The sequence below is a fragment of the Miscanthus floridulus genome, chromosome 7 (genome assembly GCF_019320115.1).
Source record: "Miscanthus floridulus cultivar M001 chromosome 7, ASM1932011v1, whole genome shotgun sequence".
Lineage (NCBI taxonomy): Eukaryota > Viridiplantae > Streptophyta > Magnoliopsida > Poales > Poaceae > Miscanthus > Miscanthus floridulus.
This window is the reverse complement of record NC_089586.1, coordinates 90,176,327-90,294,497: the sequence shown is the minus strand read 5'-3', so window position 1 is coordinate 90,294,497 and position 118,171 is coordinate 90,176,327. Positions and strand designations below refer to the sequence as shown.

Genomic DNA, 118,171 nt, shown 5'->3' with positions numbered 1-118,171 from the left:
TGTAGCTCCTGCTTGATCCACGCAAGGATCAAATGCTCTCTACGGGTTGATTCTTTGACACTCCATTATGGTGAATCACCCACAACCGCTCACAACTTGAGTTGGGTCATTCACAAGCTCCGCTGGATGATCACTAAGCTCCCAATCACCACCAAGCCATCTAGGTGATGGTGATCACCAAGAGTAACAAGCTCGAACTCTCACTTAACCACAACAAGTCTAATGAGAAGAGTGGATGCACACTTTGCTACTCTTGCTTTCACTAATGAGGGCTCTCTTTGGGATTCTCAAATCTCAATCACCTCACTAGGACCTTGCTCTTCTTGGCACTCTCAAAGGTGTTTCTCAGCTATTGGAATGAGCAAAAGTACCCCCTCACATGAATGGAGGAAGTATTTATAACCTTGGTTGAAAAACAAACCATTATGTGCCTCTGCGGGGTGACCAGACGCTCTGGTCAGTTCTCTCCGAACTCCAGTGTTTAAGTTGTGATCGGACGCTGGACACCATCTGGTCAGCACTGACCAGATGTGTCCGGTCATAATTTTCCCTCTCTAGAACCTTACTGGAGTCGACCAGACACTAGGACCCAGCGTCCGGCCATTCACCTCTTAGCATTCGGTCGCACCAGACCAAATCACCTTGATCAAATGAACTGACCAGGACTCTGCGCCAGCAGTCCAGTCACACCGGAACCAGCGTTCCGGTCAGCATTTGACCCTCCATTCACTTCCAACTCCTGATCATACAGTAATGAAGTTTGCTCTAATGGATCTAAGGGCTTTTTAGGAGCTACCTAGTGCTTAGATTTAGCAAGTGTGCACCACACCTAACTCACTAGACTCACCTAGGTCAAGCTACCCAGTCCATACCCCCCTTAATAGTACAGCCAAAGGATAAACAAAGTCCTAAACTACTCTAAGTGTTTCTTCAACTCCAATTCGACACTTAGAACTAGTCCATCCTTAACCTTGTCGTCCATCCTTTAAAAACCAAAATGATTTCCATCGTAGGGGCATGACCACCATGATAGCCCTAATGGATCTCCATTATCAGTGACCTAACTTAATTGCCTCTATAAAACACACTGTTAGTCATAGTAATCATGTATTGTCATTAATTACCGAAACCCAACTAGGGGCCTAGATGTTTTCACACTCTATTTCGTGAAGGTGAAAAGGCCACATTATCGATAGTGAGGGAAATCTTGAAGCGCGAGTGGGCGGTTCTACCACTAGGCATTATTGAGGCCACAACACCAGATGTAGTTGCTGCCACTGCAATCTTTTTATGATTGCGTATAGTAGCGAGAAGTGCTATGTATAGATAAGTCTTTTCGGTCCTGCTAGGACCATCCACAAAGAAGAGACCCCCATCCTCGGTATCAATCGAGGACATGATCTCATCATATGCAGCCCACTACTCCTTGTTAAGGGTGTCTGACAGAGCCACATCATCCTCGTTAGCCTCAATGCTAGCCTCCTCAAAAATCTCTCTAGGAATATCACGAGAGGCATCATATGTGTCATCAATATCAGGAAGTGGGTACATCTTTATATCCTTCTGCATTGATTGTAGCAATTTTTGAATATCCAAGAGGACCATCTGCTCCACCATGAAGGTGGATTGATTATTGCGCCTGTAGTCCTCCGACATTGTCTTCTTGTATTTCTCCCATAGTCCAAACACATCACTAGGCTCACAAAATACCAATATTGTTGCAAAGAGCCTTCGCAGCGCATATGGCATTATCCACCCAGTTGCCTTAGCAAGACTCTTATTCAGCGTGTTGTCCTCTTTGATTAAGCTCCTTCTTTATGCAGCTTCACGGAAGGTTGGTAGGATTTTGCCATCCACGGTCCTTAGACACTCAAATGAGGTTGCACCTACCACGTGGTTCAGGAGAATCCTAAGATAGTAACGCTCCCCCTCGGCTGGATTGGCAGACACAATTCTTTCAATCTATCATAATGTATCACAACGTACCCTATTTTGCTAAACTTTGCCCTGTGTTTGCCATGTATAGAACTCAAGAAAGTCCCATACAATACACCTTGAGCTATTTCATCTGTCCTGTTCTTCTTGAAGTACATTATAAGCATTGACTTGTCAGCACTTGGACGATCAAGCACTCGTCGAATCCCCTGGCGCCGATGAAATGACACCATGTGCATGTCTAGAAGATGTAGCTGTAAGGACAAAATAGAAGGGTACCTATCACTCAAATCAAACCCATATATCCTTCACAAGGCTTCTAAGGGGTTACCCATCTAGCATCTCTGTGATGCTTGATCTCATCAATGTTCCCTTCACTATCCTCCTTGTTAGCCTCTCTCATAGCCACAAACACCCAGTTATGACCCTTGTAAATGTACTTAAACAGATACTTGACTGCCTTGATGCTCCCACATGCCTCAACATTGATGTGGTAGTTGAATAGACGAAGAAGATATGGGTTGTAAGGCATGACCCATCAGTTGTCAAGCTCATGTCCATGAACTTTTTCTTTTTGGCATCTTCACCATCGTTTGTAAACTGGATATGAATCCTTGCCTTGTACTGTGACATCACATAAAGGTCTAGGGTAATGGTTCTTGCAGGAATCATGACCCTTTGTGCATGGACAATCGCAATTAAGCAGTCTACAAGGGCCATGCATCATATGTTTGGTAACCATCTTGTACAAGACTGGGTACTTCTTGTTTGGGAGCTCAGCTAAGATGAGGCGATCATACTGCTTTGGACACGTGATCTTGTACTTCCTATCCATGATTAGCAAAAAATGTGCATGCGGTAGACCCCTCTTCTAGAACTTCACAACATAAACATGTGCTCGCACCTTTCCAAGGATATCCTTTTTTAGTAGTCTATCCTTCTGCTCTTGTAGTTTTGCTCTAAAGACCCAAACAATGAGATCTGGACGATCCTGTGGTTTCTGGCCAGGGTAGAGTTCATGCTTGATCTCATCCTAGTTTGGGTTACATGTCATAGTTAGGAAGATGTCTCGTTTACCAAACCTTTGTACCAGAGCCATGGCATCCATGTACCGACGCCTCATGTCATGTGGGCCTCCAATAAATGATGAAGGCATCACTGTCTATTTTCTAATGGCTTCTGCTCTACCTTCATCGGCCTGTACGCTATCAACCAATCCTTGGTAGAGGTTAGCCCTAATATCATCTTGATGGTTGTGTATATAATCTAATCAAGAACTCTCGATTTTGATGTACGTGTCGACTGCAAACTGCTGGAATAGACGCTTGTCATACAATATGGGGTTAAATATTCCTAGATGCATCTAAAACTTGTAGCAGTAGTAGTCACGCACAGACACGCATAGTCTACTAGGGGAGTCTACAAAAAATAGCCATGAATTAGAGTTGTTTGTAGAATAACCACTGAGGTACATGTATGCAAAGTATTTAAATAAGAAGAATAACAAACCTATTTCTTCTTCTGACCCATTACGAGCCTTCTGTAGGGCACGATACTCGATGACTTCTTCCATACTAACTCCTTTCTTTGGAATATCCATGTGCCACCCAAGCTCACCCTTAGGGAAGAATAGAGGGTATGAAAGAGCATCATAACATCCATGATATGAGCGGATGTCGTGTCTGCTTCTATCTTTCCCATGCAGGACAACACTATTTTGGAACTGATCAAGGAGTTCGCTTCCCTCGATCCAAACAGTAGCCACCTTTGAAGTTGATGATACATTGTATGTTCTCTGGTCCAGCCTCTGGTCAAGGTTTAGTGTGACATGATAGTCCTCGAGGTGGTGAGCCTAGCCCACACTCCTAAGATGTTGTGAGTATGGGTTGTCATGAAGGATGGCCACAAGCCTCTTAATGACTTCCTTGTCTTTTTGGCACTTCTCTTCACGACATCATCTATAGCGGTGCTCAAGGCTTGGATCATCGTCATAGAAGTAAAGCTCGAGATGTCTTGGCTCCTTACCCTCTTCTCTACCAAATGACCTTATGTTGTGATAGATGTGGCCATGTGCACGAAAGGTGTATATGCCACTATTCTTCCAGCTTGCAATAGTGCTATCGAGGCAACAATATAGAGAAGTGAAAGAAAAATGGCCATTGAAAAACCTAATGTTGTTACGAAAGTGCCTAGCATCTATGTCATTACTTGACCAAAGCCTCATAAGCTCATTAGGTACGTTTAGTTCATTGAGCTCAACCTTTCCGTCATGACAACAGAACCCACGTGGTTCATGCTCAAACCTTTTTGCATCGCAGTGCTCATAATTTGCAACAGGTTTTAACATATAGGTATCTGTAGGCATGTTACTATACACCTCATCATATTGGTTAGGTATTTTAGGGACAGAAGTCGTGCCTTCCTCAAGGTCATTGTCTTGGACATCATCATCATCTTCCTCTTCTAAAATAACATTTAAGCCGTAATAGTTTAGATAAAGTAGTGGAAGATTTGATTTATATTCGGTCTTTCATACAAATACCTTGCTCGGCAAATAGGTATCCCCCATCCTCTTCATCATCCTCTTCAAATATATCTCCCTCATCATCATCTATGGCCATCAAAGATACGTGAGTTAGTAGAACTATGGGTAAAAATAAACAAAGGAGTTTAAATAGTTTATAGAATGTTACAAAATAGTGTAAATTACCACTGTCATCAAATAGTGGTGTCATCGGTGCATCTGATGCAGGCTAAGGGCTAGGTCCTATCCTTTTGATAATCATGTAATGACCATGGTTGAGTTAGGTATAATATGGTATACAATATAGGTCACCTAAATGGGGTCATGAGGCATTAGTATTTACCGTTGTTGGCCAGGATTGATTGAGGCAAGGGTGTGTTATCATTTGGGTATTCTTTAGCCATGCATTAACAATCATCAAACAATGGTGCCGTCGGTGTGGATGATGTAGCCTAAATGTTGGGTCCTACCCTTTCTATTAATCATGAAATTACCATGGATTGGTTAGGTATAATATGGCATATAGATCCCCTAAATGGGATAATGAGGCATCAATATATACCGTTGTTGGTCATGACTGATTGAGTCAAGGGCATGTTAGCACCTACTCAGTCTTCAGCCATGTAGTCACCATCTTTATTAGATGCCCTTGTGTTCGAGCCAATGCGACGCTCAAACATCGTGTTACGATGCGTTAACAACGCATGTCTCTGCCCAGATGGAACATGTGATCTATGTGTCATATGGCATGGCAATAACTGATCACATCCTTCATCATTGACCTCCTCATTAGGCAGAGGAATATAAAGAGGTGTTGCACTAGACTCTAAGATAACCCAATCACTAGATTTTGTCATAGTTCCATGAGCTCCAGATGCGCCCGCAGTGGACCACACAAGCTTAGGAGTAAATAATGGGTTCTCCATGGCGATAGACTCTAGGTGCAGGGTGTGTTTTTGCACATCTCTATGCCTTCTCTAGGTGTTACTTAGTGACTCATTTGGTGCGGGTGTCTTAGACTTCTCCCGCTGTCATTCTAGCCTAGCCATCTTCTCCTCGAGTGTCAGATTTGCATACCATTTCCTTGAGTACGCATTTTTCAACTCTCTCTTCCTAAGTTGATCCTTGGAGTAGATAGAATCAGATGCAGGAAGAGTGTCCTGATAAATAATTAAACTTATTTATAAATTTGTTTATAAAAATAAATATCATAAAAATGTACCTGTATTGAGATTATGTGTAGTCAAGTCAATTGTGTTGCTATTGTTTGCACTTCGGCCTGAGTAATCACGTAGACATTAACACGTATCATTTATTCAAGTATACTCGGACACATCATTCTTAATTAATTTGCAAAAAAAAATATAAATGTGTACCTAGATTGGCATCATGTGGTCCCGTAGTCAAGTCAATTTCACTGTTGTTGTCTGCACTTTTAGCTGAGCATTAAATAAGTAACGTGTATCATGCATAAAGGTATAGTTCGACGTATTACTATTCTTAATTAATTTACAAACATGTTTCATGCAACAACATAATAACTAACTGCCATCGTAGAATCAAAAACAATACCTAGGGCGTGTTTAGGGACCTACATACGTCGTGTGGTTGGGAATCCCCAGCTGGGTTATAATTGGTTTGAATTGTCGTTGCTCCTCAGTTATGGAGACTCAACTCACTATTCATCATCGTAGTTAATAAATGAAACTTGAGTTGGATTTGAGAAAGGGTTTGATATGAAGTTCATGATCTCATTACGGATCATGGCAGATTCATATATGGTCTTTATGAAGAATTAAATGTTGAAAGAATCTTTTTATAGAGCTTTTATGTAAAAGAACTTTGAATCTTGCTAAAGCCTTACCTTGAATCCCTTAGCCTGCATTCCTGAGTCTTATTAGTTTTTACTTCAGTTAAGTCTTGTTGAGTACTTTTATACTCAGGGTTCGTTAAACCCTTGTTGCAAGTGAGCCTCATGAGCAGGTCTGCCTTGGACCATGATGCATGACGGTTGTTCAAATCGATGATGTTGAGTAAATGTGTGGCCCTTAGGTAGGGTACTTTCTTTGTGTGTTATATTTTATGTCACTAAATCTACTCCACTACTATGGTTTGTAATAATAATCGTACTTAGTTTGTGAAACAACTATTTTATAACTAAGTTATTGTAAGACTTCCGCTATTTCACTCTGATGTAAATTAATGAATAAACTATTGTAATACTGCAATGACTTTGTATTGGATCATGCCTGAAAAAATCATGGATGATTCGGGGTTCCCTGGGGACACCCGACAGTCTTTTGAAGTTACCGAGAACATATGCATCAACGTCAGAGGTCATTAGACATTGATAGGTGCATGTGGGCCCTATAATTTAGGAGGTTCTGCCACAACCTCTACATTCTTCCTAATTTGGTCCTTAAGATAGCACTGGATGGCTCTTTGATAAGTCGTACCCATGTTTTTTAGCCCAAAGTATATGGTCATGTAGCAATAGGCGCCAAAGCCCGAAGGGCGTGATGAATGACGTCTTGATCTGGTCTTCTTCCTTCAGCGTGATCTGGTGATAACTAGAGTAGCAATCTAAAAAGCATAGGAGCTCACAACTAGCTATAGAATCTATAACCTCGTCGATGCAAGGTAAGCCGAAGGGGTCTTTAGGGCAATGTTTATTGAGATCGGTGTAATCAATGCATATTCTCTATTCTTTATTCTTTTTTCTTACAAGAACCGGATTGGCTAGCCACTTCGGATGGTACACCTCTTTTATGAAACCAGCGGCTAAGAGCCATGTTATCTCTACCCTAATAGCCTCCTTTTTGTTTAGCATGAATCGTTGAAGCTTCTGCTTGATGGGCTTGATGGTCACCGAGACATTCAAGGAGTGCTTGATCAGCTCCCTTGGCACGCTAGGCATGTTCGTAGGTTTCCATGCGAACACATCGACATGTTCTCATAGGAAGTTGATGAGCATGTCTTCCTATTTGGGATCAAGGTTGGCCCCGATCCGAGCAGTCTTGGACTGGTCACCAAGGATGAGGACCGCTTCCTTGAACTCCTTTAACTTGGTTGAAGCTCAGGTGGCCTCTAGGGTTGGGATCTCTAGGTCCTCTTGAGGGATCAACTATGAAGTCACGATGTAGTCTTGCATTCAGATGGAGATGTCAGTTGCTTCGATGAGCGCGAAGCTTTCCTTCTCGTAGGTGTATGCGACATCGAGGTTGGCGTGTAGGGAGAGGACCCCCTACTCTATCAGCATCTTTAGCACTAGGTATGTGTAGTGTGGCATAGCCATGAACTAGGCAAGAGCTGGTCAGACAAGGAAGGCATGGTACATCATGTTAAAATTGATGATAAGGAAGTTGATGTAGTCAACACTGAAGTGCTTTGCGGTGCCAAACTAGATGCCTTCCCCAAGGGGACGGATGCCTTCCTAGGAACGATTCCCCAAAATGGAGAGTCCATGGGGGTGAGGTCTTCCTTCCTGAGGCCTAGCTCCTCTAGGGATCTAGCGAAAACAATATTGAGGGCGCTCCCTCCGTCGATGAGAACCTTCTAGAAGCGCATGTCCTTGATTATGGGATCCAAGATGAGTGGGAAACGCCCTGGGTATGGGATGTCCGACCACTGATTAGCCCTAGAAAAGGTGATTGGGTGCTCCGACCAGTCGAGATATTTAGGATCAAAGACAGGGCCATCATATGTAGTGTCTAACATGACGCGTCAGGCTACGAGCTTCTGCTCCCGCTTGTCTTCAGATGCAGCTCTCCCACCAAAGATGGTAGCGATGGTCTTGGTGGGGTCCTAGTATGTGGGACCCTTTTTCTTGCCTCGTTCTCCACCTTTACCATCTTTGGTCTCATCAACGTTATCCCATGGCTTCTTTGATGGTTCACCCCCAAGCGTTGTCTTGAGGCCCCTACACTCCCACATGATGTGCTTGGCATCCTTGTGGATAGGGCATGGGCCGTCTAGCAACTTGCCAAAATCTATGTTGTAGGTGCGCTTGGCACTGGTATCAATAGTGTTGATCAAGCTATCAGGTCAGCGATGGTGGCTTTGTCTACCTCTTGAGCTCTCTAGACGATTGTCACACCGAGGGTTGCGGTCATCTTGACGGCGATCACGGTCATCATGATGATCATGACCATCGCGGTAGCGATCATGATCATCATAGCGTCTGTCTTCATGATGGTCATCGTCATGGTGCTGGTGATGAGTGGAATGGGCAGCCCGTTCAGCTTCTTCGGTGTCAGGGTATCCATTTTCCATTTGTATTAGCTTGCCGATGGTGGTGGGCCTCTTGCGGTACAGCTTGACGCAAAGTTGCTTGTGCTAGAGCCCTTTGGTGAAGGCGACGATGGCCTCGGCATCGGTGATGTTGGGGATGGAGTTTCTTGTCTTCGAGAAGCGCCTGATAAAGTCACGTAAAGATTCCCTAGAGGACTAATGAAGCTTTTCCAAGTCATACTTGGTGCTAGGCTGCTCACACATAGCCATGTAGTCATCAGTGAAGACTTTCTTGAGTTCATCCCAAGATCGGATGGAGTTCTCCTACAAGCTGAGGAGCTAATTATTTGTAGACTGATTAAGCATGATAGGAAGGTAATTTGACATGACATCTTCATCTCTACCTATAGCTTTCATGGTGATCTTGTATAGAGTTAGCCACTGAGCGGGGTTGGCCTTTCTGTCGTAGGTGTTAACACCAATGACCTTGAAACCCACCGGCCACTGAATAGCTTGGAGCCTTTCTGTAAAGGGGCAAAGTCCCAATGCGCTGGTAGGGAGTGGTGCTTGACAAGTGATGAATCCTTTGTGTTCAGCATCAAATCACCAGTGATGCTCCATCTCTACTTCGTAGCACGTGGACCTGCTGTTTTCAATGCGGCCATGGGCATCCACGCTGGCATTGAGGTGATCACGAAGGTCATGAGGGGGGTTGATTAACCTCCTAGTTGTGGTTGCCACCCTAACCTCCTTGGGGACATGTGGGTATGCACCATGGCATGAATAAGCCTCATAGTTGCCCTAGATCCTCTATAGAGGTAGGGGCCTCTAGCCTGAGGTTAGGGGGCATCGATGCCAAGATGTTGGCCTCCTCTATCATGGTGGGAGCGATGGCTATGAGATGACATGGTAGAGTAAGATGGCGCATCATTTCAGAACTCATTGACTTGGACTTGTGTTGCTATGATGTGTGCACGGACCTTCTCGATCTCTAGAGTGTGAGAGAGTTTGCCGAGCTCGTTGAAAGCATTAGCAAGATTGGTGCTTGGAGTCTGATAGACTAGCTAGTCACCAACCATGTCAAATGCCTCTTCCACATTATGTTGAAGGCGAGGTAGGCCATGACCATCTTCGTCGACCTTTTGGGCCACTTCTGCATCTCGGCGATGTTGGTGATTGGCGTTCTTCGCTAGACGAGCTTCGGGATCTTCAACGGTTTTGCCCTTCTTGGTAACACTATCATGGCTGACATGGAAAATCATGCCCTCGAACCCTAGAGGGAAAGTAGGGTAGCTCGGTAAGGTCCTAGTTGAGCCCTCAAAAGAATCATTGGGGCTTTTGTTCAAGACGTGGTGGAGAGATTCGGTCAGAAGAAGGAATCCCCCGAGAACTAACGAATGGCCACCATGCTGACCATAGGCATGGGCTAACCAGAATTAGTTGGGTCGATCACGTAGAGGTCAATGACATGGTTGCATTCGGTGTGGTCGGTGAGAGGTGGTGGATGGCATTCTGATATGTAGATCCTGCACCCTCCAGCTCGAAGGGGTAGGGCCTCGGCGTGTTCTCCATCGAGGCTTCATAGTCATCCAAACACAGGACGGTGGCGGGAAGTGGTCGGTACCACGCCATGTGCCCTTCTAGAGTAGTCGTGATCACCAGATCAAAATCTATCCGCCTTGCACGGTGTGGCCGAGCAGGTCACTCGGTCATTGTGGCTTGGTGATATTAGAGCGTAGGAAAATCATCGCTTGCTCTAGATTGATCTAGGACTGAATCCACGAGGAGCTGGCATTCCATTAATCGGTCTGTGACCCGATAGATGGATGCGTTCAGGTTGTCATTGCTGATAGATCTCCTAACCCAGCGACAGGGCACTGGGATTAGAGATGTTGCAGCAAGTGTTAGCGTGATCAGTGTAGGGTGGTCCTACACCACCTCCATGATCTCCCCATGGGCCAATGATCTAGGTCATGGATCCAACCGTGAAGATCTGGCCTGGCTTGAGAGGGGCCATGTAGCTTGGGAAGGTGACTGTAACACCCTCGGTGTTACACTATAAATGTTTGCTAAAACACTACATGGGCATCATGTTTATATGATAGTGTATGTAAAATAGTGTGTAAATCAATTTCTCTAACTCAAAACGACTAATGGAAACGCGAAACGAAAGTTACATTTCATAGTCGAGTTATATTTCTTAGGGTTTTAAATCAATTTTTATTAAGCGAAAATGTTGTAGAACGTATATATGGAATTTTAGTAAAGTTAGAAGTACAAATCATGTAGGTGACGATGAAATACTTGAGGTCGCGAAAGGAATTCACTAGCTAGCGTACCGAATAGCTTGGAAATCGAATTCGATGCAAATCCGATAGAGACTGAGTTGAATTTCCTAAGTCAGGAAGCGGTTTGACAAGGCCAAGTTTGGCAATTTTTGTAGGCGAATTGGATTAATTAGGGGTATGGTTTCATGGTGGGTTTTGATTGCCTAACATACCTTCTTGAGTATAGAATAGGTGGTTCGGCGTTTGAAGTAACAAATTTGATTTTTGGGGTGCTTTAAAAATCATGCAAGGCATCTTTCTGGCCGGTGTCAGCATCAGGGCGTGGTCACCATGCCTCGGCTCGACGTTGTAGCGCTGGCTTGCTCGACGCGCACGCACACCGCCGCGTAGTCCCCGTAATGCCACTGCCACACCCAACCAAGTGACTCACGCATGTAAGCATGCACGCACTCACGTGCGTCACCGCACTCGATGGGACACTAGGGCCGGCGGGCCTAGCCGCTCTGCTCTGCCACTGTCATCATTGCATCATCGTCCCATCACCATGCTGTCCCACGTTGTCACCATCACGCCACTGCAAGCAGACGTCGCATTTGCCTGCGCATCTATGCCGCTGCCATTTTGATTTAGTGCATGTGGTCTTGGTGTGGCATAGCTTGTTGTTCGCCATTAATGGTGCCACAACTGCGTCACTGTGTTGCCAACACCCGCAAGCAGGTGTGCCCCCTTTCCTGGCTGCGCTAGCTCGCAATGATAGGCTAGGTGCGGTCATCACGTCTCCCGAAAACTTGGGCTAGCAGCTGGCCCCATTCCTTCTTTTTCCCCTCCCTCCTCTATTGACGGTCCAGCCAGGCTGCGCCTTCAATCTGGCACGGTGAGGTCCCATCCTTTCAATTCAGCGCACGTCCGACTTCATCTTCAAGTTCATTGTATTTGCCATGCGTGCGTGGCCAAACTCACTCGGCCTATCCCCGGTAAAGCCATCATGTCTGGTAGGTTCTGGGTGAGTTGCTGATGCCCATCCTCTAGCCCTTTAGTCTTAGTTATGCCTGAGCTCATGGGAACTTGGTTGCCGCTGCTGTAGGAGGCCCGTCGTCGTGGAGGGAGCTCGGGACCACATCTCTATTCACCGCTTCACCGCCCATTACCTCACGTTCGCATCTAGGTGAGCATCGGCTCGCTATTGGCGGTAGAGAGGGGCTAGGATGGCTGGTGTGACCACCCAGTGCCAGTGCTGCCACGCTAGTGCGCGCGCAGGTGGCCAAGGATGTGGCCGTGGTAAAGACGGTTTTCTCCAAGGGCTTATATGCATAAACAGTGACTGTGGGAATAGTACTTCAGACCTCAAGGTGAATGACCGGTAGTTCGAGGACGTTTTTGCAATTGTGACCGACGTGCGTGGGCCTCCCCGTCGTGGGCCGTTGTCGCATGGTTGGGCCACGTCCACATGGGCCGTGCGCGGTGGGTCGTGAATTTAGTCTTGAGCTGATCTTTGGAAAATTATAGTAAATGTTATAGGTGTCCAAAAATAGTGAAATAAAATTTGTTAGGTTCACAAAAATGCTATCTATCTATTGGTGTAGCTAGTTTATAGTTATCTGTGATAGTGATGGATTCATTAATTCATTTTGGAAAGCTTAGGATTAATTAGCTTAATATTTGTAGGAATTTTTGTGGCAAATTGGTAATAGATTTAGCCATGAAATTTTTACAGCAGACTCATAACATTATTAGTTAGTCACTAGAATTTTTGTAGTCCTAGAATAGGATAATAAAAAGAATAGCTAGTGCTCCTGGTTTTATTATATGTAGAGTAAATCGATATTAAGAATAGGGATGCCTTTAGTTGCTAAGATAATGCATGAAATGTTTCACACCTGTTAGTGGTAATAGTAGGTAACTTAGCACCTTAGTCAGTAGAACTAGTTTAGTAGCTTGATAGTTGTATTTTATTTTTAAGAGTTGATGTTGCTGTATTACTAAGTGTTGCATCATCATTTCATACATGTAGATAACGAGTTGATAGAGTTCGTGCCTATGGGTGAACAGGAATATGAGGAGATCATTGAGGAGTATGAGGAGGAGATTCTCGTATAGGAGCAAGCTCCGGAGCTATCTGTTGCTGACTTTGTTGACACACCGCCTTCCTAAGGCAAGCCCCGGTGCATAACCCCTATTTTTGAATGATCGTTGAATATATATATGTGATGTGCATTTATGTTACCGACATTTTATGGAAACTACATGCATAGATATACTTACCTATGTGTCAACACAGAATTTTCGTCCCGTGCTGAGGACACACGTAGCAAGCCGAAAGGGTCTGCTCGATGGAGCTGTAGATCCGCCTAGCTTCAGCGCAGGGATGGTCGATCCTACGCACTCCTCCCGAGATGTGCTAGTCAATTTGACCCTGTAATTGACAAGGAGAGAAAGCTTATCAGTAATTAAGGCAAGAACTTGCTGGTGTTACCAGACAGTCCTGAATGTGTGGCTCTGAGAGCCGATATGAATGGAGATCGACTAAATAGTCGATTCCAGCATATTGATGAGAATAAATCGGTTAAAGCTCATTGGGTTTTTAAGAAGAATCGGTTATCATTTAAGATAAATGTCGTTATTTGAGCAGATATTAATCAATAGCAACAAGATATCAATAATGATTGGTTTATGCTAAGCCAATGATTACAAGCAACCGAACCCTTTATATAAAGAAACAATTCAACATCATTTAACCGTTTAATAAAGATAAATCTAATGAACATGTTAGATCTCATCTATAGCTATGACCAGTGGGGCATGAGGCAGAATCATGTAGACCATAGAAATAATAATAAACTCAATGACCCTAACTCATTACTAATATTAGTGGGGCATGAGGTAGAATCATGTAGGCCATAATATAATAATAAGATCATGGGGCTAATACATCTTTCAACATATCTCTACTTCAACGGTCTCGTGATGCGAACTGTTTATGAAAGCACTCAATATCGGCTAAAATAGCCGATTTAGGCATAGCATACAGTTAAAGTCATGCCTTATCAGGAATAGATCTACCGAATAATGATCTCCACTCCACAGTACTAATAGTGGGGTGTGAGGCAGAATCACATAGGCCATGATAACGGGCCATGGAACAGTTTTTGCTAGCCAATAAATCTACTCAAGACATAACATACTCTAACTGCACGCTATGCATGATCAAGATTGATGTAAAACAGCTGATAAAACGTATCTCATCATTTAATGCACAGATTAGATCAGTTTTAGATTAACAAATGATGGGCTAAACAATATATAAGGCCGATCTAGATCAATCCTAATCGGGCAGAGTGATATTCCTATAATTTAGATAAATAATGAAAGCAATAAGCAATATTGGTAACTTAGTGAATCTACCAAAGACTGTCATTCTAAGGTAGCGCTGATAACTTGACCTTGATCTAGTTCATGTAGTGGGGGTCGACCGGATTGAAGCAGCCATACTTGAACTAGGCAAGAATCGATAACTAACTTATACCAGAGTTGTAGTGGAGGTCAACTGGATCGATGCAGCCGTACGAACAGAGGTATAAGCCATGACGATACTTACAACAAGCAGTGGAGGTCGACTAGATCGATGTAGCCGTACTTGCTGAAGAACTCGCCGAGATCTACTCTACTCCTACTCCTAAGCGGTGGCCAGAAGCCGAAAAAGTAAATGACTTTATATTGGATTGATTGTTTTTTTTGATACAATAGCCGGGGGTTTATATTTATACCCTGGACTGATAAGAGTCCTAAACGAACATGACTAGATAAAAAGAAATACCAAGATACATGGACTCTAATTTCCCTTATGTAGAATCATTGCTGATGAAGCTTCCTTATTTGATACGTGCCCTTGTTTCTTTCATCCTAATATGCACCTAGACATTATGTCTCTCTCAAATTAATTAAATAATATTTCTTGGCTGACTCATAAATATCCCTTAATTAGAAAACTTTCTCGCTTTTGACATCATCGATCGATCTCTTTCTTTCCAGGATAAGCTTACCAAATTTTAGTGTAAACATATGCCCCCCTAGTTCGAAGTATGAGTTTTCATGCTTTGAACTATTTTGATCTGATGGTCTTCTTTTCCCCAGCCGATGACATTTGATCGCAATCACTAAAAGCTGCATTAGCTCCATCTTCTTTTTTATCTTGATAACTTCAAAATTGATATTTCTCTGCATCCCCGTTCATCTGCTTTAGCCGATTAGGAGCTGGCCCCTCGAGTTCGATCATAGCAATACAAGTTAACTGATAGTACTGGAAAATATGCTTATTTCAAGCCTCACCTACACATGTGAACTTTGAAGTGTCTACCATACCATCTTGGGTGGTTGAGGAATGGAACATATTAGAATCATGTCATCCTCTCTTCTGCTGCTCAGAAAACTTGGGTTTTTGAAAGATTTTCAAATTAAAACATAGCTTTGCTCCTCAAATGATTCTATCAGATCGCTCAATGTGTATAGTTCCTCATCAAAGCATTGTGTTGTCTCTTCTTATCCTACTTCTAAAAGGCTTATGTGGAGTTTTAGGTAGGGATAAAATATGTAGCATACTTACCTTGCATATATTGTAAGGTCAAATCCCAGATCCAAGGAGAGAAATGTCATACTCTTAGATCAAGGATGTGCATATGCGTGGAATATTTGGTGGCTAACCTAATTCTACTATGCTCTTTGAAATACATTTCTCTCTTATGGAATATTTTTGCGAGAACATGGGCTATCTTTTCTCATCTTTTTCTTTTTCTCCCTTTTTTTATTTATTTATTTTGGACTTCTTTTGTATCCATCTTTTATATATTTTTGCATAACCCATGTCTCTCTTTATAACAAATTTTTGGAGAGAAATATTATCAAGAACTTAGAGCATTTATTCTAATAAAACCTAACATTTTTTGTCTTCTCCTAGTGTAGGAGCAGAACATTTTGAGGTGGATGAAGAACATGTTTTTGCGTACTTCCAGTATAGAAGCAACACATATATGTGGCGTGTACGTGATCTTGATCTTGGGAACATGATAAATCTCTCAACAAGGGTCAACAAAACTTGACAAAACTCAACACAGAGCAAACAACTTATGTAGAAGGTTTTTAATGAGACTAATATATGGCTCTCAGTAGGAAATTCAACATCATTGAGGAGACAAGCTATTGATTTTGAATTTTTGTAAGAAAATTTCCCAAGTACTTTGCAAAAAGAAGCAAGTTTTCTTTCATCATACCATATCTCATTCATCAACTACTTAGATAGCATGTTTTCCCTATGATAGATTGTTCACAAGTGACAGGAAAAGCATGAAATAAAGAATATGTGTACCTCCGCTTTGAACCAATGAATGCCTTTGCTCGAACTTTCTCCCAGTATGTACATATCAGCTAGACTTCATCGGCCTTATGATCTCTATGTTCTCAATCAAACATATGATATGGCATGACCGCACGTACTTCTAAGATCTGACTCATCCTTTTTGTGCCCACATACATCGTGTATATATATGCATGGAAATCTAACTTGCATGCACTACATAAAGGGCCCTATTGGCTTGATGTCTTGATCTTCCAATCCTGAGCCAATTACGAGCAATCTTTCATTTATTGCTCCTGACTTTTAATAAGGCGACTGTCAGTTTCAGAAGTCCCGCAATCAGATCAAGTTGAGAACACAGAAAGAGCACTATGAAAAATTCGCTTGCTGAAGTCACAAACTGCAACAAAGGTCAGGGCTGGCCAAGAGGCTTCCTGCGTTGGCCGCTGAGCGCGCTGTAGGTACATCATGGTAGTGCATACGCCCTTGTTGTTGTCATGAATGTCTTCATTTTTGTTTTTGCTCTATAGGCGATACGTATCGTATTAGCTTTTTCACATCTTTAGGCTTATTTTTTAAACTAGAGGCGATACCCTTCTGGTACCGGCTATTAGAGCTGATGACTAAACGAATCGGCTATCAAGTGTTGATCAAATGTTAGGGAAATATTCCTTCAAATTTGTTTTGTCGATTGCTATTGATAGGTTGCACCAGAACTCTTCAAACCAAAGGTTAAATGATCAATCGATTCAGAGCAAGCACCTCATCAAGTGCAACAAAACTTCGTTTAAGAAATCTATCAATTCTTACTCGCACTTAGGATTCCATTTAGTGTTCACATATGTCAGCCTAAGCCCATCTTCAGGACCAATGCTTATTCTTCCTTAATCCAATAGCCAACGTGGAGCCGTGACTATTTACTAAAACAAACTCTCAGAGCCAATCGCTTGCATCGGCTATTGGCTTTCATTGCTGATTTTAATGAAACCTCCTTCCCATAACTTGCCAGAAAAGCATTCAAAGTCTCATATCTCCCAACAGACTAGATTGGCTGTTGCGATACTTACAAACTCATGAGCATAAACTAGTTCGACATCATTTCCATGCCACTGCATCAAACACTGATGCATGGTCGATGGTACACAATAGTTCGCATGAATTCAATCACTGACCAAGGAGTAAAATGTATGACCCTTTTCCACTGATGATAGAGAATGTGGTGAGCAGAGTCTTACTCCCGATTGTCAGTTCGACGTTTCTTGCCCCCTGGATCTTAGATGCATTACCTCCAAAGTCCTTAAGTATCATGTCAGTCTCCATCAGACTGTCCTAGTCCTTTGCCAAGTTTACGAAAAGTGGTGTAAGACATTAGATTGACAGAAGCACCTCCGTCCACCAACATCTTGTTCATCAGCTTCCCATCAACAAAACCTTTCATATATAAAGCCTTTAAGTGCCGATGCTTGACTGATTTATCAAATATTGCTTGTTGTACAACCATCAACTTGGCAACTATCTCCTCATACTCTGATTCATCGAAATCTGAATAAACTTCTTGATCTACCAGTAGCTCTAAATTCTGATGGCAACAGAAAAGTCATTTGGACATTTGCCGATGGTTGCTTTCTATCCGCTATTTGCTTAGTACACCATACTTGAGGTTTACCGGATGTCTGAGCCTATTCCAACTCTTTGTTCCTTAAGTGTTGCACCCTTCTCTTCTAGCCCCTTGTCAAACCTCCTGTACACCATTGGCCTTCCTGCCAAACATATTTTCTCTCTATCGACTTCTTCTCCATGATCAGTCCAGTTTTGATCAACAATTCGCTTTCCAAGCTGATCATGAACACTTCCATTTTTTAAGCGCCGATCTATGTTATTATAATGATATGCATCTTGAGTATGGATAGACCAGGCGGTTGGTTTGAGATTGCCTAAACTCCTAAGACTGATTGCTGTATTCTGGATAGTCATGTCTGGTAGGCAACTTCAAACCTTCATTCCAGCAATGTCTGAAGAAAGGGACAATTCCAATAGTGATTTGGCTTGTTTCATTTCATACCTTTCCCTTTCCAGTTGACACTGGTATTCTTGATCCTTTAACCAATGCTGATAATCCTTTTCTTCTGTCGATGCCACTTATTCAATAGAATCCAAGATGTAACTCATGGCTTTGTCGTCCCTGCTTTTGACGTTCCTCCCTACTCATATTGGCTCTTTTGCTCATCACGATGTCTCTTAATTTCCCTGTATTCATCGGCCGATATTTGCATCTTAGGATCGACTGTTCCGACTTCTTTTGATTTGGTTAATGTTAGGACCTTAGTCTTTCCTTTGAGTAGCCCAGCATCAACCATATTTTGATTTCCTAGGAAAGGATTATCATCAACTTTCATTTTCCGAGGTGTATCAAATTTAAGCCTCCCTTGCTGAATATCCCTCTGTATATGCTATCGAAAGATTCTACATTCATTAGTGGAATGAGAAGTAGCGTTATGGAACATGCAGAACTTCTTATTCTTCAACTAATCAGGGGGTAACATAACATGACCATCGGGCAGTTTTATTTGCCCTTTCTCAAGTAAGAAATCAAAGAGCTTGTCTGATTTGGTGATATCAAAGTCATAGCTCTCCTTGACTCCTCTTCCCCAAGGATTTGACACCTATTACTATTTTCTTGCCCCAATTCCATTCAGCCACAACAACCTCTTCTCCTTCATCTTTGTTGTCGTCATCGACTGAGTATGGATTGTAAGACTCGGCCACTGTGGTACTTTTCTAAAATCGGGTATCTCTATGCATACTCTAGAATTAGCTATTAAGCACTGCCACTCGTTGAGCCAATTGACCCAAGTTGTCAAATTCTTGTCCCTAGTAGTTTTTCTTTTCACATTGGCAGCATTCCTTGAACAGCTAAAGCAGCTAGTTGATCATTAGCCAAGTTTAAGGAGAAGCACAAGTTCCTAGTCTCTCAGAACCTCTAAAGAAACTCAATGCCCGATTCATTAGTCTTCTGTCTTATAGTTGTTAGATCAGTAATCTTCTCTTCTCCAGTCCCAGTGTAAAAATATGTATGAAACTTCTTCTCTAGGTCAGCCCAATTAGCAATGGAATTGACTGGTAGTGATGAAAACCTAAGTGAAGGCTGGCCCTGATAGGGATAAGGAGAAGAAACAAACTCGATGGGTATCCTCAACTAATGCTTCGCCCAATTATGTAAGATACCGACTGACATGTTTTATCAGTGCTTGTACTGTCTTGGCTAGTGAACTTAGCGAATTCTAGGGAGCCTATAATTTGTGGGAAGAGTGACCAAATCATACCATTTTGGATATGGGCATTTGTACAAAAAGGTCAGCCCTTTTGGCTTCAGACCGAACTAATTTTTCATCATCTCGGTTAGCTTCAGCAGCAACTCATCAGCATTTGAAATTGGATTTCTCTGTACTTGCTGACCCATCTGTGGATTGAAATCATATGTGCCTTGATAACCTAGATTTGGAATCATGTGAAAGGTATTATAGTCTGATCCATAGTGATATCCTTATGGAATCTCCATCTATTGGGTTCTTTGCTGACTTGCTGCTTGAAGTCTCTGATTATAGACATAAGGATCTATATCTCTATGGATCCTTTGAATTGATGGTGCTATTTTTTGAGCCGACAATGGTATGTGGCTTGATATACCAAAATTGATCACCTGGTTCTGACTTTGCTGCCATCGGCTAGTTGCACATGCTTGTACTAACGGTCTAGGATTGTACTGTATTTGATTTGCAGTAGTTCCTTGAGCCTGTTCAGATGAACCCTGAACTAGTCTGGATATCACCACTACCTAGCTGGTGCTGCTTCTTGATGACTAGTACCAACTTGATTAGTCCCTTGGGTCAATAGATCTGGAACATTGTAATAAGCCGGTCTACCTTGACCAAGTGGAAATCCATGAATCGCCTCTCATGGCATTGTGGAATATGTCCACTAAAGCTTCAGTTATGGCTTGATATGGCATCACGAATAGATTTGTCTATAACTTTCTTAAAGAAACGCATGTCTTCATCTTTAGTTGTATCTGTCTGCCCATTTGAAAGGTCCTAATGGCTAGAGGGGGGGTGAATAGCCTAATAAAATTCTACAACAACACTTAACAATAAGTTAGACAATTATTAGGCGAAGCAAGTGTTGCGCTAGCCTACTCAAAATGCAAGCCACCTACCACAATTCTAGTTTAGATAGTATCTATTCACTCAATAGCTATGACACTACTCTATGTTGGTGTGCTCTCAAAGGCTAACTAAAGAGCCACACTAACCAAGTAAGCAAGTTCTCACAACTAGCTACACTAAAGAGCTTGACAACTAGTTTGCGGTAAAGTAAAGAGAGTGGTCAAGAAGGTTATACCACCATGTCGAGGAGTGAACCAATCAATCACAAGAATCAATATCAATGAAGACCAATCACCTCGGAATCAAAGGATGAACACAATGATTTTTACCAAGGTTCACTTGCTTGCCGGCAAGCTACTTCTCGTTGTGGTGATTCACTCACTTGGAGGTTCACGCGCTAATTGGCTTCACACGCCAAACCCTCAATAGGGTGCCGCATAACCAATACAAGATGAGGATCACACAAGCCACGAGCAATCCACTAGAGTACCTTTTGGTGCTCCACCGAGGAAAGGTCAAGAACCCCTCACAATCACCATGATCGGAGCCGGAGACAATCACCACCCTCCGCTCAATGATTCTCGCTGCTCCAGGCCATCTAGGTGGCAGCAACCACCAAGAGTAACAAGTGAAATCCGCAGCAAAACATGAAAACCAAGTGCCTCTAGATGCAATCACTCAAGCAATGCACTTGGATTCACTCCCAATCTCACTATGATGATGAATCAATGATGGAGATGAGTGGGAGGACTTTGGCTAGGCTCACAAGGTTGCTATGTCAATAAAAATGGCCAAAGATGTGAGCCATAGCCAGCCATGGGGCTTAAATAGAAGCCCCCACGAAATAGAGCCGTTGTACCCCTTCACTGGGCACACTGCGCTCTGACCGGATGCTCTGGTCATACTGACCAGACCCTGGACTCAGCGTCCTGGTCCACTGATTTATGCCACGTGTCACTCTGAGTTAAAACTGAATCATCAGATCACAATGGCTAAGTGATGACCGGACTGCTCCAGCAAAACTGACTGGACCCTAGAGCCTCAACGTCCGGTTGAGTACAATAAGGGTCCAAATCCATTTTTCCTCGACCGGACGCGTCTGGTCCACCTCGATCGGACATAGCCCAGCGTCCGGTGGAGTACCCTAGCTATTGTACCTGCCAAGTCAACGTGATCGGACATAGGCAGTCAGCGTCCAGAGCATTCAGATCCAGCATCCTGGTCACTTGATCGATGCTGGCATCTCCTCTGTCTCCTTCACCCTTGCTCAAATAGTGCTAACTACCAAGTGTATCACCTTGTGCACATGTGTTAGCATATTTTCATAAATATTTTTAAGGGTGTTAGCACTCCACTAGATCCTAAATGCATATGCAATGAGTTAGAGCATCTAGTGGCACTTTGATAACCGCATTCCGATATGAGTTTCACTCATCTTAATAGTATGGCTATCAATCCTAAATGTGATCATACTCGCTAAGTGTCTTGATCACCAAAACAAAATAGCTCCTACAAATTATACCTTTGCCTTGAGCTTTTTGTTTTTCTCTTTCTTCTTTTCAAAGTTTAAGCCCTTGATCATCGCCATGCCATCACCATTGTCATGTTATGATCTTCATTAGCTTCTCCACTTGAAGTGTGCTACCTATCTCATGATCACTTGATAAACTAGGTTAGCACTTAGGGTTTCATCAATTCACCAAAACCAAACTAGAGCTTTCAATCTCCCCCTTTTTGGTAATTGATGACAACCCTTATACAAAGATATGAATTGAAATTCAATTGAATCCATGTTGCTTGTCCAAGCATATTTACCATGTGTAAAAGGATATGGACAAGTTTCATGAACCCCAAATGGTAGCAATTGCTCCCCCTACATATGTGCTAAGAGTTTGGATTGAAGCTTGCACATATGCTTAGATAGGAAATATAGGAGTCAATGTCTACCACATGATGCTAAGGTATAAAAGATAGACCTTTGAAGCATGATACCAATCGGAGTGCACCATTGTATCATCCTTAGCACCATGGTTAGTTCTATATCACTTGTAAACATACTTTGAAAAGATACCACTCGTAAAGACTTACTTGGAAATGAAAGTTATCTAGTGATTTCATTTCATCATTCAATCTTACAACTAGCATATATCACACAAGCATGGATATTTTGAATTTTAGAACTGTATGCCATGCAAGCAAACATATGAAATGCACATACAAATGCACAATACAAGGTTCATGAGCTTGCTCCCCCTACTTGTGTGCTCAAAATTTTAATTGATCCCTTTCCTTTATCATATCTCTCCCCCTATGTCATATATCAAGATATCTTTATGTTTCACTCCCTTTATGATATTTCTTCCCCTTTTTCACTATCTTTGCTACTATCTTTGTTTCTCTCCTCCTTTGTCATCAATGACCACAAAGGTTCTCAATATAGATAGTATTACTTGTAGGGTCGAGATTATCAATGTTAATTAATAGGGGTGAGGATCATTTTCCCAAATTCGGTCTAGTCTAGATCATTTACCAAAGATATTTAACTCGGTTTGATCCAAGGACAAGCTTCTTCACACCTCCAAATAAGGGTTATCTTGTACCTATGTTGAGTTAAACACTTATAGTTCATTTTCTAGATTAAACACTAGGTTTACAAGCCTATAAACATGTCATATGCCATCACTAGATCAAGTCAAGCATAGAAGCAATAGTGATACCGTATGGACATCAAAATCATTTGATTTTCATGAATGAGCCAAATAAAATAGAACCACTAGAAAGGTCCTAATAAGATTGAAAATATGACTAGATGCACTAAACATGTCCTTAGCAAGGACGTATGCCATGCCAATCAACTTTTACCTTGGATTGCTTCGAAGGAGAGGCATGTCATATGAGTGGGGGTGCATCAACACATATTTGAGAAATCCAATATGTTCAACTCATTCCTTAGCTTGCAAAACCTTTTCTCATCCAATGGCTTAGTGAATATATCGGCAAGTTGATCTTCAGGTGCCTACACTCTCAATGCAAATGTCCCCTTTTTGTTGGTGATCTCTTATGAAATGGTGGCGGGCATCAATGTGCTTTGTTCTTGCATGTTGCACCAGATTGTTGGTTAGCTTGATTGCACTCTCATTGTCACATAGCAATGGCACTTTCTTGAACTTGATTCCAAAGTCACTCAAAGTGGCCTTCATCCAAAGTACTTGTGCACAACAACTATCGGTGGATATGTATTCGGCTTCAGCGGTTGATAATGCAACACTATTTTGCTTCTTTGATGACCATGAAACAAGTGATCTTCCCAACAATTGACATGTGTCCGAGGTGCTCTTTCTTTCAACCTTGCATCCTGCATAATCCTGAGTCAGAGTAACCAACTAGCTCAAACTTTGCCTCCTTTGGGATACCACAAACCAACATTTGGTGTATGCTTCAAGTACCTCAATATTCTCTTTGTAGCCTTCAAATGACTTTCTCTTGGTGAGGCTTGAAATCTTGCACACATGCATACACTAAACATGACATCCGGCCTTGATGCGGTCACATAGAGTAGGCTTCCAATCATAGGACCGATACAACTTTTGATCCACCATATTTCCACTTGCATCACTATCCAAGTTGCCATTGGTTCCCATTGGTGTGCTAATGACTTTGCTATCAATCATGCCAAACTTCTTGATCATGTCCTTGATGTACTTGCCTTGACACACAAATGTACCATTCTTTAATTGCTTGATTTGAAGATCCAAGGAAGTAACTCAATTCTCTAATCATAGGACATTTCAAACTCATTAGCCATCATCTTTCCAAACTCATCACAAAATTCTTGATTGGTTGATCCAAATATGATGTCATCAACATAGATTTGCAATACAAATAGATCTTTTCCAATCTTCTTGATGAAAAGAGTGGTGTCAACCTTGCCCATGGTGAATCCTTTAGAGAGGAGGAAGTCCCTCAATCTCTCATACCATGCTCTAGGTGCTTGCTTCAAGCCATACAATGCCTTCTTCAACTTGTATACATGGTTGGGCCTCTTATCATCTTCAAAACCAGGAGGTTGCTCTACATATACTTCTTCATTGATGTAGCCATTGAGAAATGCACTCTTAACATCCATTTGATAGAGCTTGATGTTGTGGGCACAAGCATAGGCTAGCAAGATTCTAATTGCTTCCTAATCTAGCAATCAGGGCATATGTTTCTCCAAAGTCAAGACCTTCAACTTGTGTATAGCCTTGTGCTACCAATCTTGCTTTGTTCCTTACTACTATCCCATCTTGATCTTGCTTGTTTCTAAAGACCCATTTGGTTCCAATCACATTGTGTCCCTTTGGTCTTTCTACCAACTCCCATACTTAATTTCTTGTGAAGTTATTAAGCATCTTCATGCATAGCATTGACCCAATCAACATCCTTCAAAGCTTCATCTATCTTCTTTGGTTCAATGGATGACACAAATAAGAAGTGTTCACAAAATGATGCCAATCTTGATCTTGTTTGTACACCTCTTGAAATATCTCCAATTATAGTGTCCGAAGGATGATCTCTTGCAACATTGGTTAGTTTGGAGGATTAGAACTTGATTGCTTGCACTTGCTTGATCATTGGGTTGAGATGATGTACTAGCCACTTGATCTTGTTCATTATCATGAGATTCACTTGCACTAACTTGATTTGTATCATCTTGCACACTTGAGTTAGAGAGCACTTGCACTTGATCATCTTCATCATCATTCACTTGCCTAGGCCTCAATTCACCAATATCCATGTTCTTCATGGCATTTGAAAGTTGAATGCCTCTAACATCTTCCAAGTTCTCATCTTCTACTTGTGAACCCTTGGTTTCATCAAATTCAACATCATGAACTTCCTCAAGAGTACCACTATCCAAATTCCAAACTCTATAAGCTTTGCTTGTAGTGGAATAACCAAGTAGGAATCCTTCATCATATTTCTTGTCAAACTTGCCCAATCTAGTGCCTTTCTTCAAGATATAGCATTTGCAACCAAAGACCCGAAAATATGCAATGTTGGGCTTTCTACCATTCAAGAGCTCATATGGTGTCTTCTCTTTCAATCGGTGACAATAGAGGCGGTTGCTACAATAGCAAGCCGTGTTGATAGCTTCGGCCCAAAAAGATTGACTCACATTGTACTCACTAAGCATAGACCTTGCCATATCAATGAGTGTTCTATTCTTCCTCTCAATAAGGCCATTTGATTGGGGTGTGTATTTAGGCCGAGAATTGATGTCTAATTCCAAATTCATCACATAACTCATCAATTCTAGTATTCTTGAACTCACTACCATTAGTCACTTCTAACTCTCTTGATGGTTGTTTCAAACTCATTGTGAATGCCTTTGACAAATGATTTGAATGTTGCAAATACATCACTTTTGTCCACTAGAAAGAATACCCATGTGTATCTAGTGTAGTCATCCACTATCACAAAATCATATTTGTTTCCACCGATACTAGTGTATTATGTTGGCCCAAACAAATCCATGTGCAATAACTCAAATGCTTTACTAGTGCTCATCATGCTTTTCTTAGGATGGGTGTTTCCAACTTGTTTGCCTGGCTTGACAAGAGCTACAAAGCTTATCCTTTTCAAACACAACATCTTTCAAGCCTTTAACTAAGTCATGCTTAATCAATCTATTCAATTATTTCATTCCAACATGACCAAGCCTTCTATGCCATAACCAACCCATGCTAGACTTAGTGAACAAGCATGTGGATAATCTAGCTTCACTAGCATTGAAATCAACCAAGTATAGATTCTCATATCTAAAGCCTTTGAAGATCAAGTTAGAGCCATCTACACTTATGATCTCTACATCATCTACTCCAAATATGCATTTGAATCCTAAGATCATACAATTGTGCCACAGATAGCAAATTGAAGTTTAAGCTCTCTATTAGCAACACATTTGATATGCTCATGTCATTGGATATTGCAATCTTATCAAGCCCTTTGACCTTGCCTTTGCCATTATCACCAAATGTGATACTATCATAACCATCATTGCCATTGGTGTTGATTGAGTTGAACATTCTTGCATCACCGGTCATGTGTTGAGTGCACCCACTATCAAGAACCCAATGCCTTCCTCCAGGCTTTGTAATTGACCTACAAAAGAAGATCAATTCTTTTTAGGTACCCAAACTTGCTTGGGTCCTTGCAAGGTTAGTTACTAAGCTCTTTGGAACCCAAATGGCTTTCTTCTTTGAGCCCATCCATGATTTACCAATGAACTTAGCCTTCACACCATTTGTACCCTTAGTGAGCATATAGCATGAATCAAGCTTTATGAAGGATACATTAGCATTTTTGCTCTTATTTTTGCATTCTTGCTCTTTATGACCAACTTGCTTGCAACTAGTGCAAAACCGACCATTGTTCTTCACAAAACTAGTCTTATGAGGAGCAAAGGCCGCTTTGCCTTTCTTAGGGGTATATCCCAATCCCTCTTTGTAGAGAGAAGGTCTTTGGCTACCCAAGCACATAAGCAAGCGGTCCTCACCACCATAAGCCTTTGCTAAGGTGTGAGTGAGCTTAGTGACCTCCTTCTTGAGGTTCTCATTCTCAACCACTAGTGAGGCATCACAAGTGAGACCATCACTGCTAGATGAGGTAGAAGTGGAAGTGCTACAAGAACGGGTTAGTAGGAGCAATAATGATAGGCATAGATAGTGATTCATCAATTATATCACAAGTTAAACCTATATTGCAAGTTTCAACATGCTTCTTTTTGTTTTGCTCATCAAGCAAAGAGGAATGAGCCTTTTCAAGCTTTTTGTGAGCTTTGCCAAGCTTCTCATTGGCTTCCTCTAGCCTCTCATGAGATGCATTGAGCTCATCAAAGGCTTGCTTAAGGGCTTTTAGTTCCTTACTGCAAGCTTTTGCATTCCCTTCTCTTGATATCAAAGTGTTCTCTAGCATCTTCTAGCATGTCAAATAATTCAGTCCTTAGTAGGTTCATCATCATCACTATCACTATCATTTTCATTTTCATGTTCATTATCATCAACATGTTCTTCATCACTTTCATCATCGCAAGATTGTACCTTAGTGGCCTTAGCCATGAAGCATGATGAAGATTCGAAGAGAGAAGGCTTCTCATTGATGGCAATACTTGCAAGAACCTTCTTCTTGGTGGTCTTGTGATCATCACTATCATCATCATCATCACTTGAGGAAGCATCACTATCCCAAGTGACTACATATGAACCACCCTTCTTCTTCTTGAATGCCATCTTGTCCTTCTTCTCTTTATTTTCCTTCTTATCCTTCTTCTTGTTCTTCTTGTTGTCATCATCATTGTCACTATTGTATGGGCATTGAGCAATAAGATGATCTTTGCTTCCACACTTGAAGCACCTTCTTGACTCTTCTTTGTTCTTGGATGAAGACTTCTTTTTTCTAGCACGATAGCCCTTCTTCACCATGAACTTGCCAAATCTCTTGACAAAAAGAGCCATCTTCTCATCATCATCATCATCCCAAGATTCATCTTCTTCACTTGATGTTTCTTGCTTTGCTTTGCCCTTGGATGATGTGGCTTTGAATGCCATGCTCTTCTTCTTCTCATCCTTCTTCTCATCTTTCTTCTCCTTCTTTTCCTCCTTCTCATCATCATCTCTATATGTATCATTGGTCATTATGTCTCCCAACACTTGGTTTGGTGTCATGGTATCCAAACCACTTCTCACTAGAATAGTGACCAATGTACCAAATCTTGAAGGTAAGCATCTCAAGAACTTATGGGAGAAGTCCTTGTCCTTCACTTCTTCTCCAAGTGCTTTGAGATCATTGATAAGCACTTGAAGCCTATGGAACATTTCCTGACACACTCTCATCATCCTTCATCTTGAAGCTTGCAAACTTTTCTTTGAGAATGTAAGCCTTTGCACCCTTCACTGGCTTGAGTGCCCTCAAATGACTCTTCCAACTTCTTCCATGCCTCATGTGCCATCTCAATATTTTTGACTTGCTCAAATGTTCTTTCATCAATTGCATCATGAATAGCACTTAGAGCAATGTTCATTGTTTTGGAGAAGTACTTTCTTTGGTGGCGGTGGGATTCTCCGGATCTTCAATCTCAATTTTTGTTTCTACCACCTTCCAAACCTTCCTATTGATTGACTTGATATAAGTTGTCATCTTGGCCTTCCAATAGGGATAGTTGGATCCATCAAATTGGGGTGGCTTCTTAGTGTTGTTGATTTGAGCCATTTTAACACCGAAGGTTGTTAAGCCTCAAATAACGGTGACCTCGGCTCCAATACCACTTGAAAGGTCCTAATGGCTAGAGGGGGGGGTGAATAGCCAAATAAAAATTCTACAACAACACTTAACAAAATAGTTAGACAATTATGAGGCGAAGCAAGTGTTGCACTAGCCTACTCAAAATGCAAGCCACCTACCACAATTCTAGTTTAGATAGTATCTATTCACTCAATAGCTATGACACTACTCTATGTTAGTGTGCTCTCAAAGGCTAACTAAAGAGCCACACTAACCAAGCAAGCAAGCTCCCACAACTAGCTACACTAAAGAGCTTGACAACTAGTTTACGGTAAAGTAAAGAGAGTGGTCAAGAAGGTTATACCAGCCTGTGTCGAGGAGTGAACCAATCAATCACAAGAATCAATATCAATGAAGACCAATCACCTCAGAATCAAAGGATGAACACAATGAATTTTTACCTGAGGTTCACTTGCTTGTCGGCAAGCTACTCCTCGTTGTGGCGATTCACTCACTTGGAGGTTCACACGTGCTAATTGGCTTCACACGCCAAACCCTCAATAGGGTGCCGCATAAACCAACACAAGATGAGGATCACACAAGCCTCGAGCAATCCACTAGAGTACCTTTTGGCACTCCACCGGGGAAAGGTCAAGAACCCCTCACAATCACCAAGATCAGAGCTAGAGACAATCACCACTCTCCGCTCAACGATCCTCGCTGCTCCAAGCCATCTAGGTGGTGGCAACCACCAAGAGTAACAAGCAAAATCCGTAGTGAAACACGAACACCAAGTGCCTCTAGATGCAATCACTCAAGCAATGCACTTGGATTCACTTCCAATCTCACTATGATGATGAATCAATGATGGAGATGAGTGGGAGGACTTTGGCTAGGCTCGCAAGGTTGCTATGTCAATGAAAATGGCCAAAGATGTGAGCCATAGCTGGCCATGGGGCTTAAATAGAAGCCCCCATGAAATAGAGCCGTTGTATCCCTTCACTGGGCACACTGCTCTCTGACCAGATGCTCCGATCATACTGACCGGACCCTAGACTCAGCATCTAGTCCACTGATTTATGCCACGTGTCACTCTGAGTTAGAACTAAATCGTCAGATCACAACGGCTAAGTGATGACCGGATGCTCAGGCAAAACTGATCGGACCCTAGAGCCTCAGCGTCCGATCGAGTACAGTAAGGGTCCAAATCCATTTTTCCTCGACCAGACACGTCCGGTCCACCTCGACCGAACACAGCCCAGCGTCCGGTGGAGTACCCTAGCTACTGTACCACCAAGTCAGCGTGACCGGACACAGGCAGTCAGCGTCTGGAGCATTCAGATCCAGCGTCCGATCACTTGATCGATGCTGACATCTCCTCTGTCTCCTTCACCCTTGCTCAAATGTGCTAACTACCAAGTGTATCACCTTGTGCACATGTATTAGCATATTTTCACAAACATTTTCAAGGGTGTTAGCACTCCACTAGATCCTAAATGCATATGCAATAAGTTAGAGCATCTAGTGGCACTTTGATAACCGCATTCTGATACGAGTTTCACTCGTCTTAATAGTATGGCTATCAATCCTAAATGTGATCACACTCGCTAAGTGTCTTGATCACCAAAACAAAATAGCTCCTACAAATTATACCTTTGCCTTGAGCTTTTTGTTTTTCTCTTTCTTCTTTTCAAGTTTAAGCCCTTGATCATCGCCATGCCATCACCATTGTCATGTTATGATCTTCATTAGCTTCTCCACTTGAAGTGTGCTACCTATCTCATGATCACTTAATAAACTAGGTTAGCACTTAGGGTTTTATCAATTCACCAAAACCAAACTAGAGCTTTCACCATTGTAGGGTCAAGATGGCGGACTAGAGGGGGGTGAATAGTCATTTCTAAAATTAATCACGTTGGCTAACCGAAACAAGTGTAAAATTAAAACTATCGGTCTAGCCAAGACTACACCCCTTTATTTATGTTCTCTAGCACCTTCCAAAGATACTAATTAAGCAACAAAGGTGTCGGGCTAGCTAGAGCTCACCTAACCATTCTAGAAGCAAGGTCACACAAACCTATGCCACTAGTACTTCAAGCAACAAGGGTGCTCCTACACAAGCTAGTAAGCAAAAGCACAAAGCCACCTAAGCTCACTAGCAATGCTCAATAACAAGGCAACCAATGCCAAATTAGAGAGCGCAATTATTTAGCTACACAAACTAAGTAATGTGACTAACAAGGTTATACAAACCAAATTAGCCACGCAAGGGAGCTACTTCTATGCTACACAAGCAAGAAGGTAACTAGTAAGCTACACAAGCTAACTAATTACAAGAGCAACTACACAAGTACAATGTATATGAAATATAAATACAAGCTTGTGAAAGGGGATTGCAAACCAACAGGAAGAACAAGGTTGACACGGTGATTTTTCTCCCGAGGTTCACGTGTTTGCCAACACACTAGTCCCCGTTGTGTCGACCGCTCACTTGGTGGTTCGGTGGCTAATAGGCATCACTTGCCAAGCCCGCACGTCGGGCACCACAAGAACCTACCTCGAAAGTGAGGGTAGCTCAATGACACGCTCAACTAGAGTTGCTCTTCGTGGCTCCCGTGGGGCAAGCACAATGCCCCTCACAAAGCTATTCTCCAGAAGCACCGCACAAGCTTCTTGTGGGCTTCAATGGAGACCACCACCAAGCCATCTAGGAGGTGGCAACCTCCAAGAGTAACAAGCACCACCGGCTTGCAACTCGATCACCTAGTGCCACTCGATGCAACCTTATGATGCAATCGCACTAGAATCGCTCTCTCACACAATCGGATGATCACTATCAAGCATATGTGAGATGGAGGGCTCCCAAGCACTCACAAGCATAGGACACAAAGTCCCCTAAGGTGCTTGACTCTAGTCCATGGCCAAGACACCCTTCTATTTATAGCCCCACAGGCTAAAATAGTCGTTACCCCTTCACTGGGCGTTTTTTCGGGTTGACCGGACGCGCCGGTCAGATCGACCGGACTGCTGGACCTCAGTGTCCAGGTCAACAGATGCTCACCACGTGTTGCCTTCCATTCAACCTCAGTCACTTGATCTCAATGGTCAAGTGATGACCGGACATAGCTGCTCAAACTGACCGGACACAGCAACCCTAGCGTCCGGTCATTTCTAGTAAGGTACCAGTCGCGACTAGACGCGTCCGGTCGGTCACGATCAGACGCAGCATCAGCGTCCAGTCCTTCTCCAACTTTTTTGTGTCACCTACATCATCGTACGTCAGCTTGACTGGATGCACCCTGCCAATGTCCGGTCACTTCCAGCGCCAGCGTCTGGTCGAAGACCGACGCCTGCACGCTCACTGCTACCACTGACCGGACGTAGGACCCCAGCGTCCGGTCACCATGTGACCAGCGTCCGGTCCACTCTGTGAGACCCTGTCTTTTCGGTATAGAGCACCGATGGAGTTTGAACCCTTCTCACCTCCGTTCCATTGCCGAGTTGATCCACATCAACTCCAACTTCATCTCCTTTATAAATGTGCTAACACCACCAAGTGTACACCACCATGTGTATGTGTGTTAGCTTTTCACAAGTATTTTCCAAAGGATTAGTTACTCAACTTGCCACGCCACTCGATCCTAGCGATGATGCAAAGTTAGATCACTCGAGTGGCACTAGATGACCGATATGCAAACAAGTTTGCCCCTCTTGATAGTATGGCCATCTATCCTAAACCCGGTCATCAACTTCTCTACACACTTATGACCGGTGAAATGAAATGCCCTAGGTTATACCTTTGCCTTGCGCATTCCATTCCATCTCCTTCATTGTTGATGCAACACATGCACCAACATGATCAATAATGATATGATCCACTTCATATCATCACGTGATCATATTGGTTCATCGATCTTGACTCCACTTGCTTTTCACTATTGCCTTCGTCCATCAGCGCCAAGTCTTGCTTAAGCTTCACCGCCATGCGGTCCATCGCTCCAAAGCCTCCAACTTGCCCTTCACGCTTACAACCGGTCCATCAAGCCAAGTCATGTCTTGATCTTCTCCACCTTGATCACATAACTCAATGTCATGTCTCATTTGCAATGAGCTCCTTCATCATCACATGTGTGAGCTTTGCAACATCTTTAAGCCATTTTCATCTTCATGGCATATGTTGCTCAGACACATGTTCCTGTGGACTAATCACCTGTGTATCTCACATAAACACAATTAGTCCACCTAGGTTGTCACTCAATTACCAAAACCACACAAGGACCTTTCACCCGTGTAGTAGAACTCTTGGTAGTGGAAATTTCTAAACAATTGTGTTGTCACATGTTTTGATGTAGGACAACAAACATTTGTTCTAAAACTCTTCTGTAGCTTTGCTAATGATACCCTTATCCCCATTAGGTAGATCTTCATAATGCAGCATAAGGATGTCATTGTTGTTGTGAACTGCCATGATGATTGTGGGGTCCCACTAGGTATGCTAGAAATGTGTGTCGACATAGAATTTTCGTCCCGTGCCGAGGACACACGCAGCAAGTCTTGGCAGTCCCGTGTCGACATGGAGCTGTAGATCCACCTAGCTTCAGCGTAGAGATGGTCGATCCTGCGCACTCCTCCCAAGGACGTGCCTAGTCAATTTGAGCCCTATAATTGACAAGGAGTGAAAGCTTATCAGTAATTAAGGGTAGGAACTTGCCGATGTTATCAGACAGTCCCGAATGTGTGGCTCTAAGAGCCGATATGAAAGGAGATCGACTAAATAGTTGATTCCAGCATATTCATGAGAATAAATCGGTTAAAGCTTATTGGGTTGTATAATAAGAATTGGTTATCATTCAAGATAAATGTCGTTATTTGAGCTAATATTAATCAATGGCAATAAGATGTCAACAATGATTGGTTTATGCTGAGCCAATGATTACAAGCAACCGAACCCCTTTTATATAAATAAATAATTCAACACTATTTAACTATTTAATAAAGATAAATCTAATGAACATGTTATATCTCATCTATCGCTATGACCAGTGGGGCATGAGGCAGAATCATGTAGGCCGTAGAAATAACAATAGACTCAATGACCCTAACAAACTACTAATATCAGTGGGGCATTGAGGTAGAATCATGCAGGTTATAATACAATAATAAGATCATGGGGCTAATATATCTTTCAACCTATCTCTACTTCAACGCTCTCATGATGCGAACTGTTCGTGAAAGCACTCGATATCGGCTAAAACAGCCGATTCAGGCATAGCGCACAGTTAAAGTCATGCCTTATCAGGAATAGATCTACCGAATAATAATCCCCACTCCACGGTGCTAACAGTGGGGTGTGAGGCAGAATCACATAGGCCATGATAACGGGCCATGGAATGGTTTTTGCTAGCCAATAAATCTACTTAAGACGCAACATGCTCTAACCGCACGCTATGCACGATCAAGATTGATGTAAAATAGGAGATAAAACTGTAACTCATCATTTAATGCACAGATTAGATCAGCTTTAGATTAACAAACGATGGGCTAAACAATATATAAGGTAGATCTAGATCAATCTCAATCGGGCAGAGTGATATTGCTGTAATTTAGATAAATAATGAAAGTAATAAGTAATATCGGTAACTTAATGAATCTACCAAAAACTGCCATTCTAAGGTAGAGCTGATAACTTGACCTTGATCTAGTTCATGCAGTGGGGGTCGACCGGATCAATCCAGCCGTACTTAAATTAGGCAAGAATCGATAACTAACTTATATCAGAGTCACAGTGGAGGTCAACCAGATCAATGCAGCCGTACGAATAGAGGTATAAGCCATGACGATACTTACAACAAGCAGTGGAGGTCGATCCGAATCGATGCAGCCGTACTTGCTGAAGAACTTGCCTGAGATCTACTCTACTCCTACTCCTAAGGGGTGGCCGGAGCCGAAAAAGTAAATGACTTGTATATTGGATTGATTGTTTTTTGATACAATAGCCGGGGGTTTATATTTATACCCTGGGCTGATAAGAGTCCTAAAGCGAACATGACTAGATAAAAAGAAATACCAAGATACATGGACTCTAATTTCCCTTATGTAGAATCCTTGCTAATGAAGCTTCCTTATTTGATACGTGTCCTTGTTTCTTTCATCCTAATATGCACCAGGACGTCATGTCTCTCTCAAATTAATTAAATAATATTTCTTGGCCGGCTTATAAATATCCCTTAATTATGAAACTTTCTCACTTTTGACATCATCGGCCGATCTCTTTCTTTCTAGGATAAGCTTACCAAATTTTGGTGTAAACACTATGAATCCTACTAGTATAGGTCGAGTAGCTGCTATGCTCAGGATTTTGGTAGCGTGAGTAACCTACCAGTTACTCACAATAGGTGATTATTATGATCACTCATGATAAATGGTGGAAAGGAAAAATGGAGACCGCGCAGGGATATGGTATGGGTATTGGTGGGTGTAAGAGGTTGTGTCCTACGGCCAACAGGGGCATAGCTTGGTTACACTCTTTCCCTATCTATGTCGGTTAAGGACCGGCCGTTGCATTGGGTTCTAGGCAAGTCACAGACTTATTATCCCGAGCACATACTTGGGTATGGGCGTAGGGAAGGCTTGTTGCTCTCTTGTCATGGGTTCTAGCTCTTTCTAGGACCGATTGATTAGGAGGCGGGGATGGTGGAGGTCCAAGCACCGCACTGAGTCTAGGACTCAGGAGTGGGGGGCTTGGAGTCCAAGTTTGGATGGAGACCTAGACCCCAGTGATAGGAGAGTGATGGGTTGGTCCTGCTTGTGCCCGAGGTACAAGCGGGGCGTGTGTTTTGGGGTACCCAGCTAGGCACATTGTTTTATGAATCACCGGGCAATCCGGTACGGCTTGTCTATAGTTTAGCACCATAGTAATAACTTAAAGATGAAAGGTGATGAATTGGAACTGTTTGTTAAACTCTTGCTTGAAAGTAGAATATGTGCTTACATAGAATGGCTATATAATGAATTAATCATGACTGCTAATAATAACATAAATAAGGATTCACTATTAGTATTACTTTCCGAAAAAAGGGAACACAACAAACCATAAAGCTTATCATATTCCTTGAGTCAGGAAATTATTCCCACTAGTCGGATAAGTCTTACGAGTACATTGTGTACTCAGGGTTTATTTACCCCTATTGCAGGATACTACCTGAGGAGTAGCCGTTCTATGAAGGATTCTTCTGGTGGGCACAGACAGATCCTTGTATATTATCGATAAATGTTTCTTTTCATTCCGCTGTTAAATTTCCGCACTCTGAATTTGGTACTATAATAATATATTTCTAAGAACTCTGGATGTATTAAATGGACTAATTAATGTAAACTCGTTCTCATTATTGGGTCCTACTGGGAAAAATGTGGATTATTCAGGCTCTCCCTTGGGGTGTGCTCGACGGAACCTGTCCGATATAACTTGCTCACAGGGTGCTTAGTGTCTAGTGGTAGACGAGCATCTCCATAAGTATATTATTTTGGGCGGTTCTACCATAGTTGGTATCAGAGCCAATAATGAGTCTACTGAGTTTCACCACTCTTTCCAAAACCTAAAATTTGACCAACAAAAGATTTGCGAAAAATAGGATGCTGATAATTATGTAAATAAATATAAGCCCTAACAATATGGTCTATCTAGGATAGTGGCACTAGTTTTATCTAATCAGTTTTCTGTAGGTACACTAACTTACATTGCGTAAGAATCGTAGCAAAGTGGAAAGTGAGTGTGCAATGTGCCAAAAATTTGTGAATGCCGCTATATTCTGGCTTGAGTGAACGTACAGGGCGATGCATGCATCATCATAAAAGAGAATTTTGCTTAAACTAAACTCCCCCTATATGTATAATTGGATTAGTAAATTAATAGGAGGAACTAAATGAATGCTTTAATCAATGTCTTATCATTTCTCTAATCCCTTGTTCCTATCTGTTTTCAGATGAACTTGAGATCCAATCATGGGAGCACTAGTGCTGAAGCGGGCCATGGTCTTGGCGAAGGCCAAGGTGAAAGTGGCTGGGGCAATGAGCACAACAACAGAGAGAGCCATGAGGATCCACTTCTAGCTCCTCCTCCTCCACCACCGCCACCTCTGATGACTCATGCGGAGATGATGACAGAGATGTTGGCTGCTCATCATGAGTCAACCCATGCCATGGAGCTGCTGGCACAGGCTATCGGTGGCTTCACTTGTGGAGGCCACGGGGGCAATGGTGGGAACGGGGGTGGTTCCCATGGTCCTAAGGGACCCTTCTCTTATCAGGATTTCTTAAAGATGCACCCACCCACATTCACGTTGATGGCTGAGCCCCTAGATGCGGAGCATTGGCTTCATATTCTAGAGCAAAAGTTTCTGCTGCTCACCGTAACTGATGAGCAGAAGGTGCGCTTTGTAGTGCAACAGTGTTGGGATCTATGAGTGCATGTGGGATATATTCAATGCCATGCAGCAAGTGGATCACCAGGTAACCTGGCAAGAGTTTACTATGGCCTTTAGAGAGTATTATATTCCTGCTGGTGTTTTAAATAGGAAGTTAACAGAGTTTCTGAACCTTTGGCAAGGGAGTATGTCCATGATGGACTACGTCAACAAGTTCAACCACTTGTCACAGTATGTTGGGACTCATGGCCTCTCTTGCAGCCTACAAAAGGAGTTATATACTGGGAACTATCAGACCTTTAGAGCGATGATGAATGCTGCTATTACCATGGAGGGCTTACAGCATGACTCTTAGGCAGAATGGAAGCGCAAGCGGGTGGCTATTGGGTCTTCTAGTCACCCCCATGCTCAGAAAGTATAAGTTGTTAGGCGGATGCCCTATCAGTCTTTGGGTGGGCATTCGTTTCGACAACCTCAACAGACCTTTCAGGCTCCTTCCACTCAGTACTATACACTGACTCAACAAGTGCAACCTCAGCAGCCCTAGGGATAGCAGGTCCCACCTCATCTAGGATAAGGAAACAATGCTTGTTTCAAGTGTGGCAAGGAAGGCCACTATGCCCGAGAGTGTCCGCAAAACCAGCCAGCCTAGTCTGCTCAGCCTTCAGCTAACTCTAGGCTAATCAAGCGGACAGTTATTAAGAAGAAAGTGCTAGTGAGCCGATTGGGACAGGTTAATTTCACAGAGGCTGAGGAAATATTGAAAAATGAACCGATGATGGCTGGTATGTTCACCATTAATTCCCATCTAGCTTATGTGTTGTTTGATTCTGGTGCATCATATTCATTCATAAGCATGGGATTTGTGCACCGACACAATATACCTCTTATGGCTATATCTTTTGCATATAGAATCAGTACTCCAAGTGTGCAGTTGTGCGTTAATACTCGGATGGACATAGTGGGCTTAGTATTAGCCACTCACACTTACCATCTCCAGGTCATGGTACTACCTAGGCAAGGCATTGATGCAATTCTAGGAATGAACTAGTTGCGTGTATATGGGGTAGTTTTGGATCTAAAGCAGAGAGTTGTTGAGTTATGGCTTCCTTCTTCTAAGGATAGGATGTCTCTTCTTATGCCCTCAGATCTAGTCTTACCTGTTGCTGCTCATGCTGAAGCTTCTCCTAATCTTGCCTCTATTCCTGTGGTATGTGAGTTCTGGGATGTTTTTCTAGAAGATCTACCTGGGTTGCCACCGAAGAGAGATGTGGAGTTACCATTGAGTTAGAGCCTAGTACTACTCCTATCTCTCAATGCCCGTATCGCATGGCCCCAAAGGAATTGGCTTGAAATGAAGAAACAATTAGAAGAATTGTTGGAAAAGGGATTCATTCGTCCTAGCTCTTCACCATGGGGTTGTCCAACCATTTTTGTGAAGAAGGATGGCACTCTTCAGATGTGTGTGGATTACCACCCTCTTAATATAGTAACCATTAAGAACAAGTATCCTTTACCTTGTATTGATACTTTGTTCGATCAACTAGCTGGTGTTCTCTAAGATTGATCTCCGTTCAGGCTATCATCAGATTAAGATTAGACCATAAGATATACCAAAGACAGCCTTTTCTACTAGGTATGGGCTGTATGAATACCTAGTCATGTCTTTTGGTCTCACCAACGCTCCTGCATTCTTCATGTATCTCATGAACTCAGTCTTTTTGCCAAAGTTGGATAAATTTGTGGTGGTATTCATTGATGATATCTTGATATATTCCAAGAACAAGGAAGAGCATGTCCAACACCTTTGGATAGTACTGACTCGATTAAGGGAACACAAGTTGTATGCCAAACTCAGCAAGTGTGAATTTTGGTTAGATTGAGTGTAGTTTTTGGGACATGTTCTGACATCGGAAGGTATATCTATAGACCCTAGCAAGGTGCAAGATATGCTAAATTGGAAGTCTCCTAAGTCAGTACACTAAATTCATCAGTTCCTTGGTCTTGCTGGATACTATCGGCGTTTCATTCCTGACTTCTCCAAGATAGCTCAGCTGATGACCAAGCTGCTCCAAAAAGAAGCCAAGTTTGTTTAGAGTCCAGCCTGTGAAGAAGCCTTCTAAGCTTTGAAGAACTTTCTTACCACTGCTCCTGTCTTGGCCCAACTAGATATTGACAAACCATTTGATGTATATTGTGATGCCTCAAAGATGGGGTTGGGATGTGTGCTTATGTAGGATGGGTGTGTGATAGCTTATGCTTCACGTCAGCTAAAAAAGTATGAGGTGAATTATTCCACCCATAATTTAGAGTTGGCTGCTGTGGTGCACGATCTAAAATTTTAGAGGCATTATTTGTTGGGCAACAAAATACATATTTTTATAGATTATAAGAGCCTCAAATATATTTTTACTCAGTCTGAGTTAAATATGAGGCAAAGGAGATGGTTGGAATTGATCAAGGATTATAACTTAGAGGTACATTACCACCCATGAAAGGCCAATGTGGTAGCTGATGCTTTGAGCCGGAAGTCATATCAGGTTAAAGAAACACTTTTGTCTCTCAACCATGTAGAGGTGCTGGCTCACATTGCCTTAGTCTCAGAATTACTTAAGTAGATTATTATGGAGCAAAGGCAAGACATTTTAGAAATTCCTCACATCAAGAAATTAATTACCGAAGGGTGTTGTCCTCAGTTTAGTATTGATGAGCAAGGTGTAGTGAGGTACAAGGACAGATTGGTGGTTCCATCAAATGAGGAGCTGAGAAGGAAGATTTTGAATGAAGCTCACCATTCCAAATTGTCTATTCATCCTAGCAGTAACAAGATGTACCATGATTTGCGCCACTTGTATTGGTGGTCCAATATGAAGCAGGACATCACCAAGTACGTCATGGAGTGTGACACTTGTGGGAGAGTTAAGGTAGACCACATGTGTATCCTAGGATATTTGCAGCCCTTGTCCATTTCTATTTGGAAATAGGAAGATATTTCCATGAATTTCATTGTGGGTTTACCCCGCACATCCAAGGGCTATGACTCTATTTGGGTCATTGTGGACACTAGATATCCATGAGCAGACTTTAAAAATCGTGCATGGCACGTTTCTGGCCGGTGTCAGCGTCGGGGGACGGTCACCATGCCTCGGCTTGGCGTTGCAACGCTGGCTTGCTCGACGCGCGTGCACACCGCTGCGCAAGCCCCACAACGCCGCTGTCGTGGCCAAGCAAGTGACTCATGCATGCAAGCACGCACGCACTCACGCGCGTCGCCGCGTTCGGTGGGACACTAGGGCCGGTGGGCCTGGCCGCTCTGCTCTACCGCTGTCGTTGCTATGTCGTTGTCCCGTCACCGTGCTGTCCCGCGTTGTCAATGTCGCACCACTGCACGCAGCCATCGCGTTCGCCTGTGCCTCTGCGTTGCTGCTGTTTCGATTTAGCGCACGTGGTCTTGCTGTGGCATAGCTTGTCGTTCACCATTAATGGCGCCACGACCGTACCACTACGTTGACACCGCCTACATGCGGGTGTGCCCCCTCTCCTGGCTACGCTGGCTCGTAATGATAGCCTGAGTGCAATCGTCACGTCCTGCCAAGGCTTGGGCCAGCAGCCGGCCCTATTCCTTCATTTTCCCCTCCCTCCTCTACTACTGGTCCAGCTAGGCCGCGCCTTCAATCTGGCAAGGTGAGGTCCTGTCCTTTCAATTCAGCACGCGACTGACTTCGTCTTCAAGTCTGCTGACCAACCGACCCCGCACCGCGTCATATCGTACCTTGGCAAGCTCTAATTTGGAGCTGACGCCCGCCATCGCACCATTAAATTCGTAGACACCGTTGCCGTGGGCATTACCCGCCTGGTTCTTCCAAGTCCAATTGGTTGCGCCCCCAGCCTCACCTTGTAGTCCTCCACCCTGTGCGCACCCCTAATTACACTGCTATTGCCTGCCCAGCACTGTTGATGTCTAGTAGGTTCTGGGTGAGTTGCTCATGCCCATCCCCTAGCCCTTTAGTCTTGGTTGTGCATGAGCTCACTGAAACTTGGTCGCCGCCGCTGCAGGAGGCCTGCTGCCATGGAGGGAGCTCAGGACCGCGTCTTTGTTCACCGCTTCACCGCCCATCGCCTCGCGTTCGCATCTAAGTGAGCATCGGCTCGCTATCGAGGGCGGAGAGGGGCTAGGTTGGCCAGCGTGACCGCCCTGTGCCAGCGCTGCCGCGCCGCTGCGCACGCGGGTGCCCGAGGATGTGGCCGGGGTAAAGACGATTTCTCCGAGGGCTTATTTGCGTAAATGCTGACTGTGGGAATAGTACTTCAGACCTCAGGGTGAATCACCGGTAGTTCGAGGATGTTTTCGCATTTGTGACCGACGCGTGTGGGCCTCCCCATCGCGGGCCGTCGTCGTGCGGTTGGGCCGCATCCATGTGGGCCACGCCGGTGGGTCGTGTGTGCGTGCGCTGCGCGTGCATGGGCCGCGTCACGCGTAGCGGGCCGCGCGGGTTAGATTTGGTTTTTCTTTTTCTAGAGAATTAGTAAAGGTTTATTCAATTTAGTTTTGAGCTGATCTTTAAAAAATATAGTAAATGTTGTAGGTTTCCAAAAATAGTGAAACAAAATTTGTTAGGTTCACAAAAATGCTATCTATCTGTTGGATTAGCATTATTACAAGCCCCGCATGATATGTCAATGGGTAATTTCTAAATACTTAGTACTACAATGGTGTTGCTAAAAAAAGTACAACAATGGTGTTAACTTTTTTTAGAAAATTAAGGCAACTAGTTGTATGGAGCTGTTTGAATCACTGTTACACCGTATTTAAGATAAAATGATCTCTAGACTTTAGGTGATTCAACCAACCCAGATTATGGGTTGGATTATAGATGAATGGACCATTATCTGTCACGTATAATCTAGGGATCTAAACAACTAGATCATTATAATCCACAGTCTAGACTTATAAAATCACATTCACAATCCACATTCTAATAGTGTAAAGGTTGTCTAAACATACCATGAGACCTTTTTTTTAACAAGTCAGCTGGGAAGTTCCCTACCTGATTTTTTGTCATTTTCATTAAAAAGGGTACAAAAATTTATAGATATTTACATTTTACAAGGGCTACTAGGCCCAAAAGAAAAAAAAGAAATGCATCATAAAAGACTCTCGTCACTATTTTCAAAATAAGGCTCCTACTGGGCTTGGTTTTGATACACGCCAGTCCAAGCTCCTCTTTGAAGTTGCTCTTCCAAACCGAGAGGTTGCAGGAGGCATTGTCAAAAATGATGTTGTTCCTCATTTTCCAAATGATCTAGCATGCTGTTACTACTATCTCTCTGAAAATGATGCTCCCGAAGTTTGTTCTAGCCTCAATGATCGTGTACAACGGCTGAAGATTTAAATTCCAATGAATATTGAGATAGTGCCAATAGCTCTGGCTAAAAGGGCATTCGAAAAACAGATGAAAGACACTCTCTTCTAGCCCAATGTTACATAGGACACAACTGTAATCATCTATTACCTTGTTTTTCCTTCTAAGCAAATTCCTTGTATTTAGTCTATCCCTAAGAAGCAACCAGAAGAAAAACTTATGTTTGCCAAGATTACTTGAAGACCAAAGCCATGAGAATAGTGGTGAGGCCTCCCAAACACCATGTAAATGGTTATAAACTCTCCTTGTGTTGAAACCACTGGTCCCCCAAGTATATGTCCATCTGTCATTGATGTTTTCATATAAGTCAGCAGCCTCGAGTAGTTCCTGCAAATCTGTTAATTGTTGTGCTACCTGTTTAGATAAAGGTAAGCTAAAGATTCTTTTAAGCTGCTGGTGCTCTAGCAAAAAGGTGATGGAGCATTTTGGTTTTCTGGTAAAAGATAACAATTGAGGCATAGAATTCTTCAGAATAGATCCACTCCAATTATTAGCCCATAATTGCACAGAATTGCCTTTGTTTGGAATGCAGACAGTAAATGATTTAAATTTATCAAACAGCTTAAGGACATCCTTCCACCAAAAAGAGCCAACAAGACTCCTAGCATGTGGTGGAGTATGTGTATTTTCATATAATTTAGACCATGTTAGATTCACCCATGGTAAGTCAACATTGTTATAAAACTTGTCCAGGTGCTTCAGCAACAGGGTAGAACTCTGAGTTTTTAGGTCAATGATACCTAGACCACCCTATTCCTTAGGTCTGCATGAACTTTCCCAATCTGCTAGGCATGTACCTTTTCTGTGTATGTCACCTGCACTCCAGAGGCAGTGCTTTCGATATATATCAATCTGTTTGATTACTTGTGGGGGTATCTGCAAAGTGCACATATAAAATGTGGGGAGGGCAGAGAACACTGAGTTGACAAAAATCAACCTTCCATGGTAAGATAAGAACTTGTTGATCCCTGAAAGTCTCCCTTCTATTCTTGATAGGAGAGGTGTGGAGTCTTGAATTGATTGTTTGGTGGTGCCCAGTGGTAACCCCAAATATGCGAAAGGCATTTCTCCATTTTGCATCCAAAAGTATTTGCAAGGTGTAAGGCTCTTTCAGCTGTCATGTTAATTGGTACCAGTAATGACTTACTGAAGTTAACATGCAGCCCTGTTGAGTCAGAGAAGCTCCTTAGCAGGCCTTTCAAATTAAACAAGGTTCTTGCTTCAGCAGGTAGGATGAGAAGTGTATCATCTGCGTATTGGACAATAGGATAGTCCCCTCCAAAATTTTCAGTGAGAGGATGTTTCAAGACTCCACCTTGCCATTTTTCACAATGGTTTGCAACAGGTCAGCTACCAGAACAAAGAGAAGGGGCGACAGAGGATCCCCTTGCCTTACCCCTCTAAGACAGTTAAATGGTTTCCCAGGAATACCATTAAGAATGATAGATGAGGTGCTAGAGCTTAGGATACTATCCAACCCACCCATTTGTTTGAGAAACCTTTGAACTTGAGAATTTGTAGGATTGCTTGATGTTCCACCTTTTCAAAAGCTTTCTCAAAGTCTAGTTTCAAAATGACTATCTCCTTCTTAGAGTGATGGCAGAGATGAAGAAATTGAAATGCCCAAGCAAGACAGTCCTGAATTGTTCTCCCCTTTATAAAACAATATTGATTGGTGTGAATTAGCTTGAGAATGACTGATTGAAGCCTGATGGAAAGGATTTTAGTGATGCACTTCAGTGAGTAATTCAACATAGAGATGGGTCTAAAGTCATCCACTGTTGGATTAGATTTCTTGGGGATCAGGGCAATATGAGAAGAATTGATGCTTCTCAAGTCTAAATTGGTATGGCAGAAATCCCTAAATAAACTGAGAAAGTCATCTTTGACAATATTCCAACACTTCTTAATGAACAAGCCATTAAACTCATCTGGGCAGGGGCATGGCTGTTTGGGAGACATCTGATAGCACTGTAAATTTCCTCTGGACTGAAATCAACATCCAAATGTTCTAAATTGGTTGTAGCGAGAAGAGAATTAAGGTAATAGTGAATACCACTGAACTCACATTGACCCATTCTATTTTTAGAAGATTCCAGGAGCAGATGAAGAAAGGCAAATAGGTGGTTTGATTCACTAACCGTGTGTGTGTGTGTGTGTGTGTCTCTCTCTCTCCATATGTGTGTGTGTGTGTGTGTGTGTGTGTGTGTGTGTGTGTGTGTTTTGAGAGCCAATAAAAGATTACACTTCAACAGATTGCCTTCTCTCTTCCTCCCCTAAAATTTAGCACCTATAAGAACCTTTTGGTGTACTTCCTCTATTTTAAATTGTAAAATATTTGGATTTTTTCAGATATATTGTTTTTACCACATGTCTAATATCTAAATAGATAGCAAAAACTATGTATCCAAAAAATTAAATGCCATACAATTTGGAAGAGAGAGAGTAGCTTTTATTGAATGAAGTTCGACCTCTACTCTAAATCAATGTCCACTGTCATTTTGTTCAATTGTTTACTTCGAATAATAAGATTTGTTAAGTCCAATGCTTGATAGTCACAAAGTTGTTTGGTTCTTCTTCGATTCCTAGCCTGCTTGGCCCAAGCCAATAGACCCTTGTTTGGTTGGAGTGACCCAAGCTTGGATAAGAAACTGTGTGTTTAGGTGTTTGGTTTTACTTGAATAGAATCACCCTCTTTGATCCGTTAAATTTATCCCTTTTGAAACATTTCGTCGAACAAATGAGATGCATCACCTACTAGCAGTGGCAGCTCATGGTGGCGCAGCCTACCGGTGGAGGTGAAGCTTGCGCGGGGGCGGCTCTGGTCGCACGGGGGAGGGGGGCTGGCGGTGTTCGCATGGTGCCCCAAGACGAGCGAGCAAAGGCCTGGCGGATCTAGCGCGGTGGCCGGAGACGAGCACGAGAGAGGTGGATCTCGCGCTCAAGGACCCGACGGACCTCGTGCAGGGGCCGGCTCATACGCACGAGGTTCACGCGGTTGACGGAGCTCACGGCGATGAGCGGGAGGCGGAGCACGCGGTGATGAGCGCGGCGTAGGTGAGTTTGCCCGGCGATGAGGCGACGCGAATGTGTGGCTAGCCAAGCGTGGCTCATTGAAACGACCCCCAACTCATTTCTAGCTTGCCGGCCACTTCCCCTTTTTGGCTTCCTGGGCCTGGCTTAGCATTTAAGCATGCATTCAAACATATTGCGGAAGCTTGGCTTGCCCCTAAACCACCCATCCAAACAGCCCCTACAAGTATACAAGGAATTGGCGAAGGACATAAGCAAGTTAAGCATGAAGCATAACGATTGCTCTACTTTCTATTTTCCTAATAACATATTAGTTTGTCTAAACAAGACAATGGCGTGATCGTTCAGTGAAATATGCTCTTAGTACCATGGCCATGGGGGAAACACTTTAATTCATGCTTACTTTTCAGTTTTACATCACTAACGGTAAGCTATTGTAGTCATGAACACTAGATGGGGCAACAACATTACAAAATTCTCACATTCCAATAAAAACAAGTGTGAACTTTGTGTTTTAGTTCACTTTACATGTGTGTGATGGTATTTTTAAACTAAAAGATACTCCCTCCCTTCCGAATTATAAGACGTTTTGAATTTTTTAGATACATAGTTTTTGTTATGCCCTTAGATGTACAACATGTCTACATATATAGTAAAGACAATGTATCTGAAAATATCAAAACATCTTGTAATTTTGAAATGGATGGAATACAATTAAACCTTTTATGGAAATTCCGTGTGACCATAACTCAAAGTTTGATCATGTGATGTGTACTTTCTAATGAACAACGAGTCATCTATATCATTTAACTGGCTAACAATGCTTATTTGAGAAAAACCGAAGGTCTTTAACTTCTCTCCAATTCACACATAGCATGATATAAATTCTCAAAGTGAGGACCGAGTTCTTAAATTGTTTCTTAGGGCATGTTTGGACTGTGCTTCTAAGAAGACAAGCCAAACTTGGACAGCTGGCCAAAGCTCTGCAGCCAAAACGGTTCCCTGATTTGGATGAGTGGAGGGGAGAAAATGAATTATATTTTGGCCAAGTGCAGATGAGGCAAGTCAAATTAGGGCAACAAACCAAACATACCTTATTTCTTAGGTCAACAACACATCCCCTAAATGACCTGTTTTCACTTAGAGTGAATCGGTTCACGAACCTAAGCAAGAACCTAGAAAATTTTGAAGGACCATGGTTATATTGTATTTAGGGCCTTTTTGATAGACTAAGACTAACAACTAGTTCTATTAGCTCATATATGTGAATGAATAGACTAACAACTGCTTTATGACCAGTGGACTAACAACTAGTGGACTAACAACTAGTCCGCTGTTTGGATTCTTAGAGACTAAAAATCAGTCAACTAGTTATTGGATCATAGTTTGAATTCTTACCGACTAAAATTTAGTTAACTAGTTACTAATCCTAAAGATCCGATCGGGGCTTAACAACTCTCAACAAGCAAATACATATATAATAATCGGTGGATCAAGAAAAGGTGTGAGGGAAGTGAATGTGAAAAGGAGCTATCTACGCAGCACTCAGAGCATTTCACGCTCTCCCAACGCCCGATTTTTTGTTCATCGTATTCTTCCTCCTCTCGCGCTCCGCCGCCGTCGCCCGCCACCCACCGCTCCGCCGCGGCGCGTGATAGGGTCTCGTCGGCGCTCCACGGCCGCGGCTTTGGAGCTCCGGTAAGCCTGGGCAAAATACCCGATACCCATTACCTGTACCCAAATTACCCGAACCCGGACCCGAATTACCCGAACCCGAGGTACCCGATCCCAAATTCGGATAGCGATTTTGATTACCCGAAATTAGTTTGGGTAATTCGGGTAATATCCCCCGGTACCCAAACTACCCGAACTACCCAAAGATTTGTTTTGTCTTTGTATTCATCATGTGTTGTTAGCTGAACCATTTAACTTATCACTTTATTAGAATATAATTCTCTCTATTTGAATGAGTGACGGTAATATATTATTCTCTACAAATTGCTATTGAAATTCTATACAAATTGCTGCTGAAATTATGTATAGATTGCTACTGAAATTTAGTGTAGTTTGTTGTTTTCTGTAAATTTGGGTATATCGGGTAATACCCGAACCCGAACCCGAATTATCGGGTACCCGAATTTGCGGGTAGTGTTTTTTCGGGGGTAATATCGGGTAGCAATTTTTATTACCCGAATTTTGAATTACCCGAATTACCCGACCCGAAAAAATCGGGTAACCCGAACGCCCAGGCTTAAGCTCCGGTGAGACTCTACTGCGCTTGCAGCGGCCTCCTCCTTCCCCTCATCATCCTGCCGCCGCCGCCGCCGCCGCGGCCATGGACGCCCCCGCCCCGACCTGGTCCAACCGTCTCCGCCGGCTCTAGGACCCTAACGCTGCTGCTGGAACTCTAACGTCGTCCTCCTGCTGTCCCCACCACCTGTGACCACTCTGCCTCCTCTGAGCCTCTTCGAAGAGGGAGAGGCGGGAGACGGAGAAGACAAAATTCCAGCGTTGGATTGCTGCAAAACATTGTTGTATAGCATTTGTCATTTGAAAAAAATATAAAATTCGAAAAGGTTCAGTTCTTTCGCAGCTTCGCTCTCCCAATTCTGCCGAGACTCGGGGAGTCCTCTCCCCCCCGCCCCCGGTTCACGTCTTCGTTCCATTTCCACGTCTCCGACCAGCCCCAATGCCCTCCAAACCCTAGTCCACAGTCCCTGTCCCCTGGCGGCCATGCCGGATCTGAGCACCGGCTACCTCCCTCCCTTCCCTGAATTCTCCCTCGACGCGGGGACCCTCGCCGTCGACCACGCCGGGGATGCTGCCGCCGCCGATGCGGCGCCCGCGTACGCGTCTTCGTCCGCCACTGTGGGCGGCGGCGCCGTCGACCTCATTATCCCAGCGGAATGCCGGTGGACGGGCCGTGTCCGCACCTTCGACATGGCGGGCGCGGGCGAGGGCGCTGTAACCGCTTGCCCCGCCGCGCGGCGCGGCGGCGGGAAGAACCTGTCCCTGATTCGGTCACCCGAGCCGGCGCGGACGCAGGCTTCAGCATCGGCTCCGACGCTCGAGGAACGCGTGAGCGAGTGGGCGGCTAAGAAGGCAGCGGCCGGTGTTCCGGCTCACCAGTGCGTGCTGCCTTTCCTCACTGGGGCGCCAAGGGCGGTATGGATTTTGGGTCGAAGCGCTTCGCGTTGATGGACCAATGTCTGTTTTCCTTACTTCGATTTCCCATTTAACTCGACTCTTATGTCTGGGCGGATCAAGCAAAATGCAGCTGGTAATGAGTTTGTGCAGTTCAGGTCGATCCGGGAAATTCTTTAGCATTGCGGCAACAACTGTTCCTGCACTTAGCTATGAGTATAGGAACTCATCATGTGTGTTCGTTGCACATTTCACTCCCATTAATCACTTATTTGAGACTTAAGACACTATGTGCAATCAGTTTTTTCTTCTTTACCTGGATGGTGGCATACTTTTAATTATGTACATTAGTCACATCAAAATAGTGCTAGTATATTTGTCGTTAAAATGCTATAATATTTATATTTAATAGATTTACATCATTGTCATGATGATATCTATTGCTCTGTTTCTTCCAAGAGTAAGAGGTTATGAAAAGCCACAAAATTCAAAAGAGTTTTAGCGAGGGAGTAGAAACCATGTGTGTTAACATTGCCTATTTGCCTTTAGTCCGTAGCAAGCTGGGGTTGGCTAAATATGGAACCCAATGATAGCCAAAAATAAAGAAAATGTGTTGGTTACCAGGGTTCTAGTGTCCCCACCAGCAAAAATACTACTAATGCAAAATGTTGTGATTTTTTAATATATTCTAAAAACTCATGTGCATAGTACATGGAGTTAAAGAAACTTGAAAGAACTTCAATTTCAAATAAATCTGTTATATTACGTTTCAAGAAACACAAGTGGTACTTTAATCACATGATAAACAAGGCTTGTCTATTTTAATTCTTGACATCTATATAATATTTTGCAGGATAACTGTTAACTTATTTCTTTATGTAATACATAAATGATTTATTTTGTAAGATGCAACATACTGAATCCGTTAACGGAAACGATCCCATAGATACAAAGTGCGCAGCCATTTTATAAAGTTTTCCGCCTCTGAATTGCTTTGTCTCCATTCCATAACTTAAAAACTCGTTGTCCTTGGTACTGTCTATCTGTTAAAATTTGAAGCTGCTGTTCATTAATCATGAAGTTGTTCCGATGTCATAAATATAGGTTGTTTAGGACATTGGTACTATCTATAATGTGAAACTTTGACTGGCAATTTATATTAAAATCTGTTACCTAACATAAACACAATCGTATGTATGAAAGTACCTTTCATGATGAATCTACTGACATCAATCTTACTTTGTTAATATGAATCTACTGACATCTGAAAGAAGAGATGGCTCGGGAAAACTTAGTAGATTGATTATGGAGGTACCAAATGAGTACAATATATAGGCAAGGATTGTCAAGGGTTTATAGAAACACCCAATCAACGGTGATCCTTGCCTAAACCAAGATCATCTACCATAAAAACCCCAAGGGGCGCCTACAACCCAAGCCTAGGGCATAACAGCCCATACGGCAATGCTAATAGCCCATAATATAGCAGTCTAACATGCCCCCGCAGTCTGATCGTTGCCACCGCGCACGTTCAGGCTGGACCTGAACTCTGTGAAGACCGAAGATGGAAGACCTTTGGTGAAGATGTCCGCATATTGGGATGAGGTTGGCACATGCAGGACATGAACATGACCAGCGGCAACCTTCCCCCGAACGAAATGGAGGTCAATCTCGATGTGCTTGGTGCACTGATGCTGAACCGGGTTGGAAGACATGTAGACGGCGAATGTTGTCACAATAGACCAAAGTAGCTCGCCGAAGGGGGGCATGGAGCTCGAGCAGGAGCTGACGCAGCCAAGAGGCCTCAGCAACACCATTGGCCACCGCGCGGTACTCAGCTTCAGTACTGGATCTGGAGATTGTATTCTGACGCTTGGAGGACCAGGAGACGAGATTATCACCGAGGAACACGGTGTAGCCCGAGGTGGACTTGCGCGTGTCAGGGCAACCAGCCCAATCAGCGTCAGTGTAGACCACAAGATCAGTGGCAGGAGATGGCCGCAATAGTAGACCCAAGTGGAGAGTGCCCCGAACATAGTGAAGGATGCGCTTGAGTGCTGCCAAGTGTGGTGCCCGTGGGTCATGCATGTGAAGGCAGACTTGCTGGACAACATAGGCGATGTCAGGCCGTGTGAAGGTCAGATACTGTAATGCGCCAGCAAGACTTCGATAATCTGTTGCATCAGCCACAGGAGGACCATCAGCAGCTGCAACCTTGGGGTTTGTGTCGACTGGAGTAGGGCACGGCTTACACTCAGCCATCCTAGCACGGTCCAAGATATCCATCATATACTGCCACTGTGAAAGGAAGAGACCGTCACCACACTGCTGAACATGCATACCGAGAAAGTGATGCAGTTTGCCAAGATCCTTCATTGAGAACTCCTGTTGGAGGGCCGAAATGATCTGCCGAAGGAGACCCGGGGAGGAGGCTGTGAGGACGATGTCATCCAGGCGAAGAGCGAGGTGTCTGACTTGGCTTCGACAAACCCGAGAGACAACAGAAAAGTGGTGAACCGACTGTACCAAGCGCGAGGAGCCTGCTTCAACTCATACAAGGACTTGTTGAGCTGACACACGAAGTCTAGGTGGGTGGGATCCTCAAAACCAGACGGCTGTACACAATACACTGTCTCTAACAAGGTGCCATGTAGGAAGGCGTTCTTCACATCGAGCTGGTGCACGGGCCAATGGTGAGACAAGGCCAGAGAAAGGACGGTGCGAACTGTGGCAGGCTTCACAACTGGATTGAAAGTCTGAAAAATCCACGCCAGGCCGCTGAGTGAAGCCACGAAGGACCCAACGTGCCTTGTACCGCTCAAGTGACCCGTCGGCGTTGAACTTGTGCTTGAAGATCCACTTTCCGGTGACCACATTAGCCCGAGGGGGGCGGGGAACAAGATCCCATGTGTGGTTTTGGAGAAGAGCAGCATGTTCTTCCTCCATAGCAGCACGCCAATTCGGATCGGCGAGTGCACTGCGGAAGGTCTTGGACACTGGAGACAGTGGCGTAGCATGATACAGAGCAGGAATCCGGAAGCCGGTCTTCGCGCGCGTGGCCATGGGGTGCTGGTTGATCACTGGGGGGACAGCAACAGCACCCTTAGGCAGTGGCGCAGGTGCAGTAGGTGACTGAACAGCAGTTGGGCGCTCAGCATCTGGCCGGACAACAGCAGGGCTCTCCCGGCGCGGCGTAGGGGCAGCAGCTAGCTGAACAGCGGCTGACTGAACAGCAGCAGCAGGTGGTCGGACAACAGCTGAGCGCTCCTGGCGCGTGTAGACGTGACGGACTGCGGACACCAGGAAGACGGGCAGCGGTGGGAAACTGGGCGGAGGTCCGCGCGGCTCGGCCAAAGCTGCAGGTGACGGCGAGGTCGAAGAAGTCGGTGCCGCACGTGGCCGTGCTGTCGATGGTGACATCGTAGCCGCACGTGGCTGTGCGGGCGAAGACGAGGCAGGGGCCGCACGTGGCTGTGCGGGCAAGGGGGCAGGCGCAACTGGTGGACTGGTTGGGAGCGCATCAAGCGCTGTTGAACCAGCCAGGTCATCATCGGTGTCAGTCGCCGCCGCACGTGGCTGTGCGAGTGTCGAAGGACCAGTGCCTGCAGATAGAAACTTATGTGCTGGTCCGATGGGAGCCGACACATAGTCAGTAATGTCCAAAAAATCAAAGTCTGCCGGGGATGTAGTGGAGGCACGCTCAGCATAAGGGAATGCTGACTCATCGAAAACGACGTGACGAGAGATGATAACTATTGGAAGAGAGATCAAGGCAGTGGTATCCTTTATGATGAGTTGAATATCCCAGGAAGACACACAAGGTGGATCGAGGGGAAAGTTTGTGGGGAGCTGTGGCGGACAAGTTTGGATAACAAGTGCAGCCAAAAACGCGTAGGTGATCATAGGAGGGCGCTGTGCCGAAGAGGGCGAAGTGCGGGGTGGATGAGCTCAGCGTTTTGGTGGGCAATATGTTAATGAGATATGTGGCTGTCTGCATAGCCTCGACCCAGAATGAGGGTGGTAGAGAAGCCTAGAACAGTAGGGAGCGAACCACATTGTTAATGGAACGAATGATACGCTCGACCTTACCGTTCTGGGAGGAAGTGTATGGGCACGACATGCGGAGGCGAACACCATGAGTAAGGAAGAACGTGTGGGAGCTGGAGTTGTCAAACTCACGACCGTTGTCGCACTGAACTGCCTTGATGGTGGTGCCGAACTGAGTGGACACAAGGGCAAAAAAGTGAGCGATTGTCGGAAAAGCGTCAGATTTCAACTTCAGAGGAAACATCCATCCCGGGAGAGGGGGGAGGAGTCCCAGGCATCACAGCAGGGAAGCCGTCGCAGATGGGTGGGAGGAGCGCAGCTGAGGGGAGGGCGCGCTGGGGAGGAGCGCAGCCGAGGAGAGGAGGCGCGCTAGGGCAGCGGAGGTAGAATCGGGAATACCCAGACTCGTGATACCATGAAAGAAGAGATGGCTCGGGAAAACTTAGTAGATTGATTATGGAGGTACCAAATGAGTACAATATATAGGCAAGGATTGTCAAGGGTTTATAGAAACACCCAATCAACGGTGATCCTTGCCTAAACCAAGATCATCTACCATAAAAACCCCAAGGGGCGCCTACAGCCCAAGCCCAGGGCATAACAGCCCATACGGCAATGCTAATAGCCCATAATATAGCAGTCTAACAACATCAATCTTACTTTGTTAATCTATCTAATTTTTAATATATTGATGGTCAAAGTGAAAATTTGATTATTAGGAATCCTAAAATGACTTATAACTGATACCAGTGTTAGTAATTAGTCTTGTTTGTTGACTTAGGAAGTTAGGATCTAGTTTTTTCCCCCTTTCATCTGCTTAGCATCTAATACCTTCTTCATTTGTGCAAAGGTCGAATGCTGTTTGTGCTCCAAGATTATTTATGCTGGAGAAGAAATAAAATGTTCAGTTAAAAAATGTCCACTGATGTTCCATCTCAACTGTGTTGTGAAAGATACTTCAAACTTCACCGCTGAGAGCTTCAGGTGCCCTCAACATGTAAGTGTTGGAATTAATTTATTTTCTTGAGATGAGAAAAAGTAAATTGATTAGTGGATGCTACACAATTGCAAGATTTAATGGTCCGAAGGTAAGGAATGCAGAGTCCATTGTAAATATCATAACCGTGACAAGAATAGAGATTTGTTTAGTAGATAGTCAATGGTTAGGATACAAACCTGTATTTTGTTTTTCAGGTCATGTTGTATCTCAATTCCTGTGCTTGGACTGGTTCCATTGCTTGATCATTAAGGACATCATTTAATTTTCTGTCTCCCATTAGGGGTGTATGATTTGTAAGCAAAAGATGTTCTTTTGGCGCTGCGGACGTTGTACAGTTGCAGCACATACGAAATGTGCACCATGGCCAGTGGTTCATCTAAAAGATAATCAAGGAAGTGCAATTTGCTGGAGGCATACTTCTGATTGGCTGCTGCAAAATGAGGTCTATCCTTTTTCCCTTAAAATTGGTCACTTCATGTTGTCATTATATGAAATAGGTAATAAGAGCTTATCCAGTTTAATTTAATAAATAGACAAGTAGGAAACTCTCTAGTATAAGTACTAAAAAGATCATATGCATCTGGTCATTGTCTTTTTTTACGCCCAGTGCAGATTCTTCCAATAATTTCAACTGTCTTTTTGTTTCATCTTTAGATCTTTGGAAGATTAATACTTAATAAGAATAAGTTACCTCTGAGGTTTAGCTTGGACATTTTATTACAGTGCATCCCACATGCCCTTTTGTTAATATTTTTGTAATGGTTGAGGTGCCTGACAGGAATACTTTGTTTGCTGGTGACAGAATGCTGACTTTACCAACAGTATAGAGGTGAGTGCATGCGTGACACAATTGTACCTTTGCTATCTTTTCTTATATGATATTTCATGTGACATAATTCATGGACTATTTTTTACTTAGCTAATCTGAAGTACTTAGTGACTAGAATGGAATGCTTGGTAAAATAAATATTTGATGATGAACATGGTTAAGTTTCTGATGATGTAAAGCCTCAGGAAAAAGAAATTCATTGACTTGTCTTCCTTTGTCTAGTATCACTGTCTCATCCAGATGAAGTACATTTCCTTCGCTGTTTATATTGATGGCTACACTACATGTTTATTTTATAGGAAGTGTTCTGCCGGCTACCTCTTCCATATGTTAACGAAGACTTAAATATTGAGTCAACCATTGAAGAATATGCTGAGGCTGTTTACAAGCCACCCCCCTATACATCTATCAGGCGCAGTATCCTAAAGCATAACGTTTTACTAAATGATTTCTATGTTTCTGCAGCTGTGTAGTTAGATTAGCCTTGTGTTTGTCTGCTTTTCATTCCAATATAAAGTACATCATGGTTATTTCCTTAATTTGTAAAAGATGTATATCTGATAAAAAAGAAGCGCACTGGTGTTCGTGTGGATATTGGGTGCACAAACTGCAGGGCTGATTCTACTTGCAAAGAAGACTGTGAATGCAGGTGTTCTTTCTTACTCTGTTGAAACGTGCCAAAGACATGTGAATTTTGTGCAAAACTATGTGAACGGGCCTCTAGCTGAGTTTGTTAGGTGGCTCTTGTAGGCTAGTACCACTCCTCAGGTCCTGGGTCCGACTCCTTGTGGCGAATTTCAGGCTGGGATTATAAAATCTCCTCGTTTGTCCCACGCCAAAGCACAGGTCTTAAGTTCTGGCCTAGGTTGTGGTTCTCAAATGTGGTACAGTGCCGCTGTGTATGGCAGGGGTTCGGGGGGGGGGGGCGGTCTCGACCTGCGTGAGAAGGCCTTCTTCTTAGCAAAATGCCTAGGAGTTGCCCCCCACAGGTCAATTTTTTTTGTGTGTGTGTTGTGCTGGAATCATATTAGCAAAAGAGAAAGCATAAGCATGTGCCATCTTTTTTATATCAACACAACAGTGCTACAGAGCTAAATTGAATTAAATCTGTAGTATATACTGTTGTTTTTCCCCTAAAGTGCAATTATATCGTTTAGGTATTGGGTTGCAAGAAACTTGCACAAAATCCACATGTCACTTCTAATATACTGTTACTGTATGCTGTTTGGTCCCTTGTGTTTTGTGGGAAATCTTGGCATATAAACTGTTTAAATGATAGCACTTTAGAGCACGCTCACTCCCATGTGCCATGCTATTAAGACTATGCTAAGGCGGTTTGGAACATATGATTATCACTGGAGGATGAGGATTTTCCATACCATATAAATGAGCACTATTTGAGCGTTTGAAACATCGTAGTCACTAAAAGAATTTCACTAGATATGGTTCCTTTCTCTTCAATTTTGGAGGAATTCCACAGTAATCTGAACCTTCATTCCAACATCGTTTACCATCTTGCTGATGTAAGATCACGGCAGTATATCCTGCTATCCACAATTTTCGTGTGGTTTTAACCCCTACAGTTTTCACTTCACTTGGATAGTTCTACTATAGTATTCCTGCAGTTTAACTTGGGCCTATGTTTAAACGTTTGAATACCTACTTTGCAATTATTCATATTGTTTTCTGGATCATATGCTAAGTGAATAAAGTGCCATATTAGCTGAACAGTGACGCTGCCAGGTGTGCATATTATGGATGCTTGCACTCATGTATTGCTAATATTTGATGAAGAAGTTAGCATAATCCTTTATAAAGTTATGTGTGATGTATATAGAATCCATACATGTTTACTTTCCTCCAACATGATTGTTTAAATTTATTTTCTGACTTATCAGGGGTATTTATACGAGTTGTTCCAAGAATTGTCGCTGCTCAGATCTATGTACAAACAGGCCATTCCGCAAAGATAAGAGAATTAAAATTGTGAAGGTAGCTTTCTTGTCAATGATGTTCTTACTTGATTTTTCTAGGAACTTATGTGCACCAATGTATTCACTCCTACTTATTTTCTTTATGTGCATAATAGTGTTGCATGTTTTGATGTTACTTACAGTTTCCAAAATTTTCAAGTTGTAAGTTCTTTCTTTCTCAAGACTGAAGAGTTTATGCATTGTTGCGTAATCTTTGAAACACTGATTTATTTAGGTGTTCTATTAAAAGGTCATATGCAGTGTTACCGTTATCTTAGGTACCAGGCTCCTAGCTAGTGCAAGATCTAATATATTTTTTAAATATTGCTCAATGCATCAAGGATCAGGAAGTGTGGATTCAACCCCTTAAGATTAAGTACAAAATCCCCTCATCCAACATGCTCTAAGGTTTCTTTTTTTTTCTTACACCGACATGAGCGCTGCCTGCCACTATATTAAGGAGAAAGAAAGTACAAAACAGCCTGGAGAAATCCAACAAAGCAAAACACAAACCATACACACTAAAAAGAAAACAACATACTCCAAGGAGAAAGAAAGCCATATGAGGAATTTCCCCCATTGTCACACCCAATTTTAAGGATAAAATTGAATGCACAAAACTCGTGTGTGCACAGGAATCAATCACACACACAAGCTGACAAATTACATAAAGTATCATCACGGTGTCCTTACATCAGATCCATAATACAACTTAGTCTTACACACACAGCGGAAAATAAAAAGATAATAAAACTCTCGCGGGCTTCATCACAGGGAAGGTCAACTGGTTGACCACAAGCCTAAAAATCCTCCGGGAATTCCTCATACCCGTTGTCATCTGTTACCCATCCGGGATTTTTATCCAAATAAAGAAAATAAACAAGCGTAAGTACATCCCGTACTTAACAAGTTAACATGGGGTTATAAAGCTCAAAAAGGTTGACTCTGGTTTACTGCAGTTAGCATTTTTAGTAAGTCAAACTTTTATTCTCAGGTATTATCAATTTATGCTTAAGCTCCCATTTAATCCCATAAGAACATATATCAGGGTCAAGTGTACCACGTATCATCATAGAACAACTTAAATGATCAACAACAAGTATCCAGTTATTCTGTGAGTTTTCCGGGCCGTTCGTAACCGTGAGCACGGCTGTTATAACAGTTTGTTACCTTCTGCAGAGGTGGTGCACATTCACCGCGAGTCGTGATTCCCATTTGCCCGGGTTAATTACTCCCATGTCACTGCCAAGGTGAGTGGGCAGGGTACACTATGAAGCCATTTCATAGGTTTCTCTAACAAGTTAGGGCCGCTAGGTTTCCTTGGCAGGCAGATGTAGGAACCCCCTTTCCTATGACACATATCCATCGCGGCTATACTCATAGGAACAGAGGCAGCCCTATACCCAACGTGGCAAGCCCCATTTGCGCCAAAAAGGTAACCTCTAACTAGCTAGAAAATGTCCTATTACTGAGCTAAAGTCAGAGCCATATGACTCTCCCGGTTGCACTGTCAGTCCCAGCTTTTGCCGACAGATAAGTCCTTATGGAGGGCTGGGAGCAACATGATCAAAAGTCATTTGCACCGTCGCCCTACGGAACAGTTGTTATAAATCATGTTATACTTTTAGTTCCATAGAATCATTCATCATCGTATAGATCATGTTCATTTAGAGCACTAGCAATCTACCCATATGCAAATACCCCATAGGAGACAAGGAATAGGATAAACAATCACTAGGATGTCCTTACGGGTATCAAATTAGACACATGCAAATGAGTAATTGATTAAAGTGAAATAGGACATCAAGGTAGACCCATGCTATACTTGCCTTGGTTCACAAACTCTTGCTGGTCCTGCTGGTCGTTGAAGAATTCTTGGTCTCCAACGTTCTCACCGTCTGAACGCGACCAACACGGCAACATACAACATTCCAAAAGCATTCATGCAAAGCAAACATTCATATCATTAGAACAGTACACCAACAGTATAGAAAACAAGATAAAATGTTTGTGAAAATAATCTACGTCTCGCTACGATCACGTCAACGCGAAGTTCACGAAAAACGGAGCTAAAATGCGAAAGTTATGATTTAAACGGGATTTCCTATAGCAATATATTTAATTAAATCTAACCAGGAAATTAAAATGTTCCAAACTTGACTAACAGTGATTCTAACATGTAGATTATGAAATTACGAAGCTAACGCGATTTGAACGGATCAATTCGGAGCTAAAACGACAATTTTATAAGCAAAACAGTTCAAATGGCATTTCTGTAAATACTGAAAACGTATTTTAGACTAAAGCAGTGAACTTTACGCTTTCAAAACGAGAATGCGTATTCGGGGAAATACGCTTTGGACCGCGGGTTAGGACTTAGAAAATTACAGGGTCTGTTTAGCAAATTGACCCACGAAGGGGTATCTTCCACTGGTGGCCGTCGGATTAGAAATGAGCGGCCAGAAATGGATCCGGGGGAGGGAGAAGGAGACGCCGGCGGTCGGCACAAGGACAGCCACGGCGGCGCAGCCATGGCCGACGGCGAAGTTTCACCGGCGAGCGGGAAAACAAGGCCACGGACCACGGTTGGCGCAACCGAGAGCACCGGGGTTAGCGGGGGGAGTAGGGGGGCCTCGGACATGCTGATACGGCGTCCGGAGGACGCGGGTGGCGCGGTGGCCGCCATGGCCGGCGGCCGAAGCTCGCGGGCGCATGCAATAATGGCCATACAGGCCGCCAAATGCCAAGGGAAAAGGTCGGGGAGAAAGAGGGGAACATGGGGAGGCTCACAGCGGGGTAAAACGATGTCGACGGCGGCTTGGGGACGGTTGTCCGCGCGGACGGGCGGACGGCGGTCGGCGAAGCTCCTCCGTGCGGCTGTTGCGACCTCTGTGGCGTGGGCGAGGGCGAAAACGGAGTGGGGAGAGGCAGCAGGGGGGCGGCTCGGGTGCGGGCTCCGATTTAAAGAGGCCAGACGCGGGGAGGGGCGCTCCCACGACGCACGACGTGGGCGCGGGCGGTTGCGGAACGCGCGGAAGGAAGGGGATGGCGCCGACAGGCGGGGCCCGGGCGTCAGCGGCTGGGGAAGGAGGCGCGGCGACGGTTGCTGGACGGCCGTGGAAAGCTGGGCCGGAGCGGGGCTGGGCCGCGCAGCGCGCAAGGGGGAGGCCGAGCTGGGCTGCGGGGAGGAGATGGGCCAGCGGCCGGTTGGGCCAGCGGGAGGGAGCTGGGCCAGCAGAAGGAAAGGCCTGCGGGCCGAAAATCAAGAAGGGAGGGAGAGAAAATGATTCTTTTCCTTTTTTTTTAACAATTTTCCAAATCCATTTTTAAATTCAAATTTCAATTCTCTTTGAAATCTTTAATCAATTCCAAACATTCACAAAATAATATGCAGCAGCATGTATGCATCACTTGTAGCTAATCTTATATTTGATTTTAGTTTTATAAAATTATTATTTTCCTACATTTGTATGCACACATAATTGCGTAAATAAATCAATTTAGCTATTTTAAAAGAGTGCAAATTTTAGGGTGTTACACCCATTGAGGCACCCAAGATTTCCACAACCTCCCACTTTTCAAATCCTATGCATCCATGGAGAATAAGCCTAGCAGTCCAGACACAGATTGTCCCCTTCATCTCCTAGCGCAGCTCCACCTCGGTCATAAGGTCCCACATCAGCAGGTACTGCTCAAGGACACGGATTGTGATGGTTCCCCTGAGATCCCCACTCCGCTTGGCTCACAGTGCACCCAGCAATACGCTTAGGCACCAAGCCGAATAGTCCGGTGCCAATTCCTTGATCACACCCTGTTTGGATGTTGGAATTCGGCTTGGAATCGAGGAATTGGAATTGTACATCTTCAATACCACACGCTTGGATGTTTTAGAATTGGATCTTGGAATTTGACTCCCAATTCCACACGGTATTCTCACACCACAGAACAACATGCTCCCAATACAGACCTATGGAGCTCGGTATTTTGCTGGAATTGATGCCGCCATTAGAGAGCTCCACTCCAAGGTGACAGGGACCCCGTGGGTAGGCTCCCATCGCTGCTTCACCTTCTCATATGGGGGTTGCGAGGCGCGGAGGGGGTGGGGCTCGCAGCCACGGAGAGGGGCAGGGGTTGCCGACGCATGGTAGGGGTTGAGCCGGGGCGTGGAGGGCCTCGCCGGCTAAGAGGAAGATGAGGTATGGATCCAGTTTCTGATTCTCGAGTGGCAATTTAAAGAGACTGCGTGGAAACTGAATTGCAGTCCATTACCATTTCAGCATGTCATTGATTTGGAAACTCAATTCTGTTGACCAATTCCATTGCCAACATCCAGACCGAGCGAGGGATTTTCCCGAAAGCCAATGGTCCGTAAAAAAATCTGTGGAGTTACCATTGCCAATTCGGTGCTGACCTAGATAGAAAGCAGAGCTGAGGACTGGTGATGGAACCGGCACCCCAAAACTGTGACCCATGGTGGGTGAGGGCCAGTTTTCTATATCCAGAGGCATGTCATGCGTAGATTCCAGCAAAGCAATTCTAAATTATGAATTCTCATTTGGCACGCAAACTTTGCTCCAAGTTAGGAGGCAATGCCCACCATTTACCTCCTTTTCTTTCGGCCTTGCCGCAGCAAAACATGCCATAGTTTCTCTATAGACTTGATCACCCATCGTGAAATATTTAGAGCCATCATATGATAGGTAGGTATGGCTGTGAGAACAGCATGACCAGTGGGGTTGATCGGAGCATCCTTCCAATGGGTAGCTGATCTGCTCCCTGTTGACAAGGAATTGGAGAACAACCTAAGTAAGCTTCTTGACTGAAAGTGGTAGGCCTAGGTAGGTGCATGGAATTTCAGCAATAGCTCATGGCATAGTATTTCTTATTGTATCAATATCCACCGGAAGAGTGCAGGCTAGGCTTAGCTGAACATTTGTTGATCTTAGTTTTAAGACCCGAAATTGCACCAAATGAATTAATAATCTCCTGTATAGCTTCAAGCTCCTTCATGACTGGACTCAAGCATAACACCACCTCATCAGAGTACATGGATCCTGATGCTCACAATCTAGGTGAAAGTGGTTGCAGTAAACCCACCTCTGCGACCTTGGCAAGGACCAGATTGATGATGTCCATAACTAGAATGAAAAGCAATGGGGAAAGAGGATTACCTTGACTCAAACCATGATGATGATCCTGGTCCTTTGGTTTCGTACCTTCTACTGCTGCCAAAGTAAACCCTGCCCATTCAAACCTGAATTTCCTTTTGTATTTATTTTTGGATGCGAAAACATGTGCCATTGATAGTGTGCTCTGTGAAATTGACCGGGCATCATGTGTGGTAGAGGTGTCATGTGGGGCCAAGGCTATGTCAGGCGCCGGCGCAACCGCGACGCACGCCGCGCCGAGGAACGCGCGGCCCGCGCGGACCAGGCTGTTCCAGCCAGCCTTGGCTAGATGGGAAAGTAGGGCGGTTAGTTGTTAAATCCCTAGAATCAAGGAGTGATTAGTATCCCTTTTGGTTGGCCGCATGGCTATATGTATCCAGCAACAAGAAGTTAAGAATTAAGCATTGAATTATCCCTAAACTCCTCTCTCGCTCTCGTTCAACCAAAGCCTGCGGCGGAGGGGTAAACCTCACCGGAGAAGACGGATCGCGACTACGAGTTACGTAGTCGGGGTCGTGCTATCCTAGGGTTTGAGGCCCTTGACAACCTGGTATCACGGTCACATCGATCCTCTTCACCATCCGCTGCCGCACCAACGGACCAGCCGCCAGCCGCCGCCGCTGCCACATCCCTAACCCCATCATCCGTCGCCTCCTGCTCCGACGACATGGGTGACGACCTCAAGGCTGCCATCGCAGCGCTCACCAAGACAATGGCCTTGATGCAGCAATCAATTGAGGCCAACGCCAAGGCGATCCATGATCTCTCCATCGCGAGCTCTTCAGCATCCGGTGGCCGGTCGGGCACCGGCGAGCACCACCAAGATCGACCGCCGAAACACTGGCGCCCCGAATTCCCGCACTACGACGGCAAGAGCGACCCGCTGATCTTCATCAACAAATGCGAGTCCTTCTTGCAGCAGCGGATCATGCCAGAGGAACGCGTTTGGATGGCGTCGTACAACCTTCAAGATGGGGCGCAACTGTGGTACATGCAGGTCCAGGAGGACGAAGGCACGCCGATGTGGCCGCGCTTCAAGGACCTCCTCAACCTTCGATACGGGCCCCCGCTCAGATCGGCGCCCCTCTTCGAGCTATCGTCCTGCCGCCGCACGGGAACGGTGGAAGACTACCAGGACCGATTTCAAGCGCTGCTTCCCCGCGCCGGTCGTCTCGATGAGGCCCAACGGGTGCAGCTCTTCACGGGGGGTCTCTTGCCGCCGCTCAGCCTCCAAGTCCAGACGCAGAACCCGCAAACCCTAGCCGCCGCCATGAGCCTCGCCCGCCAATTCGAGCTCATGGAGCAATACTCTGCCGCCCCGGCCAGGGCTCCTGCACGGGGCGTCCTGCCCACGCCGGGAACACGCCCGGTCCTGCCCCAGCCTCCGACGTCCAAGCCGGCTGCACCCACGACCACGATCGAAGGGCGGCCCGTGCGACGGCTCTCCCAGGCCGAGCAGGAGGAACGACGCCGCCTTGGGCTGTGCTTCAACTGCGATGACAAGTACAGCCGCGGCCACAACAAGGTGTGCAAACGCCTCTTCCTCCTGGACTGCGCCGCGGACGACGACGAAGACGACGCTTCCGCGGCTGATGACTCGGCGGACATAGAGTCCCCGGTGTTCTCCCTCCATGCCGTCGCGGGCGTTCCCATCGCCGACACGATCCAGGTCACGGTGTCAGTTGGGGGCGCATCCTTCCTCGCCCTGCTCGACAGCGGGTCGACTCACAGTTTCATCGACGAGGACGCAGCGCGCCGCACTGGGCTGCTGGTCCAGGCCCGACCGCGCATGACCGCGACGGTCGCCAACGGCGAACGAGTGGCCTGCCCTGGCGTCATCCAGAACGCCCCGTTCTCCATCGCCGACACGATGTTCCACACCGATCTGTTTGTGATGCCTCTCGCAGGGTATGACGTGGTGCTCGGTACACGGTGGCTGGGGACGTTGGGACCTATCGTCTGGGACTTCGCCACACGATCCATGTCGTTCCAGCATCAAGGGCGCTCCGTCTGCTGGTCGGGCGTGCCCTCGGCCTCCGCCGCGCGCCTGCGCACCATCGCCGCGGCCAGTGGGACGCTCCTGGACGAGCTCCTGACCGCCTACAGGGACATCTTCACTGAGCCGACTGGCCTTCCACCCCAGCGCACCCGCGACCACGCGATCGTCCTCAAGCCAGGCTCCGCTCCCGTGGCAGTTCGGCCGTACCGGTACCCGGCGGCCCACAAGGACGAATTGGGACGCTAGTGCGCCGCGATGATCGAGCAGGGCGTCGTCCGACACAGCGACTCGCCCTTCTCCTCACCGGTCCTCCTCGTCAAGAAGGCCGACGGCTCGTGGCGGTTCTGCGTCGACTACCGCGCCCTCAACGCTCTCACTGTCAAGGACTCCTTCCCGATCCCCGTCGTCGACGAACTCCTCGACGAGCTCCACGGCGCGCGCTTCTTCACCAAGCTGGACTTGCGTTCGGGGTACCATCAAGTGTGGATGCGGCCGGAGGACATCCACAAGACGGCGTTCCGCACCCACGATGGCCTCTATGAGTTCCTGGTGATGCCCTTCGGGCTTTGCAACGCCCCGGCAACATTCCAGGCACTGATGAACGACATCCTCCGGGCCTACCTCCGGCGGTTTGTACTCGTGTTCTTTGATGACATTTTGATCTACAGCACCACATGGGCAGATCACCTCCGGCACCTCCGCATCATCCTCGCACTACTGCGCCAGCACCGCCTGTTCGTGAAACGGTCCAAGTGCTCCTTTGGGGTGGCCTCCGTCGCCTACCTGGGCCACACCATCTCTGCGGCCGGCGTCGCCATGGACCCCGCCAAGGTCCAGGCCATCCACGACTGGCCCCGTCCCCGATCGGCTCGAGCGGTGCGAGGCTTCCTCGGCTTGGCAGGCTACTACAGGAAGTTCGTCCACAACTACGGGGCCATTGCGGCGCCCTCACGGCGCTCCTCAAGAAGGAAGGGTTCGCGTGGAACCCTGATGCGGAGGCAGCATTCGGCGCCCTCTAAGGGGCCGTGACTTCGGCGCCGGTACTGACCTTGCCGGACTTCACCAAGTCCTTCGTCGTCGAGTGTGACGCGTCCACACACGGCTTTGGCGCCGTCCTGCTCCAGGAGGGCCACCCGGTCGCATTCTTCAGCCGGCCCGTCGCGCCCAGGCACCGCTCCCTCGCGGCGTATGAGCGGGAGCTCATCGGTCTCGTGCTCGCGGTGCGGCACTGGAGGCCATATCTGTGGGGCCGCCGCTTCCTCGTTAAGACGGACCACCACAGCCTCAAGTTCCTGCTGGACCAGCGTCTCGCCACCATACCGCAGCACCACTGGGTCGGCAAGCTACTTGGCTTTGACTTCACCGTTGAGTACAAGTCCGGGGCAACCAACACTGTGGCGGACGCCCTCTCCCGTCGCGATGCTGAGGAGGACAGCATGGGCGGCCTCCGCGCAGTCTCGGCACCGCGCTTCGACTTCATCGGCCGTCTTCGCCACGCTCAGGCCGTCGACCCTGCCTTGGTCGCCATCCACGACGACGTACGGGCCGGCACGCGCGCCGCGCCTTGGACGGTGGCCGATGACATGGTGCTGTACGACGGGCGCCTGTACATACCGCCCGCATCGTCCTTGCTCCTGGAGATCGTCGCAGCGGTCCATAACGATGGCCACGAGGGCGTTCAGCGCACCCTGCACCGACTTCGCCGTGACTTTCACTTTCCCAACATGCGTCGTGTTGTGCAGGATTTCGTGCGGGAGTGCGTCACGTGCCAACGCTACAAGTCGGAGCACCTCAACCCGGTGGGACTTCTCATGCCCTTGCCCGTTCCCACCGTCGTATGGGCGGACATCGGTCTCGACTTCATCGAAGCCCTTCCCCGGGTCAACGGCAAGTCGGTCATCCTCTCAGTCGTCGACCGCTTCAGCAAGTACTGCCACTTCATCGCCCTCGCCCACCCGTACACCGCCGAGTCCGTGGCCCAAGCATTCTTCGCCGACATCGTCCGCTTGCACGGCATGCCGCAGTCCATGGTCTCCGACCGTGACCCGGTGTTTACCTCCACGTTTTGGCGCGAGCTCATGCGCCTAATGGGGACCAAGCTGCACATGTCCTCCGCCTTCCACCCACAGTCGGATGGCCAGACCGAGGCGGCGAACAGGGTTATTGTCATGTACTTGCGCTGCTTCACCGGAGATCGTCCCCGCCAATGGCTCCGATGGCTGCCGTGGGCCGAGTACGTCTACAACACGGCCTTCCAGTCGTCCCTTCAGGAGACACCGTTCTGCGTGGTGTACGGCCGCGACCCGCCCACCATCCGCTCGTACGAGCCCGGCGAGACTCGGGTCGCCGCTGTTGCCCGGGACATGGAGGAGCGCGACGCCTTCCTCGCCGACGTACGCCACCGTTTGGAGCAAGCACAGGCGGTCCAGAAGCTGCACTACGACAAGCATCATCGGCAGGTGTCTTACTCCGTCGGGGACTGGGCCCTCCTTCGCATCCGCCAGCGTGCCGCGTCGTCCCTGCCTCAAGCACCGACGGGCAAGCTGAAGGCCCGCTTCCTCGGTCCGTACCGCGTCGTCGAGCTCATCAACGATGTCGCGGTGCGCCTGGAGCTACCTTCGCAGGCTCGCATTCACGACGTGTTCCACGTGGGCACCCTCAAGAAGTTCATCGGAACACCGCCGACGACTCCCCCGCCCCTGCCTGACATCAAGCATGGCTCGGTCGTCCCTGCGCCAGACCGCGTGACTCAGACTCGTTTGGCCCGTGGAGTCCGTCAGGTGCTGGTCTACTGGCGCGGCGAGCCGGCATCATCAGCGACCTGGGAGGACCTCGACGAGTTTCGCACCACATATCCAGAATTTCAGCTCGGGGACGAGCTGGATCTCGAGGGGGGGAGAGATGTCATGTGGGGCCAAGGCTATGTCAGGCGCCGGCGCAACCGCGACGCACGCCGCGCCGAGGAACGCGCGGCCCGCGCGGACCAGGCTGTTCCAGCCAGCCTTGGCTAGATGGGAAAGTAGGGCGGTTAGTTGTTAAATCCCTAGAATCAAGGAGTGATTAGTTTCCCTTTTGGTTGGCCGCATGGCTATATGTATCCAGCAACAAGAAGTTAAGAATTAAGCATTGAATTATCCCTAAACTCCTCTCTCGCTCTCGTTCAACCAAAGCCTGCGGCGGAGGGGTAAACCTCGCCGGAGAAGACGGATCGCGACTACGAGTTACGTAGTCGGGGTCGTGCTATCCTAGGGTTTGAGGCCCTTGACAAGAGGTCACTTGGTTCAATGAAACAAAAGAATTAGACACCTCGTACCCGCAAGTTTGCACCTCCATAGTAGAGCTGACCTGCTTCAGCGAGAGTGATTATTTTTCTGAGAGTTGGGTATTACTTGTGCATTTTACTTGCTCAAAGATGGCTTTAGTTTATTTTATTATGACCATAGCAACACTTTTCCTTTATAGACAAAGCGATGTGGATGGGGTGCTGTTGCGTTGGAGCCATTGGAGAGAGGTGATTTTGTAATCGAGTATGTTGGTGAAGGTAAAACTGTTTTTCATGTTATTATTATTTTTGGAAATAGACCAGCAGAAATAGCAAGGTCTTGGTAAATGACCTTCTGCATAACATTTGTTGTGGTGGGGTCAACAGTCGCATTTTGCTTATGTTCTCTAATATGTAGTGGTCATGCTTTCTGGTTCCAACCAAATTTCTCGAACTTTCCATTATCAGTGGTCCATTCCATTAGTAAGTTAGTACTCTTGTCCAACACTTTTTAGAAGATAAGTCTCCTATAGTAGATTTTGACCTTTATTTTCTCAGTATATGGTCAATTTCTACATAATCATATCATCTGAACACGAATCTGTTGATGCAGTTGAGTGATTATTGGTCAAAACTTGATGCTTTCAAATAAAAAATGCCTTCCATTATTGGGCAGAGAGAGTATCATCCTTGCTAGTATGAATCCAGTAAAGCTCATGAGGATGTTCTAACACAATTTAAGTTCTTTTAGTTGTTAAATAATCTTACAAGCGGCCTTATGCTATTTGGAAAAAGGCACTGAAGGTGGCATGTAAGCTATCATGGCTCACCTTTTATTATTCCCTTTCCGTTTATGGTTCATATTCTCTCTGGCACTGCATGGTACCATCATATTGGGAATCATTTGATCAATGGAGACATAAGCTTACTGATTTTTTTTGCCACTTTGCTTCTGATTTACGTGCTATTTTTTGTGTACATAAGAGCATCTCCAACAGTCTTTCTTAAACTCACTCTCTAAATCATCATTTGGAGAGCCATTTGAATAAAAATCGCTCTCTATATCTTTCCACCCTCCAACAGCTTCTCTATATGGCTCTCTATCTTTGGTTAGCGAGAAATCCGGAATAGATTTTAGCAATATTTGGAGATCTAATTAGAGAAGCTGTTGGAGAGTATTTTTCACCAAAATCTCTATTCCTATCAATTAGGAAGAGTATAAAGAAACTCTTGGAGTTGCTCTAATTGTATTTCACAGTTAAGTCTCATGTACATTCTTTTCGCCTCTTTTTAAACATTGTTTCAGTCATTGATGACGCGACATGTGAAGAAAGGCTTTGGGATATAAGAGATCGTGGTGACAAAAACTTCTACATGTGCGAAATCAGCAAAGATTTTACAATAGATGCGACATTTAAAGGAAACCCGTCACGTTTTCTAAATCACAGTTGTGAGCCCAACTGTAAACTCGAAAAATGGTAATGATGTGTTCTTGAAAAAAAAAATCGTTTTATAGCATGTTCCTGATTGTTTCTATGGCCTTGCCAGGCAGGTTGATGGTGAGACAAGAGTTGGTGTCTTTGCCTCTCGTTCCATCAAGGTTGGAGAGCCCTTAACTTATGATTACAGGTAGTTTAAACAGTTATTTTGTTTTATTTCACTTATAAAGATTAAAGAGGCATTCATAATTAAGAAGACTAAATGTACTTCCTCCGTTTTCATTTACTTAACAGTACCTATTTACTGTAGCTTTTTCCTAAAGAGTTTTTAGATACTTCAAATTTTCATGTCCATATGATTTGTCGTGAAGTATATTTTTTTTGTATTACATACTATGAACTATGTGAAAACATTTTGTAGAAAAAAAAATGGATGGTCAATGTTGCCACAATAAATTATTGGTGACAGGTAAATGAAAAATAGAGGGAAGTGTTCTTTCAATGTCGAGAGGCTACAAGTTACTTACAAGTATACTTGGTACCAAGATGTTGCCTCCCTGCAATAAGCTGATTGCAGTGACACATGAAGCTATAAGTCTGTGAATCTAGTTTGAGCAGGTGGCATCCAAATGATCAAACTAGCATCTGTGCCTGCTCGTGGTGTTATCACGTGATCAATAGTTTCCCCACCTAAAACCTCAGGCCTTAGAACTATTTCTTTACCTTTTTGTGTGGTGAATCATACGTGCAAACTTTAGTACCAGAGACTACGATATCTTTTGTTAACTTTCTGGAGGTTCTTTCGCTCTATGACCTGCATGCATCATGAAGTCCCTTTTTCAATGACTTGGTCATGTCAAATTTTGAATAAAGCTTACAAGCATAGGCCAGGATAAAACTAGACTTCTCTTTAGTTCAAACAGCTTTTGAACTTTTCAAAGATGCCCTGACGGGACATTCGGTATACGACCTCTGCGTTCCACTGAATCATTGGAACTGCTGTGAGCCAACTCTTTCTCAACAGTCTAAAATGACTCAGTTGATGGATATAGCTAGCTAAAGCCTCAATAGATAGTGCATTTCTTGAACACTATAGATAGCCTGTTTCATGTGGCTAAATTGTTGTAGACTTGTGGTGGATGTTTCCACATTTACCCGCCTGAAACCAAGATAAAAGTTTTGTTGGTCTTGGCTCTCAGCTATACTGCTCTTGGGTTCGCTAACCCAGACATTGGCATACTTTTCCTCAGTTTTCGACTGGCCAGGATTATATTCAGAGGCCACAACATTCTCTGAAACTGGGCTGCATTTTATCCTGTTTGGTTTAAGCGACAATTATTTGCTTTTTTTTATAGGTTTGTGCATTTTGGAGAGAAAGTGAAGTGCCATTGCGAGGCAGTGAACTGTCAGGGATACCTGGGCAGCCAAATAAAGAACCCAATTCAAAGCATTCTTGCTACTGCAGCACCGCAAGGGCAGTTGCGAGAAAATTCGTCCATACAACAAGAAACTCCAAGATTGAAGCCAATAAATCATTTGTTACCCTGGACCAACTGTATAGAGGTCTCTTTTAACCTGAGAAGCAAAAGGAAAATTAGCCGGCTATGCTGGGCCCGCAAGAAGAAGAGAACATTCCTCGAGGCATCCTCAACAAGCATGCCAACATCGATGAGTGAAGTTCCTGCTGCGGATATCTGACTGCCCTTCCTTGAGCCCCCTGCTGAAAGAGCAAGCTTGTCCTGTATAATAATTTCATGGTACATTCATTACATGCATTGGTTGGAAACGATTCTTTCACATTGTTCATCTATGTTGTTGTAAACTGCAACATTCATTATTTGATTTCATAGGGAATTCAGTCAGTTTACAGGTGGTAGCTTGTGGAAACATGTACCCAAATTTTCTGATGAAACAAATGTTTGAGCTTCATGTAATGTTTGCTGCTGCCCTTTTATGTGAGATGATGTTACAGAACTTAATAGTCCCTGTTAACATGGCTTAAAACATGACCCATGTATATATCAGGAAGTAACAAGAGCAAAAGCCCTAGCGGCCTAGGCGTGCTAGAGCGCATAGCCAACCATCAGTTTGACACAAAAGGTGATTAACGTTGCGCAACTGACTGCTTGAAACACTGAAGGTAATCCTTGCACGGAAGGAGTGATGATCCTGCCACCGTTTACGTACTGTCTAAGATTGACTTGAATAGTTGAATTGCGTCCCTCCACTGATCGCCAACAAGGGCAAGTTTACGTTGGCAGGTCGTCGCATTGGAGCCTGCTGCGGATCAATGCAGCATACGCTGAGCACGTTCTCCGTTAGTTTTCTCCTACTCATGACCCAAGAAAATTCCAGACTCCCGAGGCCGGCAGTAGAGATCTCGAGAACAAGAGAGCACAAAGAAAAAATCGTCTTGACCCGCCAGCCGGCAGCCCGGCAGGCCGGCACCACCACGTGCCTCGCGGCTCAGTTCAGATTAGCTCCACGTACGTCCCCAAGAGAAGACGCTAAATGCGGTCTCGCATAATGCAATCAACTTTGCCGGGCAAGTTGCCCCCCAAATATCCCATCTCCAGCGAACACGATAAGTGCCCCATCTCAATCTGTCTGATTCCAGCAAGCCAGTGACCACGGCCGATGCTGTCTGAGGAGATGCCCACGTCCCCAGTACCCTCCACAACCACAGGTTGGCAGGTGGCATAGCGGCCTGGCCGATTCCAAATTTCCAATTCCAAAACGTCAGTTATCTGTATCACTGACACCTAGATTTAGATGCCTATTTCGCAATACAATTCCAAATCAAGTCCTCGTGAGTCGAATTTAGATGCCTATTAATCTATTATTATTCGTAACACATATAGATTTCACCTTACGGCATGTTTGGCAATATCGAATTATTTTTCACCGGTAATCTCTTGTGCACAGCAATACCGTTGATTTAATTTGCCCCTGGGAAATGTTGTTTGGGTAAATATCACAATCGACCTCGCCACCAACCTCCGTTCGCCTGTACCTTCGCAGTTCCCACGACGGTTGTGTTGTATACTTCCATGTCGGCAGCTTCATGGTCGAATTGGCCGGCCGACTCTGTCAAGTACCGCCGCTACCTTGACGCACTCGCTGCTAGCGCAGACGCCATCGCGATGTCCGTGGACTGCCGCCGCGTGCCGTAGCCCGTAGCACCGGCTCGGCGGCTCCCGACTGACTAGGATGCTCGTGTGGGCCGCCGGCGCCTGAGACGATGGGTCCAAGCCATGCCCTCCTCCGCGTGTTCCTGGCCGGAGCACCTGGGCACGGGGCCGACATCACCATGCACGAAGCCACCGAGGGGCTCCCGGCTCCCCGGCGATCAGGAGCGTGCTGCTGATGCTGATGCACCAAGTTCTGGGATGCATCCACGCCATGGGACCCAAGCTGGAGGAGCCCATCTCGCGGGTGTTCCGCAAGGACGAGCGCAAGCCGCAAGCACGAGGATGAGCCCGATATCTGTCGTAAAAATTATGTGGCCTCGGGAGGTCTGTTTTCTTTTCCGGTTGTACAGACTAATCCGAGTGTAAATGTAATAAGAAAACCAATCATCCAAACAGTTATTTGGGGACTAGCTCGTGTAATTTTTTAGACCTGTATTTTACAAGTGTATTAGGCTTAAAACCGGCCATCCAAACAAGGCCTTAGTTTAGATTTCTTTTCATTTCCTTTAGAAAGGACTAAATAGCATGCTGAGAAACGAAGTCATCACCCAGATTGATTGAATATAAGAATCTTCGAATGAAATAATCACTGAAAGGGAAAGTAACTGAGTGATGTTATACTCGTATGTCACCCAGGAACATGAATCATGAAACGCAGATGCCAACAGATCACATGAAAAGACATCATTCAAATTGTATCGAACAGAAGACTTTATTTAGATTCATACAGTTCAGAAACACACAATGAGTACACTGCTCACTGGCAGACAAAGCTAACCACCTAGAGTTCTTTATTTTGCAAATATAAGCATGTGCCACATCACAATAGCACATGTTATGTAGCATAAATAATCTGGCTTGGCTGCTTCACAAGATAACCAGGGGCAGCAACTCTAACTCTGATTTGTCGTCATCCTTCAGCATAGCGCATCACAGCATCAGCATTTCATCTTCTTTACCTCTCTTTCCTCGTTCTCATCAACAGCATCAGGTTCCCAGCAGGGAGCGTCAGGCTCACCACACTCTTGAGCCATTCTTGACAATGTCACCAGCGAAGTCATGCAGGACTGACCTCGGCAACCCAGGGGTGGTTTCACCCTAGCAGTGAAGCTCTGATAGATGAGCAAGCCACCAGACGGCAGAACCTGCTCAACCATGTTGCTGCAGGCATAGGCCTCAGCATCCAGTTTCTTCCCCCAGGTCTTTGCGTTGTCCCGCTCACCAAAGATAGTCACGGCAACAGAGAACTCAACTGGGCCAAAGCACCTCAGCACCCTCTTAACCAGGTCACCATAAGAAAAAGAGCCTGGGTTGAAGCCCATGACCTCATAGCTTGCATAGCTGAAGCCATCCTCTGGGGTCACATGAATGGTCGAGAAAGCAGGGCCATGAACAGCATTCATGGAGTAGCCACAGGGCTCGAAATCAAAGTCACAGATCTCCATCTCTGGGATAATGTCCGAGATACCAGAGAGCTTGGTCATCTCCTTAGCACACGATGTGTAACCATCAGCAGAGGTCTTGAAGAAGACAGAAGCTTTCTTCTTGTCCAGCCCAGTCATGCACATTTCGAGAGTAACAACAGGCTCCTCAGGGTGCTCAGTGGCGTAGTAGACGTGCCACTTCTGCCCAGGCTTTGCAGAATCACCAATCACATAAGCATTACCACTGGACTTGAGGCCACCAAAGAAGCGATTCAGGAAGGCAACCTCATCAGCAAAGTTCTTGTGTGGGGAAGGCTGTGCATCAGGAAATATGAATGTCCCACGGGAGTATTTAACTGCAGCAAGTGGCAACAAGAGCTCTATAGCAAGCTCAAGGATCCTCGGAATAGCGAGCAGAAGCTTTGTGGTCCCACATGTCTTGATCACCATCTTGTATGGGTAGACAAACAGGCTTGACTCAGATAGGACATAAGAGTCAAAGTCCTCATTTGAGAGCTCAGACACAATGGTGCACCGAGCAAGGTCAAGAACAGAGTCAATCTGGGCACGCGAGAGTGCACGCAGTCCCCTTCCGTTGGGGTCAGCGAAGACAGGTGCCTCAGAGAAGCTGATCTCAAGGCGCTTCTCATATCCCTCAAACCCAATCGCAGAGACTGGGGGAGGGGCAGCAGCAGCAACTTGCAGGACTGCCATTGTTTCAGAGCAAGGTGACAGACAGCCGGGGGAGGAAGACAGGAAGTGGTTTCTTGAAATCTTTTGGTCACTGGAAAGCAGCTAGCCAGAGAGATTTTAGGAAGATCAAAATGAAAATGCAGGTGGTTTCTAAGCTACTAGGATGGGGTGGACAAAAGAGCTATCAGGATGGCTTCCTCGCACACTGCAAGAGATGAAACGATCCTGGTAAGCACCAAATCATAAATAAGAACAGCAATTAATTAAATTAAACATAGAAACAAGGGAATTGTTTGGGACTTAAAGGCTTTGTTGTTGTTGTTGTATAGAAACAAGGGAATTGCCCGGTACATACGTTCGAGTAAGCAGCGGAGAACTTCTTGATGCCGCCTGCAGGGCGGAGATCCTCAATGCTGTAGCCAAGGGGAGCTTCGTACATCAGGGAGGAACGACTACTGCTAGACTTCTTCTTGCCACCCTTGGACTCCATTAGAACACCCAATTTTCACTGCAGAGAAGAACCAAAGAACTGATCAGAACTGTTTTGAGTTATTATGATGGGAAGGAAATATCCATCTTTTCAACAGATGTCATGAGCCATAAAATCAGAGAACGATTCCACTAGTATCTTTGAAGAACTAGTTATTTAGATTACAGTTAAGACTTCTTCAGATTGTAGGGATTTATTAAGGGCGTACATATATTACAAAAGAATTTCTTATGTTAACCGAAGCATGCTTGAGAAATCAATATAATCTATAATGGAGGCATATACTATACAGACACAATCCATACCGGCCGAAGTGCCGGACAAAGGCTCTAATACAACCGCATATACAGATCAGAGAAACTAGAACCACATGTACATAACCCAGACGCCACAGGGCTATCCAAAATTAGCATATTCTCCCACGAAACGAATAATTGAGATGATTAAATGATCCTTTAACACCGTAGCAAAGGAATATCTACCCTGGAATATATAATCCCCATCTCCTATCTAATCCTCCGTCACAAATTAAGTAGTAATTCCCTAACCATCCTCCGTCACAAACTAAGTAGTAATTCCCTAATAACCATCTACATGTACAAGAGGATTAGGGTTTCTCAGGAAACCCAGCATAATCAAAGACCAGACCAAACAAACATCATATTGGATCAGATCGCACAACAAGAACAGGTGGGGAGAAGAGATTCTTACAATCCCACGAAGGCCCGGACCTCGCTGCAACCAGCGACCTCGAGAAATTCTGCTGCTCGTCAGTCGAGAGATTTCCCAATCCGAGGGAGGGCGGGGAACCAAGAAATCCCTTCCTTCCTCCCTGTTCTCCTTTCACCGAAGAAAAAGGAGGCGGCAGCCTAGATTTCTCTCTCGCACCGAAGAGATGCGATCGGATCGATTCTTTTTTTCTAACCAACAACGCGGTGGGGCTGCGATGAGAAAGGAGAGACGGGCCAGGCCGCGTATTTATAGGGCCGCTATCGGGTCCGGGTCGCGTAGAGGCGGCGGCACCAGGTCCACTGGACCGCTCGGTCCGCGGATTCGGCACGGCAGCGGCCACGGATACGGTGGACCGCGTTCACGCAGACGCAGCGACCTCTTTCTTCCCGTTTCCGTTGCGTGCCACCGCGAGCGCGCGGGAGGGTGACAGGTGGGCCACCGCCCGCGCGTCGCCGCGTCTCGTTGCTTCGGAATTCGGGTGGGTGGTTGTTGGTGGTGCTGCCCTCCTGTCCTGGACGTGCGGCTCTCCGCAATCCGCGGATGCGTCCCCGTGCCGAGGTGGCGACTTGTGGAGGTGTGACTAGTGACAGACGTGATTCCGCTAGGTGAGGTGACGTCCTTATTATCCTTGTCTTGTCTCTGCAAAGGTCAAAAGGGCTTCCGTCTTGAAGGAGCCTTTGTTTTCTTTTTGACTTTTGTGGCCGTGCCGTGCCGCTCGCAGCTGGGACTCCGAGGCGATCAGGACGGGGGGCGGACCCAGTCAGGTCACTTCCCTCGCTCACAGGCCACGGACTGGCTGACTCAGACTGTAGTACAAACCAGCATTCACCAACATCAAGATCGACTCGTCACTCATCAAAGTCCAGATTTCCTGCTTGTTCGCTGCTCGGTGTTGCGTGCTCATACGTCCTACAGTACACACGTGGGAGCCCAAACGACTAGGGGCGCGCCGCGCGGCAAAGCAGGCCTTCAGAGGCCCATCCTAAGGAATCCGGCATCAACCGGCCCGGTTTCGGGATGGGCCACGCGGACTGCTGAAGGGCTTGGTCTTGTGCTGGCAGGCCAGATGGGCCGGAATAGGCGCGGTTTTCGGACGCTGGGGCTCCGGTTCCGGTCTCTCTCCTGCTCTCGTCGTCCATGAGGTGCGGCTCGCAGAAGCCAATCGAGGTTGACCCGACCGGCCGCCGAAGACCGAAGTGCCAGCACCACCCCCTCCGGCCTCCGCCCCTCCGCCGCGCGACGCCGTGAGCCCGCCGCTGTGTCGACCCCCTCTCCGGCAAGATGGCCGAGGTGAGATCACGATCCTTGTAGACCCTTCGGCTCCGTCTGCTGGATCTCGTTACGCCTGGTCCTTATTACGGTATAGGTTTGGCCTTGCGTACCCGACGTCAGGGCGCCGCCGGCACATGCCTCCGGCCTGTTCCGGCCGTATAGGTGGCGGAGATGCGAGGCATCGTAGGATCGTAGATGATTTTTTTTATCAGATATGTGGTATCGTTTTGATTGGGATCAGAAATGCGAGGATGTATCTCCTCATCCGCGGTTACAGATTCAGGGGGCGTTAGGGTTGGCGATTCATTTCGGGACTTCAAGGATACATTTTGCTCCCGTTTCTCGTATCAGATTGACGAGAACACATCGCAGGCTTGTATCAATTGTGAACCATAACACACTGTGTTCAAACATTTGATCGGCATCTTTCCAGGGACCAGTGGAAGGAACACAACGTCTTTTAGATACACAGGGAAAGTAGAGGGAAGACAACATAGTGTGCATGAGATTTCTGGCATTAGATCTAATATACGTGGTCAATTTGGCGCATGTCAGATTGAAATAATGATATTGTCTCAAGTTATTCTTATTCCTGTTTTTCCCTCAATATATCATGGAACTTTTGTTTTTGTGATTCATCATTCCCCCGCCTATTATGGTACCACCATATGCATCGTTGAATCTGAATTTTTTTTTATTAAGCTGCATTTGTTAGTGTCTTTCTAGCTTCCACCATATGTTAACCTCTACAATTTTTGGTTGTGTATATTGCTGATTGTAATTAATATAATAGTCTGGTTTCATCCTGACTTCTTCCTGTATTATCAATTTCATCATTTAGCATCTACAAACTTTACCAAACTCTTCAAATCGAGAAAAACTAATCTTTCCTACGCTGCCATGATTCGTGAAGTCCAGTCTTTGTTGTGGAAGTAATCTGTCATTTCAGTTTCGTTATGCAAATAGTCTTATCTTATGAAATGTTTTCTTTCACTGTGCTTCTTTGTTTTCCTTTATTTTTTATGACAGACTCCACAGAGTGCTTTGTTTATGTTGTTTCTCTTCACTCACAAGTTCATTTATTTGCTTATATGCCAGATTGAGATAAAAACAGCACCTGCTGACTTCCGCTTCCCTACAACAAACCAAACAAGGCATTGTTTTACTCGCTATGTCGAGTACCACAGGTATGACCGCATACTATGTTACCTTAATGTGTTATAATTTTTCAGCGTTTTGTGCTTCAACTTTTCTAGTCAAAACAACACACTCCTATTTTTCTTAACAATTACTGCAACTCTCACGGAATTCAGGTGTGTGAATGCCAAAGGGGACGATGCTGGTGATTGTGAAAAATTTGCCAAGTACTACAGGTCCCTTTGCCCTGGAGAATGGGTGAGTATTTCTTTTTCTTTTAGCTGATCCTTTCGGATAAGTTCTCCCTCCGTCGTGAAATGATAAGCATATTTGACCAGAGGACAAATCATACAAAATAGATTTTGACCCTTCATTTCTCCTATAGTATGCTGTCATTTGCTAAAAAATCAATATCGTCTTAGAGGCATTTTGAACACACATCTACTGATGCAAATTTTATGCCCAAAACTTGCATATATATGTCTAAGTGTTGGTCAAAATTTGATTATTGGATTTGTCAGCACCATGTTTTTCTTTTGTTATTATTTTGGTTCTGCAAATCATGAATTCATCAGGACGTTTCAGTGGGCATATTACATTGCTATGTGTGATTTATCTAGTTAATATGTCAAAGCCCTTGCCTTGAATAATCTTTTGCTTCTTAAAACTCTTTTGAACTAGGATGTCAGCACCAAGTTTTGTTTGTGGCAGTCTCAAGTTATATTTGTTCAGTGTCATGACTAGAGATGGCAACGGGGAATTCCCCGTCGGTTATTACTTCCCCATCCCCGTCCCCACGGGGCTAAATTTTCCCCGTCCCCGTCTCCGCTAAGGCTCACGGGAGATGTTTTGTTCCCATCCCCATGGGGAATTCATCCCCGCCGGGGACCCCGTCCCCGGTACAAGATCAAAAAACAATTTCTCAAATCAACAGTCCAAAAGCACGAAAATACCAAAAAAATGTATCTTGCAACAGCATCAAATAGGATTGTAGTTTACAAATCACAGCTCACAACCACAACTTCCTAGGCAGAATCACAATGCAGATCTCACAAACGGAAAATTAATATGGCTCAGCACCTAGATGTTACCTTCCTGGCTTCCTGTGGACTGAGCAAAGAGAGAGTAGAGAGAGCATTCCTGTAGACCAAGCAAAGAGAGAGTAGAGAGAGAGAGCATCGAGTGTTTGGCCAAGGCTGAGATCCTGTAGGTCACGGTTGTGACGAACTGGAGCGCGAGCCTGCGGGACAGCCAGACACGGCTGGCCGTGGAACATGTGATGTGAGCCTACGCGAGCTGGGTGTTGGTTGGAGGTGCTGCTGCGCCTGTCAGTGCACTCGTGAGTCGTGCCGTAGTTGCTGCTGGCATGCGCGCCTAGCGCCTTGGGTTGCGTGGCAGCTGCAGGACTGGATGATTTGGTGATGTCCTGGACTTTGTGTTTACAAATCGGAATATATACTGAAGCCGATAATGGGCCTTGGTGGCCAATTTGAGATGGACATCAAAGGCTGTGTTACTTCATAGTCTTAGCGGGGCGGGTTTGAGGGGATCGGGGTTATCCCGTCGGGGGATGGATAACCACCAGACCTGAGGGGGGCTGTTTCTCTGCCAATTGAATACCCACGGGGATAAAATTGACCCCATCTCTGTCCCCTAGTAGGGGAATTACCCGTGGGGAATTGGGGATCAGGCCCCATTGCCATCTCTAGTCATGACCCAGCCAATGGTTTGTTATCGGTCAGAATTTTGTTAATCAACTCCAGTTCTTCATGATCTAGCTTTTCAATAACATTTCCCTTCTTAGTGACCGTAATCTTTATTTGTCGTTTAGTAGGCCATACTTATGCTCATGGATATGCTTGTAGAGGCATGTGCATGCAAATTTGCACATCAGAAGGAGGCGTCTGTGTATTTACCCTAACTTCTTTTTATTAATCATGAGGGGGATATCTACACATTTACCTTCACCTGTTTTGCCATCAAATGCACAATAAGAGGTTCTTAGAGCAACGGATTACCAATACCTTTAAAGTGGATAGGGGAGAGAGGGTGGATCTCCTAAATTTGAAAAGGGAGGGAGGGAGGGGGGTATTTTTTGTAATTACTTAAAGCTTTTAGGTATTGGGGATAGGATGAGTAATCTGTTGGAGCAGCCAAAATCCCATATATTACATATTTTTGGTATTGGGGGAGATATAAGTAATGTGTTGGAGATGCAATTACACATTTACCTTGACTTGCTCTATATTGTCTTGGCCCCTCCTCTTCTGGTCATCACCAGTTAGAGATGCATACAAGACCTTATGATATGTGCGCAGCTCTTTTGAATGATATGTTCTGAGTGTCCCTGTCCTTTATGATGAACAGTTCTAGGTTCTGGGAAAAAATGGCGTTCTCTGTTTTTGAGGTTTGTAACTTAGCTTCCTTGCGTAATTGAGGCGATGGACATTGGAATGATAAAATTGAAATTATTTGTTGTCAGGTGCCTCGGTGGAGTGTCGTTATAGCATAGCATGGGCTGTTTCCAGCTAAACTCACACTTTTCTTCCAAATTAGTTCAGGAAGGAGTCTTACTTTACCTTCTTGCAACTGAAGCTTTCTTTAGTATTGTTCATCAGCAGACTACTATTGTTTTTCGGTGCTGGTCAGCCCTCAATTGGTTATCAGATGCGTTATTTGGCTTTCAGACGCTAACATAGGTTTAGTCCACCCTGATACCATACTGAAGCAATTATATTTTGTCCAAGTTTGGAATCCAGTTTAAATGATGCATACTGAATATCACAATGCTTCAAACTTGCCATATTGGCTCTGGTCAAGCGTTTAACATTAATTTTGTAATGGTTCCTTCTACACTGTATCCATGTAATGTACCTATGTAAGCCTTAATGGTCTCTTATGTTTGATTATTTGCTTATTAATTGTTTTGTATTTTCTCCTTGTATTTGTCAATTAGTTGTGTTTGCTTTCATTGAAATAATCATAAGCTTACTGTTTGATATACAGGTTGAGAAATGGAACGAGCAGATGGATAATGGGACCTTTCCAGGACCTCTCTGAATCTACTGCCCGAGGCCTGCTTTTGGACCAGTCAACAAGTTGGCCAGTCCTACTGTTCCATTCTGCATTCCTACTTTCAGAATCGTCAATGCCTTTTGTCCCTTGCTCTTCAACCAGTCACCACAAAACTGTTAGTGATGCTCTCTTTTTGCAGTTCTAATAATTGGCTACAGTTGCCTCACATGCAGCCTTGTTTTGTGTGGACCTCATTTTATTCACGTATATTAAACATCTGAATGAACTTGCATTTCTTTCGTGCCTGCTACTGTGTCGTCCTGTACTACGCCCTTTCTGTCTTCAATAGTACATGCTGGAATTGTAGTAATGGCTGGGAATCAGGGTAGGACAATGATTACATACTGCCCATGAATGTGGCTTTTCTTACCTACTGCGGTCCAGGTCTTTGTGAAGAACTATCCGCAGGAAATTCTGATGAGAAATTGAAGGGTGGTTATTCGTTTAGGGTCTGTTTGGATCAAACCTGCTAAAAATTAACATTATGTTTAGAAGATGCTAATTAGAAGGACTAAACATGAACTAATTTCAAAAGCTGTTGAACTAATCTTTTAGGCCTAGCTGTGTGGTTAGATAACTATGCCTACACTGGACTCCAGAGTTAAAACTTTCATTAAGGCTGCCAGTGCCATTTGCTACGCTGGGTTTTGTGATTGTTCAGCCGTGCCGTACGCGGGCCTTCCTGCGGTAAATTTTTGCTGCGGCCTGCATGCAAACTGCAGGCACGCACAGCGGCACAGGAAACCTAATTTGACCATGCAATGGAAACGCCAGGCGAACGTCTTGTTTCTTCTCCACTTGCTGTTGTGCACGAACTCGAGCTGCATTTTACTGGCCGTAGATGCTCCGTCGTTTAAAATCCAACGCGATCTGCAGTCAGCTGTCCGTTTTGGATTTTTTTTTATTTTTAACACTTTTTTAAAACTACTTCCAAATTTGACATTGTTTAACTTTTTTTTTTCTTCAAATCTAACACTCGGCCGCGCCTATTGAGGTGGTGACGTGGCAGTGACCCGAGCGCTGACCGGTGACATGGCCACCTCTGCCGCGACGCAGATCTTGGCGCGGCACTGCCGCGCCATCGCGCACGGCGCGGCAGGGCCGAATACAGGTGCCGCTTCCTCCTCTTCCCTTCACTCTCTCCCTCACTCAGATCTGTTCGAGGAAATAGCGTCGCCGCGGCCGCCAGCCCCGCTCTCTCACCGCCCCCGGCCTTGCTGCCACCGCCGCCGGCTCCTCCTTGCCCCCCCTCTCCCCCTCCGCACTGCCTTCCCCTATCTCCTCTTAGTCCCCAGAGCCGGCCGCCGTCTCCCCTCACCCCCGTCGCGTTGGTTAGCGCCGCCGGCGGCCCCATCTCTCCTTCCCTACCTCCCTCTCGTCCTTCCCCGCTCTCCCACCCTCTCCTGAGCCGGCCCTATCTCCCTCCCTCTCCTCTCTCCTGACCCGCCCCCATCTCCCTCCCTCTCCTCGCCGTTGGCCAGTTGTTGGCACTGTGCCGACCTTGGGGTGAGCCCCAACCACTGTCATTGTCAAGGTAATCCCCTTCTCCTTTGTGTAGCTTGATTCGGATGTTTGTTAGTTAGGGTTAGGATTTAAAATTTTTTGACTGATTAGTTAGGGTTAGGAATGTGATGAGATTATTTTGGTTGTACTATAGTTTGTAGTTGTATATTTAGTTAGTTGATTTTTATTATTACAGTTAGAATAGGTATTAATAATAGATTGGTTAGTATAGGTACTAATATTAATATAGTTAGTGTATTTAGTTATTATAGTTAGTCTAGTATAGTTAGTTATTATAGTTACTTAGAATAGTTAGTATAGGTGTTAACATTAGATTAGTTTGTATAGTTAGTATAGGTGTAGTTAGTAGGTACGGCGATTTGCATGACTTGATGAAGTTTCCTCAAATACTTTTGAAGATGGATTGTTGTGTCCGAGTTTTTTTACAGAATAAGTGTTAGGAAAGAAGATGGTACGTTTGGGAATATGGAAGAAGAATTGGAATGGTTTGATGAACCTCCTAGCTTCAACGACCTTTGTGTCTGTTTGAATGCAAAGTTTGACGGTGATTTCACACTGAAGGAGAGGTTTGGTAGTGGGAAGACTAAGGCACACTATGCCATGATGCCCTTGCGTGACCGTGCTCACTGGTCCTGCTACAATAGGGTGATCCAAGGTTCCAATGTGCCCATGGCTGAGGTGGTGGAGAATGGGTACAGGATGAAGGTCTCTAGGACGGGCCGTCCATTAACGGCGTTGAAGGCAATAAACAAGAATTGAGGGTCAAAGGGGAAGCAACTCAGGGTAACATGGATTTGGACGGTCAGTTGATGCAGGAGCAACTTCATTCAACTCCAATGGCAGTCGATGATTCAAGGCGGTTCTCAGTAGGCTGTATAAGCAATGACTTCGATGCGAACGAGTTCAAGCGGGAAGAAGAGGAGCAGGAAGAGGAGGATAGGATCGGTGATGTAGTTAGCAGTGATTCAGATGATTCGGACGATGACCAAGGAGGCACGGATGCTATGCCAACACTGGTTGTTGCTACCTGTTCATGCTATTCCATTACTAGTATCAACTGAGGTACTTCATGCTATGCCGGCTCAGGGAAGACAAGTCACAAATTTGCTAGAGGGTGATACCTCTTATGATTCATGGGCTAGAATTAGCGAAGTACAACATTACGTTCCACCAAATCCTTACACAGCAGCTAAGGTATGAATGTACCTTTTAGTGGCGTTCTGAACTATAGGGATGTCAGCATGATGGATATGGCAGTTTGTGACACCGGTCTGTAGATGTATAGGAAATCATTGTATGACCATGAGAATGTAATCCTTAGCAAGGGGATGATATTCAATATAATGCCAGAAATGAAGTTGTTCCTTCAGGACTATGCTGTCCATCACTATAGGCCGTACACCGTCACTCATTCGGACCAGGAGTTGAGGTACCACATGATATGCAAAAATGGTTGTATGTGGAGGTTAAATGCACGAAAGAGACAGAGTGATGGCAAGTGGAGGATAAGTAAAGTGGTTCAACCCCACACTTGCCCACCAAATAAGGGAAAGAAAAATCATCAACAGCTCACTGCACGTTATCTTGCTCGTCGTATATTGGGGCTCGTTGATGACAATAACGATATTTCGGTGTTTTCCTTACAACGGTCCATATCAGGATTCGTTAAGTGTGATGTGAAGTACGAAAAGGCTTGGCGTGCTAAGCAAATTGCCCTGACGATTCGTTGGGGTAGCGAGAGGTAGCGTACAACAGGGTTCCTCGAATATTGTGTGCAATGCATTACTACAACCCCGTTGATGCATGTCCTGCATCGTGTGTTCTGGTCGTTCGCGCGGACGGAACATGCATTCAAGTATTGTCGGCCAGTCGTACTTATTGATGGCACTTTCCTGACCGGAAAGTACAGGGGCACCTTGATGATGGTTGCTGCTGTTGATTCGAAGGACCAAATAGTACACATGGCTTTTGCTTTGGCAGAGGGAGAGAACAATGAATCATGGTCATGGTTTATGCGGCATCTACGTGTACAAGTGCTTGGCCCATCTCGCACTATATATTTGATCTTGGACCGTCATGCAGGGCTTCTTAATGCTGTAGATGAAATATCGATGGGTTCCCGCCTCTAGTGCATAGATGGTGCATGCGACATTTTGCCGCTAATTTTTGGCGGCGTTAGAGGAAGAAGGAGGTTTGTGACAAGGTAAAGGCTCTATGTTATGTACATACAGAGCACCAATTCAAGGAGAGAAAGAGAGAACTAGACAAGATGCTAAACGAAGCGGGCAAGGCCTGGTTAGAGGGGTAGATGGAATAGAAGGCTAAGTGGGCGTTAGCATATGACGAGGGCGGTTTTAGGTACGGCATCAAGACCACCAACTTGTCAGAGTCTTTCAACCATGTATTCAAAGGAGTTCGATCGTTGCCAGTGTATGGAATTGTTGAGTTCTCATTTCATAAGTGCAACGAATATTTTGTCAAGAGGTGTGAACTTGCGCAGAGGAATCTAGTGGTGCTTGGGCGATTGAGAAAGGCCAGAATAGAACATTTGTAGAAGGCCAAGGAACTGGCCAAGCAGCATACCGCTGAGCCGTATGGATGTAACATCCTCTGTGTTACGCCCTAAATAAATTACCAAACCATGTCATAAGCATCATGTTTATGTGATAATGCATGCGATGGAATGTGTAGATAATATTTTTGTAACTTTAGATGATCAATAAAAATGTTAAATGATAAGCTATTTCATAACTCATATGTATCAAGTAGGGTTTAAAACTAATTTTGATTAAACAAAAATACTATAGAACATATATGTGGCACTTAAATAAAGTTTAGAGTATGGACTTTGTAGATGACAATGAAATCCTTGTTGAAAAATAACTTCGCTAACTAATGCTTCTAATGGCCTAGAAATACAACTTGGAATCAAGTTCACCTCAAAGCCTACAACAAAGCCTTAATAAGTCCCAAACAAGTTGGGGTAGGCTAGAGTTGAAACCTAGTAGAAGTAATCAAGGTGACCTCAGAGACTTAGAATATTTTCAAGTCTATAGACAACAAGACAATGCCATATTTGGCAATTTATTTTGTGAAATCGAGTTAAGGGATGGTGTCGTGTTTTAGCTTGGGTTGGTAGCCTCACATGCCATCTTGAGCATGGTGAAGACGGTTTAGGTCCAGAAGCAACCATTTAATTGTTATAGGCGTTTTAAAATTCGTGCAAGACGTGATTTCGGGCTAGTTCACCGGGTGAGCGCGGTCACCACGTCTCGAGGGCTCAACGTTGCCACGCTGGCTCGCTCTGTGCGCGCATGCGCGTTGCCGTGCGTGGCCGACTGCGACTACCCTGTCCTAGGCTCCACTTGCTCTGCCGCATGGAGCCGCCGCCGCTGCTCGCACGGCCGAGCGGTGCGGTCGCCTGCCTCGCCGCGCTGCTGCCCTACCGACCCGCCTCGTGCCGTGATGTAGCTGCTGTAGATGCCGTCACCTCACCATCATGTTCGCGCCTCCCTCTGCACCCTACCCTGCTGCTAGCCCGATTTGGTGCTCGCCGCTGTCGCGCGCACGTGGTGGAGCTCACCGTCGCCTTGCCATTTATGGCACTACGGCTGCGCGAGCCATGCCGATCGTGGACGCGCACGCTTGTCAGTAGCATCTGCGTGCATGCCTCCATGATCACGCCGACCGCGTCCCACCAGGGTGAGCCCGAGATGAGCCCACCTGTCGCGTTCTGTCTCTCTCTCTCTCTCTCTCTCTCTTTGCTGCCACCATCGAGCCACGCCACCAAATTACCCAGTGATCGATCATCTCCATTCAATTCATCGCATCCACGGCTTCACCATCAAGTCCTCTCGTTGTCTGACCCCACCCAGCCTGGAACCATGCACGACCAAGCTCCAATTTGGAACTTTTTCTACCGTCGTGCCAATAAGGCCGCGCTCGGCCATGGCCGAGGGTAGCCCTCCATCACTTCACCCCGAGCCAATTCCTATGCACCACTAGATTCGCCTTCATCCCCTCTTCACCCTGCGCGCCATAGCCAAACCTCTACCGCCTCCCTATCGCCGCTGATGCGACCGCGCCACCACGGTGCGCCGCCACATAGCTCGACCACACGTGGCCACACTTCCTTCGCCATCCTCCACCCCAACCATCACCTCGGCTAGGTCCACGGTAGTCTACTGATGCTCCCTCGCTATCCAGTTAGGTTCTTAGGTGCTCTGGTTCACCGGGGCAGCCGTGCCACCGTCACGAACGGCCGCAGACCGCCGTAGCTAGCTCCAGCGAGTCCCGCCGCCCCGTGTTGCCGCTTAGCGTAGCCACTCGGGTCAGGGATGGTGACCGACCCGATAGGTGGGCCAACGCATGTCCTAGGTGGCCGGTGCGACCGTGCTATGTCGTCGTTCGTTGCGCCACCGTGCACTGAGCCGTCGGGAGTGCGTGTGGGTGACTTAGGGAAAGGACGGGGGGTTAAGTGAGAAGGTCTGAGAGTGGGGGGAAATAGTGTTAGCACTTAGTTGTGAATTGGGAGAAGTACGAGGCCTCTTTTGCAAAAGCGCCAACGCGCGCGGGACTCCCTGCCACGGGCCGCCTCGTGAGCGGGCCGGCCTTGCGTGGGCCGCGCCAGCAGGCCGCTGCGCGCGCGCTGCGTCACGTGGGCCGCGCGTGTGTGCCTCGCGGGAGATTGGTTTTTCTTTTTCTAGGAATTAGTGAATGGTTTTCTAATTTAATTTCTGAACTGATTTTTGATAATTAATATAAAATTATGTAGATGTCCAAAAATTGTGAAACAATTTTTGTTAGGTTCCTAAAATTGTTCTCTATCTGTTGGTGTATTTAGTTCATGTTTATATGTGTTGACATTAGGAGTTATTAAATCTTTTGAGAATGCTTAATAATATTAAGTTAATTATTGTAGGAATTTTTGTGGTAAATTGGTGATAGCTTTAGTCATGAAGTTTTTATAGTAGCTTCATTGTATTATTATGTGCTCACTGTAAATTTTATAGCTTTAGAATAGACTAAACATTATGGTAGTTAAATGCTCTTTGTTTCAATATACATTAAAGCCCCCTTTGGCACGGCTCATCCAAAACGACTTCACCGGTGAAGCCAAAGCCGGTGAAGCTAGAAAAACTGGCTTTTCCCGGTTTCTAGTTCATTTTAACCTCAGCTTACAAAATGGCTTCACGCTACAGTGCCTCAATTTGCGCAAAATAGATGAAGCCAAAGCCGGCATAAGCCGTGCCAAAGAGGCCCTAAATCACTAGTAGAAATAAAGATATATCCTTAAATTGCCAAGCTAAGGGTTTGTTAGTTGAACCCAACACTTTGCTTGATGAAGATAGTAGTTAGCTTAGTATCTTAGTCATTAAAGCTAGCTTAGTAGCTTAGTATGTGTATTCTTAGTTTAAGAGTTGTTGTAGCCTAAATGCTAAGTGTTGCATCATCATCGCATGCATGTAGAGAACGAGTTGGTAGAGATCTTGACCACCGGCGATCACGAGTTCAAGGAGATCATCGAGGAGTACGAGGAGGAGATTCTCGTGTAGGAGGAGGTCCCAGAGCCGCCACTGACTGACTCTACCCAAGATAAGCCCCAGTGTAAAAACGCTATTTTATAATTCATCGTATATGTGTTGTGCATTTACATTACAGGAATTTTATGGGAACCACATGCATAGTTATACCTGTCCTAAGAGTCTTACTAGTGCATGTTCGAGTAGATGTTATGCTTAGGTCATCGGTAGCGTGAGTAACCTGTCGTTGCTCACAATAGAGGATTATTATTACTCTCATAATAAATGATGAAAGGAAAAATGGAGACAGGGTAGGGATATGATATGGGTATTGGTGGGTGTAACAGGTTGTGTCCCGTAGCCAACGGGGCTTAGCTTGGTTACACTATTTTCCCTGTTCGTGTCGATTAAGGATCGTCCGTTGCTGTGGATGGTAGTCAGGTCACAGACTTATTATCCTGAACACATACTTGCTTATGGGAGCGGGAAGGCCCGTTATGCTCTTGTCGTGGGTTCCGGCTCTTTCCGGACTAACTGATTGGAGGCGGGGAAAGGTGGAGGTCTAAGCACTATGTTGTGGGGGCTTGGAGTCCAAGTTTGGACGGGGACCTGGACCCCGTGACATGAGTGGAATGGGTTGGTCTTGTTTGTGCCTGGGGTACAAACATGGCGTGTGTTTCGGGGTACCTAGCTGCGATACATTGGTTCGCGAATCACTGTTTCTGTGAGATGGTACGACTTGGCTATGGTCTAGCACCGTAGTAAGAACTGGAAGATTAAAGATGGTGAAATGGTTCTGATTGCTTAACCCTTGCTTGAAAGTAGAACATGTGCTTACCTAGAATGGTTAGCTAATGAAGTAATTATGACTGCTAATAAAACTTGACTACAAGGATAAACTAATAGTAATGCTTTTCGCAAACAAAAAGAAAACAACAAATCCATATTGCATATCATATCCTTGAGAGTCGAAAAACTATTTCCACTAGTCGGGTAAGTCTTGCGAGTACATTGTGTACTCAGGGTTTATTTTACCCATGTTGCAGGTGCAGCTTGAGGAGTAGCTCTTATGTGGAGGATTCTTCTGGTGGGCACAGACGAATCCTTGTATCATTTTCGCTAGATGTTTATTTTTATTTCTCTGTTTAATCATCGCACTCTGAAATCTGATATTGTAATAAATAATTTCTAAGAACTCTTGTTGTATGAAATGGACTAAGTATCGTAAGCTTGTACTCATTATTGGATTCTGGATGTAAAACGTGGATTGTTTCGAGTTCTCCCTTGGGGTGTGCTCGACGGAACTGTCCGATGTAGCTCACTTTCGAGGTGCTTAGTGTCTAGTGGAAGACGAGGGCCTCCGAAAGCGTGTTATTTCGGGCGGTTCTTCCATAATGGACCTCACCATCAGTCTGCCAGTGTCATCCTTATCCTCCTCCGCCTGCAAGCCCGTCTCCGCTAGAGCGATGAGATCGCTCAACCTGGCAGTGTCGTCCTCATCCTCGTCCCTATCATCGGCCACCACAATCAGAGATAGAGCAGTGCGACCAGCGCGCGTTCTGTGCTCATGTAACTTCTTTTTCTGAAACCTTACATGGGCCACCTCTACGGCATGGTCCTCGCTGAATCTAATTCCTTCATGTATAAAATGCAACCAGTTAGCAACGTGATTGTATTACATTTAAAAGCAGGCAACGAAAATAACAAGGCTTTCAAACACTCACTGGCACACAATGCAACAACATGGTTGTTCAAGACCTGCATTTGTACTCTTGCTTCCTCCCTTGCCTCATTCCATGCCCTCTCCTCCTCTACCGCCCTCCGTCTCTCCAACCTCCATTTGTCAAGCCTAACACCGATCGGGTTACGAAAACCACGTTGTCTAGCAAACTCACGCATGTCCTTCTGCTGTTTAACGAAGAGGTCGACGTACTGAGGTCCATACCCCATCTTTCATGCAATTATTTTCTTCCCCTTCAGTTCATCCAAGAACTTAGCCTGACCATCATAAGATTCCCACTTGCATATCCTAGTGCTCTATTCAAACAAAAAATTAGATCATAAGTCTTTATAGAAGAAAAATATGATTTTATATTTTCCACAACAATAACCAACCTCATCATAGTTGTGGGGTCACTCGTAGCCTCTCGCCCTCGCCGAGGGACACGGAGGGAGAGGCCGAGGGTTTTCCACAGGTGAATGACTAAACTATCATGAAGGGATGAGCTAGGGTACAGGAAAGCGAGGAGATGGAAAAATACGGATTAAATGCCCATTAATTTGTCTAGAAAAAGTTCAACCCATTTCTTACACGAGCGCTCTGGGCATTTATAGGCCATACCCGGAGACGTGGTGGATTTACATTAGGGTTAGACCCTAGCAGGTAAACGCTATACAAGAGCCAGGGATACGGCGGTAATCTCCTTTCCTCAGCCAACCACTCTCGGGCCCAATTGCTGACGGGGTGGTCCCTTCCTGTGGCTAGCAATGACCTTCGCACGCCCCCAGCGAGGGTTCGTTCGCCATCACCGTCTTGCGACCTTCTCGCCACGCTCCTCCGGCGCAGCTGACCCTCAAGCGCGCCACCTGAACACACAGTTGAAATAAACCAACCAAGGGCACCCTCATCATGGGGTGGTACCTAGGATGAGGGCGGGTTAGTTGAGCCAGTGCCAGGTTGAGGGTTAGGGGAGGAGCGGTGTCGGGGTACCTTCCTCCAACAATAGTCAACCATATGGCCGCACCAATGGCCGATTCCATGCTCCGAAGGGACTAGGTCGTAGTTGGCTTTAACACCACATTCGCACATCACAGGAGGTGCTTCGATGATTATTCTTTCTTTCTTCTTTTCCTTTGCCTTTGCGGCTCCGACCATTGATTCTTAGGACCATAGAGCCACTCCTTGAAACGACACTTCGTAAATCCATACACCTAAAAGAGGAGACATTAGTACACGCACACATAGAGCTAAACATTTAAACAGATACACTTTCCACTTCGTGCTTGTTGGGACACAAACTCCAACGTATTCTCAGGGTTTATCATAGCTCGATCTCCGCAATCGCAAAGAGAAGGTTCCTCAAGTCGTCTAACTACGACTAAGTGGTTCTCCTTAGCCATCATTGGCGGGTGTGGGGGTATTAACCCCTATATCCTTACAGCTAGGCTTGGGCCGGCCCGGACCAGGGGGTCTAGCCCACTAGAAGACGACGCGCGGCCCGGCCAATCTGCTCGGAGTCCCACGCAAGGAATCAAGGCAGACTTGGAGATCAAGCAAGATCCTGGTCGGTTAGAATAGGAATCCTTATTCGGCCACCTATGACAATTGTAACTGGTTAGGATTAGTTTCCAGATCTGTAACCCTGCTCCCCAGACTATATAAGGCGGGCAGGGGACCCCTCTAAAAAACATCTCTCATTGACATACAACAATATAATCAGACGCAGGACGTAGGTATTATGCCTTCACGGCGGCCGAACCTGGATAAAACCTCGTGTCTGTCTTGCGTCACCATCTTGTTTGTAGCTTGCGCATCTGTCTGCCGATAATCTACTACCTTGGGCATACCCCTAGGTAGACTGCCGACCATATTTCATCGACAGTGGCGCGCCAGGTAGGGGGTGTGCGTACTGCTCTCCAGACGAACAAGATGGTCATCATCCCCGATTCCATGGCTACGCCGAACGGCCTCACGTTCACCATCGGCCAGATCACCTGGACTACTGGCTCCGATGACTTCATCGCCATGACCACGGAGGAGGCGTGGATTCAATCTGCGTCGACCACTGCTTCACCTGCATCGGCTACGGCTCCAACCATGGTGGATCTGGCTTCGGCCATGCCAGCATCGTCTTCAACCACGCCGACAACCCATCGTCCGCTTCCTCGCTACAAAGGGAGGCAGATCGATAACACCGACCTGCTCGACTCCATCGATCGGGTCGGCACCAAACTTGCTGAAACCCTAGCTCTGGTAAGTTCGATTCAAAGTCAACCTAATGAGCAGGTAACCACTACCCACAACAGATCTACCCGACCAGCTCAGGCCAGTCATCCTGCATGACTCGGTACGGATCTTGTGGTCACATCTACTCATGAAGGGCGCTCCGTTCGTCGTCGACCAGCCCCCTCGATGGGTCTCCGGCTCTCCGAGTGCGAAGCCTCGATGGAGAACTACCAGGCTTAGCCCTACGGCCTACGCAACTTCGTCAACATGGTCCGGATTGAGGAGTATCAAGAAGGATCGGTCCACACATTTCAAGAGGGTGGCTCAAGCTCCTCGTTCGGCATCGTATCTAATGGCTCCATCCACACCGAGCTCCAGCATCATGACAATGAAGGCGTTGAATACGATCTGGATATCCCAGACCATGCCTCGGGGTTCCCACGATTCCCATCCTTCCCACCAAGGCGAGGAGACTTGATCAATGTTGTCAGTAATGACGAACCACCGGCAGTTAGCGAAACAGAACAAGAAAGGCTAGCACGCGAAGCACGCAATATTGATCGGTTTAATCGCCGACAAGTCGAAGCCGAGGCAGAAGAGGAGGCACGACGCATAAGGGTCCAGCCACGCGACCTTAATAATGCCTTTGACAGGGTGGGGGACAAGCAGGTCTTCAGGACTCCAAGCGCCAACGTAGCTGTTGGTATGGCGACAATGCAATGACACCTAATACCCCGAAAATCCAGGCAGTTCGTGATGATATACAAGCTTACCTAACGGCTGCTATGGCCTAGACCGCAGAGATTGTAAATCAAGCCCGGGCTCCATCCATCTCAGTCGAATCAAGCCACAGCCGCCAGTACTCAAGTCGCTCACAGCCACCCAACCAACGTGGCTCGCACAACAACGACCCCATCAGACAACCGTCAAGGCGGAAACGGTGGTCATGATGGTGGTCGGGACGACAACCGCCACGACTACCGGGACGACAACCGCCGAGACAACCACGACAATCGTCGTGATAACCGCGGTCGTAGGGTTAACCAGGGTGGCAATCGGGATCGCCGTGATGGCAATAACGATCTCCGCCATTCCCTCGGAGAGCGCGATCTGCGCGATCGCATTAACCAAAGGGCCAACGATCGTGCATCCCACGAAAGCTATCGCCGTAAGGAATATGATACTACCCACGGCCCTCCAGGTTTGAAGCAGTTTACTCCACACCTTCACCAAGTCATATGGCCCAAGAACTTCAAGCTCGAAAAACTTCAGAAGTACGACGGCAAGGAGAACCCTGAATTATGGGTCATGCTCTACGGAACCACGTGTAGATCAGCCATGGCTGATGAGCACGTCATGTCTAATTACTTCCCAGTCGCCGTCGGCCATGCAGGCCACCAATGGCTGGTCAGCTTGCCGGCGAACTACTTTGATTCTTGGCAAGAGCTCAAGCAAGCATTCATCGACAACTTCATTGCTACTTGCGAGCAACCCGGCAACAAATATGATCTGCAGCGGATTCGAGATCGCAAAGATGAGCCACTGCGCGAGTACGTCCGACGCTTCTCGGAGATGCGCATCAAGGTCCCGTCAATCTCCAACAACGAGGCAATTGAGGCTTTCATCACTGGTCTCCGCTTCCACGATGCCCTAAGGGACAAGCTCCTCCGCAAGAGACCTGAATCAATCGCAGCGCTCCTAGCCACTGCTAAAAAATATGCGGATGCCGATGATGCTAAAAAGATAATCATCGAAGAAGCAGCAAGGGTTCCACGCTCCGACCACCCCCCACACCACGACGACTACTGCGACAACCGTGGTCGAAACGACAATTTTGATCGCCGCAACCGGCGCAACGATTCCCGTGACCACCGCGACCAGCGTAATCAGCGGCGTAATTGCCGTGACGATTACAGGGGCAAGCGTGCTCGGGAAGACGACGGCGAGGTCAACACCGTTAAAAAAGGTTGCGGACGTCGCAACTACGAAGAAGACTATGCCAAAGCATTGAAAGGACCCTGCCAGCTCTATCCCAAGTCAAACCATACCATGGAGAATTGTCGTGTTCTCAAATCTATCTACACGCGCCAACAGGCTCTGGATACATCCGACAAGCCTAACGACGTAGGGGAGCAGCATAACGAGGACAACGATGATGAAGACGCAGATCTCCGTCACAAGTATGTCAAGCCAACCGATCGCGTCCACACCATCATTGGGGGCAAAGTGTCCATCGAGACCAAACGAGAGCGCAAGCTGCTCGCCCGCGCTTGTTTGAACGTGGCCAACGCCGACAACCTCATCGCCGATCCGCGGCTCCCTCCTTGGTCTCACCGTGAGATCTCCTTCAGTAGAAAGGACCAATGGGCGGCAATACCTGAGCCAGGACATTTTTCTCTGGTTCTCGATCCTTGTATCAACAAGGTTCAGTTCGATAGAGTGCTGATTGACGGCAGCAGTTCCATCGATATACTGTTCAAGAATAGTTTGCCAGCCTTGAAGATAACCCAGGCTGATCTCAAGCCATACGAGGCACAGTTCTGGGGTGTTCTCCCCGGACAGAGCTCCACACCTCTCGGGCAGATCACGCTACCTATACAATTTGGTACCCCGGACCACTTCCGCACCGACTACGTCAACTTTGTGGTCGCTGACTTCGAAGGCACCTACCATGCTATCCTTGGTCGACCAGCGCTCACCAAGTTCATGGCCATACCTCACTACAAGTATTTGGTGCTCAAGATGCCTACTGAGAAAGGGGTTCTAACTCTCAGGGGCAACGTATATGTAGCTTATACCTGCGAGGATGACAGCTTCAAAATAGCAGAGGCTCACGACCTCTCTATTCGCATGGCCGAGACCATGCTCGACGCCAAGAAGACCCTAGCCGACCACCTAGAGATCCTAGAGCTCGAGGCCCCACGCAAGAACATCAAGTCCAAAGAGCACAAAGCGATCCAGCTGGTCGACGGTGATCCCAGCAAAACGGCCCTTATCGGGGCCAACCTAGATCCTAAATAGGAAGACGCGCTCGTCAGGTTCTTGAGGAGCAACGTGAGTGTGTTTGCATGGAAACCCGCTGACATGCCCGGTGTACCTTGGAACTTGATCGAGCACTCCTTAAATGTTGATGGCAAGGCCAAACCTATCAAGCAGAAGCTACGATGGTTCGATCGCGACAAAAAGGAGGCTATTAGGGTAGAAGTTACATGGCTTTTGGCAGCCGGATTTATCAAAGAAGTGTATCATCCAGAGTGGTTAGCCAACCCGGTTCTTGTACGCAAAAAGAATAATGAATGGAGAATGTGCGTCGATTACACTGATCTCAACAAACACTGCCCTAAAGACCCTTTCAGCTTACCTCGCATAGACGAGGTCATAGATTCAACTGCCGGTTGCGAGTTGCTTTCCTTTCTCGATTGCTACTCTAGTTATCACCAGATTGCTCTCAAAAAGGATGACCAGATCAAGACATCCTTCATCACGCCCTTCGACGCCTACTGCTACATGACCATGTCGTTCGGGCTCAAGAATGCCGGGGCTACCTACCAACGCGCCATGCAGGCCTGCCTCAAAGATGAGATAAAAGACGACCTCGTCGAGGCTTATGTTGACGATGTAGTTGTTAAAACAAAGGAAGCAATACACCCTTGTTGACAACCTCGAACGTATCTTTGCAACTCTTAACACATTCCAATGGAAATTAAACCCAAAGAAGTGTATCTTTGGTGTTCCATCTGGTATATTGCTTGGCAACGTCGTCAGTCATGACGGCATACGCCCTAACCCAGAGAAGGTAAAAGCTGTCTTGGACATGAAGCCACCCAAAAAGGTGAAGGATGTTCAGAAGCTTACCGGATGCATGGCTGCCCTCAGTCGTTTCATATCAAGATAGGCGAAAAAGGACTACCATTTTTCAAGCTGCTCAAAGCATCCGAGAAGTTTGAGTGGTCGGAGGAAGCAGCCACTGCCTTTACACATCTGAAACAATTCCTTACATCACCTCCGGTCCTCACTGCTCCCAGAGAAGACGAAACTCTCCTGCTTTACATTGCGGCGACTAATCGAGTGGTCTCCACTACCATAGTGGTCGAGCGCGACGAGCCCGACCACGTCTACAAGGTACAGCGACCAATTTATTTTGTCAGTGAGGTGCTTAATGAATCCAAGACCAGGTACCCATAGATTCAGAAACTGATCTACGCCATACTAATCACATCCTGAAAGTTGAAACACTACTTCGACGGATATCGCGTGGTGGTCATGACTGAGTACCCTCTGGGAGACATCATTTGCAACAAGGATGCAAATGGGCGCATCGTCAAATGGGCAATGGAGTATGCCCTTTCTCCTTGGAATTTGCAAGCCGTACTATAATCAAGTCTCGGGCACTTGTCGATTTCATCGTCGAGTGGACAGACTTAAGCACACCTGCCTCTCAGGGGCCCGCCGAGTATTGGAAGATGTACTTCGATGGCTCTCTCAACATCGACGGCACAGGAGCAGGAGTCCTTTTCGTATCACCATCCAAGGAGCAGCTCCGATATGTCCTCAGGATTTATTTCCCGGCGTCTAATAACGCCGCCGAGTACGAAGCATGCCTACATGGTCTGCGCATTGCGGTCGAGCTCAGTGTCAAACGTCTCTATGTCTATGGAGACTCGGCTCTGGTCATCAACCAATTCAATAAGGACTGGGATACGACCAGCGAAAAGATGGATGCATACTGCAAATCGATCAGAAAGCTGGAAGGCAAGTTCTATGGCATCGAGTACACACATGTGGTCCGAGACAAAAATCAAGCAGCAGATGCGCTGTCAAAGTTAGGATCATCCCGAGCCAAAGTCCCACATGGCGTATTTGTTCAAGACCTGCTCACGCCTTCCATCGAAGAAGATCCTGCGGTCGACAAGCCTCTAGACCAGCTATTGGTGGCTACGGTTCCGGCGTCAAACACCACCGAACGACCTCCGACCACTAAGGAGCCTGACTGGAGAGTACCTTTCATCAAGTACCTAACATATGGTAGCGGTTACACCGATCGGACAGAAAACGAACGCCTGATGCGTCGCAGTAAGCAGTATCTGCTCGTCGATGGCAAATTGTGGCGCAAGAACGCGAAGGAGGAAATCTTGATGAAGTGTATAACCCAGGAGGATGGTGAACATCTCCTGGACCAAATCCACTCTGGCTCCTGCGGCAACCACGCGGCCTCGAGAACGCTGGTTGGCAAGGCTTTTCGAGCAGGGTTCTATTGGCCGTCAGCCGTAGCCGATGCAGAGAAGCTAGTCCGCCATTGTGAAGGTTGTCAGTTCTTCGCCAAGAGAATCCACGTACCCACACATGAGATTCAGACAATACCAGCCTCTTGGCCCTTCGCATGCTGGGGACTGGATATGATCGGGCCTTTCAAACCGGCCCCTGGGAAATTTACATGCGTCTTTGTCCTGATCGACAAATTTTCCAAGTGGATAGAGTACATGCCCCTGGTCAAGGCATCTTCAGAAAAGGCTGTCGCGTTCATCGACCAGGTCATCCACCGCTTCGGCATACCCAACAGCATCATCACTGATCTGGGTACTCAGTTCACCGGGAACGCTTTTTGGGACTTCTACGATGAAAGGAGCATAGTAGTAAAATACGTCTCGGTGGTGCACCCTAGAGCTAATGGACAGGTCGAGCGGGCAAATGGTATGATCTTGGACGCACTTAAGAAGAGGATGTACAGGGAAAATGACAAAGCTCCTGGAAGATGGCTCAAAGAGTTACCAGCCATGGTCTGGGGTCTCAGAACCCAGCCCAGTCGCAATACCGGCGTATCACCATACTTTATGGTTTATGGCGCTGAGATAGTGCTCCCAGCAGATATAGCCTTCAGATCAGCACGGGTAGAGAACTTCGACGAAGACAAGGCCAATGAAGTATGGGAGCTAGAAGTAAATAGTGCAGAAGAGAAGCGGCTCGATTCTTGTGTACGTACAACCAAATACCTTGCTGTTTTGTGCAGGTAATACAACAAGAATGTCAAGGAGCGGTTCTTCGTGGTTGGGGACCTGGTCCTAAAGTGGAAGACGAATCAGGCTGGTGTCCACAAACTCAACCCCATGGGAAGGGCCCTTCATGATCAAAGAGGTTACACGCCCAACATCTTACAGGTTAGCTCACCTAGACGGTACAGACATACCCAATTCATGGCACATCGACAAGCTTAGGCGTTTCTATGCTTAACTACTAAGATATGTACCCCTCTTGTACTTTCGATTTAATTCAATAAAGCTATTATGGTTTCTCCGACCACTCTAATGTGTCACTTCGAAGTCTATTGTTATTCTAACTCAACCAGTTAAAACCGACCACCATTCCTTCTCGGGTTTTCGGAGCAGGCCCTATCTCCGGTTCCTCCCAACGCGTGCACGGGATCCGCTCTCTACGCTACGGGTGATCGGCAGGTGCTCTCTGGTTTGACTTGTGTGTTTCTACGTGTGCACAAGCTACGCACCTCACACCCCGACCATAAGACAAACCAGGGCCATACAAACCTTTCAGGATGACGTGTCGACTAAACTGGTACAACTAAACAGAACGCTAACACGTTCTAACTTAGTTACACCAACACGATATCCAAGCTTAAACACGTTTTCTACAAAACAAACAAGCTTATGCTGATATACAGTTACGTTATTACAAACTTGCCTGAAAAGGTCCAAGTTTACAATAACACAACTACATCTTCTTCTACAGCTATAGCCTATACTATTGGCTGGTCGGGGCACGCGGCACCTGCTGCTCGCTGGGCCTGACATCGTGCAAGGGTCTCGAGGACTATAGCATTGATCGAGCTGAAGAAGATGGCCCCGCCGATGCCTGGCTGGTCAAGACCGCAGGCTTCGCCGGTTGGCTAGAAAATGACGGCGCTCCTAGCTGACTTGTTGACGGCGTTCCCTGTACGGCTGGTGTCGCACCTCCACACAGGTTAATATCATCAATTATTTTCACCGATAGGTCCAGCTGGGTCATCCGTAGCTCCTCGGCCTTGTCTGGATCTACCTCCTTCGGGTATCCAGCCTCCAAGCGTTTGAGATCGATCAGGGGGTAGTGAGCACGTACCATGCTCAGCACATGTGCGCCTGCGTACTCTTCTGCCTCCTTCACGAACTCCTGGAACCATCCTTATGCCTTTTGGCATCTCTCGATCAATCCCAGCTGCGGAGTCCTTGGCACATCTTCTACTAGTGCCGGATCGATGAGGTTAAGGATCGGCAAAATGCCCGTTGCCACCTCCTGGCACCGGCTTTTCCATGTGTCACGGTCCTTGATGATCTCTTGGCATTGCGCCTTCCAGCCGTCATGGTCTTTTATCATGGCCTCTAGATGCTTCTTTGCATTGACTTTTATAACTGCAAACCGCACACGCTATTAAAACTTCAGACCACGCCAAACTACGATAGGCAACAAAAATGAGCAAAGGGGTTTGATCAACTTACCTTTCAGCTCCTCTGTCATCTTGGTCGTGTGGTCCCGGAGCTGCGACTAGTCTTGCGCTAGTTTTCTGTTGTTCTCGTTCAGGCGATCACACTCCACGACCGCACAACTATTCTCCTCTCGGAGACGGATCACTTCAGCTTCTAAGCCTGCACTACAGCTATTACTACCAACAACGCAACAGCACTTGTCAGTAGTCGGTATGATAAAATGGCTACTTACTCATTCTTTCCTGCTCTTTATTACTGAGCTGGACGACCAGGTTCTGGTTCTGGGACTCTTGCACCGTCTTTTCATGGTTGGTGGCTTCAAGTCACTGGCGCAAGCGTTCCACCTCCGCCGTCAGCTCCTTGTTGCTTGCAGCGATCCCCTCGATCTGGTCGAAGCATTTCTTGCGGTACCTTGTGGTCTTCATTAAGTCCTGTGTGCAGATAGCTAAGTAAGACAGCTTGACTAGATAGCAAGATCAGGTGGTGAAGCAAACCTTACCTGCACCTCCGTCACAAGCCGTTTCGCCGCCCGTTCAACTTTCTTGGTTTCTTCGACCTCCAGGATTTCCTCATGGACAACCCATTGGTCGTTCCGCCAACGCGACACATAAACATGTTGCCGCTTGTCTTGCGGATGGCCCAGGACCTCCTCCGCCTCGTTCTCTTCGAGCTCTTCTTTAGGCCCTGGTGCTGGTCCGGCGTCAGCAGCGTCTGTGATCACCAAAGCCTTCCCACGGGTTTCAGCGTCGGTGAATGTGGGTTGTGCTCTCACCTCCGGTTGTTGCTCCTCGGTCTACTCCGTCACCCTCGACGCTGAGGTGTTGCCCTCAGCAGGTCTAGCGCTCGAAGCACTCGTGCCCGGCTCAGTTGGTCCCTTGACCACCTGCTCGGGGACTGTTGTCTGACTGCTCCCTTGCTGAGGCCCTGACGGATCTTCTGCTATGGCTTCCTCGGTGGCTGGCTGCTGGGCAGTTTGCTCTGAACTTATTGGCGGAGCCACGCTACTTCCGGCTAGCTGGTCCAGACTTTCTGTGGACGCCGAACTAGTACATCCGAGATTAGTTCAGAAGGCAACCATATTCAATGCAAATTGCTAACTTACATCAAGGTTACAAATACTTACATGTTGGATGCGCGGAATGATGTGGAGAAGATGCGTCTCTTCGGCCGTACTTGCTCCACGTGTTGTGCGGGTGACGCCTGGTCTCCCTCTACATCCAGCACTATCGCTGGGCCTTGGTGCTCGACCCCTCCACCGCTTGCCCTTTGCGCCTCAGTGGTCGGTGGCGTGCTTGGTCGAGTTATCGCTCCTGTCGCTGGTCGCGTTCCTTGCCCAGGTACTCCCGAGGTCGACCCGGCTGCATCCTTCGCCGTCGTCGGCAATGTGGGTCCCACAGGCGTGGAGGAGATACCTTGCTCCATCGACTCCAGTTGCTTCCTCCTCTTTCGAGGGACAAGTCGAAAGGTGTCTACATCCTCTCCCTCTTCCGCGTCATCATCTGACCAGGCAAAAATCGCCTGTTGACGCTTGCTGGCCGGGTTCTCCTTTGAGCCCCCCTCGGGCTCATTGATACTTAGCGCCCCCCCCCCCCCCGGTGAGCAGGGTGGTTGCTGATCTCTTCTTCGGCTATTTGGGGCCAGCTGACCGCTTACCAACGGCTAGGACCGCTGCCTCCTCTCCAGTTCCGAGCACCGCCCAGTCGACATCCTCGTCTTCGATCTCGACGCTGGTCTAGGTGCTAGGACCAGCTCCTTGTGGCCACTCCACTCCAGGGGGTGGCGACACAAACACTGTCGCTCTATCCCGACCATTAACCTGGGTAACAAAAATGGGTGAACACATTAAGTTTCCACTTATCCTACCACAATATAAAACTATGGGTACAGGGCAAGACGAGTTACCTTTGGGGGAGGTCGGGCAAGCTTGAAAGCGTGCTCGATGTCGCTCAATCTGGCATAATTTGGATCAGCTAAGTTAAATAGCTCTCCAATTCTGGCTTTGACTTTGATTTTGTCAAGCGCCCCCTGCCTCGTCCTCGTCGGGTCCGCACTACCTTGATATTCATAGCCAGGATGTACTCTCCTCTGGCAGGCTGGATCCGTTGGCTGATGAAGCTTCCGACCACGCTCGGACCATCCAGTTTTTTCCACGGGATCATTCCAAATATTTCTGGAATCTGTTCCAGGTGCTCGGGCTTCTCTGACCAGCTTGTCCTCTTCTCCAGAATGTACCCCACGTCGCACAGTGTGATCGTGTTCGGCTCTTCATGGATGTAGAACCATTTCTTGTACCAGTCGTCTAGCGACGTGTTCCATGGGCAGTGCAGGTACTGGGCTTTAATGCCGTCATGGAGGTTGAGGTACACACCCCCTGCTATCTTCGAACCGCCGCTTCCTTTCTTCCGTAGACAAAAAAGATGGCGGAAAAAATCGAAATGGGGCTGGAAGCCGCCATATGCTTCGCAAAGATGTATGAAAGTGGCATCAAGGAGGATCAAGTTGGGATGCAGATTGCAAATCCCAATCTCGTAGTAAAGACAGAGCCCCTGAAGAAAAGAATGTACCGGAACCCCAAATCCCCGTTTAAAGAAGTATTCGAACACCACGATCTCACCTGGTTGTGGATCGGGGTACCCCTCACCCTCCGACGCACGCCATCCTGCGAGATCCTTATTGTGGAGTACCCCCATGGTGACGAGGTCTTCGATGGTCTACTCGTTGCTTCTCGATTTCCACCATTCCTTCGCCATGACCCCTGCTTTCTTCTATGCATCACTTTTCGCCATGAATCTGGCATTGCTGATGAACGAGGAAATGTCAAAGGATTGATTGGTGGCGATTTCGGATGTATTAGGGTTGGCGAGAGGAAGAAGAAAGCTGCGGCTGCGAATGGCAATGGGGTTTAGTAAAAAGTAACTTACCTATTCTATACTGTATTTAACCCAAGAGTTATGTCGTTTCGTCTGCTCGGGATTCTTGGGAGACGTGCGCATGTGTCGTAGACGGTTGTTTTCACAGCTTCGAGATCTACGCCAATATATGCGCCTCTTCGTTGCCAGTGTGGGAGGGCCCACGCTGACGCACCTACTTACAGTGCCACGCAACTGTTTGCTTGACAAGACAAAAAGGTAGGATGACATGCTATACCCATCTACTTTTTTGATCAGACATGTCAGATTGGACTTGACAGAGCAAGTAAATAAATAAATACATAAAATAATAGTACAAGTGGCATATGGTTTTTTGCCACACTTCTCGTGCTCGGGGACTGTCGCGACTATCCTTGAGCTCGGGGATTGTCCAGACTGAAAGGATTAAGATGCCCAAGAGGGGGGTGAATTGGGCTAATTCTAAATTTTCTTGCAATAATTAAATCCTACGGTTAGCCCAATTAACCCCTTGTGCCTAGAAAAGTCTTTCTATTAAACTAACGCACAACGGACTTGCAATCTATGTTCCAAACTTACTCTAGCATAGCAATTCTATGAATATAAAGACAAGTATTGAATTGCTCAAAGTAAATGCTCAAAGTAAATGCTCAAAGTAAATAGAGAGAGAAGAACGCGGCGATGTTTTGCCGAGGTATCGGAGAGTCGCCACTCCCCACTAGTCCTCGTTGGAGCACCCACGCAAGGGTGTAGCTCCCCCTTGATCCACGCAAGGATCAAGTGCTCTCTACGGGTTGATTCTTCGACACTCCGTCGCGGCGAATGACCCAAAGCCGCTCACAACTTGAGTTGGGTCACCCACAAGCTCCGCCGGGTGATCACCAAGCTCCCAATCACCACCAAGCCGTCTAGGTGATGGCGATCACCAAGAGTAACAAGCACGAACTCTCACTTGACCACGCGAAGCCTAATGAGAAGATGGATGCACACTTATCTACTCTTGATTCACTAATGAGGCTACTCTCTTGGATTCACGAATCTCAATCACCTCACTAGGACCTTGCTCTTCTTGGCACTCACAAACGTGTTTCTCAGCTGTTGGAATGAGCAAAAGTGACTCCACACATGAGTGGAGCTTCTATTTATAAGGTAGCCTGAAAAACGAACCGTTATGAGCTTCTATGGGGTGACCGGACGCTCCGGTCATGTTGACCGGATGCTCCGGTCAGTTCAACCCACAAACCAGTGAAAATGTGTTGACCGGACGCTGGCAGGGTCCGATCACCATTGACCGGACGCGTCCGGTCGCATTAAACCCTTACTGGAACCTTATTGTACTCGACCGGACGCTGAACCCCTAGGGTCCGGTCAGTACTGACCGGACGCGTTCGGTCATAGATTCCCTTCTCTGGAACCTTACTGGAGTCGACCGGACGCTGCCTCTCAGCGTCCGGTCACTTGACCACTCCAGTGTCCGATCGCACCGTACGCAGTCTCTTGATCAAATGAACTGACCGGACCCTGCGGCCAGCGTCCGGTTGCACCAGAGCCAGCGTCCGGTTGCACCGGAGCCAGCGTCCGGTCAGCATTTGACCCTCCATTCACTTTCAACTCTCGAACATATGTGAATGAAGTTTGCTCCAAAGGATCTTAGGCATTCATAGGAGCTACCTAGAGCTAGTTTTAACAAGTGTGCACCACACCTAACTCACTAGACTCACCTAGGTCAAGCCACCCGTCCATACCCCCCTTAATAGTACGGCCAAAGGAAAAACAAAGTCCTAAACTACTCTAAGTGTCTCTCCAACTCCAATTGCCCAATTGATTTCCATCGTAGGGGCATGACCACCTCGATTGCCCAATCGATCTCCATTACCATGACCTAACTTAATTGCCTCTGCAAAACACACGTTAGTCATAGTAATATTACATAGTCATTAATCACCGAAATCCAACTAGGGGCCTAGATGCTTTCAATCTCCCCTTTTTGGTGATTGATGACAATACCACCTCGAGTATGTGAAAGAGTGAGGTTTTTGACGGGCTTGGTTCATATAAGCTTTTGTCGATAAGAACAAAAGTGTTAGTCAAGCTTATATGACCCAAGCCAACACAATGTACTCAAAGGATATGAATTAAGCATGAGTATGAGAAACAAAGCTCATTTGCATCGGAGTATAAACGCGGAAGCAAAGGCAAATGAGCATAACACAAGTGATATGACATATAAATAATGTAAAGTAGAGAGCACACATGTCTATCACAATCACATAGATATCACTATCACATAGATATAATAGTATGCATGAAAGTAACACCACGAATGCATAATAGTAATAGTGTATCACACTAATAAAACTCCAAATGTATATAATAAGCTAATACTAGATAACTAGCTCCCCCTAAACGTCGCTCCCCCTGAGTCTACGTACTCGAACCGTCTCCCCCTTTGGCGTCAAACACCAAAACCTAAGGGTCGGTCGGCGGAGCTGCAGCGGATGAGCCGGGCGCTGAGGTACGAGGGGCAAGCTGGAACTGGGCGCCATCATCATCTGACCCTGAGCTCTGTATTGACTGACCCTCTATGGCAGGAAGTATCGCTGAAGCGGTCTAGGTCTGAGCTAGGGCAGGTGCTGCCTGTGAAGCTGCAAGAATACCTATCGTAGGATATGAAGATGTGACAGAAGAAGGGAGCCTCTGAGTAGTCACGGCGATAGGATCTGCTGTTGAAGGACCGGCGGCATGCATATGAGGCGGGTAGGCATGCCGGTCAACTCGCTAAAGGATGCTCCAAGACTCCTGGAGACTGACGTGTCAGGCACAAATAGCGAGGATGACTGATCCGGTGAGAAGCCCGTATGATATGGTGTGAACTACGGGGCTACCACTGGTGAGGACAACCACTGGGACACCTGAACTGTGGGTGAAGCAAACGGAGCTGGAGGAAGTCCCTGACTCTGAAGCCCACTGGGTTGTACTGCTAGAGTCGTCGTAGTGGTGGTAGGCTGAGCAAGCTAGGGCAAAGGCTATGGCTGTGGGGCCCCAAGTGCTATTACTACATGCTGCATAAATCCCATAAGTTGCTGCTGCATGAGTAACTGCTGCTGATGCATCTGTTGCTGCCGCTGCTGCCGCTGGAACTCGTCCTGACGAGCCTAAAACTGAGCAAAGTTGGCAGCTGTCTCCTGTGCCTATCGTGCCTAATCCTGCTGCATCCGCTCAAGAATAGCAATTAGAGCGGGGTTCGTCTGAGGTGCAGGTGGAGCTGAGCTAGAACTACCGGCCTCTGCATCATGTCTACGTGGAGGCGTATGAGGAATCGGCAGATAATCATCATCCGAGCTGTCACTAGACTCTGTCGCCTCCTGTTGTGCCTCAAGCTGCTCCTCCTCAGTAGCGGCTATGCCTATTATGATCTCGTCCTGCTGAGCTGCTGACTCTAGAACATCTAGACGACAGTTGGGCTGAGTGGGGGCCTGTGATGTGCTGTGTCTGATCCTCTGTGCCATGTTATAAGCTAGAAACTCAGTGGTGGCACCCTTGTACTCTGCAACCATCTCAGGGGTCCTAACCTGCACAGCCTTAAGCATAAGAAATGTGATCCAGTGTGCATAAGGAAGCTACCTGTGACCCTTGAAGCCCTCAGCTATAGTATCCTCCATCTCTGATAGAAGGAGGTCCCAAATGTCGAACACGGTCTGCTGCATCAGGGCATTAAGGAGCCAGAGCTGTAGGCGAGTCAGACCCTCTCTGTATCCCAACCTGGGAAGTAGTGTCCCCCGGATGATAGCCTCTAGCACATGAGCTGTAGGAGTAAGGTCACTGGGGTTCCTCCTCGACCCCTCACCAAAAGTCTCCTTGAAGCAATGGCGCACAAGATCTGTAGGGGGCACCATCCCTCCATGAGGACGCCTGGGAGGCTCCTGCTGTCCATAACATACCTCATGCAATTTGACAGGCTGATCCTGTAGCCTCAGTATCTCCCGGGCCCTGAAACTCATTACCCTGTAGTCTCTGCCGTTGAATGCAAAGTGTATGAAGTTGTGTTGCGGGTCAACGTAGAGCGAAGCATAAAACTGCTGAACCCAAGATGGCACATACAGTCCAGTTCGGCCAATCAGATCTGACAACCCCAGCAAATATGACAAGTAGGGGTGGATATGCTCTCTGGCTGCTACCACAATAGACTATATACTGCATACCCGCTGAGATCTGAATACTGCCCCACTGTTGAGATAAGCGTTGTAGAAATCCACCTACAGTGGCGTGTAGAAACCCTCAGCAGCTCTATCATCCCTCCTTGGAGGGAACCACACCTCAAACTCAACAAACCTCAGCTGTCGAACCTGTCTAGCCGTGGCGGCCCTCAAGTCAAGGTGTACCACTGGAGGCGGACCCTGTGGTCTAGGCGGTGGGCGTGAACCCCTGCGCTGTGTAGCTAGCCTCGGTGGAACTGTAGCACTAGTACGACCAGAGCGACATAGCTAGGGTGCCAGCTCGGTCTCCTCGGCCTGCTGACCCTCCTGAGTCTCCTGAGCTGGCTGAGGCTCTACTGGTGGGGGCTACTGCTGTGGCTCCTGCTGAGACTCCCCCTGACGCTGAGGCTCCTCAATAGCTAGACAACGTCCTGCCATCATGACAGTCCTAGGTGGACCACCATGACGACGCTCAGCCTCCTCAACTGCTGCCCTCTGTGCTGGTGTGAGCTGTGGATCTACAATGACAACACCACTGCGAGCACCACCTCTCTCAGCACGCTCTGCTACCTCAGCGACTGCTGCTGCTCTCGCTGTCTCTACGTCAGGGTACTTGCGCTTCTTAGATGTAACTTGCTTTGTTGCCTTGCCTTTCGGTCCTGCAGGCTGGCGAGGCGGGGGCCTCCAATCGTCATCTCCTGGACCACCACCAACATTCTTTGTGCGAGCCATCTGATCTGACAAGAAGATGAACTGCCGCTGACAAAGATCGACTATCAAACTGACACTCCCAAGGCTTGGCCTCGATCCGTACTCGCGAGCTTGGCTCCGAGTTGTCTGACAACTGCCACAAGAACCTCAACGGCACCGACTCGCTGCACGATGGAATATATGGATATTCAAATAAATACAATATATTTAATAGATGCGAAAGACCTAGGAAGCAAGCAATGTAGGTATGAAATTGAGACGACGGGCATGCTACCTGACGATCAGCGATCTGGGAAAAGAAGCGACGTCGCGTGGGGAAACACTGAACCGGCTAGGGTTAGGGTTCTCGAAGCTCTGCGAAGAATCGGCCGGGGATCAGCAACAATGACGAAGTTAGGGTTGCTACGCTGACGCTAGGTAATCAGATGAATTGGCAGAAGGGCCTTACCGGTGCGGAGGCAGGGCTGGGGCCCGGCAGATCGGCGCGGTGGAGCTGCTCGCTGGCTGGAGACGACGGACACACTGGCTCGGCTCTGGCGGCGCTGGATCGCGAGAGGCGTGTGGGAGCAGAGGACGGCGATGTGGTGACGCGCGGTGGCGTGAGCGCGCGAGGAGGCTCGGTGGGAGCAAGAGCAGGGCGGACGATGGTGGCGCGCGGCTGCAGTGGATGGCGGCGCGTGGAGCTGGACGGCGGCGTTGGCACGGGAGGCGCGTGGCGAGCTGGCGAGGAGTGCTGTGGTGGCGTCGGCGGCTAGGGCATTGGACTGGATGGGGTGGTACGGCCAGATTGGATTAAATAGGTCCCCCAACGCAACAGATAAGGAAACAGAAGAAGAGTCCTGATGCCGCGCGAGATCCACTGACCGGACGCTCCGGTGGTAGCGACCGGACGCTACCACCCAGCGTCCGGTCGATTCCAGAGAGGTCCAATTCCTCTGGAATCGCGACCGGACACGTCCGGTGGTCCATGACCGGACACAGTCAAGGTCCGGTCAGTACATCCTGTTTCTTCTTCAAACGACCAGACGCAAGATCCCTTCCTGACCGGACGCACAAACGCAACGTCCGGGCACTCCTTTAGCAGCAGTTCACCTCCTGTGAACTGACCGGACGCTGGACAGCAGCGTCCGGTGCAGTGTCCGGTGGTCCTTTTCTAGCAAATCTTCAAAGTTCCTTCGCGCTGTCTGTTTCCAATCAAGTCCCAACATGAATAAGATCGAAATAAACACCAATTGGGACTGATGTGAGTGACCTCTCTCAAACCCTCATATTTTTCAAAATATTTTGCCTTAGGCTATAATTTTCTTTTTAAGAAAATAGGCAATAAGAGGGCAAATGGAACAAAACGACAAAACAACATTCATGCATATGCAATACTTTGTAAGTAAATCTAGATGCTTGTCAAGTTTGATCCAAGGTTAAGCTTCTTCACACGCTTTTCGACGGTTATCTTAACCATGTTAGACAAGCCCTATATGATTGCCAAAAATTTAAACATGTTGTATATTACAATGAATGCAAGGGACAACACAAGCTCAATTTTTAGTGAAGTTACTAAAATCAAGTACATTGAGCTCATTCCGCAATCTACAAAATGTAGCCTCATCTAGCGGTTTAGTGAAGATATCCGCTAATTGATCTTCGGTTCTTACACCTTCTAGTGATATATCATTTTTAGCAACATGATCTCTTAGAAAGTGATGACGGATATCTATGTGCTTGGTGCGAGAGTGTTGAACCGGATTATTTGTAAGTTTTACCGCACTTTCATTATCGCACAAAAGAGGTACCTTTTCTAGAACTATACCATAGTCTAGCAAAGTTTGTTTCATGTATAAAATTTGTGCACAACAAGCACCCGCGGCAATGTATTCCGCTTCGGCGGTGGATAAAGCCACACTATTTTGTTTCTTGGAGGACCAAGACACAAGTGATCTACCAAGCAAATGGCACCCTCCGGATGTGCTCTTTCTATCAACTTTGCAACTGGCATAATCCGAATTGGAATAGCCAACTAATTCAAATATAGCTCCTTTGGGATACCAAAGGCCAATGCTTGGTGTGTGCTTAAGGTACCTAAGGATTCGTTTTACGGCTATTAAATGTGTTTCCTTAGGATTAGCTTGAAATCTAGCACACATACACACACTAAACATGATGTCGGGCCTAGATGCGGTTAAATATAACAAGCTACCAATCATAGAACGGTAGAGAGTTTGATCAACCGGGTTACCTCCATCATCTTGGTCGAGATGTCCATTGGTAGGCATTGATGTCTTGATTGGCTTACATTCATCCATCTTGAATCTCTTGAGAAGATCTTTAGTGTATTTCTCTTGAGAGATGAGGTTGCCTTCTTTCATTTGCTTGACTTGAAAACCAAGAAAGAATGTAAGCTCACCAATCATGGACATCTCGAACTCCTTCGACATCAATTCACCAAATTCTTTGCATGAGTCTTCATTTGATGATTCAAAGATGATATCATCAACATATATTTGACAAATGAAGATATGCCCATCAAGCTTCTTGGTGAATAGTGTGGTGTCGACCTTCCCAATGATAAAGCCCTTCTCAATGAGGAAGTCCCGAAGGCGCCCATACCAAGCTCTTGGGGCTTGCTTAAGCCCATATAGTGCCTTAGACAACCTATAAACATGATTAGGATATCTAGGGTCTTCAAACCCGGGAGGTTGATCAATATATACTAGTTCATTAATAAAGCCATTTAAAAATGCACTTTTCACATCCATTTGATATAGTTTCATTTCATGATGTGATGCATATGCAAGTAGGATACGGATGGCTTCTAATCTTGCAACCGGTGCAAAGGTCTCTCCAAATTCCAAACCTTCAACTTGAGAGAACCCCTTTGCCACTAGTCTTGCCTTATTCCTCATAACAACACCTTGATCATCTTGCTTGTTGCGGAACACCCACTTTGTTCCAATGACTCTTGCACCTTTTGGTCGCTCTTCAAGAGTCCATACTTCATTGCGAGTGAAGTTGTTCAACTCTTCATGCATGGCATTAATCCAATCCGGATCTTTAAGAGCTTCTTCTACCATGGTAGGCTCATAGCAAGAGACAAAAGAGTGATGAGCAATAAATGAAGTAAGTTTTTGAGATCGAGTCATTACACCCTTTGATGAACTCCCTATGATGAGATCTTGTGGATGATCTTGTAGGAGAGGTGTATTTCTTCTATTGACCACTTGAGGAGGAGGTTGTGGAGCATCAACATCTTGTGCTTGTACCACCATTTGCTCATGGGAGATATGAGTATCTTCATTTTCTACTCTCTCATCTTTTTCACCATCTTGTGGCACACTTGATGAAGAAGGTTGATCAATGACTTATACATCATCTTCATCATCTTTTGGCTTGATGTCTCCAACCGGAATGTTCTTCATAGCCTCCCTCAATGGTTCATCACCTACATCATCAAGATTCTCATGTGCTCCTTGGGAGCCATTAGATTCATCAAATTCCACATCATATGTTTCTTCAACCAAGCCGGTGGCATGATTAAATACTCTATATGCTTTGGACTTTGATGAGTAACCAACAAGAAAACCAATATCATGTCTTTGGAACTTCCCTAGGTGTTGCCGCTTCTTGTAGATGTAGCATTTGCAACCAAACACCCTAAAGAAGGAGACGTCCGGCTTCTTCCCATTGAGCAACTCATAAGGTGTCTTGCCAAGGAACTTTTGAAGGAATAGGTGGTTGGATGCATAACATGCGGTGTTGATTGCTTCCGCCCATAGAGCTTCAGGGGTGTTATATTCATCAAGCATAGTTCTTGCAAGAGTGATCAAAGTCTGGTTCTTCCTCTCAACTACACCATTTTGTTGAGGAGTATAAGTTACGGAGACTTCATGCTTGATCCCAACTTCATCACAATAAGCTTCAATGTTTGTGTTGTCAAATTCTTTTCCGTTGTCACTTCTTATCTTCTTGAGCTTCACTTCAAATTCATTTTGAGCTCTCTTGGCAAACTTCTTGAAGCAAGATGCAACTTCGGATTTGTCATGAAGAAAGAATACCCATGTATACCTTGAATAGTCATCAACAATCACAAGACAATAGAGATTCCCTCCCAAACTCTTGTATGTTGTTGGTTCAAATAAATCCATGTGTAGGAGTTCTAGCACTCTTGTGGTTGACATGAAAGCTTTGGTTGGATGAGTATTTGCAACTTGCTTGCCGGCTTGACATGCACTACAAAGCTTGTCCTTTTCAAACTTCACATCCTTCAACTCTCTCACCAAATCATTCTTCATAAGCTTCTTGAGTGAGCTCATCCCAACATGAGCAAGTCTTCTATGCCATAGCCACCCAAGTGTTGTTTTGGTGAATAGACAAGTCTTCAAATTTGTATCTTCGGAGGTGAAGTCCACTAGATATAAGTTGTTGTATCTAAATCCATTGAATATCACTTGATTGTCATCTACCTTGGATACAACAACCTCCTTCTCAGTGAACAAGCATTGGAAGCCAAGATCACACAATTGTCCAATGGATAGCAAGTTGAAGCTCAATGAAGCAACATATAGCACATTGGAGATGGAATGATCATTTGATATTGCCACTTTGCCCAATCCTTTAACCTTGCCCTTTGAATTATCTCCAAATGTTATTTTCTCTTGTCCATCTACCTCTTCATCTAGTGAGGTGAACATACGAGGATCACCGGTCATATGTTGAGTGCAACCACTATCAATAACCCAATGACTTCCACCAGTCTTGTAGTTCACCTACACACAAGAGATTCAAGCTTTAGGAATCCAAACTTGTTGAGGGCCCTTCACCTTCTCAACAAGTGACTTAGCCACCCAAATCTTCTTAGGCCTATTCTTGTTAGGGGGACCTAAGAACATGACTTTCATCTTTCCACTAGAGTCCTTTCTAAGTATGTAGTGAGCATTGAAGGCAAAGGGTCTAGCATGCTTGGGCAAGGGTTGTGGCGGTGGAGTTTGACACTCATGAGCAAAGTGGCCTTCTTGTCCACACTCAAAACATCTCTTTGGCTTTGGCTTTGGCTTTGATTGTTGTTGTTGAACTTGAGCCTTCTTCTTCTCTATACTTGCCACATATCCAATGCCACTTCTATCCATCTTCATGACGGTGTTCATGAGTAGCTCACTTTGGAGATGCTTGCCTCTAGCAAACTTGCTCAATCCAATCTTGAGATGCTCTTTCTCCAACTTGAGCTTCTTATTTTCTTCCTTTAGAGCATCATCTTTCTTCTCTTCCTTGAGCTTCTTGTTTTCTTCTTTGAGCTTCTCATTCTCAAGAATCAACTCTTTGTCATGATCAAGAGTTTCTAGCACAATGGTGTTGTGGCTTTTCATTTCTTCAAGATCTTTCATGAGCTTCTCATTTGTGTTCTTGAGCTTGACATATTCATCATAGTCATTGCACTCAACCACTTGCTTGCCTTTGCCACTAGATCCTTGCTCAATGCTCTCATCAATCAAATCATCACATGATGTAGCTATATCAATCTTAACAACATGGTTAGTAGCATCATGTGGCTCATTTGGTAGGAATTCTTGAGCAATGACAAGAGTATCATGATTGATCTTAAGAGTTGTATACTCATCTTTTAGCTTGTTGTGACTAGTGATGAGCTCATTGTGCACCCACTCAAGTTTATCATGTTTATCTTTAAGCTTTCTTAGAAGATTTGAGCTCCTTGAGTTTGGATGATATAGCATCATTAGTTTCTCTAAGCTCATCATTAGCCTTTTCTAATGTATCGCACTTAGCTAAGAGTGAATCATTTTTAGCATCAAGCTTTTCATTTGTAGCTCTACTCTTTCTAATGATCTTAGTGTATTTTCTTAGTATATTTATAAGATCATCATATGTAGGTGAATCATCATCGTCGCTATCGCTATCATCATCACTAGCTTGCTCATCATCACTACTATCATCATTCTTAGTTACCTTGCGTTCACCCTTGGCCATAAGGCATAGGTGTGTAGAGGATGATGGCGATGGTGGCGGTGAAGATGCAAGATCAATAGCAATGGCGGCCACCTTCTCATTTTCACTATCATCATCGGATGATCCACTTGATGAATCAATGTCCGTGAGCCAATCATCGATAATATAGGCCTTTCCACTCTTCTTCTTCTTGTAGAAGTCCCTCTTTTTGCCATCTCTCTTCTTTTATGGCTTGTTCTTTTTCTTCTCATCTTCATCTTCATTACTTGAGTCATCTTTCTTGCCCTTGTTCTTGTTCTTGAACTTATCTTTTTTGGGATTTGTGCATTGATGAGCTAGATGGCCAAGTTCGCCACAATTGTAGCAATCTATCTCGGAGATTGGCTTTCTTCTTGAGCTAGTGAAGAACTTCTTCTTGCCGTCAAACTTGATGCCACTCTTGTTTAGCTTCTTTAGCATCTTGGCGGTCTTCTTCACCATGAGAGCAAGACTTTCTTCATCATCTTCTTCATCACTTGAGCTCTCATACTCAAGTCTTGCTTTGCCCTTATCTTGGCTAGCTTTGAATGCTAAGTCCTTCTCTTTCTTCTTTGTAGAGGATGAGCCATCTTGTGGCGTGATGTGCATGTACATCTCATGAGCATTGATCTTTCCCAAGATTTGTGTCGGTGTAGCGGCGGAAAGATCACCTTGATGTAGCACGGTCACAATGTGCCCATATTTCTCAATGGGGAGTACACTCAAGATCTTTCTCACAACGTCGGATGGTGACATTTTGAAAGTGCATCTAGCCCTTTGGTGGGTTTTGGATGATTGAATGACAACGTGATTAAAGGTCTAACCCGTTTGCTAAGTGTGAACAGGTAATAGGTTATCTCACAGATACTTAATAAAAAGCCAAAATGATATGTTGTTGTATAAACAATCTAGTTCAAGCATAAGACAACAATGCAAATGAAACTCATACAAAGGCTTATCTATTGTGGGATTCCATGTACTATGTGAAAGCAAGCTCGTTAGAATTAATTAATGAGACATGAGGGATTGCATATGGAATGGTCTCTTAAGTGAAGCTTGCTAAATTAAAATGAAAAAGATAACAATACAAATGAATGGATGATTCAACACAAGATGTGACTTGATGGCTTGAGATGGTGAAGATAGCAAGGAAAGGCTTCGAGGTACTAAGCAAGGGTGAAGGGCAAGCGACGGCTTGGCGGCCGAAGAACCTAGCTAGGGTGAAGAATAAAGTACTTGCATTTAGTTGAGGTACTAATCAAGCTATGATGGTCATATTGATGTGAAGGATCAAATATATATTGGACAAGTTGATTAAAGTGACTTGATGCATTTGGAGTTATTTATATTTGATGAATGGAATCAAGTCACGTGCTCAAGATGGCTTTGCTCAAGTGACAAGATCAATATTGATATGTTGGCACCCTCACTTGATGAAGATTGAAAGACACGGCATCAATTTAAAGAAGATCAACTCAAAAGGTTTAATTTTGTTTTTCTTTTGATCTTGAGTTAATAGGTATGCCGTACTATTAAGAGGGATGCAAGTTTCGGTGGTCTGAGGAAGATAGAGTGCTCAAGCATAATAATTAAATCAAAAGAGAGACACTCTAGCACTTCACGAGCACATAGAATAATTTTCTGTGACTGTCGGTGTCGGAAGTCCCGACGTGCCGGAACTCCCGACAGTCGGAAGTCATGACTCTTGCCGGAAGTGCTGACTCCCAGTCACAGCTTGCGCGGCGACTGTGGACGTCGAAAGTCCCGATGTGAGTCGGAACTCTCGACAGTCGGAAGTCCTGACCCATGCCGGGAGTCCCGGCATCGATGGTTCTACTGACCTGCTGACTGTGCACGTCGGAAGTCCCGATGTTCGTCGGAAGTTCCGACATTGGCTGTCTCGAGTGGACTTTGACCTCGCATGAACAGTGTTTTCTTCATACGTCGGAAGTCCCGAGATCTGCGTCGGAACTTTCGACGTAGATCTGAACGGTTAGATTTTGCCTTGGAGTATATATACCCCTCTCCTCCTTTCTAACCGTTGCCCACTCATTTCATTGCAACGAACACTCGGCCAAAACAGCCCCTAAGCATTCTAGGCTCACCACTCTTCTCTCCTTTGCCTCCAACTTCAATTCCTAAAGGGTTTGAGTGATTGGAGAGTGGATCAAGTGAGAAAAACACTTTGAGCAAGCTTGAGCACTTAATTTCTTTGTCAAGCCGGTTTGATTTGCATTTGTTACTCTTGAGGATTTTCCCCTAGCCGGCGAGACGTCGCCCAAGAGCTTCCATCTTGTGGAAGAGCCTTGGGAAGTTTGTATTACCCTTGTTTTCTAGTGAAGAAACTCAAGTGACCTTTGTGGTATCCTTGAGTAAGGCAAGGAGGTAGAAGAGACTCCGACCAAAGTGGTCACCTCAACAATGAGGACGTAGGAGCTCCTTTGTGGGGCTACCGAACCTCGGGATAAATTCTTGTCTCCCGCGTGCTTGTTGTTGTTGTGATTTGCTCGAAATTACTTGTATTTAGTTGTCTCCCTCTCTCTAGCTATTTCTTAGGGTTTGGGACTCGATCTACGGAGTGGTGGCTTATCAACGTCAAGAGAGTGACCCAACACCTTACCACTAGGAAGTGGGTTTGTAAGTTATCGGCATCACAAAGTTCATTTTAGCACTTGTAGTTCATTTCTCGTAGGGGTCGGAAGTGCTGACAGTTTGCGTCGAAAGTTCTGACCCAAACTATCGGGACTTCTGACACGTCGGAAGTTCTGACCCTACATCGGGACTTCTGACACGTTGGAAGTTCTGACTCAAACTGTCGGGACTTCGACATTAACTGACTAGTGCATTTTGATTCAACTCTTTGGTTGCAGCTGTTTGGCTCCATAGGTTTATCTAGTATCTTTTATATACTTTGTGGCTAACTTATGAGGGGTGGTATTACTCTGATTTGGAGTTTCCATTTTGGAAACTCCTATTACTAATCGTTTTCGCTTTTAAAGGTGTTGATTTTTCAGAAATGCCTATTCACCCCCCTCTAGGCGGCATCCTAGGTCTTTTCAATTGGTATCAGAGCGAGGTTCTCACCTAAAGCTTCACCGCCGTGAGAAAAGGATGTCGACGCCTATCGAGTTGGAGCCAGTGCTTCTTCAAAATGATGGTTCAAACTTTCTACCTTGGTCAATTCATGTACTCAATACTTTTAGAGATATTAGTCCTCTTGTTGAGCATATTGTGTTTGCAAGCATACCTCTTCCTATAGTTGATTGGAGCAACTATAAGAATTTATCAAAAGAGAAAGAGATATGCGTGCAACTCAATGCTCAAGCTATTAATATCATTTTGAGTACATTGAGTGTAGAGGTTTAAGATGAGGCAATATTCAATGGACAACCACCTCCGGAGAGTGCTCATCTCATTTGGACCAAACTCGTTGAGTTATATGGGAAATCCAAATGCGATGATGCACTTGAGGTCGAGTCAATGGAAAATATGTCCATTATGTCTTCATGCAGCGAAGAAGCCTCACAAGACCTCAAGAGCGCTGAGCCGGAGCAAGAGGTGCAAGCCGAGGCGACTGCGCTGTCTACAAGCACATACCTGACGTGTCCGGTATCCCTACCAGACGTGTCCGGTATGGCCGAGGCAGCCGGACAGCAGGCAATCTGTGATGATGAGGCTCAAGCCCGGTGGTGGCCAAGTGATGAGTCAAACTCAGTATCTCATGATACTCATCACTTGTGTCTCATGGCCAAGAAAAGCAAGAAGAAGGCTAGCAAGAAAGATCAAGCCAAGGAGATAGCACGAGTAGATGATCAAGAAGAGAGTGCTATTGAAATTGAAGATAGCTACACTCTTAATCATCTAAGCAACAAAGACAAGCTCATTCTCATGAAGCTAGTTGAGAAGAATGATGAGCTAGAGGAAGAGAATGAGAAACAAGAGCAATCACTTCAAAATCAAGAAAAGTTTCTCATCTCCAAATTGCAAGAGCTAAAGGCCATAAATGAGAGGTATGAAAAATTATCAATTGAGCATGCTTTAGTTACTAACTCCTCTTCTAGTGTTTCACAACTAGAGAAGGAAAACTTTGAGCTCAAGGCAAAATTAGATGAACTCTCAAGCAAATATAATGTGCTACAAGCAAACTATGTTCATCTCAAGTGCTCTCATGAAGAATTAGTAGAATCAAGCATCATGCTTGAGGTGGCTCATGAGGTTGTGATTACAACGGTAAAATCATCTCAACCTCCCACTCACACACTCACTTGTATACAATCTCAATTGAATATTTCTTGTGCTAATGAGTGTGCTTCTCAAGCAAGCCAATCTTCGATTGAGCAAAAATTTATAGAAAATGTAGAGCTTAAGGAAGAAGTGGAAAGGCTAAGAAATGATATGATTCAATTGAAGGGTAAGGAGAGAGCACAACCTTCTCAAGATAACCGTGTTAACATGGTGAAGAAGCTTGAGAAGGGTTCAAACCTTGCTTCCTCCAAATCCCAACAAAAGAATCACATTTCAAGCAAGGCCAACACAACCAAGAGCAAGAAACATGAAAAAAGACTATGCTATGGCTGTGGAGTGAATGGACATGAGATTACCATGTGTCCACAGAAGAGTTGGGCTGACAAGTGTGAAGTGGCCGATCAAACGGCCTCAAACAAGTTGGCCAACCAAAGGAAAAGTAATGGACAAAGCACTTGTCTCATGTGCAAGAAGTTGGGGCATCCAACCAAGAAATGCCCAATGTACAAGGAGGCAAGAAATGAAGCCCAAGTTGCAACAAGAAGATGCTATGGATGCGATGAGATGGGCCACAAGGTTGATGGATGTCCATACAAGCAAAACAAGCATAGAGCAAACAAAGGTCGCATATAATATGCTTGTAAAAGAAAGGGGCATCTAAGCTATGATTGCCCAAATGGTAACATCCATAAGCCGAACACATTTGTTTATGATAATATGCTTAGGAAGACCACAAATGGAGTTAGCACTAGCAAGGTGATGTGTTCACCACAAACTAGTACTAAGGCCATTTGGGTGCCTAAGCACTTGTTGACTAACCCAAAAGGACCCAACAAGAGTTGGGTACCAAAATGTGCTTAGGTTGATAATGTAGATACTTGGTGGTGAGATGAAAGCTTCGGGGTGGTTGAGCAAGCAAATTGAAAATATTCACTCAATCTATCAATCAATTCTTATCATAATCTCATATATGGTTGACCCGAAGATGAATCAATGACCATATCGTTTACTTCATCTCTACCATTGGTAACAAGTACCTAAAAACCTTATAGGATAGCCACTTTGTGTTTAGTGCTCAATGGCTCACAAATAAGCATATTCGTGAAATAATTGGAAGTGACTAATTAGTTTTATTTAATCATTATCAAATTTGCCATGTGATGCTTTTAATAGCTCTCTAGTAGAGCAATG

At 45.9% G+C, this 118,171-nt stretch overlaps 2 protein-coding genes and 1 pseudogene across 2 annotated transcripts; 2 read left to right on the top strand and 1 right to left on the bottom strand.

Annotated features, from left to right (window-relative positions):
* The first annotated feature begins 48,202 nt into the window (after window positions 1–48,202).
* Window positions 48,203–71,284, top strand: LOC136467280 (histone-lysine N-methyltransferase ASHR3-like). Its single transcript, XM_066465918.1, has 11 exons — window positions 48,203–48,793; window positions 53,670–53,816; window positions 54,100–54,261; window positions 54,622–54,648; window positions 54,948–55,065; window positions 55,198–55,297; window positions 56,547–56,640; window positions 67,251–67,329; window positions 68,357–68,528; window positions 68,599–68,679; window positions 69,845–71,284. The coding sequence occupies exons 1-11, from the start codon at window positions 48,362–48,364 to the stop codon at window positions 70,185–70,187; spliced, it is 1,755 nt and encodes a 584-aa protein (XP_066322015.1). The 5' UTR covers window positions 48,203–48,361; the 3' UTR covers window positions 70,188–71,284.
* Window positions 71,285–72,373: 1,089 nt separating this feature from the next.
* LOC136467281 (S-adenosylmethionine decarboxylase proenzyme-like) lies at window positions 72,374–73,975 on the bottom strand (annotated as a pseudogene).
* A 2,175-nt stretch (window positions 73,976–76,150) lies between these two features.
* Window positions 76,151–80,748, top strand: LOC136463776 (cytochrome c oxidase subunit 6b-3-like). Its single transcript, XM_066462756.1, has 4 exons — window positions 76,151–76,309; window positions 77,390–77,478; window positions 77,605–77,686; window positions 80,435–80,748. Exons 1-4 carry the CDS (start codon window positions 76,301–76,303, stop codon window positions 80,486–80,488), a joined length of 234 nt encoding a protein of 77 aa, XP_066318853.1. The 5' UTR covers window positions 76,151–76,300; the 3' UTR covers window positions 80,489–80,748.
* The last annotated feature ends 37,423 nt before the right edge of the window (window positions 80,749–118,171 follow it).

Coding starts and splice junctions, on each gene's coding strand:
- LOC136463776 (XM_066462756.1), top strand. Junction 77,479..77,604: donor CGCTATGTCGAGTACCACAG/GTATGACCGCAT, acceptor CACGGAATTCAG/GTGTGTGAATGCCAAAGGGG. Junction 77,687..80,434: donor CCCTTTGCCCTGGAGAATGG/GTGAGTATTTCT, acceptor TTTGATATACAG/GTTGAGAAATGGAACGAGCA.
- LOC136467280 (XM_066465918.1), top strand. CDS start 48,362: ATGCCGGATCTGAGCACCGGCTACCTCCCTCCCTTCCCTGAATTCTCC. Junction 53,817..54,099: donor GCTTCAGGTGCCCTCAACAT/GTAAGTGTTGGA, acceptor GTCTCCCATTAG/GGGTGTATGATTTGTAAGCA. Junction 56,641..67,250: donor AGAGAATTAAAATTGTGAAG/GTAGCTTTCTTG, acceptor TTTCCTTTATAG/ACAAAGCGATGTGGATGGGG.